Source organism: Melospiza melodia, chromosome 3, assembly GCF_035770615.1.
Source record: "Melospiza melodia melodia isolate bMelMel2 chromosome 3, bMelMel2.pri, whole genome shotgun sequence".
Lineage (NCBI taxonomy): Eukaryota > Metazoa > Chordata > Aves > Passeriformes > Passerellidae > Melospiza > Melospiza melodia.
This window is the reverse complement of record NC_086196.1, coordinates 55,298,933-55,414,377: the sequence shown is the minus strand read 5'-3', so window position 1 is coordinate 55,414,377 and position 115,445 is coordinate 55,298,933. Positions and strand designations below refer to the sequence as shown.

Below are 115,445 nucleotides of genomic sequence, written 5' to 3'. Positions count from 1 at the left end.
GTACTGCATCAATACAGCAGCACAGTTATCTTGTAAGGTGATACTAAATGTGCTGGTTCAGATACCACAGTAGCACATTTCATATGGATAATTTTCTCACACTCTCAGAAAAAAGTTAAAGATGAAGGTTATTCTCTGAAAACTCCTGTGTCAGAAATTTTGATTATCTACTTCCTGCTTAGAAACAATAAGCAGCACTATGCTAAAATCTTGAATCTGCACTACACAGCCCTGCAAAGACTTTCTTCCCCTTGAGCCATCTGGGAGAAGCTATCCTTAGATGCAAAGAAAGCGTATTGATTGTTCTTAGAGAAAAACACATGTATTCTTCAAATAATTCAGGGAAGCAAACTTAAGCACTAAATTTCAGTAAGTCCGTGGCAACTGATCTTTTACATGAGCAGTACCAATCAGCCCAGTGCCAGGGAGGAGTGCCCTAATTCCTGCCGGGGTACTCCTGCCCACATGCCTACTGCAGCTTCCAGATGTTTCCAGATGCTCCCAGAACTGAACTGCAAGGGTGAAACCCTACACGTGGGGGAACTGGCAGTGGTGAGGAATACAGCAAAATATTCCTTCTTTTTACTAAGGAATTATACTTAGCAACTATTTATTCACAGAAAATGTTACTTTAGTGGTTTTCCCTGAAAATAAAAAGCACAAAATCTCACAATAGGAATTTTAATTTTATCAAACTTGTGTTTGGACAGCTGCTGAAATTAACACGGGCATAGACCAAAGCACGATCTTGACCTGCTTGCCCTGAGCACCTCAGCCTGCACCTGCCCGGGATCCCAGAGGATTCTCCCCAGAGAATGTGCAGATATCTGAAGGGAGGATGTCAAGAGAAGAAGCCAGGCTCTGCTTAGTGAGGTCCAGCAATGGGACAGGAGGCCGAGGGCAGAAACACAGAAGTTCCAGCTGAATGTGAGGAAGAACTTCTTTATTGTGCGACTGAGCACTGGAACAGATTGCCCAGAGAAGCTGTGGATTCTCCCCCACTGGAGATACTCCAGAACCGCCTGGATGCAATCCCGTGCCGTGTGCTCTGGGATGACCCTGCTTGAGCAGGGAGCTTGGACGATGGAGGCTGGACCACCTGACACCCCGGGTTCCCTTCTAACCTGACCCCTTCGGTGATTCTCCTCAGGGAACAGCCCAGGCAGATTCCATACGGATACGGACGCGTGCCTGCGCCCACCCCGCTCCCTCACAAGCTGTTGCCGGGCGCTCAGTGCCGGCCCCGGGGGCCTCAGCGCCCTCCCCGGCCATGGCGGTGCCCGCGCTCCCCTCACGCCGCCGGCTCGCGGCGGGGCGGGGCCAGCGCGCCCTCCCGGCGTGCCCCGCGCCGCTGTCATGGCGGCTCCCTGTGGCCGCTGCCCGCACATGGGTTGAGGGCTCGCACGGGCAGCGTGTGCGCCTCTGAGGGTGCCGGGGATCGCGGCCCCGAGCGCGGCGGTGCCGGGAAGCGGGGCGGGCCCGGGCGGCGGGACCATGCTGGCCCTGGAGCGCGCCCTGCTGAGGGGCTTCCTCAGCGCCGCGGAGTCCCTGGAATGGAAGCAGGGCGAAGTCGCGGCCGCAGGTGAGGGGAGGTCCCGGCCCGGCCCGGCGCGGGGAAGGTGCCCGCTCCTTGTGCGTGTCCGGAGCCACCGGACCGAGCCGGGACTGCGGCTGGCGGGTCCCTCCCGCGGGCGTTTTCACCTGCGGCGCCTGTCAGAGCCTCGCCGAGCTCCCCGGGGCTCCTGCCCGCCCTGTGGCGGGGGGAGGCCGTGGGCTTGTCAGGCTGGAGGAGCTCCGGGCGCTGCGGGCAGGGCTGGGGCGGCAGCAGCGGCCGGGCCGTCGCACGGTTCCTCGGCCGCTCTCGGGGCCGCAGCGGGGCCGGTCCGGCAGGCGCCCCGGCAGCCGCCTGATGCCGGCACTCGGGAGGCTTGGAAGCACGGAGGGGCTCCCTCCGGCCGCCTCCCGAGGGAAAGGCTCCTGCCTGCCTGCCTGTTGGAGCTTGGCAGTGAGGTGGAGCACGCTCTTGGAGCAGAACGTGGGAAGGATAGTCTGGCACGAGCTGCCTTTTCTATATTTATTAGCTATTCGTTCACAGTTGCTTGAGGGATCAATGGAAAATAATCTGTTGAGGGGACTTGGTTAGACGCAGCTTTCCTGCAGGGGAGCGCAGCAGCTCTTAAAATGTAACCCTTGTCATGGAAAGGTGCTTCCATGTTTCAGGCAGACTGAAGTACTCAAGTCATGTGCCATGTTGTAGCATATTGAAAATCTCTTTTATCCTTACCTAAGCACTTACTGATTTTTGGAAAAGAGCCATACAGGACTAATTTCCTTATGTGACTTTTCAATTGACCTTAATTATTGTACTGTCCAGGAATGGTAGCTGATGTGACTGACATTTCTCACATCTGTCTTTTCAACAATGCTGTTTGTGGTATGGAGTTTTTCTGATTACTTTTTTTGTTTTTTTTGGTTGGATTCTTTGTTAGCTTTGGTTTGTTTTGAGGAGCTTTTAAGTAGTGTGCTGCTATAAGATGCGGGGAAAACTTGTTGAAGAACATCTTGCAGTGGAGATAGAAAATGGTGGGGTTTGTGATGATTCTTAGTCATCATTTACATGGACCTTTCCTATTGATGATCCTGAAAATGAATTTAAAAGTTGTGACCTTGAATTTGTATAGTGTCCTATAAAAAGCTGCACACAGAATGAAAAGCAGGTTTTGCATGCTACAGTTATGTTACTGGAAAGAGAAGAACCTCAGTATTCCTCATTCATCAACATGTCCTCACAGCCCATAGTTATTCTACAAACTACACCATTGCCTGTCTGGGCAACTATAATCCAATATAGAAAAGGTGTCATTTGGTGATAGAGTCTCTCCAAAGCACAGATTGGAGAAAAGCCTCTTGTTATTTCCATTCTCTGTGAGGGCATGATGTCAGCAGCATTGTGGTACCACTGTATATGTCCTTCCAGGTACAGCTTAAAGTGTTTTTAAATAATACACGGCACACATTGTCTCTTACATCATTCAGTAGCTCATTGTGGAGAACTGAAGTAAGCTTCAGTCAGCAGTGTGGTGCAGGGACTTTAGAGTGAGTGAGTCTCTGTCACCCATTCCTACAGAGTCATCCGTTGCTGTTATTGAAGGTGGTTCTGCCCTCTGTGTTCCTGTATTTGTAAAATTTAAAGTCCTTGTTTAGCTGGATGGGCTTGGGGTTGGTGTTCAATTCAGTTCTTTGCACAGCTGCTGCTTGTGTGGCTCCACAGCTGTGCCAGTGTTAAATTGGTTACCTGGCTGCTGATGTTAGTGCAGCTCAGGGAGCTGCAATCCCCAGCTGGAATCACAGATTGACAGTGAGCCACTTATCCTGTGCAGACCTCTGCATTTGCTCAGCTGAACCATCACCAACACCTGCATCATCTGGTCAGAAACCAGTTAGTGCATCTGCATGAGCTGTGGCCACAGATGCAGGGTGGGCAGATAATGGTTTTGCTCAAGAATAGTAGGTTTTAACATGGCCAGGTTGTTCCAACAATTGCTGTATTGATTGCACTGTAGCATATCTGAAGATAGCTTCTGTAAATAAAGTTGCAGCCTGGGTCAAGAACTTGATGAATCTGAAGCTGCTTAGAAATATATAGCATTTCTTGACTTCCCTTTGTCTTGAAATGAGGCCTAAGAGACAGTCATGGGTCTAAATCCACCTTAATAGTTACCCCTAAGGATCTGCTCCACGTGCAGGCTTTTCATTGAGGTAGTAGTGTTACCATAGGAGATAATTCTTTTGTAAAGATAAAATCTCATTGCCCATTGCTTGTCAGTATTCCAAGCTTGTAAATGAAGGACTGAGCAGTGTCTGCAGTTTTGCATAAAGCTTTATTCACTGAACTCTGCAAATACTGAATCATTTTTATTTGTTGCATTTCCCCTAAGTAGATTCTCTGGACTGTGACATTACTGTCTTATCTATAGCAGTTTACTGTTCATTTAAAATGTTTTGAAGGAAGAACATCCTGCTGTTATAATTGAAGTATTTTTGAAGGCCATCCATTTGTTTTTCCTGAAATTTTGTTTTATCTTCATCTGGTCGTTTGTGTTTCACTGTAACTTTAATACAAATTATTTTGAATGAAGTGACACCTGCTAGTGCTGCTCTTGAGTTTCAGTGCAACTGCACTTTCCCTGCAATGGAAATGAAAATACATTCTTTAGAAGGGGAGTGGTAGATATTTTCATTTCAATATGTTCAATAGGTCTTGAAAGACAAAAATGTTTGAAAGTTTACACTGATTTCTGTGGTTTTTTTTTTCTCTTCCAGAAAGTGGATCATTACTGCAGTTGATGTTTGATGGGAAATATGAGGCAATATTTTCAAATTCAGCCGTTCAGAATGTTTTCAGTGCATCTTCTGTGACAGAGGAGAACATTGACACTTACTTGGAGAAACAGATTCTGGCATACCTGGATTGTTCTGCAGAGGTTGATAATGTGGAAAGGTGGAAATTATTATTTATTATATGGAAGTCTAATAGAGGCTATGTTTGATTTTTACAAAAGGCATTTTAAAAATGTAGAATTTGTATAGGGCCTTCAAAATCCTTGTACTGACAGGAAAGCAGAAAACAAATTTCTTGTGTTATTCCCCCTGCTCCCTTGGGCATCTATTCATTACTGTCCAGTGAAAGAAACAATGATGTTGTGATACAGGGGTTTGTTGAAGACATTAGCTTTATTTACCTCAGAAAGTGATTACCTCAGAAAGTTCTGATGTAAAGAAGTCACACATGTAAATTCATTTTGCCATATATCATCAAACAATTAACAATTTTCTCTCTGAAATGTTGTATTACATTTATGTGGTTCCCTGAAGTACTGTGTAATGTTCCTGTGCAAGCAATGCCTGTATTTCTAAGTCTGACTTATATTGAGGTTGTTCTACTCTTCTTAATGTAAAAACAAGTAAGGTGTTACTCATGGATACTGTTCATCAATTAATTATTTTCTTCCCAAGACTTTCTCTGATACAGTCTCTCTTAATTGTACTCTATGTGTTAATTGTTGCTGTTGAAGAGTTTGCATTTACTGTTCACATTTTGCTATGTAAATAATGAACAGACTGAAATCCAGCATGCTAGGGATAGTAGAAGCAGAGAACTATACATGTGTTGTGTGTGTATATATATATATATGTACATATATAGTATTTTAAAAGGTGAAAAATTTCACCAAAAGATAAGAGAAGGTAAAGATTAAAGAATAAAAGTAAGAGGAGGGTAATTTTAACCAGTTAGTGTTGGCAGAATCCAAATATGTGTGTTTTGGTATGCCACACATAAGCCTAAGAATTTTTGCTAAAATATCAGAGAAAAAAAAAGAGCTGGCATGTTTGAAAAACTGAGCTGAGATTTGTTCATGATCATGATGAGTTTTTGACACACTTTTTGGTGTGGTGCACAATACAATGCACTCCTGCTTTCTGAGTTAGTGTTCAGAGGTTTTTTCTGTGCATGGTTTTTGTTGGGTGTTTCTTGTTTCTTTTTTTCACCTTACTTTGTTGTGCTGTTACTATTAAATATTAGCTGGATAATTTTTTTGATAATTCTAGATTCTGTTGTGGTAATTTGAATAATGTGATAAGGAGAAGAAAAATCAGTCAGGACTTGAAACACACTCAATCCTGATCTTAATTATTGCTTCAAATATGTGTTGCTGCCTTTTCAAGCCATTCAGCTTCTGGAAAGTAATCACAATCTGTATCAGTGGACCTTTATATTTATAGTGCACTCCTGCTGCAGACAGCAAAGGAATTTGTTGCTTGGCTGCTTGCACTCTAGCTCTATGGTCTTTGTGGTTTTTCTTTTTTGCTCTACAGCTCTGGGCTATATTAGAAGCCCCCTTGCCAGAATATATGGAGGCAGATCTGCAATATTTAAGCATTTCAGAAGCAGACAGAGGATTTTCTGCCCAAAATGATAGCCTGAAGTTTTATTCAAAATGAAAGCAAAACCTGTCAGTATCTGCCAGAAAGACTACAAACTTTTGTTTGTAGCACCCAAGTGAATTTTTCTAGCTCCATTAGTAATAATTTAAGAAGTTTTGGGGGCTGAAGGAACTAAGTTGTGGCTTTCTCTTATACAAAAACTTCTACCGAAGTTGCTTGTCTGAAAGACAGTTAATTTCCTATTTTAGTGTACTATCTTGGTCCCGGGTGACTTTCTGCAGTGTGTTACATAGTTATTTTTCCTACCTGCAGACTCTGTGTCCTGTGAAGGCCTTATGGAAGGAACCTATGTAACCTTTGCATCCAGACTTTGCATTGCTTATGATGGAAAGGGAGGGGGTTCTGTATTTTTTAATGCCTAAAATATAATTTTCTTTTTCCACTGAGTGATTCAAAGGAAGTGCAGCAAACCTCTTAAGTTCTAGCCCAGAAAATTCAGTAAGATACTGTTTTTCTTGTGACTTTCTGTAGATGGGATAAGTAAAAATAATTTTTTTTCTTGAATTGAAAGTTATAATTCTGGGGATTTAAAAACACGGTAGGAGTTGAATTAAATCAGAAAGAGAAAGTTGGATAATGTGAATTCACCCTTTTTTGCACAATATAAACAGTGCAAAGTACAGTTTTGTAATAGTGTTAAAAGAACTCTTAACGAGTTTTTTTTTTCTGAAGTTAAAACTGAGCACCTTGAGGGCAAAACATCTCAAAATTTGTATCTAGATGGTAACTTCTTTGGACAAGTTCTCTGTAACTTTTTCTACTTTCAAAGCCATGGTTCTGTAACAAAAATTACTTAGCAGCATTTTAAAAATTGGTGCAACTTTTCTACCCTTTTAACTGATTGCCTTCTTTTCCCTGCCTCAGACACATTGGCACTTTAATCCTTTATGTCCTAAAAAATAAGCATTCCTTGTAATAAATGTGTTGAATAGGATTTTTTTTTTGTTTACTTTTTTCCTGCTATTGCTGCTCATTTCAATGCTTAAAAGCTATTTTCTGCAGAAAATGTAGCTTCATGGCTGTGTTTTAATCAGCAAAATTTGGAGGATGAAGCCATAGGATATGTGTTAACCATGCAGAAGGGGAATGTCTTTTTTGTTTTTTTCCTGAGCTCCATAGGAGGAAGGTGCATTCCTTGCCTGGCATACAGTTTGGTTCAAAAGACTGGAAGGAAATACTAGGTTCCAAAATCTAAAGAAACAAGGAAATGAGCTCTAACACTGTTTTTTGTTGAGCCTGTATTTGCTACTTCTACATATTCAACATATAAATAAATACTTGGAAAAAGAAGTCCATACAATAAAGCTTGTTATGGTTTCCCAAATTGAAAACTGAATGGTATTTCCCATGGAACATCTGATGGTTGGTTAACTGGTGTGCTGTATGGAATGAAAACTGAAAATGAAGACATCCTTGCTGTTTCTGCATCTTGCTTTGATGTTCGTGAATTAAAAAATAGCAAAGTTAGACACTGAGTAGTTTTGGCTACTATTTTTCAATTTATGGCATCACTAAAAAGAGCAGAAACCTGTAACTTCTTAAGCAGAACCTGGCTATTGAATATTTTTTCTTTTATTTTGTTTGTAAATTCTAGCATTGTATGCACATCCATTTTTTTTTGGAAATACAAATGCACTATTGTTCTTTATTTTTGAACAGCATTTGATACAGCAATATGAATATTAAGCATGTGATTCTGTATCGTGAAGAATGATTTGACTCAGTGTAAACAGTGTTAAAAAAAAGGCAGCACAACCCCCATTCACACAGAGAAAGGAAAAATGACATGAATGGATACATATATCTAAAGATAAATGCAAAATAAATTATGTAGCTCACCCTAGCAAGGGGGACATTGGCAGCAGTCTCTGTGTTGCTTTTCAGGCAGCCTTTGGGAGGTGAGCATCTGCATTGTGAGTGTGAAGGGCAGTCGGGGAGACAGAATGCATTCTCTTGGGAAAAAAAAACAGGGGATAGGCAAGGGAGTCCAGCATTTGCAGGGATTACAGCTTGAAATTGGTTTTCTGATACAGAGTGAGTGATAAGGAGACTGGAAGTTGGTCATGAATCTGAAATGGGAAAAAAAAATAATTTGGTGATGACAAATTAAACAGTGGAAAAACGGTATCCCAGCCAAAGTGATGGATTTGGTTATCAGTTGTTCCAGAGGCATTCTGCGTGGATAAAACTCTGTCTCTACAAGCAAGTTTGCTTTCCAGATAGATATCAGTAATGCTAAAATAAATAAATTGTTACTAGTAGAAACAGTAAATTATAAAATAATGAAAATTATCTTCAAAAGACTGGAGTATCAAATCACAGTGCAGGGATGGTTGATTGTTCTGTGTTACCATTCAGAAGCTTTGAAGTATAACTTATCATGGGAGAAAAATGAAGAAATTTATACCAGTGTTGATATTTCATGTGTAATGGTAATAATTTAGCATACAATAATTGTGAGTGCTTTGTATTCTTGAGTTATTTGAAAGTTTAATGGTGATCTTGGTTATGTATTCATATATTCATATTTCCTAGCAGATAGTTACTGGCTGAATAATGACAGCCAGGAGATGTTACCTTGTCTTGTTCAACAGGAACTCTTTATGCCAGTCCTTGTTCTCTGAAAGATGGTTTTGGGTTTTTGGTTTTTTTTGTTTGTTTTTTTTTTTTAATTTTCAGTTAAATGTTCCCCACCCCTGCTTTCCTATTGTTCTGCATCTTTTGTTGCATTCTTGCCCACAAGCTGCTTGTTTGTGTGTGGCTTTTCTATTTTACTTTTGTTTTTAAGGGGTTGTATAACACTTTATTTTTTTGCTTTGATTGGAGCACTCTTACATCTCTAAGTTTCTGTTTTTACAAAAAGAAAGGACTAGGTTTTTCTGTTTCAATTATGCTCCTTAACATACCAGTGTTTATATCAAACCTGCACAATTAAAATGTAACTTTTTGTAGTTAGGAGACCCATTTTCTATGTGTTAGTTAATATAAGTCAATAAGGCTCTGAGCTATTAAGGTATCATAAAACAAACAAGAAGTTTGTGTATAAATCTCAAAAGTCTACACCTGTTAAATTAACCATTAAATTCAGAGAGATTGTGCCCTGCCTTCTGCAGACCACATAGATTATTTTCTAAAGAAATCATAGTAATGTAAAATGAGCTTAGTCTTGTACTTAAAGAAAATTTTGCCATACCTAGTTTCAGAAATGAAGCAAAATCTCTTAATTTCATCTTTCAATAAATTATTATTATTTAAAATAAAGACCATGATGATGTTATTTACTGCCAAAGTATCTGAACCAACTTGGAGGGAGTATTCTAAATTTTTGATTTAATTTTTTTATTAAAGTGAGTGAAAATAAACAGTTATGACAAAACAAAAATAAACGTGCTCTTTTGGAACATACGCTAATGCAGTATTTTCTCTGTGAAAATGCTGGGAGTTAGATGTATAGTAAGAAACTATAACAACCATGCAATATGCAAATACTGGATTATCTGCATCCTTTGCTAGTCTTCTGATCTCTGGTAGTTATGTACAGCCTTAAATTGTGAAATATATAAACTCCACGTCCAAGATGTTGGGCATTAGTTACAACCTTTATCAACAAACATGTTTCAAGGACTTTTAGTTTCCTATGTGCATTCTTGAATTCCATTCATTGAACCCTCCTCATAGGAGAGTGATTTTAGAGTGATTTTTTGGGGGGGGTTTTGTTTATTTGTTGTTTTGGTGTTTTTTTTTTTTTTTGTTTTGTTTTTTTTTTTGTTTTGTTTTTTTTTTGTTTTTTTGTTTTGTTTTTTCGGTAAAGCTGAGGGTTTTGAGCTAGCAGAAGATTTAATCAGCTCTTGTAGCTTTAAGTGAAAATGTAATATGTTGCTAATTGCTGTTCTTATCTGTATTGCAGGCAGAGGCTGATGTTTCTGCTTGGTGTGGGGAGTTTGCAACTCTTCGTTCAAAGCAATTGGACTGGGCCTCCTGTTCAGTTAAAGCTTCAGGATTTTTTGCCACCTGCATTGTTACAGAAATTCTGTGAGGTGGGTTTGGATTTTTATAAGCTCTCCTTTTATTGTCACTGCTTTTCACAAGTAACCATAGCACTGTGTCAGAGAAGACACATCTGCAAGGTGGGGTGCTAGATGAATTGCCATAATCATCAATCCTACCAGCTGCTATTGCAGCATCTTCAGTTTTATCAGCAGTGTCCTAAAAGTAGTTACTGTTTCTGTACTTAGTTCCTGCTGGAAATGTTGGGTTTGGATGGAGAAGGTATCTTTAATATAGGCATTTACTCAAAGGGCATTTTCAATCAATAAACTTTTTTATGTGTTTATTTTGGGATACATTCTTAGCTGAATCGAAGAAAGATGTTTATAAATTGCTTAGAAATTTCCCCTCCTTAAGGAAAGGTAGAAGTTGCATATTTTGCAAATAGCAGAGTGTTTGGCAGATGGTAACAGTAGGTTTGTACGCTCAGTATCCTGTTATGCTCCTGAATGCCAAGTGAGTGGAGATAATATTAGTACAAAAATGCTAATTTATATAGAGCTTTTGGAAAGAGAAGGGAATGTGGGAGATGAAACTGCAGCCTGTCAGTTTTATTTATTTTATCGTTTTATGTGGATTACTAATTAACACCCTAACTTCTTTTAGTGAGATGTGTGTGTTATTCCTCATGGCAGTACCACAGTCCAGACTCTCCTCACATGGGATTTTAGCACTGCTTCTTGATTTTTCTCTTGGGGTTAAAGCTGTGGTAAAATACTGATTGCTGCATTGTGTCAGTGAAGAACATATCAGTAGTTTCTGTTAATGCTGAATCTGTACATGAGTTTGAATTTAGAATTTCATTAAGAATAGGGTATGGACCATGAGGCATGTAAGTGCTGTAAACTGAAATGAGGGGAAGTTGGAGCATATGAAAAGTTTTATGTGAAACTGTTGGCTCTGCTGCCTTACTGTGGCATGTTTTCCATAATTCATAAAGTCCTGCCTTACGTTCATTTGCAAGGTATTATTTCTAAATAACTAATTCAGATACAGTATTGCTCCTGGTTTTTTAAATAGATGTTTATAAATTTAGTTTATCTTTTAGGGCTGGCACAGTATGTAGGGGGATAGAATATAAGAAAATAAAGGTAGTATAGAAAGTAATCTTAGACCTATGGTGTTTCAGCTGGGTTAATTATTAAAGATTAGGAGCAGGCCTGATTTTAACAGGCCGCACCTGTAGCCAATAAGAACAGTGTTATAAAGGAGTGGGTTGGTTGGTTGAGGGGGAACTGGAGTTAGTTGGCTACTGCAGGAAAAGGAAGAGTCAGTGATTAGAGGATCTACCTTCAAGAAACATCAAGGAGATACAAAACTCTTGCAATAAGGGGGCAACAATATGGAACCTTTGCAATATAATGACAACAACAGTATGTATAGATAGGCTTATTTTTTGCATGATTTTTGATACTTGAAATTCAAATCTTGTCTTCTGATGACTAAATAAGTAACAGTGGAAACCAAGTGTACTAAACCTTTCAGGATGTGAAATGAGCAAAAGTTTTGAAGTGTGCTACCTCTGAAGGAAAAAGTAGTTCATTTTGCCTTTGTATATAGTAAAAATAATAAAACCTAATAATTTGTTCATTATATTAAATATTATGATATTCTTACAAATTTTGGTTTCTGTTTACTGGAGAACTCTGTATTCTATGTTAGTGTGTATGCACAGGTTGCAGTCTAATGCAGTCTGCAGCCCAAGATGATACTTACGGGATTGCTGTCACTGACAGAGTTCAGAGACCTGGAAAATACAGTATTCATAATTTCTATTAACCATTTTATAGAATCATTAAATGTTTTGACTTGGATGGGACTTTAAAGATCACCCGGTTCCAAGCCCTTGGCCATGGGCAGGATTACCTTCTACTCGACCAGAGTTCCAGCCAATCTGGCCTTGCACACTTCCAGGGAAGGGGCATCCCCAGCTTCACTGGGCACCCTGTTCCAGTGCCACAGCATCCTCACAGCAAAGAATTTCCTTGCCTAAACCTACTCCCTGTCAGTTTTGAGCCACTCCCCCTTGTCCTGTCACTACATGCCCTCGTAAATAGTTGCTCCCTCTTGTAGGTCCCCTTCAGGTACTCGAGGGCCACAATTAGGTCACCCCAAATCCTTCCTTTTTTCCAGGCAATTTCATTTAATGTCTGGAAGAATGATATACTAATTCCCTGTTGAGTAAGGAAATACATGATCTCCTGTTTGGTTTCTGTTATGTTTCTGCAGTGGCTCGGAGTGTGACGCTTTGAAATGTGTTTGCTTATGCAGGGGTGGTATTGCAGAAACTAAACTGGCAAGAGATTGTAAGGGAAAATGGACTTTATTTCTAATGAGGGCTCCAGCAGACTTCCATATTGCTTCAAGGTTTAGCTATTTATGCATTCAGGCAGAAGTTTACCTTTATTTCTATTACTGTTATCTGTATTGTCTTCTGACTTGTTTGTATTGATTTTTTTTTTTTCCTAAGGGCGCTACACACTTACATGCTAAAATATAATATCCAGTTCTCTTCTTTATTAAAAGTCTTAATTCAAAAGGTTTTGAATTATGTTTTGAATTCTCTTTATGTACTTTTCATTCCAAGGATTCTTAGTATATGAGCACTCTGTAAAAATGAACATTCAATAGTGACATTTTTTGTTTCCTTTAATCCAACTTTCCTTTTGTGCATACACAGATGTTCAGAAAATGAGGTTAAAAATGGAACTCTTAAGTTTCTCTGTCTGTTGTAACCTTCCATATTCTGTCATCAAGGCTGATACAATCCCTTTTTAAACAGATCATCAATTTTCTAGGTTTTCAAACTAAAATGATTTTTCCCACATCAAGGTTAAAGAATTACATCTTCGTGTTACTTTTAGCGTGCTCTAAGTAATGTCACTAAATTTCACCTTTACAATGTCTCGTTTATTTAATGAATATTTTAAAAACTCTTATTTTCAGAACACTTTATTGGATTAGTCTTTGTTTTCAGGGTATATAACCTCCTCCATTTCTGTCCTTGGAAATTTCACCTCTGGATCAGTGACATAGCTTCATTTTTGCTCCCAGATAACTTCTTTTCTACAAGTGCAGTAAGGCTGCATGAGACTGCAGTTATTTTAGTGAAGAATAAATAAAATAACCTCTTTAAGATGAATTGCTAGTGGGGCCTCTTGGATGTCTTCAATGAACAATATTCATGAGTATGTGTCTATTATTTCCCTTTCCTCCTTCAGTCTAGCCTTCTCTCTAAACTATGGTTACATTCATTTACTCTATTAAGATTTGGGTTCATGTCCTGCAGAACTCACTTGTGATTTTCAGAGTCCACACAAAAGTAGCATTTTACTTATTAGATGTATTTCAGTTTTCTAAAGTAACTGAGAGACTTCATCACACCACTGAATAGTCTGACTGATACCACGCTGCATTTTTTAATGAGTGAATGTGGTAAAAAAAGATTAAAAATACTGAATTCTAGTTAAGGTGGATTAGCAGTTCTTGTTTTGATCTTGTTGGGGTTAGACTACAACATTATTAATGAGCTCAGTGCTTAAAATAAGTGGCTTATAGTAATGGGCTCCTTGTGTCTTAAGAAAGTTTTCGCTGCCTCTGCGTGTAAGGGAATAAAAGATATGAAACTGTTGAAGTTGGAGCATCTTTATTCTGCCTTAGGTTTCAGAGCTTCTCTGTATTACCTCATACAGCTGAGCTCAGTATTTTTAATGGATGAACTGGAAAATTATGTGTAGTAGTACTAATGAAGACCACTGATTAAGAATGTTGAGAGGACAAGCTGCTTGATGCTTTATTTGTTGTCTGATTTCATATTCACAAATAGAATATATCTGGTAACAGTGAGAAGCTCCATCTGGAAGATCTCAATCTGTTAATTGATAATACCTGTAAACAACTGGTAGGAGTTCTCCAAATACATCTATCAACAGTTCTTGCTCTTCTTTTTGTAGCTTCCAGGCTGATCCAAAGGATAAGTTTTGGAATACAGTTTAATGATTTATTTTTTTAAATGTTTTTACTACTCCTTCTTTTATGCATTATTTGATCCTTTTGCTGGAAGAGACTTTAATGTTGCCATGCTTCTGTTGGAATCTCTAGTCATGGTCATAATTAATATGAAAAACACTAATGTACTATGTGGCACTGCTGGCTCAAATCCAGTGTGATTCCTTGGTCTTGTTAATTCAGTCTGTTGTGAATTCCTTTTTCAGGCCCAGTTGCTTGGCTTCTATTAGCATGCACTAGCTAGGAAGAAAAAAATCTGTGCTTGACCAGCAAGATATAGGCTTTGAAAGTTATGCAGATTTCTCCCTCTTGTGGGGAACGTAAGGATGCATGATAAAGGCTAAATCTGGAGGCAGGGTCTTGTAAGGAAAGATAGTCTGCTAAAATTGCCTACAGTTTTGCCCTGCATTCTCTTGGTATGAATATAGAACAGAAGGGGGAATCTTAATGCAGAAATTAATTCTTAATGCAGTCACTTGAAAAATTCCCCCTTAATAGCAGAGCAAAGTCACCTCATGAACAAGAGAGGGTTTATGAACAAGAGCTTTCATAACCAAAGTACTTCTTTGACTTGTAGTGCTCTCAAGCAAGATTTGCTTGCAAGAGCTCATCATGATTATCTTTAATCTGGACTCAGCTTTCCATAGGTTACCTGTTGGTGATTTGGCTTGTAAAACTGGAGACAGCCTCCTGTGTAATCTTGCCTCCTTTTCAGAAAGGTGAAGAGAAAAGTATAAACATAACAGAGAAAAGTTATATACAAAAGCAGTATTTCCATTGCATTAGAGTGTAAAGAGTGAATTCTGTTTTCAAGGACCAAACCTTTGGCAGGTAACCTCAGTACATCCTCTGTTAATCTGAAATGTAGGTCACCTTAGCTTTGCCAAATGACAAATTGTTGTGGAGTAGTCTTTGTATTTTTAAAAATATGAGAAGCCCAGTATATATGGCTTAGTAGCCACAGGTAGAAGCTTCCTGATCTGATCATTTGTTTGTCTACACCCCACCTTTGCTTCCATTTAATCAAGTCTTCCCAAGCCTTTAGCCTGGCTTTGTCTCCTTCTTTATGTCTGCACTTACATTTTTATATACAGGGAAAGGATCCCCAAGACAGGAAGAGCTGATGAAATGTTACAAAGGCCAGAGTGGTTCTCAATATAGAAGTAAAAGCATGCTGAATGCTCACTTTGCTTCTAGTCTATCATTTGCAAGAAAAGAACACTAATTCCCTAAACTAAAATTCTCATACACTCTATTTTTAGAGCTATTGAATGTGAATGGCAGGAGCTTTCTTCTGATTTTTATCAATACTCAGGTGGCTCCAGTTGTGCAGGGAAATACTTTTTGAAATACTGTGAAAATTGAAATACACAGGAGTACTGTCCAGCTTGCAGTTGATTCAGGGCTTTAGTAGTACTAACTAAAAAGTAGCCATTAAGTTACTGTTTGTAAGTTGAGTATAAAACTAATAATCTCTGTGCTTCAGAGATTAAAAAATACTGATCTTGAATTGAGCTTAATTTGTATGTATTTTGTGTGTTGATTTGTGATGGTCAAACAGAACCACTTGCAGGTCCAGCAGAAGCTAGAGGACTACTCCAGTGATTTCTCTGCATATGTTATGAAGTAATTATCTAGTATAATGTGTCTGTGCTTTAAGAATTACTCCTGAATAAAATAATTATACCTTGTGATAAGTTTGATGAAGAATAGAAAGACTCAAAAATCTAACCCAGCTTTACTGGCTAAGGAGCATTATATTAGCAAATCTTGGGTTGTGTCTATTTTGAGATACATGAAATTTTGGAGCTACAAGATAGGTTCAATGCATTTTATGTTTAGGTGTTAAAACACAAGAACCCAAGCTCAGAATTTCCTTTTGCTCTTAGCCAATGTTTGAGATTTTGGTGGACTTCTGTTCTTAACTTTGCAGTCCTTGAAGCCATAACACCTTAAGTATCTTCTTACTTGTAGCTGTTCTCTCACCTTAAAGACTGCATCAGGGCAGTGAATTCTGCATGGATAATACAGGCTGGAAAAATGAATGTTGGTTTAAACTTTCTCAGGTAGAGGATGCCTGCATTTCTGGATGGGATTTATTTCATGAAAAAGCATATAGATTTGTTAAAATAGAAGATAGCATTTCTTTGGCTCTGGGACTTGTTGGATTATTGTCAAGGCTGTAATATGTCATCTCAACTTTCCCTCCTTCCTCCCTCATTCCTTGTTAACGTTACATTAGCAGGAATGAGGTTTGTGGTGAAAGGACCTGAAATGTGAATTTGAGATTAATTTATTACTACAGTGCTTAAACAAGTACTGATAACTCTAGCATTGCAAGGCTGTTTCTGAAAAAGGTTTTATAACAAATCTCCTTTGCTTTCCTGTTGGATATTTTAAGTGTGGTCTACTCTAATTATAGAAAGAATCAAAAACATGCAGATAGGAAAAAGTTTACATTAAACTGAAAACTGTATTGAGTGTCCCACTATGTGTGTATTTGAAAAATTAATATTTAGAAGTACTGATTGATGACTTTCCCCTCTCAAAATTACAGATGTTGATAAGGTTATTCCTTTCTGAATGGCCAGAGGTGCAACAGATCCAGTATATTTCCAGTTGACAGTTTTTTTCTTTTATTCTCAAGTGGTTTGTCTGACTGTTGTGATCATAATTTTCCACAGTGGGATTGAAATGACTGCAGTGATGTCATACAGGAATTCCCCCTTTGTCCAAAATCATTGTCTGCAAAGTAAAAGTATTTTCAATGCTAATGCTAACTAAAAAACCCCATAGTAAATCAGTGTAAACTTAACAGAATAAACTTAAAGATTACTCTGTTATTAAAAGGTGATGTTGGAGATTCATATAGCATAACAATTTTTGTCTTTGATAGAACCTGTTGATACAGGAATTGAGAAGAGTTTCAAATAACTCGGGAATTATTTGTTTAGTTTGAAAAGCTGAAATGTGATTCGAGTAACTTATAGCTTGGTTGTGTAGGCTGATTCAGAATCTTTCCCAGGCAAGTGACTTCAATGCAAGCTGTCATTGAACCTTCTGTTCTGCTTTCTCCTTTCCATTCCCCTTTGCTGCCCCTTTCATACCAACTGAAAACTAAAACCTTATTTTTTTTGTTCATTAGGGAAATCTGTCGTATGAGAGCCAGGAATAGACTGATAAATGGACATCTCCCTGAGCCTGAAGATAAACTGCTCAAATGCTTTCATTGTGTTAAGAGGCAGGGGAGAATAGGTGACTGTCAGATGAGGTGACAGTCACCACTGAGAGTCCCTGGAGAGCCACCTCAGGGCCATTAAGTGAAAGTGTTACTGTAGAGAACATCATACAGGAATGCATCCAAAGCAGAGAGAGTTTTTTATTTATCAGACAAAGGGAATAAGGGCTCTGATATTGCTGCTCTGATGCCATTCCAACGGGAAGCTCCCTCTGGGGATAGAAAACATAACATATTCTGACAACACTGCAGGAATATCTAGTGTGTTTCAGTGCTGTAGGTTAATTTAATTATAAAATTTTGTTTCTGTGATTGCAAATTGAATGGCATGGATTTACTAAGCTTTTCTCCTTAGATCATGGGAATGAATGTATTACTGGAATGTGTTTGGGGTTAGTTGACTGGATGACATGGCATTTCAGGTGGGAGGAAATCGGTGTCCTGCAGATTGCATTGATGTTATGTATCAGAACAGCAAGAAACAGTGTAGAATTTACCATGATTTGGTAAAAGGTTGAGACTCCTAGAGACAGAGTTTTAGGGTTTTTTTGTTTTGTTTTGTTTTTTGGGTTTTTTTATGTTTTGAACAGACATTTTCCCTAAATACTTCAGTAGCTTTTTTCTGTTCTATGTTACATTATTTTTTAAGTAAACTTAAGTTTCCTGAAACTTGTCTTTTTTTCCCCCCTTCTTTTAGCCAAAAATGCTGCATGCAGCTATTCTGAAGATGCTGGTTCTAGATGGTGAATCAGTTTATAGTTTGACTTCTCATCCTGTTTTGCTGCTTATAGCCAGGATAATCCTTGTGAATTCAAGACACAAACTCACATCTCTCCAGGTAAGAAGTATGTGACTAATGACTATGACTACAAGCTACTGCTTAATTGATTCTCTCATTCTTTTCTTCGTACCTCATTGAATCATTCTGACTTCTATTTCTTTCCTTGTAGCCCTGAGGTTCTTCCCTCTAAGAAACAGTTAGGACAAAGTGATTTCAATTAATCACAAGTATCTTCTTCTTAAAGATAAGCTAGTTACTCACTGTCTTCCCTAAAAAAGAGGAAAGAGGTCTTCATTAGCTGGAAAATGAGAAAATTTAATACAGCCAACTTTATCCAGACTTTATACTTTGTGATATTATTTGTCAGGAGGTTGCTGGGAATGCCCAGTAATGCAGCTTACATGTCCCTATACCCTTTTTAACAAGTTTTTGAATACTGTTAACCATTACTGTATGAATTCTAACTCTAAATCTCTGTTGTGTTTGTGTGTTAAAAACAGGCAGACATGATGAAGCACTCTTAGAGGCTCTGTACCTCCCTTGTAGTTCGGCAGCAGCCTGGCTGGTAGCAGGGCTCTCTGGAAGCAAGGGACCTTTAACAGCAGCAACTTCTTTTTATTGAATTCCAGCTGAACAGAATTTGGCTAGAGATCAAAATGCCACATGGCCTCTCTTTATGCTTGGCTGACAACATCCATTCCCAGCTGGGTCTTTGTATGAGTGATGAATTAAACTGTGTGGGAGATGTTGGCTGTACTGCGTTTCTGGAAGCCAAGTTCTTCCATCGTTTTCCCTTCTATTCACAGATGAGTGCTGTTGAATTTCAGCAATTGGGTCAGTCAGATAAACAGCAAATGTACCTGGTATAGAGAATTCCCCTGATGCCTCCCCTAAGAATAACATAATGGGGAGCTTTATTCTACAGGGTTGAGGTTCAGTTATTTTTGTCTGCATTAAGTTTGAATAGTAGTTCAAAGGCAACAGCTGATAGGAAGTACTTTCATCAACAGGTTGATGTAGCAATTAAAGCTTGCCCTTCTTGTTCTTTTCAGCTTGATTCAAAGGTGGCCTCTTAATACTTTTGCTGTTTTAATAGTAGTGCACATAAATTTAAAACAAAGTAAAATGCTTCAAAATGTATTATCTAGAGCATTAATAAAGCCCTGTATGATACTTCACATGTAAGAGTAAACGCTTAAAAATAATCCGTTAAGTTTTCAACTTGGTTCCCAGAAAACATTGCTGATAGAATACAGTACACAGCTCAGCTGGTTTATCTGAAACTTTAAAAATATATTCTCACTGATTCTGTAATTTCTAAGTGGTGAGCATAAGGCCTCAGGACATTGTATCATTAAACTGGATACTCCATTGTGTGGGAAAGTTAATAGTTCATTGCATAAAGCTAAACTCAAGTAATTTGAAACTTGTTACTTAAATTGATTATATTTCTAAATAAATGATGAAATGTTGGGATTTGACCTCTTTCATGAAGCCTGTTTGTGTGCTTTACTCTGTCCAGCTTGATATCAAAAGTCATCTTTCATTGCTCTTGGAAAGAGATGCTATTATTCTTTTTGATAGTTCCGATCCAGGGACATTAGCATCAGCTCCATGTAATTAGTTTAGATGTTTGTGCTTGAATACTGCACAACCCTTAGGTCAGTCTGGAGCATAAGTATACCTGCATAAAAAGTCCAGAAGATGGGTGCCTCTAAAACAATCAAACATCTTTCATAGAAAATGTTTGGTGTGCTAGCTGCACCAGAACAAATAACAATCATAAGAGCCTCTGTAGAGGTGTACTCTACATTCACAGATTATAATCTTAAGTATAATTTTGAGACTAGAGTATTGAAATTAACTTTCCCATGCATTTTATCCTGTGGCAACTAGAGAAGAGGTTAATAGACTGTGGGGATTTTATGGTTAGTGTACACAGCTTTCTAAAATCAGATATTTCCTGGGCTGTGGTTCAGCTCTGCATGCTGTGGAGTGATTGCTTAGTTCAGTAACATCTTTGCCCTTCTGAAGTTCACATGCAGACATTAGAACTATCAATTGGGATTGTAGTGTGTTCTCAAGAGCAATTCTGCTCCCATTCTGCCTCTCTCAGGCTAAATTATGCCACCTGAAGAAATAAAAAAAGGTGAAACAGAACAGGAAAAAATGCATAGAAGGGTGACAGTGGATTATCAGAAATACTGAATGGCTTCCATACAAACAGTAACTAAATAGTTAGGACTCTTCAGGCTGGAAGATTGCTGAAGAATGAGATCATGGCTTTCTATTAAAATAATCTATGTGACAGAAAAGAAGATAAGTAAGAAACAGCTGGATTTGGGGTTTTGGTTTTATTTTGGTCCTTTTCTGTTACAAGAGTCAGGAGCTATGAAATCAAAGTAGCAAGTGACTGCTCCAAAATAAGTGTATGCAAGTATTCCTTTTTTCTGCTGTTCACAGCATTTCTTACCAGATGGTGGTACTAAAGATTTGCAGGGTTCAAAGAGCAGTTAGAGGAATTAATAGAGGGAAAATCCATAAAACCCTTGGAGCACCACAGAACTGCCTGGATCTGTTCATCTTTATGCTAGGCTATGTTTTGTTTTTTGTTTTTTTTTTTTTTTAATAATAAAACAGCTGTTTTAGGCAGGTTTGATTTTTGAAAACTAGAATTGAATAGATCACAAAGTCTGTATTTTAAATCCACTTTAGTTTTTTCTTTTATTTTCTTAAAGGGCTATACTTGTTATGAACTTGAAGTATCCATATTTTCTTTCAGACTTTACCTTGGTGGACTCTAAGATGTGTAAATATTCACCAGCAGTTGTTGGAGGAGAGATCACCTGAGCTATTTACTCTTGCCCAGGCCTGTATAAAACAAGGTATATTTCTAATTGCTTATTTTATTGGCTTGCAGCATCTCTTTTAGGATACCACAGGGGAGGGGAATTTGTAGTCATTACTGTTGAAATGCTCATCAGACATTTAGGTAACTGCAATGACTAGAGAGGGAGCAGAATTTCACTTTAGTTGATATCAACTTGTAAGGCACATGCTATTTTTCAGTCTCTCAGATAAAAATGTGATTGCAGACAAAGGTTTTTTGACGGTGACTTGTTTTGAGACTCTTGGATATGGTTCTCAGAGATACATGATGTAAAATACACCTGAATATTTAGTGAGTTTCTTCCTGGTAGTTGTTGCTGGCTAGTGGCTCTTACCCGTTTATTTTCTCACTGAAGCCATCTGTTATTTCAATCAAGTACCTTCATAGTCCATAAAATACATATTTTTAAACCTTTTATTGTCTTTGAGGAGTGAGTGTCTTGAATCACCCATTTGCTTGTCTGTATCAAGTTCTCAAGAAAACTTTGTGTTACTAGAGAAAAAGACCTTCAAATTCAGGAGACCTTCAATTTCTCAAGTGTTAGGTCAGTATCATCACCTGAATAGAAGACAGCTGCAAGGATTCCCTGCTGTTCAGAAGCAGCCATTATGCAAAACCAGTGGGATTTGGTGCAGTTTCCCATTCCTTTGGCCATGTGCCAAACATGGTATGGGTGCCAGAAGGATGTCATAAATTTGGGACATCAGTGCTTCTGGGCCACTGCATCAGTACTAGTAATGATGTGAAGCTTTCCTCAAAGGTCCTTGAAGTCTCAAAGTGCCTAAGCCTATCAAGCACTGTGAGTAAATGCTATTTAGGCTGTGACTGCTTCTCAATGTGCCACTTGAGCTCAACCTATGGCTTTAGCACAAGTAATCTTGTATTCACATCACTGAACCTTGCTAGCTGTGGAAAATCTAGTTGTAATGCACAATTAAACACTATAACATGATTTTTTTCCTTTGAAATTATTTTGTGTCACTCCATTCAAAAGTTGAGGTTTTGTGTGGTTTCCACCTGTACTTGCATGTCCAATATTTTATAGGCTTGGAGTAATATTTTTAAATTATTACTTTGTGGTTAAAAAAAAAAAAATCATCTTTGAAAAAGCTGTTACTAAGCAGGATTTATCTATGCAAATTTTGATTTAGTGAATTAAAAAAGCTGTGTAAAAACTATATTCAGACTTAGCAGCTTTTTAAGTGAAAGGTTTTAAGGATTAACAAGTACTAACAAAAAAAAAAGCCTAGGAGGTTTGAACAATAAAATCTCTTCATGCTAGATTTGACTGCCAATCTCTAAATTTAAAAAAAATTAAAAAAATTAGAGAAAATGTTTAAAAAATCCTTGATAATACTGTTTTTTATAGTAAGACTTTTTAACATCATTAATAAAGCTTATTTGAAAAATTAAGCATAAGAAGCCACCTCAGTGCTGTAACTGGGTAACCAGTCCTTTTTAAGTACTGTGATGCTATAAGATTTTTTGGAATTCTTATTATCTAAATATTTTTGCAAAATGCAGAAATAAAGCATGAAGCACAAAACTCACTTCCATTTAAGACTAATCAGATGAATAATTTTCAACTTAATGTCTGTATTTACAGGAATATTCTCTTGTAACTTACTGTATTTTGATAGAACTTAAATATATAGGAAATGCAAATGCTTTTATGCTGAATGAAAAAATTCAAGTCTTCTTTCTCAAACACTTCAGATCTGTTCACAGAGGTATTTTTTCCAGTTCAGATGAAGGACATGGTCTTTATCACTCAGGAAGTCAATAGTTATTTAAAAAACCAACAAACAAAAACTCAACACACAAAAAACAGACAAACAGAAAATGTCTTACAAATCCTAAGCCATCATTCAATGCTTGGTCTGCTGTTGAAACTTTAATTAGAAGCTTTGTACTTAAGGGGTGGGTATTAGCTCAATATTTTGTTCTTATGTTCTTTAGAAGGTCCAATACAATTGGAGTTGTTTATTTTCTGCAGAGGTTATATTTCCCACTTCAACTTTGCTGTTAAATATAAGCAAAGATTGGACTTTTCTTTTTTCTGGTAATAATCCTTAGATATAAAACTTGAAAAATGCTTTAAATCACCTATATTTTCTATACACTCTTAGTGAATTTTTAAAGGTGTGAAGGTGTAAAGAGCAACAGACTTTCTCTCATGGTAGATTGCTAAAATGGTATTTTTAAAATACCATTCTCCAGAACTGCATGCTCATCTCTTTTCTTTTTCTTAATTTGCAGTGACAGAAGCAGAAGCTTTGTTCACAGGTGGTGAAAGCTGGCACTTAGCAGTTCAGTTCCATCTTGAGTCTGCCTATACCTTTTTGTTTTACTATGAATATAAAAAAGCTAAGCACTGTTTCAATATGGCTAAAGACATAACAAAACTGCAGATTAATCTTACAGGTAAGTTTTGCTTGTAAAGTCTAAGAGGATGATTGGTTGGACCAAACTAACCTATGGCTTGTTGTGGCTTTTTGTGACATTTCCATGGAATAAATAACTGTACTTTGAAAAAGCTTGATGTTTAACAGGTAGGTCTTACTTGTTTTCCAAGAATTAGTATTGCTTGCAAGAGAAATAGGACATCTAGTTGAAAAATCATTCCTGAATGGTTATTTGAGGAGTTGGGGTATTATAAGCATTCTTCCTAGTGTTTCATGTCAAATTCTATGTCTTGTTGCATCTGCTGCTGTCATAATGAATATTTTTTGTTTTGTTTATTTGGAGACACTTACAAAGGTGTCTGCATGATATTTGATGCAGTCTTTCACCTTTTGTGCCACTAGCCTAGATCTGCTCTGTGTAAATAGCTTTTAGAAGTCACTCCCAGGACTGGTATCATCATGGAAAATAAGTAGGGAAGTTAAATTTCTGATGCACAGAAATCACAAGGATTCAGTCACTATGGAGACTTTATAATTATCCTTTCAGAACCTATTCTTTGGTGTCAGGAGGATCAGAGTGCTGCACTTAAAACCTTCCATGTATAGATATTGATCTATGGTCTAGCTGGTCCTGCTAGGCAATCAAAACGACATAAAATCACACCTTTTCTTTGTGAGAACTTGTGATTATACCTGAGTAGAAATGCAGAAAATCTTTATCTGTTTTTTTCTTGTGGGAAGTGCTAAGGAGCTGAAACGTGCAACTTCCTTACTTGTTATATCACTGTATGTCACAAGGCTCATGCTCCTTCATATCTAGGTTGGAGATGCAGCTAATCCTATTTATATAATGAATCATTTTAATAATTTAATTTAAAATACCCGAAGCCATCAGCAGCAAAAAAAAAAAAAAAAAAAGCTAAAGCACACAAAACAACAAATAATAACCCAAAGAAACACAAGCTCTCAGAAATTACGTGGAACTCCATGCTCATTTATTCAAAAGTTTTAAAAGCTGACTTTGAAAGATGTGTAATGTAAATAAAACATAATAGTTTATATCTGAAGGTCATCTATATATTTCAATGGATCCTATCCTCTTTTCCCTGTATGCATGTGGTGTGTTCTAAGTATTTATTGCCAGCTTGGTATCATAAAGTACCTTTCTTTCAAACGAGTCAAAAATTTTCTTGGTTTTTTTTTATATTAAAAACGTTACTACCTATGATGGTACTCTAGCTATAAAAATGCAATTAACTGAGAATAAGTAAAATCAACAAGACAGTCTTGGTGTTGGATTTTTTTTTTCCTATGAAGGAGCTCTTCAAATTTTGGATTAATAATTTCCTTAAACCCAATTTAGAAAAAAACCTTATTGTTTGGAGAAGGAGGAAAAAAGATTGGATGCAGTGGAATTATTTATATTTTTTATTACTTTACTAAGAGGTTATGATAGTCCCAGAGAAAGACTGTGGTGATACAGTATCTTGGAAAAATGTTGTGAAACTCCTAAATGTTCTGTGGTTTATCTCCATAAATCTATTAACATAGTTATGTCTAACCTGAAGGCAAATGAATGAACATAACATGTGGGAATTGTTGGCATTCTAGACAAATTCATTTGACATGCATGTTTGGGCTAAATGGGAGGAATGTTGCATCATCGAAAAAGACTTTGGTTTAATGTAAAAATCCAAGCTCTAGCAAAGACACTTTTAAGGCTTTTGGGAGGGATTTCCTTTTTAGGAAAGGATTTGGAGAGTTTATATGCATTGATGGTTGTAATCCTTACTAGCTGGATATTGTATTACAGCATGGAAATATATATTGTTCTAAGAACAGAGTTTTTAGGGCCAATATTTTCCAAAGTTATTTCAGAAATGTGTGAATAAATCATACTTGGTTTGTGTAAGTTTTTTAAGTCTCATTAATCCAAGTATGTATAGTGTTTATCTTTTATTGAAAAGCATCATTATGCTCCTCACAATGAGGCATAACCATCAATAACTCTAGAAAACAATTTCTAATATCCTTCTTGCATATAAATTTAGTGAAATGAAGAGTAGTAATCCAAAATAAATTTAAAATCAACAGATCTAGAGGATTAATAATTCTGAATTCTGAGATCTGTTTATTCTTTTCATACCCAGTAACACATCTCTGGGAATATGAACACATCACTTTAAATATGAAACAGAAAGTAAAGTTTCCGTGTAGGTTCCTTTTACTTTGGGAGGATATACCATAGAATGTTAAGGGTTGAAAGGGACCTTAAAGATCAAGGACAGGGGCACTTCTCAGTACAGCAGGTTTCTCAAGGTGTTATCCAGCTGGCCTTGAGCACTGCTGTGGTGGTAGTGGTATAAACCAACCAAATGTTTTTTCAGCTTTAACACACGTGATAGATATTTTTCAAGTAAAAACCAGTATTTTGTCCCTGTAATAGCAAGAAATTCTTAGGTTTAAAAAATGTGGTGGGCGGTGTGAGAGCATAAATAAATCCCAGTTTCTGAGTGGTAGTAAGCAATTTTATTGGTATCCAGAATAACTTTGCAAGTGTTTCCTTCAGCTGTTTAGGCAGTAAGACATAACAGGAAGTGAATTACAGCATAGTGATTTTCAAGCAATATTAAAATAGAGGATTGAATGCCACTGTGTAAAATTAGTAGGAATCATTAGACAGTACTTTGCTCTGTGTGTCTCTCTGCAGTGTGCTGTGTGATTTTCAAAGTGATATTTTTAGAACCTTTTTCATTTCTTCATAAACTCTTAATACAGGGCTTTTCCACTAAAAGGGGTAATTGGCAGAAATGGAGAAATCAGTTTAATTTCTGGCTTCCCTGCTCATCTCTTTCCACTTCCAGGAAGACAAGTGTGTGACTGCTATTTCAGTCCCTCTGCTGGATGAGGTTTATGGACTGTGGCCTCATCATCAGGCCTTTGTCACATGAGCAGTCAGTCATCTTTACCTCAAAGATTTTATACACTGAAAATTTTTCAAAATTATCACAAAAATAAGACCTTTATTTCATCTTAATTGGTTCTGCAAAAGCAGCAGATGGATTGCTAGCAGTGGATTAGCTCTCATTCCTCCATTTTACGTTGTATTACAGTAATAATGAACAAGCAAACCTTCAAATTTTATAGAGTAATTTTTAGCTCCATTTTTGGCTCTGGTTATGAGCTAAAATTCTGTTATTTTAAGTTATTGTCCTGAAATTACTCTTTTATTTCTCTGCATTTTACAAGCAAGTTGCTATCAGAAGAGGAACAGATGTTTTTCCTTACAATTTGGTATCAGTGTCAATTACCACTTTAAAAACTAATAAAAATTGTCAGTGGGTCCAATAAGGAACTGAAGAAACAACTCTGGGTGGGGTCTCACGTTGTGCATTCTGAATCTTGGTTAATTCATTATAGAGCCTTCACTGGTTTGCTGTTTCACTCACTCCTGATATTGCTTTTATGGTATCTTACGTGCTGTATTCTGGTAACATCATGTCTGTGATCCTTTTTCAAAGGATCTAACTCTTCAGATGAAGACTTGAAATATTTAAAATGATGGCCTGTAAGATATTATTAAGATATTATGGGATTTCCATTTGCATAAATATCTCCATGTAGTCACTAACTTCTAGCAGGCAAATTGAACAATTGTTTCTGGTTTATTGCTTGGAAATAAGCAGAGAAGTGGTGAAACTTGATGACTATGAGTTTTCAAAATGCTGGGTAATGGGGAATTTAATTAAAAGCAGCTTTGCTAGACCTATATAGCTATGTTTGTAACGTGTATTACTTTGTGTGTTTGCTGGCAGTGAGAACACTGCAAAGAGATCAAGCAGAGGCTAACCACTGCTAAATTTTATAGGTTAATTCTCCATGTATTTCTCTATTTTGTCTGGTGTTATTTTGGTAGTAACTCTCTAGTATACTATTAGATAACTGGTTTGTTGTGTTCATTAATATAAACATATTTTCTGTAGGTGCTTTGGGGAAGAGAACACGATTTCAGGAAAAATACGTTGCGCAGCTTATTTTGGATGTCCAGAGAACAGATGGATTCTTCCTTCCCCACAGTGAACTAAGTCCAGCTGCAACACCTCTAGAAAGCTTGACAATAGTATGTATCTGAGAAGAATTGTTTTAATTTCTTAAAATGCAAATGTTCTGAGGCTTTTGTTGGGTGTCTACTAGGGAAAAGTGTGTTGTGCCTAGAGAAACTTAGCTGGGGTTTTTGAAAGTTCATGAAAGAACTGTGGCTCAGTAGTTTGCATAGTATTAAAGGACATGGGATAAAGCAACATATGAATGTCTGCAAGGCAGATGTGGCTACTCAGCTAAGAGCATGTTTGCAAATATGATCTTCTACAGTTCATGCATGAATTTTTAGTGACTAAGAATGATGGAGTTAGGAAAACAGGTGAGAGGCAGATTTTCAAAGTAGTCTGCAAGACATCACAGGATTTCAGAGATTGCTGTGGACTGACAGACGTATTCAGTTACAGTGCAAAGATAGGAAATTGCTCTATTTATTCCTGTGGCATGAATTATATGAGTTGGTCCTACTGATCTTAAGGGTGTACATGATGACTTCAATTATAAATTGCTTGAGAACCACAGTATTGATTTAGGATGACATTTTTCCCCATAAGGAGATTTAAATTTATTTGAACTTCCTAAAGAAGCCAGAGATGAATTGAGCCATTATGGTCCCAATTTTATACTTCAAGTAGGAAAGCCTTTATTAGTAAATACTGTGCCTTGGTAGACTTCCAGGTCAAGCAGGGATCTTAAGCAAAAAAAAATTGTCAGTATTTCTCTATTTCAAAATTGAATGCATAAATATCTTAGGAGACTAATCTAGATTTTTCTTGTTTGCCCGTTACCATATCCTTGGTGTTGCATTTGATTTGATGAAACAAGGTTGACTACACATGTGACAACTTGGGCTTATGGTAGAGCTACATATGACAACCCCTTGTGGGATAGTGAGAGCTCAGGAGAGGCTGCCTGGTGAATGTTGCACTTAGTTATAGACTTCAATTACAACTTACCTAGAACAAAATGATAGGATGCATTGTTCTTAGAGTTCCTAACTGGGATATTGTTTGAGTGTTTTTTCCCAGTTACTCACAAATTTCTGAAGTATTTGCTCCCAGATCAGTTGCTGTGAAAGGAAAGCCTCAGGCTTGAGGTGATGAATAAGGACTCTTGAAATGAAGTGGTATGTTAAAATAGTTTCATCAGTTTTAAACAATTCAGAGCTGTTTTTATGTTTTAAGGAATGGAAATCATGCTTTAAAGCTCTGGCATACAGTTACAGTTGAGTTCAGTTGATCAATATTTGTAGTGAAGCTAAAGTAATTAGGACCATTTATACAAGTTAGATTTTTTAAATTATTTAGGCCTGAAGAAGGAAATTGTAATTTATGTTACACCTGACGAAGTATCATTATACTAGTTCAAAAATAATTTTCCACTGGAAGTGTTAGAGAATCCTTCTATAGTTTAATACAGTAAGAAAAGAAAATGATGGTAATAAATTTGACTTTAAAACTGTGAATATCTTACTTATCCTCTTAAAATGAAAACTTATTTTCTTCATATTCTCTGTCAAATCACAATTTCCTTTCATTTATATAGTGATAAAATACTGTTGATAAATGCCTATAACTCACTTCAAAGCATTCCTGTTTGCTCTTTGTTCTTCTGTGGACCTTCATTTTGATCTTGCCAACGGAAGATATGAATGAGAAACAGCTACTACTGGGACACTGAAGGGAAATTAATAGGAAATTTGAAAAACTGTTAATATAAATCCATTATCTGTTTTTAATAGTTTGTAAAAACTACTACTGGTAACTAAAAACCAGTAGTATGATAATTGGTTTCAGGACCAGTTTTGGTTTGGGTTTGTTTTTCAAGGGGAGAAGGAAGAAGTATTATTACAGCTACTTCCTCTTTGCTTGCAGCCAAGGAAATCTTTCATTGTTTTCAAACAAAGACCGATTCTATGAACATGTTAATTTGCACTTTTCAGACATAGATTAGATTATATTATTTTCTTCTTCAAGTTAAATAAATGGTATACAGTGAACTACAGGTAGCTTTTTTTTTTTTTTTTTTGGTAAAACTAAAGACTCTTTAAACAGAAAGTGTGTTCCGGAGGAAATTTTGTGGAAAATCACAGGTAGTTGTCCAGGAGTAAGGGTTTTCAGAATGTGCTGCCTCAGTGAGGTCTTTTCAGTCTCTCCTGTTTTTTGGGTTTTTTAAATTTGCCTTTACTGCCAGAAGTCATGGCTTATGTAGTTGGCTTTTACTGATACTTAAGCAGGAATCCTTCAATTCCCAGATGGTTAGCCTGAAAACCCACATTAATGACCATAACATCAATTTGTTTCAGTTATGTGTGCATATATAGTAGAGGATGAAATTGTTGATAATTCTATGAGTAACAGCTTGAAAAGGGAAGCTGCCTTAAGGCTTATTTAAAAAGAAAATTGATATTAGCTAACCTTAGAGTTGCTCTGAATGCTGTTCCTCATGCATAAGAAACAGTATATTTGTAGGAGAGATGTTTTGGGTGATAATTCCTTGTACTGGATTCATTACTTAGTTATTCTATCATAATCGTAAATTGCTTTCCATTGTGTCATTCTTTAATGGTAGTATTATCCTTTTTCAAACAAGTCTATATTTTTTCATATTTTGAAGGCATAATTCTGTCTATTTTAAAATATTCTTTTTTTCTTCCGGCAGAATTATGATTTAAATGATGACACGCTGCTTAATGAGATCAAATTAGCAGATGCTGATCAGTACCAGGTACCTGATTTGTGTGCAGAAGAGCTTGCTGTAATCCTTGGAATATGGTAAGTTGGTTTATGGTTACTTTAAAACAAACCCAAAGAAACAACTGCATGAATCATTATTACAATGAAATAATGGAATGGTGAGTTGAGGGGACATTTTTTCCTTATTATATAGTCTGGCTAAAAGATTTGCATTATAGATGGATAACATTTTCAGTTTTCTCACAGTGAGCTGTTGTGTCCAATTGAGAATTTTAGCAATATTTCATTAATAGCTATATTGTTGTTTTATCTTTAAAAAACTCTATATTCTTTGTGCTTCAGGTTAGTTACATTTCAGATTTCAGCTGGCATTAGCTACCATACAGCGATAGCACTTCAGTACTTCAGTGAATTTTGAAAACATATTTCAGATTCTGCACTTACTTGGCAGCTTCCTGTGAGGATCAACCATCAAGCAAATGCCCTACTACTCACTGAAATAGGAATACTTGTATAAATTCAGTGTCTTTTACTAGTTAAAAACTATAGTATTAAGTCCTTGTGATTTGCACCTTTGTTTTTTTCACCTTTTAGAAATTATATGCTACATGGGTTTTGTAAATAGCATAGGAGAGCAAAAGGCAGGCCTGAGGTCTGAGGCTCAGAAGTCAGGGCATGTAGAAGCATAATACAGTCAGTCAGTGACTCTGGTGCAGTGTTCACCATGGCTGACTCTCAGAGTGCTTTTCTGATCTATGAGTTGCAAAATGACGGAATCTGTTCGATCCAGTTTGAGGACCATATGGTGAACAGTGGGTTGACATAAATTCTTAGCCCACTCACTTTTAGTCTTCCACACTCTGACTCAAGTCAAGGTGAAGCTTTTCCCTTGCTGAGGACCGTTTTCACGAGCACTGTGTTTTTTAACATAGTATTGTTTTATGTTCAGGTTATATAATCCTTCCTGTTCCCTCCCTTCTGAAGGAAATTTTAATTTACCTATTGCTCTTTTTTGTTTTATTTTCCTTTTTTTAAGGGTACACTTTCAGTTTTACATTGGCATGGTGCACAGTAAGTTTTTTGATCACAGTGTTTGAGTTTGAGACCATCACTGTCATGTTCTGAGCAGTGACTAGGAACCATATTGCCTGCCAGTTGTGTTTGGCAAGACAAAACTAAAGACAACCAACCAAATCAGTGTTGCTTCCCTGAAGGATTGGCAAACCCCATTTAGTGGGTAGGGTGATGTTAAGTGACTGAAGCTGTCTCAGTCAGAGATGGAGACAAGATTTGAGATCTAACCATGTTGCAGAAAGGGTGCTGTAATAGGATGTCAGCTTTGAGAATTCTTCTTGTAACAGGGGAGAGTTTAGGCTTGGATTGCTGGCTGTACCCTTGGTGTCCATATTAGCTATTGTATGTCACTTTGTGAGGAAGCATAGACATGTTAAAGCATTTAACAGCATTGGCTTTTAAGCAAAACATTCTTCTCAAGCCTTCTTCTATAGCAGGCTCTGGGCTTTAATGCGTGAGGACTGCAATTCTGGAGGGTAAATGCTTCATTTAATAATTAATAAGTTAGCTTTAGAATTCCTGTAAGCTGTTTCATTTTTAATAGCTTTAGCAATGTTCCTTAATGTTTTTCATCTTTCAAAATCAGTTTTTGAAACAAGTAGTCATAATCCAGAAAGTGATGCTTTGATGACTATTAATTCCACTGTTTCAAATATGGGTGATTAAGTCCCAAAGTTTGTAACTCATTAGTTAAGCTGAGTACTTTATCCATTAGGTTGTCAAGGTAGACCTGATTAATCAGATTTAAGAATTGTTTGTAAGCTGCTGACAATTAGCTTTTGTGGTTATACTAGAAAATACCTTTTTCTGCTGCACAGTACATCTTACTCCAAGGTTCTGTTTAATCTATCTAAAGAATGTCTGTTTCTCATTGTTGTCTTTCCCCCTTTTATTTCAATAAACTCCTTAAGACAAGACTCAAGAGCGGTGAGAAAATAGCTTACAAAACTGAATGATGTGATGATTAGTGACTTCTCTTCATATTGCTATGAAAAAATCACTCATCTTACATAGTAGATCCTAAGTTCCACTCAGATTTCAACTCCTGAAATTCTCTGGGATGAACTGGTTTATCTGTCCTTGAACCAGAACAAATACAGGTCATAGAAATTAAATGTTCATAACGCAGTCTGACAAGAACTAACAGAGTCATTAGAAATGCTTAAAACTAAGGTACAATTCTACTCCAGATTCAGATTCACATTATAGCTTTAAATTTGACTTGATTCAGTACAGAAAAATAATTAAAACAATTTAGTTGTTCTTCTGTCTTTCAAGACTTACATTTTTGCACTTGTCTTCAGGCTTTGTCAATGCATGTGGCAGAAATGGAAATCAGAGATCTATTTTAGCACTGTTTTTATCTGGAAGAGCTGCATCTATTAGCTTCAAAAAGGAGTGACAAAAATTGATCTAGAATAAGAAGAGGATTAATCCTTCCTGCTTGAAACAATTTATTTTGAGGATGATGAAAAATAAGTTCTACTTTTGTCGCAATTTGACTGTTCCTTGGTTTACCTGTGCTTTTTCAAAAGTTATGGTCATGTCATTTAACGTTCTGGTTGCCTAAGTGCTGTTGAGTTGCTGTAATCCTTGAACTTTTCTTGCTGCCTTTTTTTTCCTCTTTTTTTTGTGGTTGTTTCCCTCCCCCATGCATAGAGAAACTTGCTGTTGTTTACCTAAGTCAGTTGACTTGAGTTGACTACGTCCAGCCAGCTAGAAATCTGTCTGCTAGCAGCTGACATTGAATATGATAAAAAGGTTTAACTGGAGCAGTGAAATTCTTTACGACTTTCCTGTTTGCATGAAATTTTGCACAAGGCAGGGAAAAACTAGTGAGATAGATATCTATATGTAGTTATAGGTATTTATCAGAATTTCTTTCTGGACATTACCTAAAAATTTCAAAACAGTGCACCAACAGCATATGCTTCTTTTTTTTTAATGTAGGGAGATGAGGGAAAATATACTGAAGCAATAGTTAATAAACTTTCCTTTATGTCTTTGTGGCCACAGTCAAATAGCTTGCTGAAGCTGATGGTGTTGTGAAACATCAGCATAAATGGTATGAAGTGTGTGTGGAACCTCCATCATGGGAAGCCAGGGGAACAGACTAGGTAACAACCTGTCTGGAGAGGTTGCAGGAAGAAGAGCTGGAAGAGCTCTCAAGCTCTTCTAGAAATTGTTCTTAGTAGTCTGTGTGCATTTAAGGAGAAGAAATCATGCCTGAATAACCAGGCAAAGTAATCCCAAAGTAAGTTATGTAAGTTAAGTTAAGTAATAGGTTACAGACGTAATTTCAGTCTGTAATCTATTATCACAATAAGTATCTTTGCAATTTTAACCTAGAATATGAAGCCTGCTGCAGAATTTAGTGTGATAAATTTGTATATAGCCATTATATGGGTTTGGTGATGATCCATGATCTGTGGTACAGTTTGGGATATGTTTTCACTTGGTATCGTTGGTTTTAACAGGGAGCTTGAATTATAGCTTTTGTTGGTTTTTGTGCAATTTGGTAATATCTCTTGTAGTATGTTTGTAAATGTTGGGGAGCTGTTGTATATGGAAAACATTTACCCACACAGAGTTGTAATCCAGATTTCTTTATCATCTCTGTAAGCATATCCAACTCTGAATAAAATAATCTTAATTCTTGCCTCTGTTTTCTTCTGATTTCCCCCCTGTGAATAGTTCAAGGTAATGGTAATGTAGGTTAGTGAGGGATGGACTCCTGTGCTCATGTATTTTGAGTGACTAGGAGGGTGTTTGGCTGAGATAACCCTTCAGCACTACTTTAACATTAGTACTTTCTTGATTTGTAGAATCTGCATTCAGTTAGTTATAGGATTTTAACTTGGAACAGATCTCTGTAAAAGGAAACAATAGATTTTAAACTTTTTTTAGGATTAGTGAAATTGTTATTCCCATAAGCTTAAACCAAGGAAGACATTTCACTTGACGATGGTGTTGGGAAGGTGCTTATAAAATATCTTAGTCCCCTAAATGGTTCTTTATTTCTGTGGTCTAGGTCATTTTCTGCGCATAGCATACTCCCATTTTTCATTTCCAGAATGTCCTTCAGATTTCTGCAAGTTTGAAAAATGTGTTCTGAATAATGTTATTCTAAAGATGCAATCCGCGTTGTTTTATTTTTCTTTTTTCTTTACAGTATAGACTTCCAAAAGAACAATCCAATACACAAATTGACTGAAGAGGAACTTCTGGCTTTTACTTCAGTAAGTAACTTACCTGGTACTTAATAAACATTTTTTTACTTAATATTTAAGTACCAAGCAATAATCTATCAGTCACCCTGATCAGGAAACTGTTTGGAAACCAAATTGGTGTTAGTAGACAGATGTTTCATTAATTTTTTCTTATTTCAAGAAATTAAACAGTGCTGAATTTTAATATTATTCTCAGCCATCATCATGCTGGAAAAATTTGTCATCTAAAAATTTAATTTCACCTCAAAACACATACAAGACATTTTCATGTGCTTAAGTTTTATTCACTATATGAACTATAGCGTAATATGTGACTAAATAATTTTACAGGAAACTCTTCTTGTAACGTTAGTGTTGAAGGTGCTTTTCTTTAAACAGTGTTCAAGAAGAGTCCTAAAGCAGATTTGGCTTTATTCTGTCAGATTTATTCAGTCTGTATCCGATGTTCTGCTTTGACATGTTTCTTCCCAATTCAGTGGCTGATTTGCTGCAGAACAAATCTGTAACTTCCAGTGAAGCTTTGAAAATTCTCAGTATTTTTTATATAATCATTTTTTATTATTTTTTTACTTAAGGCACAGTTTGCTTCTGCCTTGATCTTTTCTGCTTTTGTGAGGTTTTCAACATTAGTTTAGATGGGAGGATGTAGAGGGAAAGACTTGTCATTATGTTGTCTTTTTTGCCTACTTTCCACAATGTTAGACTTAGTTTGGGTGCAGGAAAGAGGACTTTCTCTCCTACTTAAGCCTTGTAGTAAGAGACTGTATTGCTGTAGTAGTGTCATCTGAAAAAGTAAATTATGGGATCTCAGCAAAAACCCCTTGGATTTCACTTGAGCTAGAATCTTACCACTGACAGTTGTAGTTATGTGAAAGGATCAAGGACAGTAATCTAAGGTTAACTATGGTAATGTTTGGCTGAGGGTTTTATGTAAAAGGAGGTTGTGTCTGTGAGAAAAGATAATCCTAATCTTACTAGATACATGTAAAATAGGTTGGTTTAGAAGTACTGTGTGTTTGGGTCCCTCTGCTAGTGCAGTATGTGTAAGAGGGGATGCATGAGGGAATTCAGTGAATTGCTGTAAAACAGTTTGGGTTTTGTAGGTTTTCTCTTTGTTGGTACAATGAATGTAGTGCTATAATTCCTTCTTATATAATTTCTGAAGTATTTTGTTTTCAATTACCCTTTTGTTCTGGGTTTAGTGTGCTTTGTTTTATTTTTGTTGATTTTTTTTTTCCCAAAAGGTAGGAACAGAGAACAGGAAAAAGTTGAAATGTAGAAAAAATGAGACTGACTGCTCTCCTCTTGTAGTAATTGAAGTATCCAATAAGAATATTTGAGAATGATGACCGTTAAAGGGGAACAAAAGATTACAGAAATAACAAACACCTATAAAGTAAGGAAATGTACACACAAAGGAAGCCTGTAGGAGTGACACCAAATTGGTGGACTGAGTACTGTAAGCTTTTTTTCAAAATGGTGAAACTATTACAATACAGTTTTCCCCCCAAAAGTAATGTTAATACAAATGCATGAACTTTTAAGACATGCATGTAATTTCATTAGGACAAACCCTGCCATTTTTGTTGTTAAAATAATGTAAAAACAGTATATAAAACAATAGAAGTAGGGTTTTCTCTGAGGACTCAGAACCTTGCTTCTCATATTTTATTTCCTAACTCTGTGCACTATTTTTTGTATACCCTTAGCTTCTGTCTCCTCACTACCACTATTGTTCACATCATTATTGGGTGGAAAACCAGCCATTATATACCTGAATCTTGAGATAACTTCTCCATTTATTCTGTCATTTTTATATTAAATGGAGTGATATTGTGATTATAGAATATCTTTAACTAAATTGACTCTACTCCTGTAGTGGTCTACTTCCAGAATATAGCAAGTATATACTTTAAATATTTTTAAAGTTTTACAGCAGAGTAGAAAGAGTCAAGGTAGGCTGTGCACTAGGGATGAGATAATCAGCCTTCCTGTCATCCTTTATCTGACATTGCTTGACAGATAACCTCTTAGAGCAGGTGTAAGAAATCTGTTGGGTGAATTCTTCATCATGATGGGAAAATCAAACTGCATTTTTCTGCCATCTAGTGGCTGATCTCTCAAAAATCACAGGACAGCTGATTAACTTACTCTCTAATTATTTTATTGCAATGATTTTGGGGAGCTTATGTTTTCATTTATTTACTTATAGTTTTTACAGAGCTGCTAAGTCAGCTATGGCTTGCCTCACACTTGTAAGATCAGCAGCCACTATCATGTTAGATCTCCAGAGAAACAGCTGAGAGACCTGTGTAGGCTTCCCTGTCACCTTGTACTCAGAGTAGCAAAAAAGCAGGATCTATGGCAGTAGATGAAGAGGAATGGAGATCATACCAGTAAGGCAAAATTCAATCAACAGCAGTGACATAAAGAGGTAGCTGGTAGTCTAAATATTAGAGTAAATAGTGATTTACTGAGGAGTAATAATTCTCGGTATCAGAATAGTGTTCCTTTAAACTTTTTTAAACTTTTACCTTAATGTTTCCATTAATTGGATGTAGGGACACAATTGAATCTTAGAATTATTTTCTCTTTTCATCTTGACCTGTGATCCCAAGACACAAAAAGAACAAGTATGAATTGTAGTAACACCATCCCAGATCCTTCCTGGAAGCCAAAAGCAGGAATCAGATATTAGCTTATAATAGTTCTTTTCAGTAAATGTACCTTTTGTGGCTCTTGCATCTGAGCCTGTAATTGTGAATAGTCACTACAGAATTTCATGATGAAATCTCTGAGCTCTTCTGTGTCTCAGATCTGTCATTGATGGAAATCCATCCCTGTGTTCCCCGGCAGTAGGGATGTTCTGTGTCCATGTTAACACAGCCTTGGTTCCTACAGTGTCTGCGAGCTGAGTAAATGAAATGGCACCATAGCTCTTAGTACTTGTATTGAAGGTATTTCTAAGCTTTGGTACTGCCAAAATAGGCAAATGAGCACTGTATCAATGCTGCTCTAGTAATTTCTTTAGCATCAAACTGCTCTGTGTGTGTGTGTGAGCAGGCATCTTCTCAGCCTACATGTGGATTCCTAAATCTGCAGGCTGGTTAGATGGTTGTCATGCATTCATCTGATATCTACTGAAATTCATGTTTCCTCAGGAAAGCAAGGCATTTCAAGTTATCTTAGGAAACTTGAAAAATTACAAGGCATTTTTAATTGATCAGTATATCATCAAAAGATCCTCTTGCTTTAGGCACTGAAAAACAAGTGCATGTGACCTGAAAATTCACTCAAGCAGAGAGAATTAAGATCTAGATAGTACAGGAGGGAAAGGATGATCATGTGGATCTCAAGCAGATGATATTATCCTGCCTTGTACTAGGCGCAGTTTGGAAAATTGTCATTCTAGACATTTTATATGTGTAAAAGTTGAAAATTATTGGATCTGGAAGAGCTATCTATATCTGTATCTATATCTATTAAACAACATAACTTGTAATGCTAAAAATACCACTTTTAATTCACTGCTTGGCAACTGCAGTCAACTACAAAAGGATTGCTGCATTTAATTTACTGGAGTCACTTGGAAATAGTTGCTGTTGTCCTAAAAGCACTGTCTTTTGTAAAAAAGAATTGCTTTCAGTGTTGCTCATTTTTGAAGCAACTTGTGAGGGTGTATGTAGTCTCATTGACTGGGATAGCAGCTCTCATAACAAGAATTTGGACTTGAATTTTGAGATGCTCTAGTCAAATCTCAACCCATCAGTATAAAACTTCAACTTTCAAGATGGTAATCCAGAAGTGAAATTAGATGCGCTAGATTTTTTTTTTTACTTATAGTTCAATTGTTGATAGAGTATCTTTACATAAGAAGTAATGAAGCTTGCATTCTACATGTTAGCATAAGACTGAACACAAAATTAAACATTTTTTTGAGGGGGATTGATTATTATTTTTTTCACACTTAATAGCTTAGGGTAACAACTATAAATTTTTAAAATTAAGTCTATTATGTTAAGCACTTGGCCTTCTAAGAAAGCTAAGATATATTTTAGAAATCAAATATCACACAAGCCACTTCAGAGATACAGTTAAGTAGCTGGTGAACTTTCTGATTACCTAACTGACTTTTGCATTCAAAAGCCATTTTAAGAGAGGGATGGTGGGACAGTAAAGCAGTAGTGAAACTCAGTGCTTCTCTGGTAGAATTACTGGTTTCTTCTTCTTAATAAAATTTTTGCTGGAGCTTTCTGTGTAGGATGTAGGAAGTAGACTATGCAAGAAACCAAAGAACTAAATCAATGCTGCTTAAATGCTTTTACATTAGGATTTTGTAGATTAGTTTACTCCCAGGTCCCCAAATCAGTTTTTCAATGCTTAAATGTGCTTAATTGCCTTTAATTTTAGTGGATTATTTTTAATGGGAAAATACAATAGTGAAGTTCTGCTGCATTTTATATTGGTCAGCAGTTTTCCCCTAGAATTACACAAGTACATCACTGAGCTGTAAATCAGTGGCCAAAATACATTTTTAAGGAAAAAAATCCTTTTAGGAAATGAGCAAAAGTAAGCCTTAAAATAATTTCTGTTAAATATTTGTTGTTTGCATTATTTCAAATAGGTAATGCAGGTCAGACAGTATACCAAAGAGGAGATGAAATGAACAACAGTGCTATGTAAGTGTGCATGGTATTTAAAAAAAAAATCAAGATTGTATTTAAGGCTTTATAGAAATGTTTTTGATGTGAACATAAGTTTTACAACTGGGGACTGCAAACTATTTCTGAAATGTAAAAAAGTTCCAGGAACATATGAAACATATATTTAAGAACTGATAAATATTCCTTTGTTATAATATTAATATTATGCAATTCTTGCAGAGAAATATAGAAAATATTAAATACTGGATGGTGTTGCATTTTTCTTCTGCAAAAGAGAAAAATGTTTTCTTTAAAAAAAAGGCTAATAAGATTAGACTCTGCAATACAAGTTCTTGGAGCTTCATAGAAAGCTTACACTATAGCTTGTAGTTTACATATCGGGAAAACAATGTTTCATAGTCTAATATGATGGTCCAACAAATATCCAAGATTACGGAGCTGCAGCTGGTCCTTAAAATTACCTGTTCCATCTGTGGAAGCCCTTGAACAGTCAGGAGAAATGGTTTTTGTGGTAAATGTGATGAGCACTTAGCCCAGTGTAGGAGAATATTACTTTTTCCCCTTATTAGTGTATTACGATCAGGGGACATTGAGTGGCAGCAGAATTAACCTGTAGGGGACTGAGAAGAGAAAGTAACCAGTAACTGTGAGGGAGAAGTCTTGCTTTGTGCATCCCACGTCTTAGACCTGTGTTTGTATCCTTTGGAACCCATGAAAGATGAGAAGGAAGAGAAATGGAACCACGAAAACTTAGTTGCTTTGGTTTCTTAAAATTCTGAGCCTTCTCAGGATTTATGGAGAGCTGAGCAGTCTTTTTTTAATCAAGTGGTGAAAGAGGGAAAAGGAAGCTCTGGCAATTCTTCTCTCTTTGGACATTTTGAACAGGTGAGGATAACTTTCTAAAGAGGGAAAAAAACACAGGGTAATAACTTGTATCTTGCTTGGACTACAGAATTGAAATTATTTACCACCTTCTAACAAAAACAATGTATCATGCTGAAATTGTTCCTGTAATACTGAGAGGGATACCAACGTCTGGTGGAGGATTTGGAGAATGTGGAGCGAGTCTGCAAAATCCAAGGAATACTATGAATTCCAAAGATAGACCAGATGGGAATGTTTTTCCTCAGTGTTGAGCTACTGATTCCATAAGAGACTGTTTTTACTAAGGAATTTTAGAATGGTTGGATATTTTTTTTTTCCAGAGGTGGGCATTTATTGAGTGTAATAGAAGCTCATGTTGTATGGTACCTTTGAAAAGCACAGTGAAGGATTACAGTGCACTTTTTATTGAGTGTGTGTGTGTATGAATATGCATATATGGTTACTTTTTCTGCTTTTCACTGTAGAAGGGGGCATTGGGAGGAGGGAGTGGAAGGTGGAAATGGAAATGCTTTGTTTTTCTCATCTTTTCTATGGCATTTGCAATATTAATGTGGAACTAGGGAGCAGTCAAATCACAGCATACGATATTTTTAATGTTAAGCCTTCCTATCAAAACTCTATAAAACTAACATGCCAATTTGGTTTCTAAAGAGAAGTTGTTTATATAGCTTAAATAAAAGCAGTGCATTTTTCTCGGCTGAGAAAATGGCTGCAGTTTTTTTATGTTTTATACGCAGCAAGAGTATTGAAAAGCTCATTAAGAGTGCCATGTGTCTCTGCTGCTGTAACTTTTGTGGCTTTATAAAAAGTTTCTTTCACTTCTTTTCTAAGCTGTGTTGCCCATTTTGAATGGCCTCTGTTGGTTACAAGATTATAACACTGCAAAGGCTTTCTCTCAACAAAGCCCTGCTAGTTAACAAGTGAGACTTTAAGTAAATGAATTCAAAGCTAGTCCATTCTTTTTTTTTTTTTTTTTTTTTTTTTTTTTCTTCTAAAGGCTTTATTCAAAAGTCTGAATCATTTTACAGGAATGACAGGATCTAAACACTTGCTATTTTAGTGCATGTATGCCTTCTGGCCCATCACACAGTACTGGGAAATCAGATTGAGTGCAGCAAAAGAGAAGCTGCCTCTTTCTGCTGCATGTGCAAGGACTCCGCTGGATCTCTTGGAAGGTTGTTCACAAAGCATCTGGTACTTGGGTGTGCAGTGTTTTGTGGGTAGGAGACTGGCCTGCTGTTGTCAGTTATGTTTGCTGCATTTAGATGTTTCAGGGTAAAGTAACTGGGTGCTGTAGTACATGTGTTGCAGGGCAGGGGTGAAGCTTGCATTCCATTCCAAAACTGGGATTAAGTAACAGTCTGTCTGAAGTTGGTTTATTTTACAAAGTATCAGATTTCAGCATAATTGACACTTTTATCCCTTTCAACTTTGTTCTCCTCTGTGGTCTGCATTCTTCCCTCAGTCCGTGGGATCCACAGCTCTGCTTGAATTATATCTTGCAAGAGATGATTCCTGATTTATTGTGTGCCTTTCTGAGCAAGAAATTTGGGATAGCCTTTCCTTTCTAGCATGGTGTGCTCTTTTGTATAACCCGTACAGAATTACTCAAGCAATAGATTTTAGTGGGCTCACTGTAACTGCACTGGTAAAAGAACACGGAAATAATGTTTATATGTTGATAGATTTTTTGCCTGTCTAAGGGTTTGAGAAGTTAAGCAGACAAATTTGATGACAATTAATAACATTTTTTCCCACAGCAGCCCTTTCTTTTCCCCCTCCTTCTTTTATCTATCAGCAGCTCACTTATTTTTTCTATCAGCCTCTCTGACAGCCAGTTGACATGTCCCAGGTTTCCCTTCCCCCTCTCATGTCCTTCACCAGTTATAACTATTATAATTCAACAAGAAAATTTTCGTTGCAACAAGAAGGTGAAATAAAACCCCCTATTCAACAGAATGCTGTCTGAGATATCATCTGCAGGAAATAAGACATTCTCACTGTTCTGTCTGATGCTTAGTAACCCCTTTTTGGTGATACTATGATCATCACTTCGTGTGTTATCAGTACTAGCAGTCACTTTTGTTAGTGACTTATATTCTGTGTATAATTCATTATATTTAGTGACTGTTTTGCTGGAGAGGGCACAGATGAACTAAACAAGGTATAAATCCAATCCTCCCTTTTTTCAAAGTAAATTTTTTATTGTTTTACTACTGTGTGAGGAAGAATTATTCTTAAAATTTATATAGCTATCGTAATGTCTTGCTCTCTTCTTCTCTACCTACTTAAATATCATCCTTTCATTTTTTTTTCTTCCTAACCCAATACTTCAAATATTACTCTAATCTTGCTTGTTCCATAGCATCTGAAAAAATAAAGGTGATTGAATTCTTGTTGCTAGTGTCTAAACAAGTTGAGTTTAATTTTCTCTGATGATATCATGTCTGTGTTTCAATTGGAAGTAGAATATTTTTCATATCAGTTCACCAGACAATCTTTATGGTCTATGTTAAAGATGAAATATAGATCAAGTGACATATTTTTTGTGACTTAATACACTTTAGGATAAGTTTGATTACAATGTCATAGGCTTTGATTGCAGTCATGAAATACTGCAGTAATGAAATATTGCAGTCCCACCCAAGGTGTCTGAGATGTGCAAATCTGATACTCATTGATTCATTTGTCATCAGTAAAATGTCACTGTCCTGTTGTTCTTGGTTCTATTGGATTCAGTCAGAGCTATTCTATTCTAGCTACTTTGGGAACTTGATAAGTAATAAAATGATCTTACCCTATTTCTGCATGACTTTCTTTTTCTGTACCCCCAAAATTGGGGATGAAAAACTGAAATGGCTCCAAATTCTTCCTTTCCTTAATTCTTTTTTTCCTTTGATCTTTTTCATATTAAAGTCGGGTAGCCAAGCTACTGGGAAGGATTTCTAATTGGTATTTTCTTTTGTACATTTATTGACAGACAGCTCAATATTTTTGAGTAAAAAAAAAAAAGTTTAATCAAGTTCTAAGTCTATAAACCAATGGGCTTTTGAAAGAAGATGTCATGGAGAAAGAGTTGGTGTAACTATTTTTGAAAAACTATTTTGAAAAACTATTTTGAAAAACTCAAAGAAACACACCTTTTATTCATGGAAATACTGCTTTACTTGCTTAGCTGTCCTTGTTTGAGTAAATCCTGTTCTGTTCAGCAGTGATCTTGGTTATGGTTTTGGGCATTGTCCTGCCCTTGTATGAGGAGTTTGTTGGCTTCTGTATGTTGTGGAAAACCATGGTGCCCTCTGGGTTACAGAAGGACAACGATTCTCTCAAAGGAGCTCTGATTCTGGTATTTCTACAGTATTTTCTTTGTTTTATCAGAAGCAGCACATTTAAATAGAAGAATGGAATTTTGGCCAGAAAGTAAGGTGTTATGGGTAAATTAACTTGTGAAACATTTAAATACATTTATATAGAGGGTATATGCACATGTATTTTACACATATTTATAAAATGCTTGAATTCAAGTACTGATCACATATTATATGACTAAAGAGGAAGCTTTTATTCTTTCCAGTAGAATCCTATTGCTCAGCTGGATTTTTTTTTCTTGCAGAAATAGATTTTTACTGGTATAATTTACAGACCAATAAAGCAAAGTATCATTTTTTAGGACTTACTTGTAACATCAAATATGCAGGAAAGCTTCATAATGTAATTCACATGCAGTGTTTGTGAGCCTTGTGAAAAGTACTTTCCAGTTATGCAAATTCATGAATAAGAAAGGTTTATATTCTATTGATGAAGGTTAGCCCATTGCATCAGGAAATAGAACCAATGCCAGCTCATTTAGTGGACTGTTAAAGCAATGTCTATCATAAATTGTATAAATGATGATTACTGTGAGAAATTTCTGACTTTTTTCTGGTATGACTTATATGCCTAGAATATAGTATGTATATATGATAATATGGTGTAACATAAATACTTTTGACATGTTTGCATTGGCTGCATTAATCATAGCAAGTAGAGCAGTTAGTTATGAAGACTATTCAAATAAAGGCCAATAAAATGCTTTTAAGCATCATGTTCCGCATGTTTGAATTTGCAAAAATGTTTTAAAATATTTGCACTAATGCTTTTCTATCTGGGAAGCTGAGATTTGGGGCCTTTTCTGAACAGAAATAAAAATCATGACACTAGGTATTAGTTGATATATTTTGACATATTTGAGATTTTACTGTCTTGTCTAGATTATCCTCATGCATGTCTTGCATTAATTAAGTTGGAGCTTGGGCTTTTTTCTTCTTCTTGAAGACTTCATGTCTTGTGTCAGCTAGATTTTTGTTAAGTACATTTGTCAGAATTCATTAGGCAACACATTCTCCAATGAATTCTGTCTAGTCTAGGCGAAAGATGAAAGTGAAAATATTTTTACAGATTTCTATAAATAGACTGTGAAAGATTTTTCTGTGCTGTAAGATTAGTTGTTTGATTTCATAGTTGCAGCATTAGGAGAGGGAAAGCCTATGTCTTGGGTATTGTACCTAATTTGGTGTTTTGTTTGCTAGAAATGATTTTTTCTTTGGTTTTTAGTTTAATGCCTCTCTGTCAAAGCATTACTGTGTGAGAATAAAGGAATAAAATATGTTTAGAAATCTGTTTATGTTTTTATATTGAACAGCTTGCATGATCTGAAGCAGTTAGTAGCTTAGTAGTAAGAGTCAGAAAGCAAGCAGGACATTTAGAGGCTGGAGTAAGGACACAGTTCTCATCTTACAGCTTATTGTGCAAGAGCTGCAGTGTGTGTCTCTATGTGTCTGTGTATTGTGTGTCTTTTCCTGATCTATAATAGGCAAGTGTTCATTTTTGTGTGTTGTAGCTGTAATAAAGCTGGCAAGTTGCAAACCATAGGGGTAGATAACTAAGAAGATTGCCTCTTTCATTTGTCCAAGTAAAATGTCTATGTAGCTTCTTCAGACTAGACAGAAGGTGGACATTTTTTATGAAGATGGTGGCGAGGCACTGGAACAAGTTGCCCAGAGATGTGGTATATGCCCCATCCCTGGAAACATTCAAGGTCAAATTGCACGAGGCTCTGACCAACCTGTTCTAGTTCAAGATGCCCCTGATCATTGCAGGGAGATTGGACTAGATGGCTTTAAGGGTCACTGCCAACCCAACCCAACTCATTCTGTGATTCCTTGTCCAATTTTCATAGTGATTTTAGTAACTGCTGTGGTTTGTGTGCTTAATACACTGGTCAGACACTAGACGGCTGTGTTTGAATCTTAATCCATTACAGCTCATGCTTGTAGCTTCTTTCCAGTCAAAGCACAACCCAGACACTGCCGTTTGTCCCTGATAAATATATTCAGATTATAGCTTCTCTCTTCACAACTCTCTCAGATTTAGGAATGCTATTCACTTTGCCCACCAAGAGAGGATTTTCTTTCCTGCTCTCCAGCAATCTCTCACTCCCCCACTAGTATTAGTCACTTGTGCTTGTGTCAGCTTCCCTTTTTGTTTACTCATCCATGCCATATTCCTTTCAGCCCTTCTTTGTCAGTGCTTGCCTTTGTTTATCTTTCACTCTTGCTGTCTTCCCTAATTTCTTTCTTGCTAATGTATTGCTGAATACTTTTACTCCATTCCTTCCTCACTTTTGGTTGCTGCTAAAGGAGTTACTCTTCTTTCAGGACTACTGTGTCTTCAGGCTCTGAAAGGAAGGTGGTGGGGTTTTTTTGCTCCTGGGAATGAAACTTTTGTACATTAGGTTAAAAGCCAGAGTGCTGGTGGCCTCCAGCAGCTTGATGCTCTTGCATGTGAGAGCAGTAGCTCTTTAAAGAAACAAAATATTTCTGCTGGTGAAGTTAGGAAGGAACTGAGTGAAATTGAAATCAAGTATCTTCTAATGGACGTTGAGACTTGCTAGTGCACTCTTTCTGGGGAAACTGTTGAGGCCAATCTAGAAATCTCACTGCTGCTGTCATCTCTAGCCATCTCCTATCCCCTTAGCCCACCAAGCAGTAAGTGAGGCATGCTTCTTGCATTAACATGTCACATTACTTGTGCACACCAGGTATTGCAGTGTGTAGACTGCTGAACCATAGAGACCATTGTAGGCAGAATTCCTGCGGTCGATGCTGGCATTCAAAACAGGGAAAAGCCAGGTAAACACACTCCCTGCAGAGCCCTGTCTGGCATTGTGTGGTTTTTCTTTTGCTCTGTCTCACTGTTCTACAGACAGCTGTTCTTACAGACTGAAGGTTGGGAGAGTGTTTTATGGAACTTTTGTAATTTGTTCTGACATAGATGAATAATAAAGTCAGTGGCAGCCTGACTATAAATCACTGGTCTAGGCATGTAATTATTTCTGAATTTTTTTGGCTGTGCCTGTTACAGAAAAAAATGTGGTAGCTGATTTTTACTGGTTAACATCATTATTGGATTGGTTCATGAATGGGACATGTGTATTTTATAATGTAAAAGTTGTATGCAACTGTTATTCTTCTTGTGGCGTTGACTGATGTTAAATTTAAGAAATTATGAAAACATTGAAATTAGTTGTTTTCAAGAAGATAATTTAATGCCTTCTAGTGAGTCTGTGAAGGGAATTTTTAATGCTTCGTTGTTCTGTGTAATTTTTCTGGTTGTGCTCCAAATTGATCTGAGAACAAGTATTTTTGCTGCCCTATATTCTCTTCTTGCAGAAGATTCTCAGTTAAGGTATTTTAAGAATAGTTATTGTAAATGGATATTTGTGCTGAAGTTATCATTGTAGAATTAAAGATAAAAGTTGCTGTTAGAGTACAAATCTATGCAGCATCAGATAACAACAGTATATAAAGCAGCATTCTTCCAGAGGCTGTTGATAGGCCAAATAAACAGGAAGTATCACTGGCTGTCTGTGGAAAAAAATGTAGTGGTGAGCTCATAAATGTGAGTAGGCAGGCAGAACAGACTAATCCCACCACCCTGGGTCAGTTGCATAAGGATGCAGGATCTGTCAGACCTAAAGAATTTTTCCAGTGATCTGGAGTTTTGAAAGCAGTGAGTTTGCCCTGAAAAGTTCAGGCAAGTAAAGCAGAAAAAAGGGAATGGGGACCTTAATGTGTAGGTTTACCCAGATTTTGCTGAGTAAGAAGTACTGCTTTAAAAAAAAAAAATTACCAACCCAAAGAAAGTATTGAGAATTGATGGGTTTTGTCTGTATCTGCAGGCAGTAGTAACATATTGAAAGATTAACAGTCATAACTATCTCCCTGAAGAAAAAATTTCTATCAGCAGAGGATGAGTTAAACTGTAGCACTGTGTGTTTGAAAAATGCTTTTGTCAGAGGAGAGGCAAGGCTGAGGGAGAGTAGAGCATGAAAGGCAGAGGATTTAGGAGCCTGCTGTGGTAGTTTGCAAGAGGAGTAGGGATTTACTTTTCTCCCACATGACCAATTCTAACACGTTAGAAAATATCCTCCAGTGACACAGTTTTTCTAAATTTCAGCCCTTTTGTCAGTCATTTGCTTTGTTTGTCTTAAGACTAAATAGATCGCAAGTCTGCAGATAGCATGTACCATTGCATGCAGTCCTGAAATTATCTATTTTTAAAGTATGATATCTAGCCATTGTCAAACCAGATTCACTATTTTACTACCTGTGCACAGGAAAAAAAATGCTCTTCTGGTTTTCAGGTTATAACCTTGAGATCACATGATGTATTGAGAATCTTGGCACAGATGGTGAAATTTCAGAGGCTGAGCAGTTAAAATGAGAAATTTGCTCTTGTTAAATAACTAGGGAAATCCTTATGGTTGGTACCAAAGAGTTAAATTCTAGTCTTTTGTATCCAAAATTGTGATTTATTTCTATTGAGATTGGGCCCTAGGAAATAAATGCAGTACTGTGATGTGGTATGGAAGTCTGTACTTATGCTGTTTCAGGAGTAAGTCCAAACCACAGACCTGAAAAAAACAATGCTACTACAGTCAAATCTGGCTGAAGTTGTTTGCAGCATAACACAGAATAAGTGATGTATTTGGCACAACAGAACAAGTGTCAGTCATATGGCTGGACTCCATTCTAAGTGAAAATAGGAGCCATATCTTATGTGGTTTACCCTTCACTAGTCATTGAAAGCTGATGCCTTTAAATAAAACAGTGCCTTCTTTTTTTCATGACATTTCCTTTTCTCTAGTTTCTTTCTTCTCTTAAAAAAAAAAAGTTTAGAATCTCCAAGGAAAGCTTACTTCTGAACTTGTCTCTTGAAATGAAAATAAAATGCAAACTGAAATACAACACAAAAACCAGATTAGGCAATAGCATAAACAAATTCTTTTACGTCTTAAATGAGGACACAAAATGTATACCACTTAGTATCATAAGAGAGTGTCAAGCTCTTAAAAACCTGCTAAATATCAGCCCACCAATGCCTGTTAATGTGGAAGAAAATGTACCTAATTCTGGACATCCAGGAGACATCTGCAGTTTGGTTGTATAAGTAGAACTGAACAACTGATTTGATTGATAATGTCTTTGTACTGTTATTAGAAAGTAGGAAATCCTAAAGAGGAAAAGCATTGAAACATTTTCTTAACCAGTCCTGATCTGAGTTGATTATTTCATTGTGTCTAAAATTACTTTGAATTGTGGTATTTGTTTCTTCCATAGCAAGTTATGTACCTGCATGCATGCAAGTGAAGTCACAGAATGCGTTATATGGAAGCAAAGAATCATGTTTATAACTCACTATAAGTCTCCATACTTTTTATTATATTTTTGTTCCATGCAGGCTAATATGAGCTTGCTTTTTTGTGTTTCTGTTACATTTGAATCTATACAAAGCTTTCTTTGAGTCTTTTGTTTCCAATGAAAACTCTCCATTGAGCATAGATCTTTGTATTCCTTTCACACAGCTCTTTCTGTGGAACATAGGAGACTTCCTCTGAAAGGGAAGATTTCTCTAGGGCTCATTTTCTCTGACCTTTTTCCCTGTGCATTGTATCATGTAGGGGACACTGTGCTGTCATTTCACTTTTATCTGCAGAGATACATTCAGGGCTGGCTGGAAAGACAATCATCATGTGCTTGTGTTTCTTCTGTTTCTGACCAGAGATCTCTTTCCACTACCCCCGTGTTCATGTCAAAGAACACGTTTTATTTAATTTTTAAAATACACACAATATTTAGGTGTTTCTGAGTTGCAGGGTTATGGCATGAGACAGATTTTCCAAGAGAAAACATAGGAATATCCAACTTAAAAGCTGAGGAAATTTTTGGTGTGTAGTCAGAAGATGTGAAGAGTATAACAGGGGAAGGAACAGCTATGGCATTTCATATGTTTGGTTATGAACCTTGTTCTAAGAGTGCTTAACCATTTCCCTTTAGACTTCTGAACAGTGTGGCTGTGGAGAAGGAGAGTGAGTTGTTTTGACTGGTGTTCTGCATGTGAGGAAGTGTACATGGAATCAGAAAGAGATAAAAATAACAGAACAACATATTTAGATCTGTTAGTAAAAGCAGCACATCTAGACCTTATCTGTGATTCTCTTTGCTCCGTGTTCTTCAAAAAAATTCACTGAAGAGGCAAAAAGGACTTGAGATTATTGAGGTTTCAGATGAGATGGTGATGGAGAATGGAAAGAGAAGTTGGATGTTCTCCTGACTAATGTGTTTTAGAAGAACCAAGACCAGGGTAAGGCCGCCTCACTTTACTTGAATATTGCCTATGTTTCCTTTGCTAATGAAAACAAATGGAACAAAGAAGCTGTAAAGTCTGAGGGTATTTTCTTTTGGAAAGTCATCCTTTATCCCAATCAAGACTGTCAGCTTGCTATGCTGACTCTGAGTATTGACTAACAAAGCAAAAGGTTTCTGGTGAATAATGTTGATCTGTTGCTGAGAAGAGGCTGTGTTGAGTTTTCTCAACCACAATTTTAAGACGAGGTAGAAGAGATGGCAATGACGTGTCTTGCTAGTTCTAATAACGTTGGTAACAATATATTTGAGCAGATAGTAGAATTAACTTCCAAGATTTCCTGCCTGATTTTTTTTTTTTTTTTAATTCCTGGAAATTCTAGGTACTACGGAAGTGGTACACAAGGCAGCACAGTTTCCAAGCTGATCTAGCATACGTTGTTGCCTAGAAGCAAGTATTGTCCCTTTGCAAGGTAGATACCAGAAGGAGTAAGAGTTACTGCTTAAAACAAGTGTCATGGAGGGAAATATATTTAGAATGATAAGCAGGATAGAATCTGAGGCCACCGGTGGGTGGATGTTTTCAAGACCTACCCATTTGCTACAGAACACTATTTAAGTAGGGTATAAAAAGCTGTGGAAAATGCAGTTGAAGTGAAATTACATTAGCCTTCATGTATTGGGATATTTTTTATATCTTCTGAGAAGAAAATTTATTCCAGAATTGTCTTAGAACTTTTTAATTGATTGAGTGAACTATGAAATAACTCTTATATTGTATTTAATGTACCTTCAGATGTGATAAATTCCAGATACAATAAATTTCAGAGAGAGAGTCAGTCACATGTGGACTAAAATTGAATGAGGCACTTGAGAACATTAAATTGCCTTTAGGTAAGTGTGATATAATTGCTGCTCTATTGAGTCTAGCATTCATTTCTAGATCAGTTTAGTATAGTGTAAGTAAGTAACTGTTTACCTAATAGGTTTCTAACATTTTGCCTTATAAAGTGTGTATGGACAAAAAGAAAACTGAAAAAAAGTAATCAGTATGCATGTGTACACGTATGTTTCCTTTTAAAACACTCATAATTAATATTTTATTCCAAATCCATTAAATTATCCAAGCTTCTGAAATTATGTATATGAAAAAATCTCATTCAATTTGCATTGCTGTATACACTGAAGTATATAGCAATGCAAAAAAAAAAAAAAAATCAGATAGTGTATTCTTGTTTTAGTGGTAGGAATCAACAAAAGGTACTCTGTATTTACAATGATGTAATGTTATAATTTGAGTGCTGAGGCTACCAGACAAGACTAGACAAAGTGAATTTTAAAAATGCCATTCTAATTAAACTAGTCCCTTGATGCAGATCACTGATGGTGTTTTGGCCTCACTCTTGACTTTTTAACACCAAGAAGTATTTCTAATGGCTGTGGTTAAGAGCTTTAAGCCCAGCTCTACTAATGATCAGCTAACACCTGTTGTGGTGAAAAGCTATTTTAGTTCAACAGTCCCAGGATTAGTTTTATGGACCAAAATAAACCCTTGTCATACAATTGAGTGAATAGCTTTAGATTTTGGGGAAATATGTGCTGAATGTGTGGTCTAAACCTACTGAAATAGATGGAATATTAAAGCAGTACTGGAAAATGGCACTGTGCAAATGCTGATGTTTCAGCCAGTGCAGGAAAGTAAATCTTCTCCTCTGTACTTTAATACTTTCAGGATTTCTGCCTCTCATTTGCCGAACATACAGTCAGAGAATTTTTTTAATCATGGTAATTCAAGAGGCCTTAAAAAAACCACAGATGATCATGATTGACTCTGTAGCATGATGTAACAACTCACTGAAACGCCAAGAGACCTAATAAACAAAAATACAGAACTTCTGCTAATGCACTTCATACAGACTCAAGCATTGCTTTATTTTTTGTTTTGTTATTACAGTGCAAAGGTCTTGGCATAATGCTCTAAAGGTGCCGTGTAGAATTTATATTAGATGCTGCTAGGCAAGAAAGTATTTAAGACCTAACCAAGTAATAACACATTTTTCTCATGCAGCATTGAAAAAGAAACACTAACACAGGACTTGGAATAATGCCTGAAATATTACTAATTAGAAGTGTATAATGCAAGTTGTCATGTTTGCAAAGAAAAAAATGTAAATTAGCCTTGTCTTGCTAGTTTTGCCCTAAGAATGTTAAATCAATTAGTAATCTGTAACTCCAAAGACTTTGCATATTGTTGGTTTTTAAGTTCTAGTTGTTAAAGCCGTATGAAAAATGATGCTTTTGGTTGCTACCTAAAATTGCAGTCCGTTTCACTGAAAAAGACAGAAATTGTCAAGACAGTTGCTCACGTGACTTCTAATGTGCAGGATTAGTTGATAATATTTTGATTTTTTTTCTGGTCCAAAACTGTTCGAATGTCTGGTAGTGTAGGACGGATTTCCGTGTTTAGTGAAAGTGTGAAATTAAAGAGATGTATCAAGGCATATACAGCACAGGGTTTGATAACTGTTAAACCTACCAACAGGGCCTTTGATCTTTATTTGTTACCTGAGCAGTGCTTTTGGCCTTGAGGAGGAAAGATGTAGTAGACTACAATGCACACTGGTGTGAGTATTCCTTCTGTTTAGATATTTTTTTAATAGGAAAAAAGCAACCAAAAACCAATCTGCAAAATCTCTTGGCTAGTCCATGCTAGGAACAATTTTCTGCATAAATTTGACTGTCTTTTCTTCTCTTCCTTCCTGCTAGCCACTAAACATATCCACTGTCATAGTATTTATGGAAGCCTTGCATGGAAGCCTTGCATATTACTGTCCTTGTTTGTGTCCCGTATCTTCTTTGTGTTGCTCTCCAAGGACATAATTATGCCAAATAGGTTAGAATTTGTCCATTTGAAACAAGAATCATCTGGAGTGAAATCCTAATGTAATTTTTTTGTTGTTGGACCTTAGAGAATATGAAGGTGTTTGTAGATAATAAAATGTGACTGGAGAATGTACAGCTTGATTGTTCATGTCTAAAGCAATGTCAATGATTATGGATGACAGAAGCTGGAAAGAGTGGATGGTTTGAAATAATTTGCTTCATCATCCTATTTGTTTGTTCCCAAGTTAATCACTGTTGATTGTTTAGAACTGTCACATACTTAAGATGTTTTATATAAATTGGGGGTTGTACTGTGGATTCCATGAGTAGTTGTTCTCCTGTAGAAGCAGTAAAGGCAGTAGGCTTGAATTTGATGTGTTGTGTTTTGTTGCTACCTCTTCCAATTTACTGTCCAAGAGGAAATCTTTATTGGCTGTCAGGTTTTGTTTGAATTTTGAACCTAAAGTGAAGTTGTCATGTGTTAAGGTGATACCCTCAAAGAAATGAAAAGTATTTTTATATATATTTAAGTACAGAAGAATGGAGTTGTTTCTGTCTGAACTTCAGATTATTCAATTTCAATAAAATGATGATTTATGAAGACACTGGAGGAGCTTCCCTGTTAGTAAGAAAAAATAACCTCTATGAAATTGTAGCATTAAGTCTTTGTCTGAGATGAATCAGATGGGCATTTACAGATAGACATTTTAGTTTATGGCTCCATTTCAATTTTTACATAAAAATACATTTAGAGATTAACATGCAGTAATTACGTATCATTACACATAACAACAGAGAGGATTTGTGTATAACAACAATGGAAAATAAAAAGGAAAAGTCTTGGGGTAGCAATGCACTAAGGATTACGGTGTATCAAACACAAAAACCTTTTTATTGTAATTGTTATTGAGTATTCTGCAATTCTGAATGCATTTTTATTTTGATTAGAAATTTAATTTCTGTGTATAAAGAGCATATGTTCTATAATAATTGCAAAAGAGAAACTTTTAATTTAAATATAGATAAAAGGAGAAATACTCCTTAAACTGGTTGCTAAGCAATTTTTTGCATTAAACGATTTATATACACCAGCACAACAGCATTCTGTGCTTAAAAGCAATCCTTAGTCACACACATTATATCAGCTTAAATATCAAATACTATTCCTTGACCATTCAAATATGCCTGTTTAGAAAACAGTAATGAATTTTAGTTGTTTATTGAGTTGAGGGTTTGTGTATATGTGCAGCTATTACAGTTTCCTCTTAATTTGCAGTCACTGAAGGATTGGTAAACTGCTGAGTGTTGTGATAAGAATAAAAATGCTAGGAGGAATTGGAGCTCTGTGAAACCTCAGCATGGTACTTTTGTTAGTGATGCCATATAGTCAAATCTCCTGTTGATTCCTCTTTATTTTGAAATCTTTGGGGTGGGCATGTACAGCAGAAAAGGTATGTGTACATGATTTGAACATACTTGATCTGTTTGAGCCAACAGGCAACTTTTACATGTTCCTACACCAAGCAGAAAAGCTAAAAGTGCTCATACTGACTGGCTTGTTCTGCTGCCAAGCCATGGTTCTGCTGCTTAATTGTAACTAGAAATTTAGTATTTTTCTTGCCCTCTTGATACTTGTGCTTTTCACTAAAACATAAAAAGTGCGCTGGTACTGGAAACCACTTAGTCACAAATGTGCTTTATTTTAACTTACAGGGTTCTAACAGAATTATTGTTTAAAGTTCCAAATCTCATTTCAACCAGATGCTGCCAGTAGTACTGCAGATCATTTGTGTTTGAGCTTGGTTAGTAAAGGAGTTAATATTTTAAGGACTTTTCTCAAAATTTCTATTATTTTTGCATCCCTCTGGACCTTGGATTGCATTAATCTTTCTTAGGCAATTAAAAATAGTTCCATAAAGTTCATTTAGCTACTTTCCAGGGCAGTACATACTTTTTTTCAGAAATGCAAGGAGTACCTTTTATTAAACACTATTCTGTTGAAAAAACATGGATTTAATGAAAGGAAGTCTTTCCACAATAATGTGGCATCTTTCAGGTTTTTCTCTAAGTTGATTATTTTTAATTGTATTTCATTTGCTTTTTCGATCACCAGTTTAGTGCTAGGAGAAATTTCCAAAAAATTTGATATTAACTAAGTGTCATTTGAACATGACTTTTCAGAAGAAAAACTTACATTAGTTGTACAGAAACTTAAGTGTCAGATTTTTTGGGTGAGAAGAACATGTGGAAAGCAAATCACATTCCTCCCTAATATCACACTGTTTTCTTCCTCTTGATCTTAGTCATGAATTCCGTAGAAGTTTTTGCTAATTCTTTGCTGTGTACATAAAAACAAATGAAACCTTTTAAGTTAGCTTTCAGTAATAAAGTCATTCAGCAGAGATTAACAGATATATATACAAGCAAATGCACATTTTCCCTATTCATGCCTCAGTCATATTAGTGGGTTTTTAATGTACTCACCTGATAATTGTGCAGGATATAGAATATGGGAAAGAAGCCATAGTAGTGTCTCATTTTACAGCAAAGCACAGAATGAGTTAAAAGCTTGCCATTTTGCCTTGGGATGTGTTGAAGAAATAAGGGTTTCATGTTGATTATCTGAATGAATTACTGAAAATCATTAAATAAGGATGTAATAGTTATATGAAACAAGGCTATTGACTATTGACAAGACTATTGGACTGTGGATGAAGTAGTGCACATGAGTAATCTGAAAATATTAATGTGTGGTTTTTTTGAAAAGTAAACACCAAAGCTCCTGAAGTATGTTAACTGAAATGGATAATATAAGGAACTGAAAAGGAATATTTATCTTCTTTTTTCCTCTAAATCGTCCCCAGTGTTTTGTGCTTGTCTGTAACTTAAAATAAGTTAGTAAATAACCTGAGCTGAATCTGAATTAAGGGTCATGTCTTTGGAGGCATGACAGAGGACCGGAGCTATCCTCAGGGTGCCTCATGCCTGTGACTTCAGTGAAATAATTTCACCACATCCTGGCAATTTGGCCAACAAGCAGAATATTTTTGGTTCACTGATGGACTGATGTGCAAATTCTTAGGAATTCCACAAGTGGTTGCAATTTAAATTTCTTTGTTTACAAGTCCATTTTCAGATGATAGCTCCATCATAGCAATCACAGTACTTTGCTAGGCTACTGGTAGTTTATCAGTGAGCAAGCTTCAGGAGTAAAACAATAACCTTACTGCTTAGATTTATCATAAGGAAAAATTAGCAACCATTAAAATTAATTAGCACTGCAGTTAATAACAATCATCTTTACCTGTTCCAGGTTTTTTAGCCTGTCTTATATACCCAAGTAAACTCTTCCTGACTTGGATGACAGGAAGAATTCCTATAGGAACTCCAGCTTTTTATAATAGTAGATGCAGGAAGGCAAAAGAGTTGCTTTGACCAATCTTTACCTTCTCTAAGTTGTGACTGACTGATGCAGTTCTTTGTCTGTTTCTCTGACAGAAAGTTTTAAGCGTGATCAGGGAGTGCTTCACACCTGGGTTAAATTCTGAATACTGAGGCTGAAATGGTTTGTTCATGGTATCTGAATTTTTGGTTTGACAGAAATATGTGGCTGGGTTTGATCTGGGTGTCATTACTAATGTCACCCATCTCACAATTCAGGTATTACTGGGAATCACAATGTGGTTTGGGTTGATAGGGACCTTCAAGGCCATCCTGTTCCAACTCCCCTGCTGTGGGCAGGGACACCTTCCACTAGACCAGTTTGCTCAAAGCCTCTCTCTCCAGCCTGGCCTTGGACACATCCAGGGATAGGGCATCAATAACTTCCTTGAGCAATCTGGAAGAGGTTGCCAGGAGAAGTTTATGTTGCCTTTTGTTCTTACATACTTATAAGCGTTGTTCAATAATGGACTGCTTTGCCATTAAGACTTGCTGCATCTTGTTTCATTTGAATGTCATATAAGAGGTTATATTGAATTAAATATTCTGGTTTGTGTAATTCTTTGGTCATCTCCTTTTTTACATTCTGATATGATGGGAGAGGATGATATTGTTTGTAGGAAAAAAATGTGTGAAAGAATTGGAAAACTACTTTTCCCATGTGAAAATATCCTATTCTGTGCAGAAAAATGTTGCATAACCTTATTTCCTTTCATTTCTTCTCAGCTTGTCTAATCTTTCTGTGTTTCTCTTTATTTATTTTATTGTTCTCTCTCTCAAGTAAGAACAATGATAACTTGTGAATATTCTCAATAGTGCAATAGTGGTTTTGCTTCAGAATTATTATTTTGTTAATTTTCTTAGCTGCCCTTGGTGCAGTATAATGAACTTCCAAGTATGTTGACAAAATCTGCATGTTTTTAGGTTGTTCCCCTCCAATGTTTTATTTTAACCTATAATCCTATTAGCAGAGCCTAGATTTAATTTCAGGTGAAAACATAAAGCTTTGGATCTTATGAGAAAGTATTTATTATCTGGAATATTTGGACATTTAAGGTGTAAGATTAAAGATTGCCAATGGTTATAGTTAGATGTTCTGAAACTATTCTTTACAGTCTTTGAGTATAAACATTTGTGCCCTTTATGCATGTATTATTTGGATTTTTTGTGGTGCTTTAAACCTAATTAGGCAATGAAAAGGTGAACATTTGAATTCTGGCGCAGTATTGTGAGCTCTGTATCAGTATAAAAGTACAAGTGCTTTTTAATGCAAACAAGGTCTGCTTCTCATTGTCTTGTGCAGTTGCAGTGGTTTTTTGTATCAATAAAACTGTTGGAAAAATTCAATTTTTCTTCTGTAATTTTACAGCAGATATACCTTTCATTTTATTTCATGAATACCTTTAAAAAGCAGGGTTGTTATTCAAAATACGACTCGTCATTGCTCCTGCAAAGGAGCAAAATGTAATTATCTCTGCTTGTATTCCACCCTTTTTCTCTTCAGATTTCCTCCCTCCCTGTTTGACTTTATGCACAGCTCATGCAGCATGCTTGCTTAAATCACTGCTTAGGTGGTGGTGTGGGAGGTGCACGCAGAGAGAGGGGAGGCTCTCCTGGGCTGCCGGTTCTCCTGCAGAGCTGGATGCTGTGGACCAGAAACTTTGTGCTCTGCCTTTCGTGGGCCACTTGCTTGAAGCAGTGAGAGAACCAGGACTCTGCTGCTGGACAAGGACAGCAATCAGACCTGAAAATATCTTTAGGAGTGTTATTAGCCAAGACTTTTACTTGTCATTGTTCTTTTGCAAAGTTAATACTGATGTCTACCACTAGGTAGCACAGAAAAAAAGCTCTTGTAAGTAAAAAATTAAATTGTATGACACAATACTAATAGTGGAGAAAATAGGGAAAAGGGTGACCTTTCCCACAAAATAAGCTTTTAAGGTAAAAGAAACATTGTTCAAGTGTTTGCCCAAGCAATTCCTTAAGGCGTTTGATTTAGCAAGCTACCTGGTATGGCTACTAAAAAATAAACTCAGACAATAATGTCCTGTGCTAGGAATGCCTTGCTTGTGTTTGTCTTAAGATGAAACTAAAATAGGTGTTTGAAGTTGGATGAAACAGAGGAGAGGTACCTCTCAGAACTAGGACATCCAGCAGTTACCAGATTTGGTGATTATAGTTTGTAAAAGGGCACTTGACAATCTACAGAATAGAGAATGTTGTGATTGTGTTCCCTTAATCAGAACATAGGGGACAGTATAGAAGCCTTTGGGTGCCTCTTAATCTAAGACTGAGGAAAAGTCCTGAAAGAGTCAGTGCAGAGATTCTTGCTCACAAAGGGTAGGATTAGTTGAGTGTTTGGTTGTTGCACAACAAGCAAGCCTTCACACTGCCTTCGTTTTTGCTTTTCTTGTTGCCTCTCTTCCTATTGTAGTTTTGTTTGGAGGATATTTTTTTAGATTGTTTCTTTCTGCCTCCGTTCTTTTGAAATCATTAGGGAAAACAAAACCGGATTACAACATGACAGAAATTTGTCAGACATTAAACACAAACCATGAGCAAATTATGCTTTTTAATGCTTTGGGAGATCTCTGAGAGGAAAGAATAAAACCACTGGAGCTTTTTCTCCACTCTTCAAATATCTATAGACAAATATATTTTCTCAGAGAAGATGGATCATATTTGCAATGTCAATAAAATTAGCAAGGGAGCTTTCCTGCTGTCTCACTTTTTAGAAATGGTATATTCTGTCTAAAACCATACTGGAAAGAGTCCAGGCAGTCTGTAAATTATTAAGAGATACCAGAATTGTATTGGCTGCATGTCTTCTATTGGACTTTCCTGAAAATCAGTGGTTGGAGACTGGCACTAAGTTCCTGGCATCAGTGCAGTGTGTTCTAAGCGATAACTTAAAATTATTTTTGGAAAACTGCTTGCATAGGTTATTCCATAGTCCCTATACATCTACTAAAGGCAAAAATTCTTCCTATCATTCTCAAGTCATGGCAAGTTCTAGATTAAATAACGTTCTTCAGGTTCTTAGCAAATTTAACATTTTTCATGTGGAAATGCTCTTAACCTGGGTGTCAGGGCACCTTGCATATGAGAAGAGGCCAAGAGAGTTGGATTTGTTCAGCCTTGAGAAATAGGATCCCTGCAGCTGCTTATAGCTACCCAGTGTGCAGGTGTGGAAAAGGCTGAGCCAGTCAGCCCAGGATCAATTCTTCATTTTTCCTTTGATTCTAAGTAGCCATTTTAATTTCTGCAGTTTGGCCTATGCACATATGGGTACATGTAAAACAAAGCACAGCATAGCTGAGAATGAGGAAGTGGTTTTGAAGGCCACTTTTTACATTGAAAATAGATTAAGGTAATTTGTACAGCCCTCAGTTCATGAAGTAAGTCCTCCAGCCACATATTTGACTTTCAGAATAGGAAACAACATTCATGCTTGAGACCACCTTAAAAAATTTTACTGTCTTCAATGTCTTTAAGTAATGACAAAATGTTCTTATTGTCTGCAGTGCTTGCTCTCCCAGCCAAAGTTCTGGGCCATTCAGACATCAGCCTTACTCCTTCGGACCAAACTGGAGAAAGGAAGCACTCGCAGGATGGAACGGGCAATGAAGCAGACTCAGGTAAGACTTCTGAGCTGCCTTATTCTAATGTATGTGTATAAATATAGAGTGTATATATATGTATATAATCAAATTCAAATAGGCAGGAGTTAGGAGATTTTGCAGTTCCTCCCTGCAAACTGTACGAGATAATTTTCTAATTATGTCTCTAAATTAGATGCATAAACCACAAATCCTTCTGTGTCTGCTAGTCTTGCGATAAGCTTATGTGTACAGGTAATGAATCATCACTTTCAACAACATGACAAGTTTTGGAAGACTGAAATTAAAATCTATTTTTGTACCTGTAGTTTCTGACTTAGGATCTGAAGAGTGCACGTAGATGTTCTTGAACATCAAGCTGCTATTGCTATCAAATTTTTCAATATTTTTTTCCTCAAGTAAATCAGCTCTGTAAAGCACTGAAACTTTTAAATAGTCATTGGTATTGTGAGAACAAGAAAACACATTCATGCGGCAAACACAATAATGCGGCAATTTCAGTTTACCATTTTGATGTGATAGTTGGTGATTAGTATTTTTATTGCAAGTTTGAGGTAGTGATTATTTAAATAATCTCAGTCCAAACAAAAAGAAGATTGTTTTTCCAATACAAAAAAGAAATGTTAAAATTCTGAAATGTTCCATCTAGTAGATTTATTTAATTTTTTTTCAAAAGAAGGGTCTATAGGCTTTATCAAGATTTTTTTAGATTCTTTTTTTTCTTCATATTACAGTTTTGTTAGCCCTTTGTCATCTTTATGTAGCTAAGTCTTGTTGTCACACGTGAACAGCAGGCACTTGTCTATGTCCATCACACTCCTGCTTGCTAAAACAGACAGGAATGTAAAAAATTATCATTATGGTGCTATGTATTTAAATCCTGAAAAGCTGATGTTTCCTTTAAAATCATTATGATGTATGAGTCTTTGAAGGAGGGCATTTTGGATGTCCTGCTGCATTTTTCTTTTGCTGATGAAGACATGGAGTTGCTGTAGAGGAATTTCCTGTGGTCATTCATTTGGAGACTGTCAGAGAAGCCAGGATTCCAAATCTGGGAGATGTAGAATCTGACAGCACTTGGGAAGTGATCTCAGGATCCTTGATGCCCTAAGCCATAAAACAGTTGGAGTGCCTCCAACATTTTTGTCTAGCTCGATTAAACCTGAGTACTGGAAATTGTTATGTTAGACAGTTTGACAGTCTCATGACAGAAGCCTTCATGAAGGGGTTCTCTTAGCAAGTACATTTGTCTGACTTGTGCTGCAACTGCAGTAATGCAAAGGATTTGATTAGCATGGGCTGTGACATTTTGGGAGATGACCCCACAGTAGACAGAGAATCTGTGGTTTTAAGTATTTCCTTTAATCTTAATGCGTTTATGTTTTCTTCCATTAAGCATTCTTGTCATGTGGATATAATTGCGTATTTGTACACATTTGTGCTTGATGGTAACAAGCTCAGTTTCCAAAAATAGTTAAAAGTTGTTTAATGATTTATATGTGCTAAATTAATCAAATAACTTGAATAACTTTCCAGCTAAGGTTTTCATTCCTGAGTTCCATCAGGATCATAATTTTTTTAATATCAGTGTTTCTAACAGTGCTAAGAAGGAATCGGAGAAGATACCATGAATGGTGTTATTTTCATACGTAGCATAAGTAATTTTTGATCTATCATCTTCATGAAGACACTATGCTGGTGTATAGTTTTCATTAAGATGCCAAAGAACGAGTGACTTCTACAGCTATTTATCAGTAGAAAATGGATTTCGAACCCACAGAATTTTCATACAAATGGATTTCATGGGTTCTTGTTTTGCAAGTTCATTATTTACTAGTTCAGAGTGCTGTAGAAAGATTAATTATGCTAGAATAAGGGAGGAGGTGTAAATGCGATTCTTTGCAATATCAGTCTTTTAAAGGGATTATAAAATTTCTTATAGAACAGCTTGAATAAGACGTGGTAAACCTTCTACATTCCTTTAGGGTTGTCTGAAAAGTGCATGAGCCTTTATAGGCTGTAGCTTAGTGATGCTGGGACTCCTCTGTCTTATTCTACTCTAATTTTTCCTCCTTTCCCCATTTCCACCCTCACCTGCTCCTGTGCTGGGTCTGCAGCTGATAAACATATCTTTAAATGAATATTGCTTAGTAGGCATATGCTGCTTTTCAGCCCTTAAACGAACCTGGCTACATTGTTGGTTTGTAAGAGAGAGCATTTTTCAACTACCTTTTAGGCCCTACCATTGTAGGACTGGCTATGTCTGTTTACATTATTTTAATTACTTGAAAATATTTGGTTGCAGCTCTTTTTGAAATGAGGGCATAGTGGTTAAAAATTACTGCTAACCTCCAAATATTAAATATATCCCTTCTTTATAACAAACAGTTTTCATAAATTTAAGGGTTTTTTTCCTAATAGGAAAACTTCAAGAGGAATTGGAATGATCATTTTCAAAACCTTTATCTGATTATTTTAGAAATCTGAACAACTAATAATGCAGTCCTTGGAATGATTTTTGAAATGATCATTCTGGGTACTCTGGAATGTGCTTCAGCTAGTAGCTAGTGAGGAGGAGATACTTTTTTTGGATACTGCGGATTTTCTCTGTCCAGTTTTTGCTTAAATGGGGTTTGGATCTGCAAAACTAAGGTTAAAGATTTCTAATGCCAGTAATTCTTTCAACCATTTTTCTCAGAAAAGGAAGCAGCATTTGAAAGCAAAACCAGTTATTTTACATTCCACTGGAATATTTAGTCATGACTGTATAACATACAGAGAAATGCAGGTGAAGGTACTGCCAACTAAAATGTGTCTCTGGATGCAGTATGATATTTTTTAAGGTTGTGTGATTGTTTTTCTTCCATTTGGGTGAAGGTTCAGGAGGGTGAGAAGTACTAGGTTGGAAAGAAAAATGGGAGGGAGAAAACAGGAACAAATGGGGGTAGGTTTTTGATAAAACCAGAAACCTGCTATTGCTCTATCAGTTTGGGGATCTTTACCTACCTTTTATTGTAAGAAAGTAAATCAGAAACTATTAATAGTGGAAGATGGGTTGAACTAAGCTGTTAAGCCACAAGTTACTGCTGAAAGTGCAGTCAGAGCTCAAGTAACAGGATGGGAAAGAAAAAAATGGATTTTGAGTGGTCTAGAAGCTAGGCAAAAATGGGAAAAGTGAGGGATGATCTAAAAAAACCACCAAAGGAAAAAAAAAAACCACCCACAACCAAACCAGTTCAAAACACATAGAGTATCATCCCACTGTAGCTTCTTGATATATGAAATAGGTTTACTCTTCCATTTCAGTGAATTTGAAAGTATGAAGCAAAATGAATTAAAATGGTGGGCTAGAAACATCATTTATTTAGTGCTGTATTATGCCAGCAGTGAAAGAGGTGAAGCTGCCATGTGCCTGGTACTCCAGCAGCCTGCTCAGGTTTATCCTACCTGGGATATCCCAGGTGTATCCTACCCTAACCTGACTGCCTACACTGGCTACCTCTACCTTTCCAGCTTTTGTCAGCTTGTTATGGGCCCCTTTTCTGCCTGGGTTTTCTGCTGCTGGTTACACCTGGTGACAGCATGCCTGCAAGCTGGTGGCTTGGCTTTCCTAGCACGTCGTACAGCATACGCAGGATTTCATACGCTTCCCTCCTGCTTGCTTTTCTTGGCAGTAAAGGAATATGCCTGTTGGGGCAGAGAAATGTGTCTTGAAAAGGGTGTTTTAATAAGACTTCAGGAGAGCTGGGAGCAGACTAGCAATATTGTAGGCTAATCATTATGCCTAAGATTGAAAGGTCACATGAGATCTTGTTTTATACCCTTAGTCATACACAGATGTATGTGGTTGGGAATTCTGTCAACTGCCCTTTAATTTGCACTTAAATAATACTTCAGAGTGTCATTTTCGCCAGCAACTAATGTTTTCTGTGTGTATAAAAAAAGGGAATTTTTTTTGTTTAAATTGTTCTTACTAAAGAAGCATGCTAGTTAGTGTTCAGTTCTTTCAAATCTGAAAAATTATGTGCCTCTGTAAAATGGAAAAGCTGATAGAGATTGAACAGAAGGCTGATAGAGATTAACAGAATTGGTGTGTTGAGCTTTATGAGATTGAACACAACTTTGCTGTTTTGTTAATTTCACATTGATAGGCTTTAAATAGTTATGCAAGAAAGTTATGTCATTTATCATAGAAATATATTCTTTTTATTTTCAAAAGTAAACGGCCACTTCCTTGCCAAATTGCTTGCTCTGCCTTTTTTTATTTGATGGTGGTTCTACATTGGACAAATTCAGCATTTAAGGGAAGAGTTCAAAAAGGAGAGGGAGCAGTCTTCCTCCCAAAAGGCTCATCTAGACAGGTTTGAAGCAAACATTTTTCCTTATTCTTTTGCTTCTCAAGTCATATATCTTCCTGATCAGACCTCTCAAACCACAGTTGGAGTAATAGAGAGAGACATGTAGCATAACCAGGGGAATGACAGCACCTGTATGTTCAGCAAAACTATTAGATCTCTGTACTAGGAGTTCCTGTTTCTGTCTTTAACCCCTTCTTGAATTCTAGGGGTACATTAAATAAGATTTTGATAGTTGCTTTTAGTTGTGGGTGGAATGGAGGAGGGGATTAAGGAGGAGGAAAATTCATTTTAATAAATTTGTTTCACATCATGTTGAAAGTTTTAGTGGAAAGTTGTTGGGATCTGGGATGTACTGGAGAGCTGAGGGAGATATAAATCACTTCCTTCAGGAGGGTAATAAATGGATCACAGCCCTCTTCTATCCTGTGGAGATCCTGCACTGATATCCCAATAGTTCTTAACTATTATGAATTGTATTTATTATTAGAACACATGTTCCAAAAAGTGTTTTAGAAGATGAGAAAAGCCAGGTGTCTTATAAAACCAATCCTTAATGAATTCTATACAAGATCACAAGGTCTCCAGAACACTAGAAATAAACCTTATTACCTCAGAAAGCAATCTCACAAGAGACTGACCTCTTGGTGATGGTTATGATTTCAGTCTCAAGGCACACATTTTCAGAACATATTTAATTTTGCTTAAACAGATGACATATTTGACAGAAGATGTTACATGACACAAATGCATCTGAGGATACACCAAACTCATTAGCATGCTTCAAATTAATGTGGTGGTGCTTGACTCCTGTTTTTCTTCTCCTGTGTTATTATGGGGGTTGGAAGGGACAGGGAGGAGGGGGAATCAGAGATTCAGTCTGCCAAGAATTACTCAGGAATAACTAAAGTGGTTTTGTACCACTATCAAAAAGACAATATTGAGTAATTTCATTTTCTAGCTAATGATTTCTGCCTAGAAGTTTTCTACTGCACTCTTGGTTTTGCCAGTTTGGGTCAGTGCTATTACTGATATGGGGGAAAGAATGAAACCATTCTTTCTGTGCTAAAGTTTATTCATATTTTCTCAACTATTCTTGACAATTATGTTCAACACCTGAGCTGTTCCGCTTCCAGTGTCAATGCACTTTCTAAAATAAGCCAAAAATATGAAGCCTCCAGTTTTTTTCCCAAATGTTTCCCATTGAGCTTTAGTTCTGAAGACTTTTCTCCCCTTAGATTCTCTTCACTCGGTGTTGTGACATTTTGAAAGGTAGTGATAGGACAATCCTTAAGCCATATTGAGCAGTAACACTGCATCTCTTTTATAAAGTGATGACAGGAAGTTGCAAAGAGAAATATGAGCACCAGCACACAACATTTGCATCGTTTCGCCTAGGCTTTGCTCTGGAAGGCATAAACGTTATAAGCTCCACTTCAGCAAATTAAACAGTTAAAGTAATTAGTTCCAGAGACCAGATGGCATGGAGGAGACACTAATCCTGTCTATTGCTAAATTGAATAGATGAAGACATACAGCTGTTGCTACATTTGAATAGATGAATCTTTACAGTTTTATGTCATAAGTCTCATTACAGATCTGGAGATAGGTACCTCAGGGTGAGCTAAGAAATCATATTTTGAAACAGCCCTGTGCTGCTAGACAGTCACACTGTCCAGCACACATGCCAGGTACTACAAACCAGACTCTGCCTTATCTTGAGGTAGTTGTCTGCTTCTCCTACATTGTAATTTAACTTGAATTTGACAGAGATAGTTGTTCTTTTCTTTCTTCATTCTCGTCCTTCCCCTTCAGTGAAAAGCAGAAGACAGAGGTGATGCAAGAGATCTTTGGATCTCTTTTTCGGCGCTGATTACTCTTGTGTCTTCTCCCAGATCAAATTATTTGGGAGCTTTTATAGTAGTGTAACCACAACAGCTTGGAACTTACCACGGGCGTACTATTTTGAATCATATGCAGTTCCTCTGTGGGTTTTGCACTCTTTGTGAAGTGTTTTATACCTGCTGTTCACCAGTGCCAGTACAACAAGTGGTCTGGTTTTAAATCCACCCTTCATCAAGTAAACTTTTAAATTTAGCTTCTTCTACAGACTTCAGAGGAAATTCTGCTTACATCTTTTGATAAATCATAAAAGTAACGTAGTCAACACGTGGAACAGCTTTTACTTTGGAAACAAAAACATTCAAGAAGGTACACTTGCTTGATAAGCATAATGCAATAACTATAAAATGATATTTCCTGTGAGTAACATAAAAAAATAAGTGTAAATGGCATAAAGAAGATAAAATACACCTTATACTTTTCTGAAGATTTTGTGCTGGAAGTGGAGGCTTAAGCCATTAATAGGTTTTAACATTGAAACCCATATCCTAAACACTGGCACTCGGTAACTTTGTGTTCAGTATTTGTACAGAAATAACAGTAAGCTCACCATTTTGAAAGTCAGTAATGCTGTTGTGCTCTTGGGGACCTCATGTTTTGCCAGGCTTCTTTAGGTGGTAGTGTTTGACTACAGCAAAACATTGCCCAGGGCAGTTGCATTGGGATGCTCTAAATTGCCTGGTACGCTGCTTGGCTCTGGGTTTCAAACAGAAAGGAAATCTTACGTCAGATGGTCATGAATCCAGTTATCTCCTACTCATGACCTTGACCTCTTTTGTGCTGATTTTGATATCAAAATGCTTTGAATTTCATTTGGGATTGTTCGACTCATTTCCTCTTATGTGCTTTTCTTCCCCACCCACTGCAAGAGCCCTATTATAAAGAAATTGAAGCTTTTTTTAGTAAAATGTCTGTGAACAACTGAAGTGAATATTGTTTCTCAGTTGGCTAGTATTGTTTTCAAAGTGAAATGCATATTTGCAGGACCTGATATAATGAACCAAAACATGCACATTAAGAATCTGCTATGTGACTTGCTTTGGAGAAAATACAGATATACACAGTTCCAGCATGCTAATTAACTCCTGCCCCAGCATGCTTCCTTAAAACTATCAACATCATTTTGCATCTTAGAAGTTCACCTTGAGTTAGGCAAAAACTAAGTACTATTGGTTGTCCAGTGCCTGAAGTTCTTCTGTGTAGATGCCTTACAATTTTTTGGCCTTCTCTTTTTCCTGGCATTAAAGTGATTGTATAGGTGAAATGGATACATTTTGTTCAAGAGGTAGTCTCTTCCTCAATAATTTTTAAATTCTAAGTAATTGTGATATGAATAACTTCAGATGTTGCGGTTGCTTAAACATGTAGGGGATATTTAAGGAACAAGCTAAAGTGAAGAATTAATTTGTTTACCTGGAGACAAAGTAATCATGGGTGGGAAATAATGAGTTACCAGAATATGATAAAAAAACATTTGGGAAATGTTGTATAGGCAGTAGCTTTCCAGTCTTCCACCATATAAAATAGAAAAATTAAGCAGTTTTAACTGGTATATCAAAGAATTAGACTGAAAGACCTCTTAGATAAAAGGTCCACTAGAGATAGGCAGTTAAGCAAGCGTTATTTTTTTAAGTGCTCTAAGTGCTTTTTGAAAGAAGATTAACAAGAAGTGATAAATTATTTTTTTCTTATAGACTAAGAAGTGTAGAATAATTGTAAAAAATTGGTAATTTAGTGGAATTGTTAAATGTTGAGTGCTTAAATATATTAATATCTTTATACATTCAATATCTCTATTGATTATACAGGCACCACCTGTAGAACAACAAAGTTTAAAGTCCAAGTGATAATATGGTTATAACCAGGTTAAGAAACAGTGGTCTTTCAATTAATATATTTCATTACTAAATGTTTATATATTTCATTACTAAATGTTTTAAATTACACTTATAATCAGTAATCTCTACTAATATCCAGCAGGACATGTTGTGATGCTGAGGTTAAAGGACAATAGTATGTATGATCTGGTAAAAATTACTAACCAAGTATCTGGAATTGAGAGTGTGTTGAAAGAGCAAACCAGAAGCTGCCAGGCAGGTGCAAAGGTGTGTTTTCTTTCATAGCTTAACACCTAATTTATTCAGAATCGAAAAACTCCTTGGAAACTGATAGGAGAAAAAGGTATGTTTTTCATGTTTGTCCTATACAATTAAGACTGAAACCCTACTATATATTAATTTTAATGCACAATCAGAACCCATGCATTTCTAAGATATTTATAAGAAAAGAGAAAATTTGAAATATAAAACTCATTTTGATAGTTGTCTTTTCACTACAAGGCATGTAATTTTGTTTAATTTGGATCATTATGTACACTTGTTTTATTTGCTAATCACATTTCCATTTACATTTAAGAGTTAAAAAATTCTTAAAACAGGGGCAAGTTAACTTATTATTTCAGGACATGAAAAATGCTATTAATCATACTCCAACATTTAAATTTAAAAAACCAAACAGGAATTTTCTACTAAAGATAGAGTTGTCTTAAAACATGTTTACATCATTGAAGGACAGTCTGATTCTCACTGCTGATGAAAATTCACCTTTTAAAGGAACAGAAGCAAAGATGCAAATTAAAAAAAAAAAAAAAAAAAAATTGGCAAAACCCAGATAAATGAAACAAAGAAAACCCCAGCATAATTATGACGACGCTGACCACAATAGTAGTGAGGCTTATTAATTCAAAATGCGTAAATTTGTGATAGTTCTCTCTGACTCAGTCATTCTTGACCTTCAATGACACAAATCTGTAGGCTTATTTTGTTTGATTAGGGTAGTACTCTTATTAAAACTATGGAAGCTATTGCATGAAACAGCTTTTAAAAATCAAATTAAGACAGAATTAATTTCGCATTCTTTTCAGTTTTTAATCATTTTCCAGAACAATAAAAATATAAGCAATCAACATATAAAATGCCCTCATTATGATAGTTTTGGAGTTCCAATTCAGTAATGCTAATCAGCTTATTACAAAGAAGAAGTTAAATCAGGTAAATAAATTAAAGCTGTTCTCTTTGTCCTCTCTGTTTTCTGTGCGGAATCTTGCTGTGCAAAGGCTGCCAAATGCATGAGTTTTTCAATGTAATGAAAGGTGCTAAATGCACTGGTTATTGTAGTTCCAGAAGTTCCAGGACCATGGTGAACAGTACTGAAAGACAGAGAATGAATTCAGTCTTTAATTCAGTCATGCATATAGTAGATAGTGCCTTCCTCTTTAATGAAATGAAGATGTACAAAAACAATTGCTGGGAAATAACATGATAACATTGAGGTAAATGTTATTGATAGAAGTGCTTGTGTCTGTGTCTTTTAATATTTTGAAAGTGATCCAGCATTGTTCTGAAAAATTCTTTCATTAGAAGGTATTTTAGTGCTGCTTTACCCTTTGCAAGAAATGAGACTGAAGACTGCTTTTAGTTGTAGAAGTATCAATAGTGAATGAATATGGAAATACTGGTTCTCTAATATTTGCAAAAGTTGGAATAGGTAATCAGTCAAAGACAACTTAGTAAGTCCCAATAACTAGTGGTCCTTGGTCTTGGCATATATATTCACTCAGAAAAAAAGCCTGAGTGGTCTGTCAGTAGGGCTTTTCTTTTCTCCTGATACAGAATAAATATTTTACTTCCTCGGGTCAGCATACAAACGGTGATTTTAAGGGAAGCCAATGCATTTATTGCCAAAGGAGATTTTCAGTGGGAAGTCTGATAAAAACTGAAAAGAATTACTCTCAGGTGTTTAGGGGCAAGAAAGTGTTTGTAGAGTCAAATAGGGATAGAGTTTCAGCACAGTACATTGGAAATATTTTACCTTTATTATGGAGGTCAACACGAAGGATAATCAAGGAGAATTCTTTGGAAAATTTGTTTCTTGTACACTATTAAGAGTAAGATTTCAGCAGATCAGTTTTCTACAGCAAAACTTTGAAGTATAAGCTGTAGAGATTTGTAATCTTTGACCTAGAGAATATGAATTCACAAAAAGGGGGAAGAAGGGATTTGTAAAAAAGGCCATTACATTTGTGACAAATCCCTGTGAGATAAGTACAGAAATAGGGATGGAAAATAACGCTTGAGGAAAAGACGAAATAGAAAAGAATGAACTATTGTGTAATCAACAAGGGGAAATGTTATTTTTCTTAGATTTTTAGATTAAATTATTGTACCATTTACAGAAATAAGAACTAGTTTTATGTGAAATGAAAATGCTGATGCATTTAAATGAGTTTGTAACTGTGATGGAGTAGTGGAGATTGAGCACTGCTTTTTCTAAAAGATGTTTCCATTGAAAGAATTTCCATCATGCTGAGGGCTTCACTTTCCGGTAAGTTTCAAGGAGGGGTTGGGTTATTAAAACATCCTACTTAATGTGGTGACTGCTGTGGTTTCTAAATGTTTGGAGATAGACAGTTTGGAGAATCTAGTATGTAAAGAATCAATTGATTGGAGAGACAAACTTTGCAATAGTATGTGTTTGGTGTAGCTTCTAACCAGAGAACTGATTTTTCTGGCCTAATTCAACTCATTTAGTTCCTCTTACGGCTTTAGTTATGAATTGAGGAATATATTTGGATTCTGAACTTTCCAAACTGATTTCATGATGATCGATTCAAATAATGACTGGGACTGGTGTATGGAGAGTTTTATAATCACAGAATCATGAAATATGCTGAGTTGGAAGGGACCCACAAGGATCATCAGGTCCCACTCCTGGCCATGCACAGAACAATCCCCAAGAGTTACACCATGTGCCCAACAGCATTGTGCAAATGCTTCTTGAGCTCTGCCAGGCTTGGTGCTGAGACCACTTCCCTGGAGGGCCCAGTCTGGTGTCCAGAGTATATGATATGATAATGGTTCTTTTCAATATTTCCATTTACTTTTGCAGTTAGCCAGTTTTTTTATAGTATTGGTTTCTGACTGAATATTGTAAATGATGGCACTGTGGTTTTGTGGTAAAACTGAGGCATTTTGACAAATGTGGAGATGTTTTTGTAAGCAAGATGACCTTCCATGCCAGAACTTGATTTTTAAATGACATAAATATTTTTGTTTGTAGCTGTTATGCACGTTGCTGTGCTATACCTGCTCATTTTTCCAGATACAGATCTGGGAAAACATTGAAGTTGCCTAGAAATAGAAACGTGTAGTAAATGATTGTACCACAGAACACTTCTGCTTTCTTTCTGTTTTCCCCTGTGTGAAATGCACACGAGCCAAGGTCATTAATAATGTTGCAGGTTCAGATACTTAAAAGGTCAAAAATGCCAAATTATAGTGCCATTTTTAACTATTTCAGGAGCTCCCAAGCTCCACTTTGCCTTTTCTCTGGTGTGAAATCCGCCTTATTTCCTCTGTCTCTCAATTAAGGCTGAGGGTTGAATGAATGACCAGAAGCCCAGCAGGCTCCTGGGCTCCTGTTCTTCTCTCCCCTAGAAAAAAATGGTATCAGGAAGTAGGTGGTGGTGGCAACTGCTGGTGAAAGAGTTCATTTGTCCTTCAGTACTCTCCCTCTGGCTCAGGGACAGTATCTTAGTATACTTAGAGTATGTCAAGTAAAACAGGGTTAGCTGAAAGCAAAGTGCTGAAGTGTTCCTTTGGCAGCAGCATGATACCCCTTCTTGCAGATCTGCAAGAAAATTGCCTCCAGTGCAGGAGTGGTACCATTAGGACTTGCAGCTGATGGTCCTCAAGCAATTGAAGGCTGTTAACAGAGTTAAAGGATGTACGTGTTATCCTGGCTGTCCCTTAGTGTCTTTAGTACATGGTTTTGGTGGACAAGGTTTTTGGGATGGTGAGTCCAGGGAAGTAGCAGAAGATTGTCTGTTGTCTTGTCTCTGTCGATCAACCAGTTTGGTGTGAGTGACCAGCACAGACCATAAAACTTTGTCCAGCTGACTGAAAATTTTCCATTTGGGCTGGTTTTTTTGATTGGTTGTATGCCAAACTGGCTATATGATTGTGGAAAGAACTGTGGTTTTGTGGATTCCTCCTTCTTTAATAAAGAGCTGAGTCTTCAGGGGAGCTTGATACACTTTTATTTGAATATGTCATACAATCAGGCATGGAACATTTAATGCATTTAGAATGTTTTTATTTTCACTGGAAATTGAACTGATTTCAAACCTGTTGTTACTGAAGATGTTTATTTTTTTCTTTGGTGAGTAGATCAATGACTAACTGAGATTGATAGGGAGTTTGTTTGTTTTTCCCTGATGTATGGAGAGCTCTCCAGGAACATGTGAAGAACTGGATTGGATGTCTTTCAAGAAAATACATATATTGAAAACAGATTTCTTTACGTGTGACTGCTTTCTTTTGGTATAGCTAAAATTTAAATGCTTTGCCCGTGTGTCATATTTCTAATGTACTTACCATCATACACTGTATGGTTTCTGGGTCAGGCTCAGCTACTGGAAGAATGTTTATTTCCTGCCAAGTAATTTTTCAACAGAAACTACTGGGTATTAGTCAAGGGTTCATTGTATAGGGCAGTTATTCTTAGGAAAAATTTCTTCTTGTAAGGAGTGAAAACAATGGGTGTCCCAAGATGTTATCTGAGATATTGTGGCTGGATTCAGGAAAAAAGAGACTGAACTTGTTTGTCTTTTCCCTTTATATTCCTGTCCCCTTCACCAAATGAGTAAAGATGTTCTTGAAGTTTTCAAATGCATGAAAATAGTTGAAAAACAGGTAACAGCAAAAGAGCACTTTGCAGTTGAAAAACTCCCATGAAAAATTGACTCTATTACTGGAAAAAGAGCTTCTGGCAATTAAAGGAGCAGAATTTTTGTGATTTCAGGTTATGGATATCTAGATAAGACTAGACATGATTTTCTTTCCTTTTCCCAGGTATCTTAGTAGCATGAGAGAATTATGCTTGATGTGACTGCACCAAAACCAAATGTGCTTGCACCAAAACAGTTACGTGAATACATGGCCTTTTGTTTTGTGCTGTGTTTTTTTCTTTGATATTTCTTTTGTATAACAGAATCCCATCTAGTCTCTGCCCTAGGTAGTAAGCTGTAAATGTTTGCATGCTTGCAATTAGTGACAAGTCTTAAGTACTTTTTCTCTGGAATTCTTTTTCTTATTTAAAGTATTTGTTGTTTCAGAAATGACTATCTAATTCTAAATTTTTTTTTGCCATGCATTAAGGTTTCTTTTGAATATTTATTCCTATTATATTTACTTATGCTTTTTATTAAAGCTTGAGTGAGGCTTTTTTTGCTATTTACAGATACTTTGACTTTTTTAAAAATTGCTTGTGTATATATACATGATGGCATAAGTTCCTATCTGCAAAATGCAAATGTGTGCCCTGTGGTAGGTAAACCCAAGTCTACCAGCAACAGAAAAGGTACAGGTTATTTCTGATAGATTAGTCTTTGTGAGCAGGGTGTTCCAGTTGGAATACAGGATAGATCAAATGGGTCATAGTTATGAAAGATGATGGCTATACCCAAACTAACAATTATATAATGCATAGAAAAATTATTAAAGGGTTTAGATTGACTATCCCCTTCCCTTCTTGGCTTTTCTGAGGAAGAACTGGATCTCTCAAAGAATATGTCTGTTATATATTACAAAACACAAATGTTTGATGTAACTTACTCTCTATAACAATTTATTGTAATGCCTGATGGGGCTGGGGAGGGAAGATTGCACCAACACAGAGGTGTCTGGTGCAAGAACAGTCAGACCTTTAATAAAGGCTATAAGCAAGATCCTTGCTGCAAAATTGACACAACCTTTGTTTTAAAAATATAATTTATTTGCTTATGCTTTTAAAGGGAATACCAACTTTAAATGCACCAAACTTGAACCCTGTTAGGAAATTATCTAGTTGTAATCTGTCTTGGAGAGAATACTGCATTATTCTCAGGTTCAACTTGAGTGCTGACAGTGAAATCAAATCTGTGTGCAAATGCCCGAGAGAAAGCTGTCCTGAAAAAGCCTCTTTTAGCAGTCCTCTCAGCCTAAAAACTTTAGGTTTTTCAGTATTTGGTGAGGAATTGTTGGTGCCAAGAAGTTTCTTTGACTGTTTAGTGGGGAGAAGAAAAAGAGAGGTAGAGAAGAATCCATGTTCCTTGTGTGTCCTCGGTACTATTGCCACTTCTAGCCTTGAGAACTAAAGCATCTTAACTGAAGAATTCATCAAAGTTAGCTACTAGAGCATTGCTTTGGGGTGGACAGTGCTGAATCCAGCACCAGCAGACCTCCTGTTTTAAGAGATCAGAGAGATTTCTCCATTGACTCTGTGGTGGGAGGGAAAAATAAGCAAAGTATTAGTTGGGGATTAGTCTTCTGTTTAACAAGGGATTACTCTAATTTGAGAGAATATGCATAGAAAATTTTTGTTTTCATTTCAGTTTAAGGAAATCAGCATTTTTTCCTTCTGTGTGTAAAGCTGCTAGAAACTAGGTCCATTTTCCATTCGTGGTCCCAGGAGTAACCTGGGTCAGTGAACATTGTGTTTTCTGTCAGAGTAATGACTACATACGATCAAGAAGTTTTTACCCAAGCATTGAACAAAGTAGGTAAAACACTGCTTTCAATGCAAACAGACTTAGGTTTGAAAATGTGCATCCTAAAGTCTTCTACTTGAACGTTTCACTTATTTTTGTTTCAAGTTGCATTATCTTGTTAGTAGTTTTTCTCTGTAAAGCATCCTGAAATCTTGTCAGAAATCTTTCTGTGTTCCAGACACCCTGTACACTTTTATTTGCCATACAAAGTAGGCAGTCAGTGCTATACAAAATGGTAAAGTTAGTTTTCATAAATTTTAGAGCGGTTTTTAGTTCCTGGGGAGCAATGTGATACACAGTCCTAGTTGGTTTAAATAAACACACCAATTGAGGTCAATCCTAACAAGCAGTAATTTGATTGGAAAAATGACTGAGAGGATGAATTTGCAAAATAAGCAAAAACATGAGTCTTCAAGGCTACAAGATTTTAATGAAACTTAGACTTGTATTTTAATGAGGTGTAAAAAAGGGGCAATATTTTTCTGCTTTTAAGCATTTAACTTTTGCGGAGTTCTCACAGAACGTTTTTATCCTCCTGAGAATGTGAATAATGTGAAATCTCCAGTAAGTAGTGGTCTTCAGCTTGGCATCTTTGCACAGAGTAAGAAATGGTCTGTTTAAGCTTCAAAGAATTACAAATTACAATTTACGATAGTGATCGTTGTCATAAATTTTCCTCAAGTATCTAGTGTCATAATTCCACTTTGAAAATTAGATAAATGAGTGGAAGGATTCTTCTTGATGTTGAAATGCATCCTTGCTTAATGTTTTTTTCTGTGTGTTTTGATGCCTTAGTTCTTAACTATTCAGAGATGGTTTCACTGTTTAACAGAAATATATAATTGTGAGCTCTATGAGCTTTTACAAGGATAGCTTGTTATTTCCTTAAAGTCATTTTAGTTTCCAAGCAACAAAGTTCTGTCTGAACTGTCAAAATGCTGTTTTGAATAATGGTTGAATGTAAAACCCAATGAACTGGTTTTGAATCTATTCTTCTAGTGATAAAATTGGCAATCAATCAAGTAATCACTATTTTGTCATAATCTCTGTAATGAAGTTTGGACCAGGCCAGAAATTACTATCTCCCATTTAGCAAAACTTTACTGCATTGTTATATGAAAACATTTAATAGTTTTATAATTTCTGACGTTGCTTCACTGGTAGTTTACCTGTGACCATTGGATTTTAGAAGTCTGCATATGTCTCAGTTTGTCCTGGTGGTCTTGGTTTCAGGTGCTCTTGGGTTGACAAAGAGCTGTTGAATTAATTGTGTTGTTTGAAATGTAAATGTGGGGTTTAATGATTTTTTTTTTAAAGTAAGATTATCAAAGGAGTGTAACTCAGGATTTAATTACATATCTGCAAGGTACTAAAATAGTTATAGTACTAGCAAAGATTGGAATACCCAATACATATTTCAGAGGAAAGAAATGTAAAAAAATTCTGCATATTTAATTATCTCTATTTATCACCTGTTTTCTAATAGGCATACAGTTTTTGACTTTTAGACACTGGTTATGTATACGTTCTTCAGGAAGAATGAAGGTTTTGTTAGTGCTTTTCTGTGTTTATGAATTATTTTGTACACTGTTGTGGAACAAGGTTGCAACAGTTACTCTTGTAATACATCCCAAATTAACTTGGACTTTAGTTCTTTCTTCTGCAGCGTTTTTCAGACTTCATTGTTAGAAAATGTAACTTGGCAGAAGACAACTTGCAAAATAATAAAGCCAATAAATGTTTTGAAACATCAAGAATTATGTCGATTTTTCTATTAAACAAGTATTTTAATATCACTGCCTCAAAAAAAAATATAGCATTTAGAATCAAGTCTTAAAAATTGTGAAAGTTTGAATTAATTTATCAATGAATCTTTTAAAGTTTTATAGAAGTCTGTACGTATTACAGGATCCACAAGAACTTAATGTTCCATAAGCTTAAAAAATTCCCACTTAATAGAAACTGTCTGTGAGACAAACTTCTGTGGAAGGAAATCAAAGGAGCTTTTTGATGATAAATTTTCCTGTTCATTCATAATTTTTGAAGTAAGCTTATGAATAAAATAAAAACTATGTACTTCCACAACCAGTGTTACACTTGTAGTTGCTGTTATTTTTGCAAAGCTTTCCTCTACTTTGTTTTTAAGTAAATAATGTAGGTGAGCTCAGTTCAGTTTGAGCAGTACACCTGCTAAGTTCTCAGGAACCATGGTATGGGTGAGATAGCAGGTTTGTTTTCCCTACAGATGTATTTTTACCTTTTTCCCCCCTTTGTCTCCAAACACCTTTCTTGCAAGCAGCTGAACAATTCCAGCTATGTGTTGGTGCCCTGAGGCACCTCTGTGCCTGACACAAAGCCATGACCCACCAAGCAGTCCTGCAGCTGGTGTCCATACTTTGATACTTTAATAGGTGTGTAAATAGCTATGGGAACAGCTAGAATACAAGAGCTGGACAGTTGTGACACCAGCTTGCTGCTTATACGTCATCCAGAGGTAATGTACAGAAATGGAAGAAGCACAAGGAAAATGGATGTGATTTTATAGGCAGAGCGTGGAGAGGTCAGGGTGATTTGTGGGATTTTCAGGAGTCTTCAGGCTTGGGAGAAATTGAAGAAAAAGAACCCTAGAATTACAAGAATTTAATGAAAAGTCTGTCTGGGGTTTCTGTGTTAGAAAAGACTGAAAGGCATTTTCCATTCATTGAATCAAGCTAAATCTGTCAAATATGGTAAAAACATGTGAGAAGCAGGCAGCTTTGACGTGCTAGAGAAGGGTAAAAGCAGGACAAGATAATGCCACAGACACCATGTCAGCTGGGATTAGGTGATGGATTAACACAGTGGTTTATGGCTGGTGTGAGCATTCATGTAGCGAGGACTTCATGGGTGGACCATCACCACTGGAGTCCCAGAGGTATTAATTAGGGATTGATTCTGGCAGCCTGACAAGATTTCTAGACTGAGAAGCAGAAAAAAGTCTAGAAAAAAAACTTATCTAATCTTTCTGTTTATAAAATCATAAATAAAGAGAAATATCAAGGGTACCAGGATAAATCAAAGTGTATGAGGAAATAAAAGAAGGATGGAGATAGCAGCACTGGTAAATGCACAGCACATAGGTAATAACGTGGTAAAGACTAGCATTTTAAAATAGGTGTGGTTGGTGGAAAACAGCTGGATGCCTGGTTAGCAGTAGGACAAGGCAGGAAAACAATAAACAAGCTGTGATGATTAACACTGTCTGTGAAGCAAGCTGTTGCATGGGGGAAGGAAATCGGGTGGAACAGTTGTGACTGGAACACTAAAACTGGAAAATGCTTGTTGGAAAAGATAGGTAAAGGAAAAAGTGATGCAGTCACACTGTTACTGATAGGAAAACTTGGGAAGAAGTGAGATCAAATTGCATGGATAAAATGTAGTTTTATTTGGGCCAGCAATGTTAAATTTGGATAGAAGTAGTTGTATCTTCAGTGTTTTTGAGATGGGAGATCCAGATGGAATTAGGTAGTTGCTGCACAAGCAAGGTGTTATGCTGTTTCCAGTAAGTTTTTGACAAGTATTAAATATTCTGCTCTCTTCAAAAGATAGGAATTTGGGGCTTTTTTGTTTGGCTGTGGGGGGGATTTTTCCCTTAAGTAAGCTTGCATCAGGACATCCTTCAGGTGAAATAGATGGGAAAAAATGTTTACATATAGTTAGTATTACATGTGAGGGGCATTTTTAAAGCAGGTAAACTATTTAATCTGGAAAGAGATTAAGAATAGAAAGAAACATGTGAAATCGCCATTTATTTACCTTAGATGCAAAAAGCAATCTAAGGATTATATTTTAACTAAAGGAACAATCTCTGGGGGAGGGATTTCAGACCAGTTGGATGAATAACAAATTTAAAAACTGTACTGTAATAGGTTGAGAAATCAAACAGCATAATGTTGTGGGAAAATGACAACTCAGAAACTGCAAGGGTGTAATAGTATTTCCAGAGATTAAGCACAGAGATAAGGTCTGGCTAAAAAGAAAAAAAAAAGTTCTAACTCAGTCAGCTGCTGACGATAAGGATGGTAAAACATGTGGAGGGGATGAAGAGATTGAAATTGGGTCAGGCTCAAAGATCAAAGCTGATATTTTATCTTGAAGACCTTAGTGGTGTTACACATATGTTGAACATAGAAGCAAAGCAAGAATATACAATTGAATGAACATACAAAAATTATGTCCAAGGTGGGGAAGTCCTTTACAAGCTCCATATACTTCAGTTGTGGATAATTACCAGCTGAGATTGATTGGAAGAGTGATTAGACTGAGATTGATAAGTAATTAAAGCCCTACTGTGATCATTTCAAATTAGCATGGTAAGCTTATCCCAAACAGGCAGTCTACTGAACTGATTCATCTCAGAGCAGACACTGGAGCATGAGATGGGGAAACACATTGTAGTTTCTAGAGCTGTCTTTTCCTGTGTTCATGTGTCAATGGTGTAGTCTTTGCTCATGATATAGAATTCCATCAAAACTACCTGGTTTTGTTGTGTCCAGACTGGATTATTGTGTCTCTGTATTGTGGTTTTTGACTTTAGAACTCACTGCTGTGACAGTTTAAGCCTTGGGAAGAGGGTGTGTTACATGGTGGGGGAGCAACCTGTTAATGTTTTTAAATGTTGCCTGTGGTAGAACTTATATAATTTAGAATTGTGAATTTTAATTGGTTTCAGCTCTGTTTCTAAGTAAAAACTTGCAAGGCAGGAATCTGAGTCTCAAGTCAAACTAAGTCACAAAATCTTATATCTGACTGTGTTGCAAGTATTCTGTGTTTACATACTTCTTTTATTACGGTGTATTTATGTTGAAGGTTATTAATGAAAATGTCTGCTCAATTGATAGTGCTCACTTGTTGAATTTATTGATTTATTGTTCTATGATCTCATATCTGTTAGATATTAGCTGTGCAATAATGGTAGAATTCTCATTTTCTTGCCATTATACAGCCCAAATGTTATTTCTTCAAGCATTATTGAGAAACACGGAATTCAAAATTTGAGTAACTTATTTTCTATACTTCAATAGTAGGCAGAATTGTCAAAGCTAATTTTTTCTATGTATTAAAGAGTGCATTAACCACAGATTTTTAGGACTTCTAAATTCATTGCTCTTTACTCTTCCTAAGGAATGTATAATATTCAGAAGTTCTACCTTCATTTTCAGTTTTCTTAGAATTCCAAACAGAGTACAGTACTGGTTTTGAGAAGGGAGAGAATTCTGCTTGTTAACATCATACTCTCTTCTAACACATGACTTACATTTGGTTTTTCTGCTTGAGAAGTATAGAAAGATATGGCCACACATTTTAAAATAAAATACGTTCTTCTGAAAAAATGTTTTTCTTTGTATTTCTTTTGTATTTGTACTTCTGTTGGAATGGTAGAAAATAGAAAAGGGGAAGACAAAAAGTTAAAAAAAAAACCCCAAAACTATTTTGATTCAATTAGAATATTTCTTGCCTTTCATTTCCTGTACTCCTCAAAAAAATTATTTTGCAGGACATATTTAGGAGTTTCCTGCTTTTCTAAGGCCAATTGTTGGTTTTAAATTTTTCAACTGTATTTTACTACATTGTTTAGTCTCATAAAATGGATACCCAAGGAATTGGACAATTTTTTGGTTTAATTTTTGTTGCAACAGAGTATAGAAAAATGTGCTTCTGCATTGCATTAGAACACTTCAGCAGAACTAAAACAGAGAAATGTAATGTATTATATAGCTTGTATTCAAATAACTTCTAAAATTAAATGATATTACTTTAAAAGTTTTATTTTAATCTAACTCTTTTGGTTTGCCTGAAACTGTGTAAAGAATGCAGTTTTATTAGTGTGTCATTTTCCTCACTGCAAATACAGCTCAGCCATTTGCTTGGCATAGGCTTCTGGATAATCTGTAGGAATAGGCCTCTGGAGATAATTTTATGAAAAAGAATGTGAATTAGATGAAATATGTGAAATATTAGTATTTAAAATTAGGAGGTTAAGCATCAATTTAGAGCCTAAATTATTGCTCCATGTTGTGATTTCTTTTCTTATTAAAAGAATGAAGCCACTTAGTAAATCCCATTAACATCAATAACAGTTACAAGATAATTAGCAGTTTGAATCGCAGAACTGATTTTATGCAGCTGTCAGTTGCATTATTGATATCAACAGTTTGGTTTAGAAAGAGAGGGAAAGAAGTGATCCTATCAATTTTTTCCTTTAGCTTGGGAATCTTTGCATTCATTTTCAGAAAGCTGAGAAAATTCTGACCTGTGTAGCACCACGTGTAAGTCTTTGAGTTACTAAAGAGAGTTTGATAGGTGAATCATGTGAACACAAGTAACTTAATATTCCCTTATTTATACACTGTCCTTGAATTTGCTACTTGATGGTGACTGACATTTGAAGAGAGTTTCTCCCTTACCTTAAAATTTCTAATCACCTTTCTGGCTATAGCCTCCTTTATTATTGTGGGGTTTTTGCTATTGAATTTTGATTTAAGTAACTTGGTAGTGGATTTTCAGAGAAAAAAATAGTGGTGCAGTTTTTCTCTGTGAAAGTTGCCATTCTCTTTCAAAGGGCTTCAGAAGAAAATATTTCAACAATCCAAAGCTCCACCAAAAGAAAGAAAATAGCCTGAATTTAATTGTATGCCAAGTCACAATAATTTATTCTGTATTAGAACTGTTTCCAAAACCATGGTCCACTTTAATATGTTTGTCTTTCTTTTTTAAACAAGAAATGTCATGCCTAAAGCACATCAATTCTGTCTTAGGGGAAAACTAGCTTAAGAACTGAAATGCATTAGGCAGAGTCACTACAATAGTTGATGCAGTGTGACTCTGCAAGTGTTTACTTGGGATTTTAAATTTGATTCTTATTCCTGGTATTGATTATAGTTGATTATAATTTCTCCAGTATGTCAAAAATGCCTAGAATTCTGAATACTTTGAATTTATGGGGGGTTTAGGTTGATTAAATCTGAGTAAATACTAAATCAGAATATACTTTGCATTTACAGGCACTTGCAGACCAGTTTGAAAATACAAATACATCGGTGTCTGAACGCATGAAGATTTTCTACTGTTGTCAAGTGCCTCCACATTGGGCCATACAGGTGTGAAACAATCCCATTTCAGTCTTTACTTAAGAGTCAGTGGTGGTTATCTTTGTTGCTGCATCACCCCAAAGTCAAATGAGTGTGATGCGACTTTGAGTTGAAACTCTGTAGAAATAAAAACACAACCAAACATACACCAGGTATTCCTGGAGAGAAGTGAAGCTCTACAGTGCTCTGCTTTCAGATGTCTTCTTCTGACAAGCACAGGGGTCATTGCTTTTTAGTGCAATTCTTCTTTACTTTCCTTTGTCCTGCAGTACAAAGTAGACTAAAACTTGCAAACTTCAACTTCTCAACACTTGAGACAAGAAGTGGTATAAGATTAAAAGACTTTACTTGTTAAGTCTATGTTGATGTTTTCCTGAGCTTCTCCATCACTTCTTTAGCATTGTTATTACTGTGTGTGATTAGCTCCAAAGACAATTAAAAGCCATCACCTAACTCTGCATATCAGTGATGTAACTCTTTAAAATTGCTGGTGACAGGCTATATTTTATTTCCTATTAAAATAAACTTGCCATTGTCTTACCTTTTATTACTGATTTATTTATGCTGCTGTTACTGCATCTTTCTTGTCTTTTAAAGTTCACTTTGGGAAGTTATCATGGTGAAATCAGACAGGTTGGAAGTCAATAGAACACTGAAGAACTTGACCTGAGAAAGCTGTTCTTTTGAGATAGTCCCCTCTTTTACCAGTACTGACAGGATTTTTTATACCCTTAACTACACTGTTAGTCTTCATTTTCTAGAACAGAAATCTACACACTAAAGTCTTATCTGATGATGCTATATTTAACAAACTCAAGAAAATTGTTAACATTGCATACCTCCAAAGGTATTAATGTTGGTTTACTTTTAATGGTGTTTTATTCCTTTTTGATTTCTAATCTCACTGCATGTTGTTTTAAGCAATCATATCTTCTCCGAGCATTCTCAGGATTTTCTACATAACCTTTTCACAGGCACAGGCACTTGCAATATAACCATCAAATATGGTTTTCATTTCCAGTTGTCAGTGGCATTTTCAATCCAAGCCAGTTTTCTAAGCCAAAGATAGAAATGCTAAAATAAGGATTTATAATGAAAGATGACTCAATCTTCTAGTCATACTAATGAAGACGCATTGCATATATAAATTTTACCAAATATAACTGAGCAAATTTAATTAAACATTAATGAGATTTAGTTTTAGACAATGACAAAACTTTTTTCCTAAGTGATTAGTATCAAGCTAACAAAGAGGTTTTCAGAGTTTGTTACATATTTATATCAAAGAATTGTAGCCAGATGTAATTTTTTTTTTACTACTGGTCTGTTCCCCTCTAGTAACTCCTTGGATTTGCAACAGATACTGAACCCAAACCAATAAAGATGGGTTCATAATATATGTAGAGAATTTCAGGGAGTCCATTCAGAATCACGTAGTCCCCTGCAGAGGTTAACTGTGTGGTGCATAAGTAGCTGACCATACACAGAATGCTCCCATTTATTTTTCAAACCTGTTTATCTGTCACACATAGTGCATGTTACCCTTATTTCAAAGGTTAAAACCCATTTGCAGTTTTAATCTTCTCTTAAAAAATAAAGACCAAAGATGACTTTTCAAAGTCATGGAAACATACCATGTTTGTTTTTGAATTGAAGGCATTACTCATTTATTTTCATTAGTACACTGAAATAATAGCTGAATTTGAAATAACAAAGAGGCTGACTGAACTGTGAGGAAGACTCAGCTAGGGAGTTGAACCTAAACTCAAATTCAGTATTGGTTTGTGTAAAAACCAACACCCTTTGGCAGTGGCTGTTTGGGACAGTGATTTCTCACAGCTACTGGACAGAATTGTATCAGAGCCTTTCTCTCCATCTTTGTTTCTCCACAGGTGCAGATTACTGTGACAAAGCATTGCTAGAAGGGGCTTTAATTCCCGTCTTTGGCCTCTGTTTCCCACTCGGCATTCCCAACTTCCTGCTGCAGCTGCTCTCCAGCCACATGGGCCTCATTTAAGGGCTGGAAATTCATCTCTGTCAATTCATTCTTGCCATGTCCATTTCTATTTTTGTATTATATTGTTAAATTGTTCAAAGCACAACAATTTTTATTCAGTTGGTGGGGGGGTTTTGAGGTATATACACTGTTTGAGGCTCCAACCTGAAGTTTCAGGAGAATAATTCTGTATTATCTGTCTGCTTCTTGTTGATGTCAGAAATGGTCTAACATCTTTTTAAATTGTGTCAGCATTATTTGCTACTTTCAGTACCTGGAATTTCTTATCTTTGCAGCGCCAGCTTGCAAGCTTACTCTTTGAGCTGGGATGCACCAGCTCTGCCTTACAAATATTCGAGGAGCTGGAAATGTGGGAAGATGCAGTAATCTGCTATGAAAGAGCAGGACAACATGGAAAGGTAAGAAAAATGTTTCATGTAGCTGAGATCCCATCTTGAAATAGCATCTGAAAGGTGAAGGACTGTCTGGCTTTAGCTGGCAAAACACTAATGACACTCATTTCTACAGTGGGGGGTCATCAAAGGAAAATCTGCTAGGAAAAATAGACACATAAGAGCTTGCCATAACTTGTGAATACTAAAAGAATTGAGTTGGAGTAATAGCCACATGAAATAGAAGTTGGTAAATAAGAAGCAACTTGAGATGCAAAGAAGATTGTGATAGCAATACTTGAAAATATTCAAGGATAATTGAATTAACTACTTTGGATAAACAGCAGTGTGGGCACTTCAGGAAAGCTGTAGCAGTCATTCATGATGGAGTCTTGAAACTTTGTCCGGAGGAGATATTAATTTTCTTTCCCACTTGATTTCAAACTATTAGCTGTAGTTTTTAAAACACTTTAAATAGAGTAACATCAGTGTTTGATATATGTAATTGCTTTATGTTAACATATTCAAATTACAGAATCAAACACTTGAGACAAGAAGTGGTATAAGATTAAAAGACTTGTAAAGTCTGCGTTGATGTTTTCCTGAACTTCTCCATCACTTCTTTAGCACTGTTACTACTGTGTGTGATTAGCTCCAAAGACAATTAAAAGCCATCACCTAACTCTGCATATCAGTGACATAACTCTTTAAAATTGCTGATAACAGGCTATATTAGCCTTCCTATTGTTGATTATTTTGCTTTTACTGTTAGAGCAATGGTAGGAAGATTTTGGAAAATCATGCCTGGAAGCAATGCCTACTTGTATTTAACTGCATTCTCTTTTAGGTGCAAACTCTCACACAGGCTCTATCAGGAACTTATGCTATCAAGCAGTGTTTTCAGAATTTATATAGAATTTATATAGGTATTCAGAAATGTATATAGATATTCAGAAATATCCTATTTCAGACAAAAATAAGGTTTTTTCTTTCTTTCCCTCTGTTTGGTGTATGGTAGCATTAAATGTATGGATGTACATGTGTCTTTACGATACCACAAGCACAAAGACTGTGCTCTGATATAATTTAAGCTTAATGGAGATACATAATTTCAATTGATAGGAAAAAACCAGAATGCCTTATACTTACATGGTTTTTTTCCTAATAGTCATGCACCAAAGCCTAGATTTTTTTCATTATAAACTGACAGATATGTCTTGCTGGCAAATTCTGTGCCACATTATGCATGCCTTGGGGATAGCACGCTAATATCACAGTCTTCTCAGTAAAGTGGAGAAATAGAGGTCAGTATTTTCCATTTCCTGGAAATGCATTCTGTCCTAGTTACATTCACAAACTGCCCTTAGGGAGTTATGAAAATGGCACTCAGAGAATAGGACAGGATATCTGACACAGGAAACTGCTTAGAAATGCTTTCAGAATGAGGGATTGTGCTGTGCTTTGAAAAAGAGAAAATGCTGTGTAAGTATGAAATAACAGAATTGCTGGAAGAAAGCTAGTTTCGGACCAAAAAAGACAGAAAATTAGAAACATGTAGCTGTGCACCGAGGGGAATGAATATCTGTGCTCTTTATTGCAAAGTGTTCAGAGTGTGAACTGCTCATATTTACCAAAAGTGTTTTGATGTTCTTAAACCTGGTAGTTATTTTTGTAGAAATGCACAAAAATCTACTGGAGTAGTATGTTGGCCACTAGATGTTCAGATCGTTAATGGGCTTAGCATATATCTGTGCAAAAGAACAAAATCTTTTTAATAAACTTCTGAATGTTTTTCATTCCGAAATGCTTTTATATAGAAAACCAGAATTTAAATCCTGAAAATTTTAATTAAACTGCTAAATATCATCAATACCAATGTGATGAGTACTTACAGATTAAAGTAAGTTTCCTCCTGTTTTGGAATTACCTGCTGATAAGGAAACAGAGCATGTAGATAAGGCCATGTGAAGCTCCACATTGTGCTGTTAGAAAATGTATAATTCATTTGGTTATAACAGGGCCATCATGTAGCAGTACAAGTTTTGCAGAGTAAGATGTCACTAACATTTAGCAAACTTTGTTGAGGATTTGTTACTGTTACTAGATATGGCTCTAGATTCATTTGTTTTATAACCTGAACAAAAGTAGTAGAAACTAATATTATTACATGAGTCAACAGAAAAGTAAGAGTGGAAGCAATGTTCAAAATGGCACATAAGAAGGAGAAAAAACTAATATAAAACCTGAATGCACAGTATATTGATAGTTGTTGTGGCTTTCTCACTGAAGTATTTTACTCATTGTATCCCTTTAACAGACTTGTTGCAAAAGGCAACATCTCTGTGTGTGGTGAGAACTGGTGTTGAAAAGTGCCCCTCTCCCTTCTTTCAACTGTGAGAAGTACCCAGAGGTCTCAAGAGTATTATTAACATTGGACAACTCTGTCTGAGGTGTAAGAGGTCTCTTCCACCTAACAATGGTACTGTTTTCCCACTAAAAGAAAAAGAAAGGGTGAACCAGAGATGTGACTTTTCAGTTCTTCCACTTGAAGTAAGGCCTTTCTCCCTTGCAAGAGCTCTGTAACATGGTAGCTGCTGACCTTGGATAGATTAGTGAGACCTGCCATTTGGCATCAGATGGATATTCCATCTTACAACAGCCTGTTTTCAACCCCATCTCCAATCCATCACCTCATGAGAGTATACAGCATGATACAGAGTCTGGTTTTAGACCAACATATCCCAGCAAACCATGTGTTACAGGGTCATTTTTCTTGTTTTGCATGACACAGATACCTCAGAACATTGGAGTGAGGAAACACAATTATGGCAAGATCTCAAATGCCCACATTTAAAGTCAGGTATGGCTTCCCAGATGTGAAGCAGTACTACACTGATTAGTGCATGAGCTCATTGAAGAACTTGATTAATTTCACTATATATAGTAACAGTCACAGAAGGCAGGTAAGCATTCCTATATGTGGTTACACAGCTAGGAAAGAGGAGTCAATGTGTTGCCCAGGGTCTTGCATGAAGTTACAGGGAAGATGAAAACCAGAGAGCTTTCCTTTTCTCTCACTGCCTTTTTCCATGCTCCTCTGTTGTGCTTCTTCATGCTACTTCTCTGTTAACCAAGCACATTATGTGCAAGCAGAAAAATGACTTTTTAGGAAATACTTTGAACTAGCAAAGGAATTAATTGTAAAATAGTACTTGGTGTGCAGGAGTCTGCATAGTGAAAAGGCACCCTCTCTTGTTAAAACTAGGCCCCTCTTTACTGATTGGACATTTTTGTGAAGTGTAGCCTGTTTAATTCCCATACCACCGATAGTAGTTAGAAGGCAAGATAAGAACCTAAATCTTTCTTGTGTTTAAATCAACTGACTTTGGAGATTAGTATTGAATTCCATCCACTCTGGTACAGACTGTCCTGTGAAAAACCAGTGTTGTTATAAATGCACCTGATTCAGTCAGTGAGGATTATGCAGCTTCTTTTTTTAAAAAAAGTTATATTTAAATTGATAATTTCTGTATTATATCTTTCTAAATTTAGTTGTAACTTTTAGTTATAAACACGCTTATTCATAATTAGTGTCCCTTTAATGAGTAAGAATAAATGTCTAGTGGCTGCATTTCTTTTACTTATGTTACATGCACTGTTGAAAGATATTTTTTGATAATATTTGTTATTAAGGAAAGATTTTTTTTTGCAGAAGCAGGGTTCCTAGCAAAGATTAAATGGGATTTTTTGAAAACATTTTACCACAAGGTTAGGAGAAAGGATTTTTTCTTTCTTTTTTCCACCCCCACAAAATCCTAGGCAAAATGAGAAATCCAGTTTTAGAGTTTTATCTGGTTTTGTAGAAGGCAAATATTTTGATAACACAGGGGTTTTCTTTTAGTTTGATCTTTGTACTAGCCTTTAAATATTTAAGTAATAAAAATAATTGCAACATGCCAGAGAGGTGATCAGATAGCTAATCAGATGAAGAAAAAGTCAGACTTCTGCTTATTTAATTCTCTGTTTTATCTATGTGCTGAAGTATTTATGTTGGCAATGAATTCTTGTAAGCTTAGACCAGAACATGATGTTTTTATGCTCTTAAATGTGAAGCACCATTAGTGAGTGGTTGTCTTTCCAGTCTAGGCACTGCCACATGATAGCAATCTGAGCTTGGCAGTGCCCTGCAGAGGAAGTGGTGAAGATGCATCTTGCAGTGCACTTTTCACCTCGTATCTCCTCATAGAGCAACATTTCCATCTTGTTTCTCAATGTGAATGGGAAAAAAACCCACCTTATCTTTTGGTGTCTAACGTGGGTACTGCAAAAAATCAGCTCTCTCTGCTCTAGAAGAGAAAAATCCTCTGTCATGTCTGTTATTAATATGCTATAGCAACTAATGGAGGCAGTTAAGAGGAAGTAAACTGCACTTTATCAAATCCCTGGAAGCCAGGCTGAATGGGGCTTTGATTAACCTGGTCTCACGGAAAGTGTCCCTGTTCATGGCAAGGGGGCTGCAATTAGATGATATTCAAATTCCCTTCCAAACTAAACCACTCTAGGATTCTGTAAGTACAGTCTTCTGGTTAGGCAAGATTTTTCTACTACTTTGGCTGGGCTAATTCTAAATGTTAAATAATAGTTTCTTTGGCTTTTTTTAGAGAGCTGCTTCACAGGCACTTAAACACTTGCCATCAAGTTATTTTCCTAATAATTTGCCACCAATTTTCTTTCTAATGGAATTCTATTTTTACTAATTTTAATATTCTTCTAGGAATCTAAACTTTTCTTCACACTTGTGCTCTTCAAATATTTGTAGACTTTACTGTTACTTTACAAAAATAATAGAAAGAATGAGATGCTAAAATTGCTATGCATTAAATATTTCAAAACTAGGTAAACCAAGCATTTTTCTAAAGGTGATTTTCATATAGGTTTGATGAATTCTACTGATTGGAGTAAAAAATTTCGCTTCTCTAAAGATCATCTGAAGGTCAAAGATAGCAATTCTTACGCAAGAAAAGCAATCGTAATTTAGATGCAGAGATGATAGCAGGTTTCCTTTTAGGTAAAGGAGCTATGGTAGAAGAATGACTGGAGTTGCAATGTTGAACTTTAATTCTGTGGCAGGCAGTGTTGGATCTTTCTTGGTATAGATGGTTCAAGTAGATCTTTTCTAAGAGAAAAATTACACTGATCTGCATTGTGTATGTTGCATTTTTGCAGTGGGGGACTGAGGTAAGAGTTCCATCTGAACAACAGATCATCTGTCCAGTGTATTTATCTTTTCAAAGAGCCACAAAAAGCAGACTATCTCTTCTTTAAAAGTGAAACAATAATTTTGTTGTTAGAGCAAAGATAGTGGCCCTGAGAAAAATAGCTGTTGAAAGTTTCTTACAGCCCATAATAGATGTCTGGAAGACACAGCCTGTGTCTTCTTTTTCATAAAGCTGTATATATTTCAAATATATTTTATTTCAAAGATTTAGATAAATTTAGAATTTATGCATCTTACATAAAAGCATGGCATTTCTACAGCCAACAGTATGAGAGTCAATGTGAGACATAATAGAATGGAAATCATTATTTTCAGAAAAGAGCAATTTGAGAAAAGGGAAGGAGAGTCGTTGCAGGAGTACTTATTCGGACATGTAAAAAAATGATAAACTTCTAGAATTGCAGATACTTTGTTGCTGTGAATTAGGTGTAGGTTTGATGTCAAGGACTGGTATTTGTTCTTGGGACAGAATGCATACCTAAGATGTAAAGAAAGGTGTAAGCTCTTTCTTGTTTTTATGGTTTAATTTTCCTTGGCGTGTTAAACCAAAAGCCACCATATTATGTTGAAGTGTTTCTTAAACATCAATTTGGAGCCAGATTCTTTCTAGACTTTATCTTTGGTGCTGTGTTGGCTAAAGATACTGTTTCCTCATTTGTCATACTTCTTAATCTTCAGCTGATGAAGATTAAGATGATTGCAAGGTGCTAAAGCAGTGTTTGTTCAGGCAGGTAATTAACTGAAAACAAATTGCCTCATTATGTGTTGATTTCTCTTTGCTCTTTAACAGGCAGAAGAAATACTCAGGCGGGAGTTGGAGAAGAAGGAAACCCCAGGATTGTATTGTTTGCTTGGTGATGTTCTCAAGGACCACCAGTATTACGACAAGGCCTGGGAGCTTTCCAGGCACCGCAGCGCCCGCGCCCAGCGCTCCAAAGGCCTCCTGCATCTTCGCAACCGGGAATTCAGGGAGTGTGTGCAGTGCTTTGAACGTTCAGTGCAGATCAACCCTATGCAGGTTGGGAAATTATGCACATACAGCTTTGGTTTTAATTTGTATGTTCAGTTTTGAATGATGACAGTTCTTTAAAAGACAGTTCTGGGCAGTTACCAAAAATAAGAGTTTATTACTATTCTTAGCAAAATTTTCACCATGTACTTGGAAGACTGGCTAAAAATGGTAGTATGAAATGAAGACATCCTTTCGTATCCATTTCTTTGCATGCAGATAAATCTGTGCCTGTAGAGCTCTTTCAAAGAAATTTCAAAGAGATGAAGCCACTGCAAATAAATAATTACCATGAAATAAATTATTAACAAATCATAAAGCAAAACAGTTATAAGAGGAATGCAGATTTAAATGAAAGTTTCCCTTCACCCTCTCTGAGTTTGCCCTGGCTTTGAGACAAATTCTCATCTCTGTATTTCACAGAAATGTTTTTCGAGTGTTCCAGTCTGTCTTATTCTGGAGTCACTGAGAAGCACTGTGTTATGCTTGTGATGACAGTAGCTTTTAGTACAACAATGCAACAAAATTGAAACCACAGTGGAAAGAGTTCTCTTGATGAGGCTGGTTTCTCTTGCTGATCTTTGCAAGCTATTCTGCAGACAACTTTTGTAATCTTGTTTCAGTTTCTCAGCCCCTAGATCCCATCCCAGCAAGGTTCACCCCGTGGAAGGTCTTCAGAAGTTAAAAAAGCTTTGTGGTTGTTTATGTGTATAAATTGTGCTCCTCATAGCCATTTCTAGGTCCATGCAAAAGCAGGGTATTTCTCCTTCTGTTCTTTGCCCCTCAAAGAGCACTGCTGAAGCTACTGTTTTAAGTTCCATGTCACTAACTGGACATTTGCTTTAGAAAAAATTTTAAATGCCTCCAGCCTTTCAAGTAATTTTCATGAAGCCTTTTTTGTATTTCGCTGACGTATTTTATTCCAATAAATCAGAGTCTTATTCAGATGAACTCCAGATAACTTATAAACATCTTTAGAATAGAAAGTAAAATGAACAAAAATGTCCGCAAAATATATATTACTCAGATAGGAATTTTATTTAGATCAAGAGGACTTCCAGATAATAAAGGGCTTCAGGAGATGGCCTAGAGGGCTCAAAACTGAGAAATATTCTGCTGAAATGCTTTTTTATTTTGTATCCTTTCCAAAGGAAGTTTAGAATGAAAGGAAATCCAAGAAAAATAGGCCAGTCCATACAGGAAAGTGAACATTTCCTCCTCTTGTTGCTTAGGGAAGCTCTTTTTAAGATTCAGTTGAATTGTTTCAAGCAAAGAGATTGAGCAGCTAGATAGTGCAGATTGGCATAACCGTCTCCTGAATTCTGTCTGTATTCTGTGACTGCAGAAATGAATTGTTTCCTATTCTAGAGCATCTTGTGGATCAAAAGCGGAGTGGAAATTGATTCTAAATTCAAGAACTTTACCACAAGGAAAATAAGAATTAATTAACTTATTAACTTGTTCCCAGAATTGTGTATAATTTATCAGGTAAACAAAGACTCCCTGTTACAAAAAATTGTAAATTTTTTGTGGTTATTAGAAACTTTCTGAAGGAAGGGATTTTTAGACTGCACCAAGTGATTCCCCAAAATATGTAATGGATAAAATCATTCTCTCTCAACCCTCCTTGAATCTTGTGTACTTTTTAGCCAGCCAGTCAAGTGTGCTTGAGATCTTTGAGCTATATAAGCTATATAAGCCAATCTCTCTATCAGTCTTTGGGCAATCCACAAAGAAATGAAAACCTTGCAGTTCACATATACCTGAAACTTGTGTTCATTAGCACTGCTGCTCACAGAATTGCTTGTTCTAGTACACAGACACATTTCTGTTAATGACAGACACATTTCTCTTCTACTTTTACTGTGAGCATCTTGCAAGGCTTGACAAACAATTCCAGAGGTCAAAGAGCTCACACAGTCGGTTCTCAGTGGTGAAAGCCTGTGCAGTTCAGAAATGAGACTGTGCTGCTGTTGCTCATTAGATTCATAAGACATGCTGCAGTGACTGTTTTTCCTCTCAGCCTTTACAAGAAGCACTGTTTAACTTGTATCCTGAGCTGTAAAGTTGGAACTAACCTTCAATTTCATACTTGATTGCTGCAGTTCCTGCCCCCACTTTTCCTGTCCAGAAGTTACTAACCTAAAAAGAATATAAAGGGGAGTTAATGAGATAGCAGCTATGTGGGAGTGCTGGTGGGCAAAAGAGCCTTTAAAAATGGTTATTTACTATTAGGATTGCCCTCTGAAATTTGAGTAACATAATTTTCACTTCATGTGGAGTTTCTTCCTTGACTGATTTTATGAATCATGGAAGTGACAGGTGTACAATGCTGAAAAGTAGCTTTTCATGTTTGCCCAGGCCAAATGTAGTTGCTCATTCCATCTCCACCTATTTATCCACATGCTCCAGGGATGGGCCATCCACTTAGACCCTCATAAGCAAAAGTTTGTTCATTTCTTTTCTCAGTATTGTGCTTGCCCACCATGCTGCCAGGTCTGACAAAGATCAATGTCATGTGTTTGTGTTCTGGGATCTAAGGTTTGAAGCAGATTAACTATTAATTTTATTGCAGTTAAGTTAGAAGCAGATATAAGTTGCGTTTTAGAGACAGGAAAATGAGTTTAAAGTGGAGAGAACTGTAAGAATGTTTGCTACAGCTTGCAATTAGACTGTAGAGGTAAAAGCTGCTTGTGTATGAGCCAACAGTGTTATCTTCAACTGTGTAAAATCCCTGATTTGAAAAAAATGTTAAGGTAATGTTTCTGTGTTTAAATATTTGTTATGATTTCCTCAAGAGAACCTGAATTATCAGTTAGTTGCTTTAGAACTTGTACCCAAAACACAAGAGAATATAAATATTAAACAGACACCTCAAGAAGTAATATGGTGTTGTGCAATACGGAGTTAATGTAACCTGTTTTTCCATCTTCCTCTTCCCCACCTTTCCCTTTCAAAAAAACTTTCCAAGAAAAACTGGGATTTTTTTTGACCTTGTCATATAGAATGGAGAAATGGCTGAATTTATTGCAGTGGAGTAGTAGAACCTGGACTGATTTTGCAACACCTTATAAAATGTCCTGTTTTGTTTTGACTGCATTCATTTAAAAAGCATAATGCTCTCAGAAAATGTTCTGTTAATGTATTTAGGGTTTAATCATTTTCTGAATAACGAAACTTTTATAAAAGGTAATACTGGTTAGCTTGCAGCTCTTTGAGAATTAACCATGTGGCAAATCAGGAACTTGCTGTTAAAGAGCTATGAAAATTTATTTTGCTGTAATTTATGCCATTTTCTGATACTATTTAGAGTAGAACAGACAGACTATTTCAACTGGAAGGGACCTACAATGATCACCTGGTCCAACTGCTGACCAGTTCAGGGCTGACCAAGTTAAAGCACATTTTTAAAGGCATTGACCACATGCCTGTTGAACACTTGACAGCCTTGGGGCATCAGCCACCTCTAGGAAGATTTGTTCCAGTGCCTAACCACCCTCTAGGTAAAGAAATACTTCCTAATGTCCAGTGTATGTCTTCCTAATGTCTAGTGTAGCTTTGTGCCATTCCCATGCATCTTACCACTGGACAGCAGTTCTGTTTGAGCCAGCAGTGAGCCCTGGCAGCCAAGAGGGCAGCAAATCCTGGGATGCATCAAACACAGCACAACCAGCAGGTCAAAAGGAGAGATTATCCTGCTGTCTGCAGTTCTCAATTGAGCGCTGTGTGGACTTCTGAGCCCCACAGTTTCAGAAAGATGTGAAGGTCCTTGAAAGCATCCAAAGGAAGTCTACAAAGCTGGAAGAAGGGCTGATTGGAAGGAACATCCTGAGAGGAGCAGGCTTGTCTAATTTGGAGAAAAGGAAGTTGAGACATGACCTCATTGTTCTCTGCAGGTCCCTGAGAAGGGGAATGAAGAAGGGAGATGCTGAGTTCTCCTCCATGATTATCATTATTGATGAGAGACATTTGGTTGTAACAAGTAAAGACTTGAAATGCGAGATTACTGAACTGGTCAAGTTCTGTTCTCTGTGCAAAGCGTTATCTAAGTACATTTCTATCTCTAAACATTGTGATAGAAACTTGAGAAGGTCAATGTTCTGACAAGAGAAGGAACTGTAATTTTGAACTGTTCCTGTTTGGTCATTTGAGATGTTTCTTGTAAAATGTGATTATCTTGAAAAACATTTCCTAGTGTATCATTTGACCTAATTGTAATAGTATAAAGTGAATGTGGATTTTTCAGAAATAAAAGCAAAATATGCAGACCTCTAAGTAGCTATCACTTTGTTCTGTAAATGAAAATGGACTGTTAAAGAGCGCTTCACAAATGGTCAAGTGATCTTCATGCAGTCAACGCCTTTGCATATCCATATTTATTAAAACTTTGAACCTAAAGTTTTTCTCTAATCAGCGTACAGGATACTGTTTTTTCCAGCACAATACTGTCATAGGTGAAGATGGGTAAAAATCAACAAGAGTTGTGTGTTCTCCCAGGGCAAATGATTTCTCTTGTGCTGAAATATCCATATATGTAGGTAACCATTAATTTTTTCTCTCCAGCTAGGTGTATGGTTTTCCTTGGGCTGTGCATACATTGCTTTGGAAGGCTACGAAGGTGCTGCCAAAGCATTTCAGCGCTGTGTCACATTGGAACCAGATGTATGTACTTTTGAACAAACTCTTCAGATGGTTTATCTAAAAGCAGCAAGGATGTTTTCATTATAAACAAGCAAAGCAATAATGAAAAACTTGTTTAAACCGTAGCCCTTTGAATAAATGAAGCTTCTTCATGAAGGATATATTTTTGTTGTAAGGCATCATAAAATACTTACCCAGTACTAACTTTGTCCAAGTGGGTGTGTGAATGTTAAAATATATATGAAAAAATCCTTTATGCTTGCACACATCGCTAAAACAGAAAAATGGGAATGACTAAATTGTGAGGAGAGATAAAAAGAGATAAAACAAAAATTATATTAAAATATTTAGTCCTCTAAGTAATCAAATTCTCCTGAAAAAAAGTCAGGTTTATGTGTGGCAAGTGAATTTGTAACTGTGTATTTCAGGAGCACAGGGAGAATGGAGCTCAGCCATTTTTTCAGGATGCAGGGCATGCATGTGTACAGTGCTGTCGTTTGAATGTGCACTGAGACAGTGAAGGTGCCAGCTGAATTACCTGAGAAATACACTGACAGTACTTTTGCCAGAAGGCCTGACTGTCAGCTTGTTGCTTGCTTAGAGTTAATGCCATCTACTCAATAGAAACTGTTGTTATTCATTCTTTTCTCTTGGAGAAGAGAATGAGAAAGCAATGAGAGGTGACAGAGTATTCTTTTTTCTTTATTATAAAATGCAGTAACTTCCTTAGGGGAAAAATGTACAGACAGACATCAATGGAATTCTTACTTTATATATTGGTTTTTTTATATTGTTGTTCATTGCAGTAAATTTACTTCCAAGTAGATATTAAAACTGGGTTCACTTATCTCTCGTGGGCCTGTATTTAATTGTATTCATATGACGAAGCCAGCTGACTTCTCAATGGGTTAAATGGTGGGGTTTTTATAAGTAAAAGGTGCTGGACTGGCTCTCAGTTGGAGGCAAAACCTGTCTTTATATGTCTGCAGCTGGAGCAATGTAGTGATCATTTTCATGAGTTAAGTCTAAGAAAGGTTTCCCAGCATGAGTAAAATGCTCTTTAAGCGTCAGGATAGATTTCAGTACAAAATACATTTCATTGCAGTGCTCAGACTCTATTCTTCAAATAATTTCTAGTTGTCACTTTGTTAAATTCAATGATGGGGCTTCACATTTCCTGTCAGGCAAAGGGCAGGAATCATCTCTGCTCATCTCTGCTGGTTTTACCTGAGGTGTGTTAGAGGACATCAGATCACTTCTGTCCAATAGCAGAGAGTGGTCCAGTTGAAGTAGCTTCCAGCTAGTGAGAAGTGAGGAGCTGCTGGGAGCACTGACCTTTCCAGCCCTCCCAGCTGGATTCCAGAAGAGCATGCCTGTTTACAGCTGAGACTGAAGGCAAGAGCTGACTTAGTGTATTGCAACCCCAAAGCAGTTAATTCATATTTATTGTTGCTGATGTAGTCAAATATTTATGTATTTCAGTTTTAATATAATAATTTATACTTCAATGCAGTATTTAAACTCCCTTTAGGAGGTTTGTGTCAATGTGTGATTAGCAAAATCAGTTATATGTTTGGTAGTAGTTTCACTTACGTATTTTTACGAAGTAAGCACAATGTAAGTGAATAAACTTTTTGGTCCTTCTCCTTTTATCATTCCAGAATGCTGAGGCCTGGAACAATTTATCAACTGCTTATATCAGATTAAAACAGAAGTAAGTACTTCAAAAGAATTAGAAGACATTGTTTCCAAAACAAGTAACTGTAGTTTCCTTTTTTTGACATGGAGTTTTTTATTATTATAAGGTGCTTAACTCATATTTTGCAATTCTTAGCCCTTCAGTTCTCTCTCTCAAGCTGGATCACTGGTAACTATTTTATCTTAGAGGAAATAATTTTGTAACTTTTATACAAGTAACAGCCTCTCTCTACACTTTTTTCTTGTTGGAGGTATGATATAGGAGGTACAACCAGCGCAAAATATTCATAATAAAGATGAATAATAAAAACGACTTGGAGCATGAAGTTAAGGAGATAGACCCATTTCAAGCAAACAATATATTCAGACCTATGTAATTTCATAGGATGTTTTCATCAGTAGATTTAAGAGAAACCCAGACAGTTTGGTTTTTATGTGCAAAAGGAGATGGTATTCTGCACATATGCTAGCTGGCTTATTCTTCTCCCTCAATACTAATGATTCCTACAAGAAGCTTTGACCTAAGTGGACTGCCACTCTTATTTTGTATTTTTTATTTCAATGCAATGTAATAAAAGTTTACGTGGAAGAATTTGATATTTAAGAATTTTCACATTATAACTTGTTACCAAAGAATGAAACAAAAGAATACGATAAATTATTTTTAAAAACCTTACTTGAAATCTGACATCAATTTATATGGTTATGTAGTCAGGAGGCAAAGTAACAAAAGAGAGAAAGAATAGTAAGCTTGCATTAAAGTGTAAATTTATAAATGTACATAGGAAAAGTGAGAAGTAATATGGACTTAGGAGATAGATATGTCAATGGGAACAGGAGGGAGGAGAAAATGAAGTGTTAGAATAACTACACAAGGCTTAAAAGTAACAGAAAGCAAGAGCTTGTTTTAACTTTTCAGTAGTTGCTTTTGTCTTCAGCAGTGCCTTGAGTATGTGCAATTCATGTGGTAGTTGCTCCTTTTTCACACAATTCAAAATGTCAGATGCTCAGTGTACTGGCTTATGCTTGTTTCATAAAAATATTTTAAATCAAAATAATTTTCTGTCTGTTATTCTGCTATAAGGCTGAGAAACTACTGAGTGATGAATTTCAGTTCACTGGTTTTATTATTCTTAATCTATTCTTGTGATCTAATATGCTAAGCACATACAAAGCTTGTAACCTATTTGATAGAGTAGCGAAATTAATAAAGGGGGGCATGTTACTGAGCTTTTCTTCCCGCAGAATCATGTGAGATAGGACTCAATGTACAGTAAATTTTAAGTGAGTATTACGTGTTGATAGCTGAGCGTGGCCTGTACTTGCTGTGGAATAGAAACTTCTTTGATTATTTGTGTAGTCACGTACAGGTCAAGACTGTGTGTGAGCTAGTTTAACTTTCTCTCAAAACAAAGAATATCTATAGTAGCACACTTAAATAATTTGTGTGGATACATAAATTCTTATTTTTCAAGCCTGCCAAAAGAAAAAAAAAACAAAAACTGGAGTGAGGATTTAAAAAGAAGGGAAACAAAAGTAAGATATTTAAGTTAATAGCTTTCTTTCACTCCCTGAAAACAAATCCGGCTTTACTCCAAACAGGCTTTTAATTCAGGCCCACTCATAGGGCCTGAATTAATTGTGAATTTGGCCAAGGCTTGGCAGAGTCTCACTCACAGGCAAATATAACATAAGTACATTTTTTTGAAAAGTGTATGCAAGCAAGTTGCTGACACCCAAAGGACAGGGGTCTTGTTGATTTTTGAGGTTGTTTGCTTTTTAAGACTCCACAAGTTTTGTGTATTCTGAATTTCCTCCAGAAAAACTAATTGTGATGAAAACACACTCCGTGCTTTGGTTTACCAGAAAAACTACTCTGTGTGCCAAGGGGTCTTTGAAATATAGGTCTCACATTTCTCAGAATAAACTGGGACTGGCCCTCTGTCCTTTGTATGAAAGATTGCTGGTTTCCAAGACCAGATAATGCATTTGTACTGCCTACTGTTTCCTGTCTGGGTATGAATTTACTTAACTGGTTAAGGATACGCCATCATTATGTGATTGGTTAAATACACAGGGGGTTTGTTTTGAGAATCTAGAGGATTTTATTACATAGCAAGCATGATGATTTGTGGAATACTATTTCCATCCCATCCCTTTGGTATCTTGACTACATTTCCATCTTACTGGCATCTGCCCTCCTGATAGCTTATTAATTTTCAGGAAGGTAGGGGAGATGATACAGACTAACCCTACAGATGGTGGAGAGCAGTTGCAGAAACAATGCTGTCAGAGAGCTGTGGCAGATCCCAACTTCCATTGTAGCAAAATCCACAGAAGGAACAGGATTGAGTTTTTTTTCTAATTTAATCTAGTCAAATCAGGGTCTGAAATTCCTTAGTGAGATTGTTAACAGGAGAAAACTCAACTCTGCGCATTTATTCATCAGCATCACATCTATCAATATATCAGAAGAGAGAGAAAACATGGGAAGATCCTGCCTGTGGGCTGTTCTGCTCTAAGTATGCCAAATGACCTATTCTCCTTGAATAATTTTGCTCTATCAGTCCACTCTTTGTGTGTATTTGATAACTCTTAATATCATAGCATTAGATTGGCAGTTATTTACATTTTTCCCCGACCAAGCTATTTCAAACTTCTAATGGCCTGATCAACTACTTAGATATTACATTGTCTTGGCTTGTGTTTACACTCTCTTGGACCCTCTTTTTGAAACTCAACCAACAGTTTCTTTGGGCTGTCTTTCTTTAGAGAAAACACTTTTAACAACTTAGTCAAGCAATATAGAGCAAGTGAACTGCATATTTTGATAACAAGCCATCTTTATATGGTATTTATTAAAAAGAGATATATTGTTATGCCTTACCAAAGAAGCTTAGGAAAGCTCCATTTCAAGTCTTAATTTAAAGGAATGCATTCTTTTGTGGTTTTTTACGTATCATGACTGTCAAACTGAGAGTGTGACTGTCCAACTTCCGTCTCTTAGAAAGAAATGTATCATTCCAGTTCTCTAGCAGGGTTATTTTAAAGTTTCAAATTTATTGCAACTTTTTGTAGTATGTTTAAGGCTTTAAGCAGTAAACTAGCAAACCTCACCAACACAGGCGTCAGATGGCATGTTGTTATCTGAGGATGGCATTACTGCTCTCCTGAGGAAATGGTCAAGAGCTGACTGCAGTGGATGTATATGAAAAACTAAAGATGCTTTGTAACTTGATGATGATTTTATATGTATTGTGCTGTCCAGCTTTATTCCATAACACTTTCTCCTGTCAATATGAGATGGGTTAGATTGGAGAAGGACCTTAGTAGTGTTTGGGGCCATTCTGACACATTTGTACTGAGCAGCACAGCATTAGGGATCAGAAGGTGTAAGTAAACCTTCCAGCTGACCTAAGGATAAAAATGTTTGAAAATGATAGGCTTCTGTGCAATGGATATGCATGTTTACTATGTGCAAATGTTTAAAATAAATGTGATTAAAAAGTGTATGATTAAATAAGTCAATACCATTCTGCATAAATCATGAACCCAGTGATTTTTAATTTTTTAATGTGTGTTACAACTGCAGCATGAGTAAGATTGTTTTCTCGTGGTTCCAGTTAAAAATTTGGAAAGGAAAATATTGACATAGATGGCAAAATTATGATACATTTTTGTAAAAAAAAATTAAAATTACAAGAGCTGAGAGACGTTACCTAGTTTGAATTACAGAGTGTACTGTTGTGTATGAACTAATATAAAATATTTTGCAAGAGAGATTAAGGAATTATCAGTATTGTAAATTACAAGCAATAGCTTTTGCATGGCACTGTGTTGTAAATGGGATTTTTTAGATGAGCAGTTTTTTAGTTAGACACAGCTGTGCCAACTGATTTTAGTGTAGAAATCTTCTGTAATAATGTATATTATTCTTTTATTATTGATCAGGATCAAAGCATTTCGAACCCTCCAAGAAGCTCTCAAGTGCAACTATGAGCACTGGCAAATATGGGAGAACTATCTTCTCACCAGTACAGACATTGGAGAGTTTTCAGAAGCAATTAAAGCTTATCACCGGCTCATGGACTTGAAAGAAAAGTACAAGGATACACAGGTGGGGAAATTTTCATATTTAGTCATCCTGTATGTTCACTAATTTTTGTTCAGAGACAGAGAGATTGATGATAGCTGCTGATAACTGTGCTGTCAGTAATGACAGTGCACGTGCCAATGAAGTTATGTAGGCAAGTGATTTAAGTTTTGGAGAGTTGAACTCTAAGAATAAATATTTAAAATTAAACTGGACAAAACTGAAAACCTTTGCATCCAGATTGCATCAACTTTGTGAAAGCACATGTGTGAGCCTTGCAGTTTCAAGACCTATTTTTATATAAAACACAGTGCATAATCCCATCTTTCCATATTGTTCCTGCATATCTCTGTGTCAGAAATAATGTCAATTATTTAGTTGCAAGAAAGGGAAGCTTTTCCCATGTATTGGAAAATTCCACAAATCAGCCTTTGAAAATGAACTGAATGCATTACAGTCATAATATTGATTCTTAATAAACAGAACAAAGAAAACTAAGAGGTATTTTGCTCATCTTTCACTGTAGTTCAGTTAAATTTTGTGTTTGTAAATGTATGCTCTGGACAAAATCCAGAAAACAGCTGGATTAAGCTGTTAAGCTACCTTAACAGCTTCAGCTGGGATGCTGCCTTGCCTGAAACCAAGTTCTGAACCTAGCCGGGTTTTGCACACTCAGTGAAAATAGCAAGGTGAAGCTGAAAGGCAAGCCAAAGAATCTCTCAAGGAGAATAATAAAACACCTTCAAGAGCCTTTGCAAAATTACCAGATCTGGTTGAAGAGCTTATAAACTCTTAGTGAGATTGTGTAGTACCAGGGTAAGAGGAACCAGCTGCTGCTGCTCATGGATCCGAAGAATGTTTTGTTTCTTGTCCCATAAAAAGAGAAAAAGTAGCTTTCCTGGGAATTTGAGTCCAGTGATGAGGAGAGAGAGCAGATAGAACTGGTTAAAATTGTGGAACAGGGATGTTAAATACTTTTTTCACATTACTTTTTAATAACAAATTGTACATGAGTGCAATGCTTATTACTAGTAAAGCCAGTCATGCACAGGATAACATTCTGTATTAATAAAATCTTTCAGGTTTGGTATACCTAAACATCACACATTAGCACTAAAGAGTGTCAGTGGAAAACTGTGTTATATGTGGTAAAGATTAGTGTGTTTGGCAGCTAGAGTAGTACCATAGTACTGATGGGGCCTGTCATGGAGCATTTTGTAGATGGTTGACTTTTTTCAACTAATTTTTTTCTCATTTGCTGCTTAAAATAGCATTTTTAGGGGTGGTCTACTGTATTATTTAAAACAGACTGACAGCTGACTAGGAGTAGAGGTTTCTACATCTCTTTGCCCATTTGAGATATTTTGAGATGATACAGATGCCTATTACTGTTATTTGTCAAGTTTTATGCAATATATTTTATTAAAGAATTTGAGGATATTGCTTGCATTAAATTTCTATTTTTGTTGCATAACTTTTAAATCTTGTTCTCATACAACTTTTATAACTTTTAAAGAAGTATATATGGTATCTTTCCTAAATTATTTTTGCATCTTAATTTTAACTTTGGCTTCTCATATGTGAAGTGTTATATGGGTTTCATTGTAAGTTCTATTACAGTTGCCTAAATTAGGAGGATTTTACTAGTTGCCAAGAAAAACCTCAGGGCCTGATTAGAGAATTTCAGGCTTGAAACAATTATCTTACAAGAGGAGAGTATTTCTGTAGCAAAACAAAAAAGCAGATAAAAATAAAAGCTTCTGCTGAAATTGTTTACAAAGTTCACCATTAATTGGTGAGCCTCTCCTTTTTTCCAACTGGACTGTTTGGAATAGGGATGATCTATAACCATCTTGTGCAATTGTATTTTGACAATCTGAAATAATGAACATGAGTAAATGAAAACATACACCATTGTTTCCATTCAACATAGTATGATCTTCTCTCAAGTTATATTTATTATTTGTAGTCATCATAGATTTTAATTGATAGACTACTAAGCTACATGACATAATCGTGAGAAACAAGGTAGGAATTTTTAAAAAAATAAATATGCACAGGACTGGCAGAAACAAGTTGAATCATGGATTCCAGTTCTTTGTGAAAACCAACTGCTTTTAGCATAATCAATGCTGCAGAATACCCTTTGTGAGACTGAATGTATAGATTACAAGTGTGCAATTGAATATGCAATTTGAAATGCCCTTGATTTCTGTAGCTACATCAGACTTTTTAATTTTATTTCAAAATAGCATGAAGTCATATTTTTATATCACTGATTTCTTCTAATAATAGTAAAGCTTTCAGATTCCTGTTGGTGATTTCTGTTAGGCCATTGTTATCCTTTGTGCCAGTCTTCTGAGTACAGCACACAGATTTGAGAAATTTTTCTTCTGTGCTGTTCTAGTTATTTAACACCATCCTTGTGGCAAAGGTTCTGAAATCATGATATTGTGAAGCTTAAAGATAGGTATGCACAGATTCTACAGATAGGATTGGACAAGGAAGAGGTAAAGGGCTCTTTATAAATGAGCAACAATGCAGTAAGATTACAGCAAATGGCAGTTTCAAAAGTCTCAGTTTGCTAGCATTGTGTATAAATGTTAAAAGCACACTTTCTTACCTTCCCTCCTTACTGGTTCTTAAAATTCTTCACATTTCCATGTATCTTTTCATGTTCACAAAGCTGAGAAATACACCTGGAAAACCTTCAATATGTGTCTTATGTAATAAAATAGAAAGGCTAACTGAATTATCCATAGTTTCCACTAGTAAATCAGTCACTAAAAAGTACCCAAGGAGAAAGCCTTACCTATTATAATCATCACTTTGGTCTCTGAATTATTAATATCAGCTAGTAAATGTACCTGGAAGGTTTCTGCACTTCCTGATTATACTAATTTCCATCACATGTGTGCTTATGGAGGCAATCAACCTTTTTTACTTGGAATGTTGCAGTTTTGTGAATCACAAAGTTATTTTGTGGTTGGAAAAACTGTTTCAATACAGTGTTTCAGAAACCATATCTTCATTACATGCTGTCAAAGATTATGAATAGAGAAGTATGGACAAAGGATTCCACTTTGCTATTCTGTGCTATTGAGACTCTAGCAAAGTTTTTCTGGTACTCTTTCCATCAAGTCCCATCCTCATTTCAGCAGTTCATGTTGCCAAACCATTTCTGGCTAAAGGCCACAAGAGCAAGTTCCAAGGGGATATTGAAAAGCGAGGGTAGGAATTAATAACTTCTGGAGCTCTACTTCATTTAAGTAGCTCACTAATGACAATTGTCTTTATTATAAAATCCTTCGTTTGGAAGGGAAATAGGGAGAGCTCGCAGACTGCAAATTTGTCGTTTTGGATCTGTTATCTGAGGGTTCTCATCTTTCTTGTGCACTGTCAAGTTTGATTAGTATTAGTGAAGCATCTGAAAATGGTTTGACCAAGAGAATTTTTATATGAAAGGAGTTGTTTGGAGAACAATTGTGAAATGAGAGTAACTGATGAAAATGACTGCATTTGTAAATTACTTGGTTTATTTCTAAGGTTTTGTCTCACAGTATCTTTTGTTCAATTTGTAGTAAACACATTATTCACAAAAGCAAAGGAGAAGGAGGCATGCAGATGGTGTGATGTCATACTAAACATGAACTCTCTGGTCATATGGAGCCCAGTTCATTAAAATAGGCATGAAGGAAACCAACCAACCAAAAAAATCCTCTACTGCGTGTTTGGGATCTTGGACCAACAGAGCATTGCTGTAGTAGTTTAGTGTGTATGGCAGTTTAAAATCTCTCAAAGATACAAATTTTAACTTTTTTGGCAACCTAAATTGCAAAACTCTGCTACACTGCTAATACTTCTGGATGATTAGTACAATTCACTTGCAGTTTGAAATAACTTTATTTAACAAGTGTGGACAACCAAGCATTAATGATTCATTACTGTTTAATGGACCCTTTAATCTGGGTCTTGACACTAGTTTCATTTTAACTGCTGTAGTGCCAAAGCTTACATGATGCATTACAAAAAAAGGAAATGGATTATTGTGATAGAAGTGTAAGTAAAATCAAGACTCTGTGGGAATAGGGCTAATTTTACAGTTGCTACGTCCTACTGATTAAGGAAACTCTTTTTTTAATGCACAAACAAAATAAACCTTTTTTAAAAAAAGCTTTAAAACTTTTGATGATTATATATGATATTCAAATGAACTAACATTTGGACTTTGATTAACAGTTTTGTTAAACTGAGAAATTGATTAAGAAGTCATATATCTGTGTGTGAATCCTCAGGACCAGTTCTGGTTTCTTGTCAAAAGAGAACATAGTTTAGTGTTTTCTTGCACCTATGTTTTTTTATTACAGTGCTTTAGTAATGGAAATATCAGCAGTTGCTGGTGCCTTTCTAGCAACTCATTATAGAAGACCTGGTTAATGGTGGGATTTGGTGCCCTATATTCCAAATTATGAATATAAATTGGACTATTAATAGTTGATCATATTTTCTGTTTTCTTAAGTGAATTTTAAGAGGTCTTGAAGAAACTGCCAGTTTGTCATATCATTTTATAAGGAATATGAGTGACTGCTGTGGTTTTGGGGGGACAAGAGGGGAGCTGTTTAACTCATGTTCATTTGTTACTGTGATGCCATTAGTTCTGAAAAGACACCGGGTAGATGTTTATTTAATATAATTATCAGCCATTTTTATTTATTTGGGTTGTTCTACCAAGAATTTTCTGTATCTGATAAAACTCATTATTTTTTGGGATGTGTTGTAATTGAGTCATTCTACAGAAGAAAAGTTATTTTAGGAAAATGACATACCACAAGTGCTACACTGGGTGTGTTTTTATTCTGAGTGTCATATACTTTGATATTGTCATAATTTTTGCATTGCTTTCTGCCAGTGAACTGCATCTTGATTTGTGAGGTGTTTCTGTAAGGTTTGCAGCTATTCACAGGTTATCTTTGAAGTTAGTTTTATTACTGTCTTGATATTAATACTGCTGTGTATGAGATTTCATGTTGTTAGTGTCACATGGACAAAAATGATGAAACATTAAAGTTGCCAAATTACAGGCTTACAAGTCATGAAGTACCAGCATGAAGGTGTTTGTGCAGCTCTTACTTGCCTAGCTTGAATGCAAGCCTGATGAAACTTCCATTTGTTTTCATCCTTATTTCTTCCCCAGTCCTTGTGTCTCCTGCACTGCACAGGACAGGTATTACTCACTCGATAATCCACAGCTTTTCTGGGGTTTATTTTCTTCTAATTCATCATAGGATCTACTGCCTTAATTTACATTTGCTGTTTCCTATTTTGCTGAGGAGAAACTAAGGCAAAGTGACTCTATTTTCTAGTTTTTTGAGTCCAGTTTGGGACAAAAAGACTGGTATGATGTTGCTTTTTTTACATGCAAAACCAATCTCCCACCAGCAGCTGCATGTTCTCAGCATTTCTGCAGGTCAGATCCCACATTCTCAAGCCAGTGATTCAAAAAGTATGGCCACTAATGAGTATTTGTGGAAGAGTTTGATGGAACTGATTTGTCTAGTAAATCACCAGGAGTGCATTAACAACAGATTCCCAAGGTGGTATTCCATTGCTTTCCTGTTTCCATCTTATCCACTGTACATCTTTCACTTTCTGCAGGTTGTTAAATAGAGGTCCTGTAAAAAAGTGTCTTCCATTACCTAAATTAATTTGGCTCAGCCTATTTACTGATGTTTTTCTAACTGTATTAGAAGGTGAAAATACCTATACGATATTTTCTGCCTCAGTTTCTTTTACCCAAATTTCTGTCTTGTATTTTTGACCTCTTCACCTGCACCAGCGTAGAATTTTGCAGATGAGGTTTAAATCAGTTGAATTAGTCCATGTATTTCTTAGTAAATTCTGTACTTGCCATATGGCGCAATCATTAATAGAGACCAAACATTACAGATAACAGTATATATACTGATGTTGATTTGAGTTGAAATAACAACTCTCTCCTGCTGCTTTTTTAAGGTGCTGGCTATTCTGGTCAGAGCGGTGGTGAATGGTCTGGCAGATCGTGCTGGAGAGGTATCAAGTGGACTGAAGGGGAAACTGCAAGAGCTCTTGGGCAGAGTCACTTCACGAGTGACAAATGATGGGGAAATCTGGAGACTTTATGCCCAACTTTATGGAAATGGAGAGAATGACATTAGTGAAGATATTGAAAAGGTAAGAACTATAGTGCTATAGTAGAACATGCTCTTGTTCCAGACCTGTTTTGCTTTAGTGTTTTATAGGCTAATTATCTTTTCTTTGTGTTCCTACAGCACACATTTTTGTTACAACAGAAGCAAGATGTTTTACATCCGTTTTCTTGGACTTGAAAAAAAAAAAATCTATTTTTTACCAGTGTTTCATTTCAAAACATCCTATCACATCCTACACGGCATATGTGTATGGTCCTGAATTTGTATTCTGAAACTTTTCTTGGCAACACTCTAACATCTATAATCAAATAGTGGTGTGAGCTTTGGCTTTTTTAAAATTGAAATATTTGATTCAGAAGATAGAATATTACAGCTTCTGAAAAAAAAGGATCTTAAAGGCATGATCCAGTACTAGCATAAGCCATCTCTGCTCTTTGTAATCACTAAGGGAAAATGCACGTAAAATAATCCACACCACAGTTAAAGTACCCAGAGTAGAAATTTTTTGTCCTTATTTAGCTTAAAATGGAATTAAATAATAATATTTAATCCTTAGTCTGTTGAACCATTGGTTTCTCTTTACCCATCACTGATTTTGCTATGTTAACTTCCATTTCTTGTCCTTATCACTTCCCAAGGAATTAAGTTGATAGCGTTTCCAGAATAACCACTCTGCACTGCTAGAAGTGTTTACTTTGTTGTATACTGAAGTGTGCTTTGCATTTGATATTAAATTTCAAAAAGTTTAAATATCCTTGCACAGTTCAAAAATAATTAAGGGTCATCAGATCTTCACTGAAGTTGAAAATACACAAGGTCAACATTCAGTGTATGTTCACCAATGGGGATGTGCCTTTGGCCTGGGCAAAAAATGCCTCTCTGGAGGATTGCTTAATATCAAGCAGGGAAGATGGTTAGGCATACAAATTTTATTCCTGTGGGCTTAAATTTATAGTCATTTGTGCCTTGCTCATTGTCTCTTTGTGCTCTGCCCTGTGAAGAGCCTTGTTTAGTCATTGTTGGTGTCTGTTATACCTCCGATTCCTCCCTTTGTCTTCTCTATTTTTCTTTACAGCTGAAGAGTAAAAGGGATTTGGCCTATTTAGAATGCAGAAATACAGACACTGCAATATCCTGTAATATATCCTCAAGTTCTTACTCAGACATGCAAAGCAGCAGAGGCCCTGTCTATACTATGAATGTAATCATTTCAGAATCTGGTTACATCATGGTATTTTTAACTAACCCAGTTAAAAACGTGGTTTCAATTTGTAGAGTATAGACAGCACTTTAACTGTGTTTCCTAATCAGGCTGGTTGTGGAACACACAGTCTGTCTTGCCTGCGAGATGGAATGACGTTTATAAAGACTTAAGGTATGCTTACATGTGTATCCAAATATCCTGGTATGACAGTACCACAGATCCAGATCACAAAAGAACAAAACTGCCTAAAGCCACAGCATATGTTAATTTACATGTAAAAATTAATTTGCAATGCACCAAATAATCACTGATTTCTGATGTCATGTAATGAAGTAAAAATTATAAAACCCGTATTTATTGGCTTCAGAAGCACCATCCCGGGTCAGTCAGATATTCAGTGAATATAACCGTATTTGTGGAAAAATTCTAGATATATAGTCAGTTTGCCACCCACATTTATTAGGCAAAAGGTCAATGAATTCTAAAAGGGCATTATTTACTATACTGTGGCATCAAAGGACAAAGAGATGGGAACAAACCTTTAAATGTGTCGTGCACATCCTTACAAATGTAGAGTTTGACCTTTACTCTATACCTTCCCATTCTGCACCTTATCTAGTGCAGGTTTGATTATATTTAACCAATTTTGTTCCTAACATTGAATTTGAAAGAGCAATCTTGTATGTGTGGCTATTTTAAAAGAATGTCTTCGTTGCTGGGGGTTTTTACTTTTCTGTTCTGCTGATACATCTGATGCCACATTAGTCACTGGGGTCTACAGTCAAAATTCACAGCAGTGCTTTGTAAATTGAATCAAAGTTGGTCAAGGTTTGCAAGTTAGGTTTGTGGTTCTGTTTTGGAATTTTTTTCTTTAGCTTAGCATATATTTACTCTCACACTTCAGTGTATCTGAACTGCCACCTCATTCAGTACTTCTTTCTTCCCTACACTGGGATGCAGTCCAGTCCACACCTTTCCCACTGAGGAATCTTTCCAGCCTTCAAGTTTCCTGCTGATCCATCCCAGGCTATGAATCCCTTCTGTTCCTTGAACTTTCCCCAGCTCATAACTGTTTCCTTTCAGGATAAATCTAGGTTCCAGAAGTGCAAATAAACAGTCCGCAAGACTTTGAATTCTTTCCCCTCCTTGACATCTGTCAGCAACCCCCCCCAATTTGCTGCTCTGGCTCAGACACATGTAGACTGAAATCAGACTGCTGTAAAAACTGTTGTTCCTTCTCTTGGAAATTCTTGCCTCTGCTTGCCAGAACTACTACCAGTTATAACCTAGGTTATTATGAAAAAAAAAGTAATTCACTCTGATTTGACTTACTATCCCTTTATTGCCATTTACAGCAGCATGAGCAGTTCAGTCACCTGTGCCATTGTGAGAGAAGGTGGAAGCTTCTGGAGTGACAACCCTCACAATCAGAAGTCTTTACTGTACTCACGTATATGTCCCACACTGAAACTTTTTTATTCTTTTATATTAAATTATTTAAAAAGGTAACTGGAGAGTTGTCACTGGACTAAGCCATGTAACTTCTGGCATGTATTTGTTTCATGTTTTTGATGCTGTAGAAAGAAAACAAAATTCAAAAGCAAATATCAATTTCTTCTGTTAAAATTATTTTATTCACCTTAATGGGATCCTCCTTCCACATTGTTTACATTTTTTTCCTGTTCACACTGAGAACCAGAGCAGTATGGCAACTACAGCTACATCTATAAAATGCCTATTTCCCGAGATTACATATACAGGAAGAAAGCTTTGATGTATTCACTTAAAATTTTTTAGATATGAATTTGCTGTTTGAAGTGTGAATGCGAGTATTTTTCTGTTTTTCATGTGCATTTAATTATGATGACTTGGCAAACATGGGTCACATCCATCAGTCTAGACAGATTTTTAAAAGATAAAAATTAGACAGATGTTACTTTATATGCTTCTCATACTTGAGCTGCAGTAGTGGTGAAGCACATCTGTGTTACAGCTGGCGCTTACTGCTGCAGAGGAGGACACTACTACAACTCGCAGGAAATCAAGTATAGTAAAGATAGATTCATTTTCAGCATTCACCACTAATTTGGTAGAAACTTAAAACTAATTTAGTTTCCTAGTTAATTTTCTGACATACTAATAATTTTTTTCCTCCTCGCAGTCACTGCAGTATCTCACTAAGGCACATAAATGTGAAATTCAATCAAGTGATTGGGAGAAAGATGTTTCTTCTTTTAAGGAAGTGGTGAAAGGAGCCATTGAGATTGCACATGGTATGTTCTCCCTTTTATTTTTCATGAAGAGTGTAACAAATATTTATTAAGCTTAGTAGCAAAATAATACTGTACCTATTGTATTTATTCCTACTACTAGGAGTCCTGTAGCAGAGAGTATCATCCTGATACTGCATACAAAATATACTTGGAATGAGGCAGAAATTGTGTAGGGTGAGTCAGTAAACATGAGACTGGTAAATATGGAATCAATTAATTTAATGATCTAGCAACTTCATAAAGCAAGTGAAAATGCATCTGCAGTTCATCTCAGTCCTCAGATCATCACATAAATTGTTTAATTGAGTATGCTAGTCAGGAAATGAATGAAACTTACTAAGATTATTCCCTGTTCTGTGGTACTTAGGTTTAAGAAGGATACAGATACCTGTGGTGTTTAGAGTTATCTTCTCATAATTACTTGGCTTTTTTTTTTACTTTTTTTGTGGGGGGTGGGGGAATATGGCATTTAAAATTATCTGTGGAGGGCATCAAGATCTTTAATTAAATGTTTTTTGTTTAAAGATTATTGCTAGAGTGGTAATGCTTTTTTTGTTTTGGGGTCTTTCTGTGTTTGGATTCTAGTGGCTATAAAATGCAGCAAGAACAAATCTAATAATCAGGAAGCTTTGCAGATACTTTCTTCAGCTCGACTCAACTTACGTGGCTTGTCATCCAAGGCAAAGGTAGGAATGTTTGAAAGGTAGGAATTTTGTTTGAAAGCTAGAAGTCTTTGTTCTGTTGCCAGAATTTCTCTGTTTTGAATCAATTATAGATCAAATAATACCTGCCTGTTGCAGTGCATCATCAGGTGATGTTCATCTCCATGCTGTTGAGGATTACAGTTTTAAGTAAACTTTTATTTCCCTTCTTCCCGCTCGGCTTTGACTGCAATACTAGTCTAAGAGACAGCACTGACATTTTAGAGTAAGGTAGAACTTGACTTAAAATGTTGGGCAAACAGATTTGTATGTTTGAAAGTAATCAGTCATTTCAAAGACCTGTTTTTAATGTAAGTAGTCATGGGATCAACGGGCAGTCTCAGAAAAAATGGATCTAAACCTGCAGAAAGGACCCAGGTGTATCTGGGTATCTTTACCCAGATGTAAAGATTCCTTTGCATCACTTGGGATGTTTTAAAAAGAGTTATTTATTAAAAGACAGAACTAATTTTTAATCTGGTTTTTGTGGATACCCTACCAATTCAGATGTCAATTAATTGAAAAAGTCATCATATTTGAATCGTACATTTTCTGTTAAAATACACATCTTGTCCTAAAGAGGAAATCCTCCTGCTTGTGGAGTTAGCAACTGTGAATCACAGAGCTGAAGTTTTATAATCTGTGCTTGTGCTACAAAGTGTTGATTTGTCATCAGCATGCTAAACTTGGCTCATCTTCTCTTAACTTCTTTAATTTTAAGGATAAAAGCCTAGGAAAGTTGCATAAGCGAACACAAGCTGGATCTGTAACTCAGCTTTTAGATACAGGTATAGGTAAGACTTTCAAATGTGTTGAAAAAAGAGACAACATATTTTTGCTCTTACTCACAAAATACGATTGTGTTTTCTTCATAAAAGGTGCATAGACTGAATATTACTGTAGAGAAAGCACTAAATGACATACATTATATGAATGTAAGTCCAGGTGGTTTCTATTATGAAAGATGATGTATTATCTGAAAGATTAATAATATGAGTCTAGTAAACTCTATTTCAAGTTCCAAAGGCACTAATTAAATGAACCTCTATATTATTGGCAGCTAATGATTTTCTGTTACTTCTGAAAAAACTGTCATATTAGAAATGGAGCATTTTATGTGAACTCACTGGTTTTGCATCCCATCCAAGATGCCATCCTACTCTGAATTTGAAGTAATATTGAATGTTCAAAGTATGTTGTAATTTAAAAACTCAGTCATCTTCTGTCAGATCCTATGCACAAACAGTTTAGCACTCTTTGTCTGTCCGAGCTTGACTGCATCTCATTTTGCTGCCCTGGGAGTCAATATTAGTGTGAAGATTTTTTTTTAATTTTTAAATTCAGCTGAATAAAGCACTTTAAAAATGGACTAAGAACAGACTCACTAGTTAATATTTCAGGAGGAATAAAAGAACAGTGAAAATAACTGATAAAATTCGAAAATTTTGTAGCCAGGACATGCAATTGGAACAAATAAGTAGAACAGGTGAAACAATGTCACTGCTTCCAGGATCTCCATCTTTTGATGTTTGAGCTCCTGTGTGTGTTGGAGTCATGAAGCACCCACGATCTGTCAAAGGCTGCAGATGTGCTGTTTCTGGGCTCTTTTCTGCACAGAGCCTGCTAGACAGTCACATGCTGTGGCAAATAGCACAGTGGGCACTCTTCTGGTCCTGTCCCAATGCACCGTTTGGATCTGACATCATTTGTAAATGCATGAAAGGTGGGCACTGTGCTGGGGAGACATGGGGCACAAAGCCCAAAGAATGATGGTGGTTGAAATGTCCCCAGGCTGTCTCTAGCTGAATAAATCTCTCTAACTGTGTAGAAAAAAAAAATAAAAAGAGAAAATAATTATATCATTCTGATTTATTTACCTGTCTTACCAGAAATAGCCACTTTTCTGTCACACTCCCAGTGTGAAGTTTTTTGGGCTGAAAATCAAAGTTTCTGTACTTGTAGCATGAATACGTTCCTATTATTGCGTAAGATGTTCCTTATTTCAGTGACAACATTATTTTGAGGCACAGTGAATACCTTAGTTCAAGCCTTTTAAGTACAGTTTTGTTTATATACATATCTGTATTATCCCATTATGTTTTGATGATATACTGATGTACAGATGTATTCCAGAGCAACTTTTCTTTTCTTGGTTTGTTTTTGTCTCTAAATGTAGGCTTTGTGATTGTGTCAAATGAAGTGTGAATCACTCTCCCTTTACATAATGAAGGGAATAAATATGTTTGGGTGTCCCCCCTTCCCCATATTTCTGTGTAGCAGTACCTCACATAGCCTCAGTATTAAATATATGAAGATTATGATTGCTCATGAGTTAGCTGCTTTTTTTGTTGTTGTTGTTTCTATTAATGTCTTAAGGTATTTAAGAACAATTTTTATTACTCTGTAGTGTTTTGTTTTCTCTGGTATAACTAGTTACACACAGGTGAATGCCTCCACCCATGCATGTCTTGACATCAAATGTGAAAAAATATTTACTTGAAGTTTTGCAGAAAATGAAGCAACAGAATATGAAACTGGGGAAAATGGTCATTAAAATTCACAACCAATTTGTCAATAGGTGGGCTTATAAACTGCAGTGGCAAAATATGAGATGCTCTTCTAATTTGACTTTCATGAAAAAGTCCTTTACTTTCAAGGGAATCAGGAGTCAGTGTAGGCAGTCAGGTCAGAGCAGAAACCCCTCGTTCAGAGGAGAATTTGACCCTTTTGGCACAATATCAGGTGTGTGGCACAGATTTCAGGTCTATATGCAAGATGTGTCAATATGTGTGTGTGTATAACTTCTGTTTATTAGCCACAAAATGGCCTTTTATTTGAGTAAGATACCATCATAGTTTCCAGAATTATGAAAAGCAGTGTAGAGTTTATGAGTTTCCTGTATTTTGTCTCTCCCCTGAAGGAGACAAACTGTATCTATCTTTTAAAGGTATTTCTTTATAAAGTACTTACAAGTATTTCTTTTTGTTGTGCAGCAACTTTTCATAGATGTAACAAGTAATGAAGTTCACAGTGAGATAGCTGATGAGGTGACAGCTATGGACAACATGATTGCTGAACTTCAGGAGCTGAGCAACCAGCTGAGAAACCAGTGCTGACATATGGACCAAATTCTGGGACAGGATAATTACAATGACATGTTTCTTTTGCCACCACTTTTGCTGATGAAATGGCAACAACACTTTCAATAAATACATTTCTGTATGGTGCTGTTCTTGTGGTCAGCTTTTTTCAAAGTTCCTGCTGCCTTTTAGGATTCTTTCTTACCTGGTCCCACTGTCTTACAAAGTTGCATATTTTGGTTCTTCGGCCCCAGATTTCCTGGAAGAGAGCTGCTGATGTTTGTAAGATGATTATGGAGGATTAGTTCTGCCAGCTTCATCCACCTTGGTGCTGGGATGCTGGAGGATGCCCCATCCAAGGGAGGGGAGCAGGGGAGGTGCTGGTCTGGAGGAGATGAAGAAGCAAGCAGCAGAGGTGGGAGCTGAGCCCAGCCAATTTCCCATTTTAATTCAGTGTTAATTGCTTACAGGGTGGGAGTGGGGTCCTGAGAGCAAGAATTGAGTCCTTTTTGTTCTTCAGGTAATACAGTTAAAGTAGAAGGCTGTTTGTTGCATTTGGATTTGCAAACAGTTATTACTTAAAGCAGTATTAGTTTGTTCAATATACATAACCTGTATCCTGTGGGCAATATACTGGTACTTCATTTGGGCCTTTTATAGGCAGGGGGATTTCCCCCACTGAGGCAGCAATAAAACTGCAGTCTAACCTAAAATACTTCCATCTGACTAGACCCAAGTGTCTTATTTTCATCTGGAATATTTTGCATGGTTTCATTTTTCAGCATCTTTGCTACTGCTCTTCTTAAAATAAGATTTTTTTCAGGGTTTTCTAGAAACCTGTGTGAAATAATTCCCTCACATATATGGTTTTAGCTTGCTCCTCCATATCAGAATGGTGTGGTTATCTATCTTTTGGCTTTGTAGTCTGTGGTAAGAATTTTCTCCCTGAAGAGAGAGCCAGAACATACAAGTAAACCAAATAATTATTTTGATTTGAAGCAGCAGTACATGCATGTTCTTTTGGTCCATGAACAGGTAAACCATCTTGACACAATTGTAAAGCTGCACATCTTTGCAAGGCTCTTAGAATGGAGAATAATTTATTTTTTGAGAGTGTTTAAACATGAGGTTCCCACATCTTAGTAATAGGCTTACCTGCTAGTGAAGGACAGCTGCCTCCAAAACACCTCTTTGTTGAAATTGCCCAGAAGGAGAGGAGATATAAGTTTTTACAGAGGGAATTTGCCTTAGCTGCTTCTATTTTG

General features: G+C 36.3%; 1 protein-coding gene across 1 annotated transcript; it reads left to right on the top strand.

The window, feature by feature from the left end:
• Positions 1 to 1,415: 1,415 nt before the first annotated feature.
• TTC27 (tetratricopeptide repeat domain 27) lies at positions 1,416 to 114,322 on the top strand. The gene is made up of 20 exons (XM_063151833.1): positions 1,416 to 1,582; positions 4,324 to 4,501; positions 9,914 to 10,043; positions 17,997 to 18,137; positions 20,863 to 20,965; positions 23,230 to 23,394; positions 27,359 to 27,495; positions 30,135 to 30,247; positions 34,416 to 34,482; positions 59,557 to 59,670; positions 81,540 to 81,635; positions 83,919 to 84,041; positions 90,083 to 90,310; positions 94,865 to 94,963; positions 96,604 to 96,656; positions 100,592 to 100,757; positions 106,747 to 106,944; positions 110,288 to 110,399; positions 110,985 to 111,085; positions 114,094 to 114,322. The coding sequence occupies exons 1-20, from the start codon at positions 1,495 to 1,497 to the stop codon at positions 114,214 to 114,216; spliced, it is 2,535 nt and encodes an 844-aa protein (XP_063007903.1). The 5' UTR covers positions 1,416 to 1,494; the 3' UTR covers positions 114,217 to 114,322.
• The last annotated feature ends 1,123 nt before the right edge of the window (positions 114,323 to 115,445 follow it).

Excerpts from the sequence above, each read along its gene's own strand:
- TTC27 (XM_063151833.1), top strand. The coding sequence starts at position 1,495 with ATGCTGGCCCTGGAGCGCGCCCTGCTGAGGGGCTTCCTCAGCGCCGCG. Across the intron at positions 27,496-30,134 it reads CTCTAGAAAGCTTGACAATA|AATTATGATTTAAATGATGA; the intron begins GTATGTATCTGA and ends TTCTTCCGGCAG. Across the intron at positions 110,400-110,984 it reads AGCCATTGAGATTGCACATG|TGGCTATAAAATGCAGCAAG; the intron begins GTATGTTCTCCC and ends TTTGGATTCTAG.